We start from the raw sequence: 123,339 nt of genomic DNA on the forward strand, positions 1-123,339 counted from the left end.
CTCATTTCATACCACTTTATTCCCTATCTACCTGCAGCTGCACCACCCCACCTCCCCCGGAAAGCCCTAGACGCACTTGTTTCTCATACATCTGTATTTCTTCATTTCTGTCTTCTTCAGGCAGTACCTGTCCACCATGTCTTACCTCACTCTCTCTCATGCAGTCCCTTCCTTTACACATACACACTCACCACGCTCAACAGAGGAGCATCCTTCTCTGACCTCAGGTCTCACCTGCCCCCTCTCACCCCCACTCCCAGCTCTCACCCATACCTCTCCCTTATAATGCTGACCTTGTCCACCCTCACGGTGGTCCTTCCAGAAGAACCTCCCATGCCCTTGTCACTTGAGAAATGCATCTTCTTCATGGCACTCTCTCTGCCTGCACCTAACTCCCTCACATGCTCCCTTGTGTCTCCTGTCTCCCATCGTTTAACGTAAGTACACCGACTTCCAAGGCTTCCTCCATACCTGTCATTTCAGGTAACCCATCCCAGACAAGAGCGCATGCGCCAACCTCAGGTCTCTCCTAACCATCCCCCCATGGCTCTCACGTGCAGTGGCCCCCAGGTATCAGGTGTAGCCATCTTTCTTGGGTCCCTCCCCTGCCATGTCTCCTTCAAGCCCGTGCTGCTGGCCTCCGTCCTCGCTGTCTCTCTCTGGGTCTCCCAAGGTGCAGCTCCATGCTGGCATGCCTTCGGGCCAGGAATCTGTCCTGGTCCACAGGTACCTGCCTCACCTGCATACCTGTCCCTGCAGGTACTACTTATCTGCCTCTTTTCTTTCCCCACATACCTAACGTTCCATGTCCCTCACTTCTTTTGCCTCGCCTCACAAGATCATACCAATATCTCCACACACCTGCTGATTGCTCACCTGTCCATTTCAGGCATCAGCTGCTCCGGTACCACGCCCACTCATTTCTTCAAGCAAACAGGTACTGAGCCCTCCATGCACCCTCTCCTTAGTCTCTCTCTGCTTTACATCTCTTCATCCAGGTCTCTGCCAGACCGCCGGACTCCCCAGCCTGTCCCCAAGGGGATTCCTGCTCCAGCCCCACAGACGCGCACCTGACTCCCAACACTCTAGCCTTCTCCCCAACTCACCACATCCACTGTGGCCCTTGTTCCTTCATAGCTTCTTCAAACACTGTGTACTCACCCCGTCCCTCTCAGCCACCTGCTCATACAATCTGTCGCCCCTGCCCTTCTAGAGCCTAACCTTCAGATCCCTCACACCTGTCTCCAGCCCACTTCCCTCTGGAATGACCTGTCCCTTTTCCGCAGAACTTGTCACCACCTATCTATCTCCTCAGGGAATACCCTTCTCCGTGAGCATAAGCAACACCTGTAGCATTTGTTAAACACGTATAACACCTGTTCGCAGCTGTCCATGCACCTGCCCGCTGCGGCGTGCAGAAGCTCTTAAGTCAGGGGTTCTTAGACTACAGCGGGCAGAGGAGACATCTGGAGGGCTTGTGGGACCCCAGAGACCTGGATCTCACCACAGAGACTCTGGTGCAGCAAGTCTGGGGAGGAGCCTGACACTCTGCGTTTCTAATAAGCTCCAGGTCATGCCGCTGCTGCTGCTGGTCCACGGACCGCTCTCTGAGTAGCACCTGCTCATAACCTGTCCCTGGCCACTGCTTATTAAACACCCATCTCTGTGACAGTCGGTGTCTTCTGTTCTTCATATCCATTGTCTCATTTCATCTTCATGAGACCCTTAGGAGGGAGGCACTTATCTTATCCCTTATTCCCATTTTGCAGAGAAGGAAACTGAGTCCAGAGAAATGGAGTCATTTCTGGGCTCGGAAGCTGGTAGATACTGGAGATTTGCATCAATCTGAGGCCATCTGACTGCAGGCATGCAAGTGTCCCTGTCCCCCACACCTGCCCATCAGGTGACCACCTTCCCCCACAGACACATCTGTCCACCTCATCACTGTTGCATCATTTGCTTGCCCATCACCTGCTAGCTCTCCAACACCCCACATTCTACCTCCACTCCTGTCCTTGGATACCCTACCTACCTGCTGGCACACCTCTCTCTCTCTGACAGTGACTTCCCCCCACCCCGTTCAAGCTTGTCATCCGCCTCCTGGTTCCCACCTGCCCCCCTGCCAAGCGAGCGCAGTCTGCTGACACACACCTGTCTCCCCACGTACACCTGGGTCTCTGGAACTACCCGTCTCTACACCACGTACCTCTTTCCTGGCTCCTGTTTCCTATCCCCCCACCTGTCTTTTATCCCCTCTCTCTGTCTCCATCTCTGTTCCATCTGCCCATCCCCCTTTGCTTATCCCTGGATCTGTCTCTTTTCCTCCCTCCCTTTGTTCTGTTTTTCTCCATTTCTGTCTCTCTCAATGTCTCTGTATCCCTCCCTATCTCTCTATAGTGCTCTGACTCTCTGTTTGTCTGCGTCCTGCACTCTCTGTCTCATTCTCTGTCACCTCTCTCCTCTCCTGTCTCTGTTCCTTGCCCTCTCCACTGACAGTGGAAATCTTAGGGAGACTTCAAGTCATACTGATCTGCATTTGAGTCCAGATATCACCACTCACCCCTGTGGGACTTTGGCCAAGTTACTTTCCCGATTGGAGCCTCAGTTTCTGCATCTGTGAAATGGGTATCATGGCAGCTGCTACCTCCCAGGTCATAGTGTGGATGAGAGACTGAAGGAAGCCAGAGGATGCGAGCTGTTGGTGGGGAGGGGGAAAAATGGGGGCTGACCTTCCCTCCGTGGGTCCCTCTCTGCTCTTGTCTCTTTCCCAGGGCTGCAGCCCCGCCTGACTGTCAGTGGAAGCATGTGTGTGGTGGGGGGAATGGAGAGAGAGGAGGGCAGAAGTGTCCCGGCTGGCCGAAGCCTGGGCATGGGACCCGGTGTGGGGCTGGGGACAGGGATCGATCTGCCTCGGCGGCAGTGTGCGGGCCAGGATTGCATCTTGTCACAATAATTTATTGCTCTCATCCCGTCTGATCGATGGCGCTGAATTAGCACCGTGCGATGCCCCTGGAGCCCCGAGCCTCCCCCAGTCCAGCCGGACCCTGGCCCTTCTCTGGCCCTTGTGGGCTCCCCGAAGCCCAGGCACCTGGTTCCAGCCAGCCCAGCCCCATGCCTGGCTCCGGACACAGGGGTCCTGCCCTCGTGCCCCACCTCTCTGCCTCCTTGCCCTGGGTCTTGCCTCCCCACCTCCACTGCTGTCCATGGGTCTCTGCCTTTCTGTTCCTTGACTCACACCATCCCTCTGTCTCCCTGCCTTGTTCCCTGTAGCCTGAGTTCCTGTCCAACAGTATTTGCTGAGCACATACTTGGTGCCAAGCCCTGTGAGCAGGACGCACAACCTCCCTGCCCTTCGGCCAGTGCAGTCCAGAGGGGCTCCTGTGGTCTCGTGGCTTCTGGGACTAGCTGGTCACCCTTGCCTTCGGTGTCCTGTCCCTCCTCCCCCCTCCCCAGCACCCCCACCATGCCACAGTCATTGCCACTGTTTCTGACACAGAGCCTGGGGCCAGAGGATCCAGCAGTGAGGGGGCAGGGGGGCAGGTGGTGCAGGGCCTGGGGCTGTAAGGATGAGACTGGGATTCACCCGGAGGAGTTGAGGACCAGCTTGGGAAGAGAACCCCAACTCCACTGGGGTTCAGGTGGGCGCAGGGGCTGGAGTTGGGGTTGGGGTTGGAGCGGGGTGGTGGTGAGGAGGAGGAGGGGGCAGGCTTTGGAGTTGGGGTGGCAGCCAGGAACTAGATCAGGCCCCCCCGACACTGGTCCCCTCCCCCAAGACTGCAGAAGAGCCCAGGTGAGCGTTGAGGTGGCCGTGAGCCCGCACCTGGGGTCTGCCTGTGCCAGCGGGACTCTGACTTTCCTCACCGTTGCTCCGGCCTCGGGCCCTGCAGCCCCCCTCATCCACTCCTGTACCTCTGCCCTAATCCCTCAATTTTCCGCATCTCTGCCCCCTCCTCTCCTTCCTCCTTGACCCAGGGACTCTCCTCCCAGCAGCTCTCTCCCCGTGACCTCCAGCTCTAATTCACTTTGTGAAGCTTCTCTCAGACCCACTCCTCTTTCCCGGGTTTCCCTAACTCGGGTCTCCCGCCCCGGCTGTGGTCTCTGTGTCTCTCTGTCTCGCTCCTGTTGGTCTTTGTGAGACTCTCTCTGGCCTCCTGTCTTCTCTCTGCGTCTCTCCTGTCTCTGTTCCAGTCTTTTTCACCACTCTGGGCTGCTCCCCGCTGCGCTTCTCTCCCATATCTCCCTTTCCCCATCGCTCTGTCTCTCTATCTCTCTCCCTCTGCGGGTGTCTCTCAGTCTCCCCCAGCCCTGTGCTCGCTCCATCTCTCTGGGTCTTGGAGGGGAGGGCGGGGGTGGGGGAGCAGAGTCCAGGCTCTGGGTCCATCTGCGGTTGCGCCTCCCTCCCTCTCCCTTCCCCCAGCGCTGTTTGGTAGGCGGGGTGCGTGGCACTGCGGCTCCCACCTCCCAGGGGACGCTCCCTCGCCACCCCCCCTTCCTGACACCATTCGGAGCGCTGGCCGCAGCCCCAGAGACATCCGTACAGAGACTGGAGCTCAGGGAGAGAGACTGAGACCTCGAGAGACACACACCACCTCAGAGATGCCAGCTAGAGGGACAGGCAGTGTGCGGGTGGGTCTGAGGTCTCTGTTCCTGCCCTGGCTTCGTGCCTCCCAAGCACCCCACACCCACCTTCTCCAGGCTGGAAGCCGGTGCCCCGTCTGTCTGCCAAACTGTCCCTCCGTCTTGCACAGTCAGCCTGGGCAGAGGTTCCTGGGGGTGTGTGCACGCCTGTGTGTGCAAGCTGTCTGGACTGTGTGTGTCTGTGGTGTGTGTGATGCTTTGGGGGGGCTTGGCTGCCTTTTTGTGGGACCGTGGGACCTGTGTTACAGCACATGTAAACGTGGCTTGTGGAGAGGTGTGTGCTCCTGGGCACAGTGACTAAGTGTGGGTGCGTGAGGCCCTGGGGTTGAACTGAACCACGCGTGTCGTGTTTATGCCCACGTGTGTGACTGGGGTGTGATGCTCAGCTGTCTGCCCCCGAAGCCCTGGAGATGTGCCGTGTTCGGAGGGAGGCGGGGTGGAAGGACCGAGAGCGCCGCCCTGGTGGGACCCCAGGAGCCAGGCTGGTGAACGTGGGTATGAGGAACATGGCACAGGGACAGCTCTGGACACGGTCGCAAAAGTTCCCCCCGAACTGCTGCATCAGAGGCTGGCTGTGTGTGGCAGTGCCTTTGTGTGCAGGGGGTGCTGTTGTGTGTGGGCTTGTGTCTGAGTCTGGGGTCAGGCGTGGGCCGGGTGTGTGTACATGTGTGTGTGGTCATTTGGGGAGCTGGATAAGGGGAATCAGTTCATGACCGATACATGAACGAGACTGTGTGTGGCCAGCCCTGAAGGGTGTGGAAGGCTGTGTGTGTCTGTGGTTGTGTATTCATGTGAGCTGTTTGGTGGTGTACGTGTGCACCACTTGTGTAAACCGATGCTCAGCGATGTGTGGGGCTGCATCTCCGATGCCGTGTGAGTATCAGCCTGGGTATGGTATCACTGTGTGTGTTGTGAGTCTGTGTGTCACAGCTGCCTGTGTTTCCGTCCCTGTGTTTCCTGTGGGGATGAGCCAGGTCTCAAACGAGCTGGGCGGTTGTGGGGATGACAGTGTGTGGCCTTGACAGAAGTAGAGACAAGGGTGTGTGTGTGTGTGCGTATACACACACAAGAACACCCCTGCCTGTGGTCAGTTCAGACCATTTGGTGGATGTGGGCAGGGGTAGAGTGGGTGACCTTGGGAGTGGAGGCAAGGCCAGGCAGGAGAGCCCCTATCACCTTCCTGACCCCTTCCTCCCTGGGACAGCCACGGGGCTCTCCTTGGTACCTATCATGGGAGGTCCTGGGGCCTAGGTTTGTGTACCCATGGATGTGGAATAGTCTGTACAGACAGGTGTGCAGGGAGTGTGTGCTAACATAGTGTATGACAACAGGCGGCCAGCTGTGTGCACCCAGGTGGGACAGTGTGTGTATGTATGTGCGGTGTGTGTGAAGGGTGCCTAGTCATGTGTGTCCAGAGAGAGTGTGTGTGCATGCACAGGGGGTCTACTGTGTGTCTGCTGTGTGCACAGGTCTGTCCTACATGGGTGTGTGGTACATGGAGGTGTGTGTACCAGGCTGGGTGCAGATGGAGCACCAAGGCGGGTGTGTGTGGGTGTATCTCTGTGTCCGGGTGTGATGTGTGTGTCTGTCAGTGTGTGTGTGCATGCGTGTGGGGGCTGCGGGAGAAGGGTCTTGGGCCGCGTCTCTCTCCTCTTTAGACAGAGCCCTGGAGAAGATATGAAATTTAAAAAAAAAATCAATTTTCATTCCACTTGTGCAGATTGTGTTAAGGGGAGGTGGGGGGGCTGGGTGAGGGATGAAGGGGCTGGGGTGGGGGGTGCAAGGCCTGAGGCGGCTCCCGAGGCAGCCGGAGCAGCTTAGAGAAATCAAAACAACTGGTTAAACCCCAGCCCAGGGGGCTGGGGTGAAGGGGGTGGGCAATGAGGAGACAGAAGCAAAGAGAGACCAGGAGAGAGATGCTTAGGACAGAGACGAGAAACAGAGACATTAAGAGATGGAGATATTTGGAGATAGAGGCCGACAGACAGATGGGGCAACAAAGACAGAGAGAGAGAGACCCACTGGAGAGAGACAACTGCATAAGCAGGCCTGGTTCAGTGCCCACCTCACACACATCCGGGCTTGGGGGTGTCCACAAATGAGTGGATGGACAGACAGCTGGACAGATGGTGGCAGGAGCGTTGGGACCCCAGAGTGGGCTTATCTCTGAGTGCCCACGCCACCCCCACCCAGCCTCATCCCGCTGGGCTGTGGGTCTGAGTGTGGTGCTGTGCGTATGTGTGCAGCCGTGTGTGTTGCCGGCTGTTCTGGCGTCGTGCGTGCACCTCTGTCTCCTTGCATGATGGAGAGTGTGCACACACACGGTCTCTGGTGCTTGTCTGTGTGAATGTGTCCTTTCACGTCACGTGTGTGTGACTGGCTTGGCTGTGCTGCTGGGTGTGCCCGGGTGTGCGTGTGTGTCCACGCTGGCACTGTGTCCATGTGTGCTTTGCAGCTTTGTGTGGCTGTATTCGTGACCCTTGGTGTATGACGGTGCGTCTATGTCAGTGTGTACCTGTCTATGATTTATGATTGTGTGTCTTTGTTTCTGTAGGGGACTGAATCTGTGTGTGTGTATGTTGCGTATATCTGTGTGCACTTGTGTGTCTGTCTCTGTGTCGATGTCTATGGCCGTGATGGTATATGTGTGTTCCGACATGGATGTCTCTGTGTGGTGTGTAACCTGGTGGTGTGTGTGCCTGGGTTGCTGTGTGACAGGGGCTGCGTGATGGTGTTGGTTGTGGCAGTCTTGGTGTACATGAGTTGGTTAACCTGTGCGTCACACACTGTTGTGATGTGTGTTGTGTGTGCCGGTGTGGCGTGTGTCACTTTGTTGAGCTGTGTTGGTGTCATGTATTGTGTGGCACTGTGGCGTGTGTGTGTCTGGGTTGCTGTGTGGGTCTGTGTAGCTCCTTGGCAGGAAAGAGAGGGAGGCAGCCTTTGCCGGCCCAGCCCCTCTCCACACTGCTGCGCGCACACGCACACACATTCGGTGCCATGGCTGCTGGCGGTGGAGATGGGGGGGCGGGGGGGTGTGTGGAGGAAGCAAAATAAAATTAAAAATTAAAGCTTGCCCGGAGTCCCCATCCGCCCCGTGCGGACTGGTGGGGAGGGGCGGGGTTGCAGCCGCTCCTCCTCTGCAGCCACGGGGGGGCTGGGTGTTTGTCCGTCTGTCCAGCCGTCCAGCCAGGCCCCTGCCAGGCCCACTGCCCCGGCCGGCCCCTCAGGCCCTGCGCCCTCCGTCGGTCGATCAGCGATCAATGGGGCCAGGGGGGCGCCAGGGGCAGGGCAAGATCAAAGGGGTCCCTAGAGACAGATGCGGGCTACTAGGACAGAAACAGAGACGCAGAGATGGGGAGACAGAGACACTGAGACTGGGGTGGAGACCCCCAGACATAAAAACAGGGTGGTGTGGAGCCCCAGAGACGTGGGGACACAGAGAGAGAGAGACATGGGGAAGCGGAGATGGGGCACCCTGGTGCCCGGACAGTCAGGGGCAGACATGCAGGGAAGGGGGCAGAACAGGAGGGGGTGGGGGCCCAACAGGACCCGGGCAGGGGGACAGAGAGGGGAGAAGTGGCAGGCAGAGACCTCGAGATGGCAGAGACGCGTGCCTGCATGCAAGAGACGCGGGGGGGAGCGTGGGAGCAGGGCCCGGAGCGCCGATCCCACGGCTCCTCGTTATAACGTGTCCGGAGGAGGCGGCGGGGAGTTGAAAGCGTCGGGAAGAGAAATCAAAACCAACACGGAAATGAGAGGGGCCAACAGGGGGTGGGAGCGGGGTGGGGGGGTGTGAAGCAGGAGGGAGGGGGGCCCGGAGAGGCAGAGAGAGCCAGGGAGGTGGGGGAGAGAGAGGTGGATGGAGCGAGGTGGGGAGATGGGAGAGAAGAGAGACTGAGATGGGCCAGGCGGGCGGACAGGGGCAGAGAGACGGAGAGATGGGAGTTAGATGAGAGAAGGGAGGAAAAGAGACAGATGGCGCAGAGAGTTCGAGAGACAAAAGACCTGGGGAGACACAGGGGAGAGACAGAGAAGGGCCGGGGGACAGAGAGGGACAGACCCCAGAGGACATGGGGGGGCGTGGTCCTGGAGGACAGAGATACAGAGACTGAGTGATGGAGGGAGAGAGGCAGAGCGGGGGAGACTGCTGGGTGGGGAAAGATGGGGCGAGACACCTGGGTGGACAGGAGATGAGAAAACAGACCAGAGAGAGACAGCAAAGTGGACCAGAGCTGGTGGGAGGAGACAGAGAAGGGAAAAGAGAGACGATGGAGAAAGGATGGAGAGGAAGAGATAGGGAGGGAGAGAAACAGAGAAAGTTGGGGAGCTGGGGGGAGATGAGGGTATAGGAGCAGAGGAGGGGCTGCCCCCAGCAGGGGCCTGAGTGCTGGGGCGGGGGAGCCATCTGAGGGACCTCAGTAGACACGGGGGCGGGCAGGGGCAGGCTGGAGGCTGGCCTGAGGGTGGCTGTGGGTGGGTAACTGGGCAAGCCTGGGGGTGGGGGGTAGTGGGCTGCCAAGGCTCCTCTGGTGTCCAAGTGGTGGGGTTTATGGGGGGAACGCTACGGGTTTCTGGGGTGTGTGGGATCCTTGAGAGGCAGGGCGTGTGAGAGGGGTGGTGTGTTTAAGAGTCTGTAGAGGGGAAGGGTGGGTGGGTACCCCAGGGAGGGAGCATGAAGATAGCACAGCCTCTGAGAGGTGGGGTCTGGAGGGGAGGAAGGATCTGGGGCTTGGGGTGTCTGGGATGGTGGGCGTCTGAGACGAGCGGATGTCTGAGGAAGTGGGTGTCTGAGGGCGGTGGTGGTGTCGGGGTTGGTGGGGTATCTGAGGGGGAAGGGCTGGCAGAAAACAAACGGTGGAAGGGTCTGAGAGGCTGGGATGAGCAGGGGATGAGACAGTATCTGAGAATTGAGGAACCCAAGGAGAGGGGTGTCCCAGGAAGTGGGGGTCTGAGAGGGGGGACCTGTTGCAAGGCGGAGGGGGGGAGGGAAGGGGGAGAGGCAGATCCAAGGGGTGGGGGTGTCTGAAGGGGGAGGCAGATCCAAGGGGTGGGGGTGTCTGAGGGGAGAGGCAGATCCAAGGGGGAGGGGTTTATGGGGGGAGGCAGACCTAAGGGGAAGGGGCTGTCTGAGGGGGGCCGTCTGCAGAGGAGGCAGGCCCAAGCGGCGGGGGTCTGAGGGGGACAGCGGGTTTAAGGAGGGCATCTGAGGGAGCACTCCTGTGGGCGCTGGGGGCCGCTCTGTGGGGTGGGTGGGGCGGAGGGCAGGGCGGGCAGGGGCTGGGCCGGCCCCTTCCCAGCCCGTCGGAAGGCCGCCCCCCGCCTGGTGCTGGCTGGCTCTGGGCGGACAGATGAGAGTGCGGGGCGGTGCGCGAGCTGGACCAGCCAGCCCCGGGGCCAGCCGGGCGGAGTGGAGGTGGGGGCGCAGAGGTGGGGAGCGGGACAGACCGGGGACAGCCACAGAGGGAGACCGAGGGAGAGCCCGAGACGCAGAGACGGACCCCGAGAGGTCAGGCGCGAGGCGAGGGATGGAGAGACAGCGGCAGAGACGGTGCGGGGTGGTGCGGGGCGCGAGTGTGAGCCGGGAGTGTGAGTGAGTGAGTGGCGAGGAGCGCGGAGGGAGGCTGGGAGCCCGCGGTTAGTGGTAAGGCACAGAGGAAGGGGAGGCTGCCGGGAGGACTGGCCGGGAGGGAAGGACCGGGCGCAGGGCCGGGAGAGGGACTGGGAATGATGGGACCAGCGGGCAGAGAGGTGCCTGCAGGGGGAGGAGGGGGTCAGGATGCAAGGGGTGAGGGCGGCTGGGGCCTGGGTGGGTGGAGGGGGACGTCCCCTTGCAGTGCCAGCCCCCAACTGACTTGGGTCTGTCTCTCTTGCTTGCTCCATCCTGTCCTCATCCATCTGTCTGTCTGGCCTCTCTACAGGGCTGGCTCCAACATGGACTGTAGCTGCGTCTCCGACCTTCTCTTCGCCCCACCCGCCCTGCCGGCTCTCTGGACCCCTGGTAACTGGCCCAGACCTGCCCCACCGTTTCCTCAGCCCTGGGGCCTTCCCAGTCCCCTGGCCCCTCCTTTCTGCATCTCTCACTGTCTTTCCTCCTTCTGCCCGGGGTCTGGGGTCTCGGTCAGAGTCGCCTGAATCCAACCCCTTAATGAAAAACTTGACTAAAAACTTCACGGCCAGATGTCCCTGCCACCTGCCTGCTGGGACATGAGGGTCTTTTGGAGGACAGGTGAGGTGTGGAGGTCTGAGTGGGACAAGGATGCCGGGGCCTGAAGACCTGGGGTCTCGGCCGGCCGCAGTCTGCTTCCACCCAGGACCTGCGGGCAGAGGAGCAGGGAGACTTGAGACAGACGGGCGCTGATGGCGCAGGGCCGGGGACGAGAGGGGGCACTAGATCAGGCGCTGGTGGGCAAGTGGGCAGACCCAGGCAGGGGAACACGGAGGCGCGGCCCAACCAGCTGGAACAGGAAAGAGGACGGTTTGCTTGGAAGTGGACACCCAGACCAGGGATGTGGACGACAGTAAGACCTGGACATGCATCTAAGTCCAAGTCACACGCTCCACAGATGGGCAGTGAGAGAGAGAGGGAGAGGTGTGTGTGTGTGTGTGTGTGTGTGTACACCACGAGACAGAGAGGTGAGAAGACTCCGTGCTGGTTATTTAGGATCCTGGTGTGTCTCTGTGTCACCCTCCAAGAAGAACGGGTCGCACTGGGGAAGTGTGCGTCCATCTCTTTGTTGAACTGGTTCTGCCTGCTTGTCCGTGCACGTCCGAGGTCACCTGAGCGTGTCTCCAGACTGAGTGTGTTGTGTGTCTTTGGGACTCGGAGTGTCCACAATTCCGGGTTGGCGGGGGCGGGTTGTCTGCCAGCTCGCCTCAGTAGGCAAAAAGCCTTTGACTGCTCCTTCCGTGGCGTGTGGCATTCTGAACCAAACGGAGGTCTAATCTCGCTGCATTTTGGGTTGCGTGGGTGGATGGGTGGTCCCCCAGGCCTCTGTGTCAGGGGCTGTGTCTGTGTTTGGGGCGTGGGGCTGGTTCCGTGTGTCACTGAGAGTGGCTGTGCACTGGGGGCTGTGTTGTCTTGATGTGCGTGTGTGTCTGTGTGCCGATTGTGGGTCCTCCTGCCTCTCATTGTGTCGGCACGTATAGCACACCCGAGAACACGCGTGGAGGACAGGCCGGGGTGTGTGTCTGCATGTTGTCATCTTCGGGGTCATTGGGCGTGTCTGTGTGATACAGTCGCTGGGACATGTTCCGGGTGTGAAATGGGCCAGAGCTCATGTGTTGTTGATTCATTCGGCTGTCTTCTTAGATGAGAAAAACCCCAGACGGAGTTGAGAGAGAAATTCTCTTTAGGGAGGAAACTGCCTGGCCTTCCCCAGCCTCGGGCAGACCCTGGGCAGCCTGGCTGGGACCCTGCTTCTCCTTGCCTCATCCCTCAAATTCTAACAAGCCAGAGAGGGCAAGGAACTGCCTGGGACCACACCAGCAAGTGGATACCAACAGTCTCCCAGCTCAGAGACCCTGACCCTGCCACCCCAACCACCCTCCTTTCCTGCAGATTGTAGGCTAATTCTGCCTTCTGTTTTCATGCCTGGGTCTGGGGTCTCTGAGGAGGGGGACAGGGACAGAGGCTGTGGCACGGAAGTGGGACCCAGGGCCTGGAGCCTTGTGGGTGGGCGGTGAGATACAGGGGTGGGAGAGCCCCTCGGTCTCCACCTAGCATCTGTATGTCTGGACACTGGGGTGCAGGGTGCTCATTGGAGCTGTGGATGCTAAGAGTTGGTTGTGGGACTTCCCTGGAGGTCCAGTGGTTAAGAATCTGAGCTTCCACTGCAGGGGGCGTGGGTTCAGTCCCTCGTTGGGAACTAGGGATCTCAGGAGGCAACCAAAAAAAAAAAAAGAGCTGGATGTCTGTGGCAGGGGTGGGATGAGGGGGTGCTCTACTGTTAGGGTGTCACGAGGGTGTGACTGTAAGGGTGACACATGTGTCTTGGCGTAGCACTCACGGTCTCCACCACAGGGTGCTTCATGTGGGCCTTTGGGGTTCTGTGTCTTCTCATCACAGTTGCGTTGTTCGCGGGTCCCAGCGCTCAGGGGCCTGAGATGTTTGCAATTGTGTGTGCCTGGTGTGAATGCCTTGGTGGCACGTTTGTAGTGTCATGCTCCGGCGGGAGTGTGGCTCTCTGATACAGCCGGGGGGTCCCTCGAGGGTGAGCGGATGTCTGTGTGACAGGCTGTGTGCTGTGGGCATCTGCACACACACATACTCTCAGACGGACATGGCACAGAGGCAGGGCAGGGACACAGGGAAGTGACAGGTATAAATATACGGACGGGTACGGAGGCGCATGTGTACGCAGGCCCAGCCTGGATGTTCCAGGGTGAGGTCAGCCGGGGTGGCGGAGGGGTGCAGGGTGGTGAACTTCGGGGAGAGATGGACAAGGGACAGGGAGAAGAGATAGCAGGAATCAGAGGCCATTCAGAGTACACAAGAGATCAGACCTCAGGGCTGGCAGGACCAGGCTGGGGCAGTGCAGGGAGAACGCAGTGGAGGGCGTGCCCTTTCCTGCAAGCCCCTCCCAGACCCTCCCCAACATCAAGGACAGGGGAATCTGGTCCCTGCCACCCTCCAGCCCAGCTGTGCCAAGGCAGGAGTTGGGCTGCAAGTGCCAACCCAGGGCCCCCAGACAATGAGGTCTCTCCCTCTGTTTGGACAGTCTGGGGACTGGACACCAAGTGGGGTGCGGAGAGTGGGAGATGTGGAGATGCTCCCCAAAGATGCCTGAGGCTGCTCACTAGAGACCAGGGGTCAGGGGAGAGGGGGATGCCTCCTGGTCCCCCGAGCCCCCGACTCGGCGCACTGACCTGGGGCCACTTCCCTGCCTCCCATCCCCAGGCTTTGCCTTCCCGGATTGGGCCTACAAGCCGGAGTCGTCCCCCGGCTCCAGGCAGATCCAGCTGTGGCACTTTATCCTGGAGCTGCTGCAGAAAGAGGAGTACCAGGGTGTCATCGCCTGGCAAGGGGACTATGGGGAGTTCGTCATCAAGGACCCCGACGAGGTGGCTCGGCTCTGGGGCATCCGGAAGTGCAAGCCTCACATGAATTATGACAAGCTGAGCCGGGCTCTGCGGTGAGGAGGGGCTGGGGACCTTGTCCTGCTCCCCTCACTGTCCCTCTGGGGCCCTGTCCCCTGGGGGCTTTCCCTCAATTTCCTGGGGGCAGAATCGTATGGGATCCCAGCGCACAGGGCTCTGTGCCTGTAGCTACCATAAGTATCCACTTGTGAGTGAAGGACCAAAGCCCTGGACTTCAGAGCCACACAGGGCAGGATCCTAGCCCCTGCCTGGCCCTGTGACTCTGGCTTCAGTTTCCCCAAGCTGTTGTGTTCTGTGCTGGGCGCCAAGCAAGTGTTGGGGGCTCTGCCTTCACATCTGCATCAGTGTCCTCCCTCTGCTCACAGCTACTACTACAACAAGCGGATTCTCCACAAGACCAAAGGGAAGAGGTTCACCTACAAGTTCAATTTCAGCAAAGTTGTGCTCGTCAATTACCCGTTGTTGGACGTGGCGGCTGCCACCACAGGCTCCCCGCTTCTGCTGACCCCTGGTCCCTTTGGGGGAGCCCCTGGCCCAGATGCTCCTCCCCTCACCCCTGAGGTGAGTTTGGATCTTGGGGTCCCAAAGCCCTGAACCTCCTGGGGAGGGGGCAGCCTGTCTGAGCGGTACCTATTCCCTCACCTCCCTCTCTAGACCCTGCAGACCCTGTTTTCTGCTCCACGCCTGGGAGAGCCGGGGGCCCGGGCACCCCTTTTCACCCCCGAGACAGACAAACTGCGTCTAGACAGCCCTTTCCCATTCCTGGGCTCTGGTAAGGGCCTGGGAGTCCAGGGGTGCCCCCGGGGTGGGCAGGCATGCTGTACGTGTGTGAGGGAAGAAGATGGGCAAAGATAGAAGGGGGAGAAGCCAGGACGCTGGAAGGAGGCCCTGGGTGAGGCTGTGTGTGCGCATGTGTGCACATGCGTGTCTAGAAGTCAGAGGACGTGAGCGAGGTGGAACAGAGAGGAGGGCAGCTGGAGAAGGGGTCAGGCTGACAGCAGAGCTTTGGGGGGGCACTAAATGAATGGGAGGCAGGCAGGGACGTGGAAATGAGGGGAGCCACGTGAGGGTGGGAGATGCTGTGTGGGAGGACGATGGGAGAAATCAGGTGGAACACGGCAGGAAGGAATGACCCAGTCTACCTGACCCCCTGTGCCCATCACCTTCTCCCCAGGTGCCACTGGCTATTCCAAGCCCCCTGGCCTGCTGGGGCACTTCAGCCGCGCCTTCCCTGAGCACCCCTGGAACTTCAGCCCATACCTCACTGGCCCCTTCCCCAAGCTGCCCCCGCCTCTCTACCCACCACACTTCTACCCCAACCCCCTGGCCAGTTCTCTGGGCCACCTGCCCTCGGCAGGGGCAGGGGGCGGCCCCACCGCCACGCCCCTGCTGGCCGCCACTGGGGAGGGCCTAGGCCCGGAGCGCCCCGCGGGCCTGGCCGTGGCCCAGCGCCTGGCGCTACCGGGGGCCGGGGGTCCAGAGGCTGCGCTGGGCGGGAAGGAGGACAGCGACTCAGAGCTGGAGATCACCGACGTCAGTGGCTGCAGCTCTGACAGTGACGGCGACGAGGGCCTCCCCGTGCCCCCCAAGGCCAAGGCGGGCAAAGGCGGGGTCGGCAGCTGAGCCGCTGCGGGGAGATGGATTCTGCCGGGGCAGAGACCAGGGCAGCCGCCCGCGGGGCCTCTTCCATGGTCTGGTCTGCCCTTGATGTCCTGCCGGAGGCTGGGCCTGGGCGCATGGCTGCCCCAGGCTTCTTCCCCAGCCCCAGACTGGGGGGTGTCACCTCCCCTCTCCAGCGAGGGGAGGGGACACGATGACCTCCAGCCTCCTCCCCAGGCTCCAGTGTGAGCGGGGGGGTCCCCGCCTGACCCCCCTCTCCTGAAGTGCAATATGGCGCCCAGCCTCCCCCCTGCCCACCTGCCCCTGTGCTGTGACCTGAGTGTTTGTGCGGCCTTGTCTCCCCCGTGCCGGCCCCAGTGCTGACGCCCGCCCCCCACCCCTGCCCACAGGCCCCCTGGGGACAGGGAGCTCAGAGCAATAACCCCGCCCCCAGCCCCCACCCAGGAGGGCCCCCTCTCCCCCCAACCCCCATCAGCCAACCCCAGAGATTTACTACAAAAATAAACGAACAGAAAGAAGTGTGAGATGCTGGATGCCCAGCATCGTCATGGGTGACCAAGGGGGCTTGGGAGTGGGGGCCACGAGGGGTGTGTGTGTCGGGGGGGTGGCCCTGGGGAGTCAACATTAAGACACGGAATCTGATGAACGCAGAGGCGACTCGGTGGGACAGATGGAGGAAGCAATGCCAGACAGTCTTGGGGGGGAGCGGTTTCCAGACGCCATTCTGGGGCCCTTCCCCGCCCTCACACACTCAGACCTCTCCTTAGATAATATATATTAAAAAATAAACCTCCAATTCAGGATATAAAAACAGAGCAAAGGCACTTGAGGGGTGGGGGTTGGAGGGCCTGGCCACCCCCCCACCCAGGCAATACTGAGATGGCCCAGGAATGGGGGCCAGGTGGTGCCCCCCCGGAATGAAGCCCTGAGTCCCCCAAGCAGGAGGGAGAGAAGACCGAAGCCAGTGGGAGGTGACGGGGGGGCAGTGATCCCATCTGGGCACCCCCAACTCCCCCAAGGCGTGGCCTGGGGCAGCCTGGCTCCCTCTCCTCAGGCCCCTGGGGTTGGAGACGCTGGGTAGTCAGGTCCTGCAGTGGTGGGTGGCCCGCTCCTTCTTGCGAAACGCCTGGGGGCAGGGGAGAGGCAGGAGCAGAAGGGAGATGGGGGGAGAGATGGAGAGAGACGGATAGGGTGGAAGGGAGGGTGGGGAAGCAGCACAGAAGAGCCAGAGAAACAGAGATGAAGACAGGAGACGGAGTGGGGAGATGCAGAAAATCAAAGATGGAGGGAGAGAAATGGACGGGACTGTGCAGCTGTTAGCATCTGATGGGGCCACTCGGGCACTTCCTCTTTGGCCTGTGCCCGGTTCCCCTGGTCCCTCACTCACCTGCCTGGGGCAGGGGGCCTCAGGTACAGCCAGACTGGGGGACGGTGTTCTCCCCAAGCTGAGACAGCAGGAGTCTCAGGCGGCAAAATTCCTCCTCCACCTCCTGGTTTTGGGGGATCATCAGTGAGAAGGGCTCCTCCACTTAGCCCCTTCCTCCCTGCTCCCACCCCCAGGCCACACCACCTCTAGCTGTTTAATGGTCTCCTCCAGGCTGAGCAGCTCCTCCCGAATTTCCTGGGGCTGCGTTGGGCTCAAGGGGCTGCCCCCTGGGACCCCATCCCCTTCGAGGGGAGGCCCTGCCCCGCTGTCTTCCTCCGAAGGCAACAGGAGCTGTTTCAGGGTCAGCACTGGACAGGGGTGAGGGGACAGAGTCAGAGGTGCGGGGGGCGAGGGCTGGGAGATGTAGCTGGGGATGGGTGTGGGCCTATGGTGGGAAGGAGCTTCTGGTTAGTCAGACCTGAGGAAGGGGCTGGGGTATGTGAGGAGGGGTGCAGGGGTGTGAAGCTGGGGCTGAGGGGGAGGGCACCCGGGGAGAGGCTGAACTGAAGGTCAGGAAGGGACAGGGGCTGCAGGAGGCGAAGGAACTTGGGGCCACCAAGGACGGTGGTGCAGCATGGGCTGTGCATGTGGTGGACTGTGTGGGCTTGCTTCCGGCACCTGAGCATAGGCAGGTGGGAAAGCAGTGTCGGGGCAGGCGGTGGCCGCCCTGCGCGGGTGGGGCTGAGCTACCTTTCTGAAGGGCCTTGGCGGCGAGCTGGCCCTCGAGGCCTTGTCTGCAGAAGGGCAGGAGGGAGTTGAAGAGTCTCTCCATCCGGCCTGGGTCGGGGAGCGGAGAGGGGGCTCAGATCCTGCCAGGCTTCCTGTGGAGCCCCCCACCCCCATTCACTGCCGCTCTATCAAGGCTCACCATCTGCCGGGGGCATCTCTCGGCTGCCATTGCCGTTTTCGGAGCTGCTAAGCAGGGGTTCACGAGTGCTGGGGGGAGCAAGTGCCGGGTGACCCCACTGCCCTGGCCCTGGTGGGCAGCAGGGGCAGGGAGACAGGGAGCTGGAGGTGGGGAAGGCAGGGAGGTCCGGAGATAGAGACAGAGGTCGAATTTGGGAGACAGGGAGACAGAGAGGCTTGGCCAGTGGAAGACAGAGAGGCCTGGATTGGAGACAGATGGGCCGTGGTGGGGTGGGTGTACACGTGCACACACCTTCACATGCATGCACACAGACACACACGTGCACATGCACGCACATGGAGACTGGGCTGGAGCTCGGGTTCTGGGGACACACGGGGAGGCTGCCCCTTGACCTCTAGTTCCCTCTCCTGGCCCCCTCACCTGCTGGGGCCGGGCCGGTGTTTGGGTCGGGAGGTGCGGGAGGGGACCTTCAGGCATCCAGCGGTCTCGGTGATCAGGGTACACCAGCTGAGGAGACAGGCCAGACCCCTGGGCTGTCAGAGCCCCCAAACCCTGGGCCAGGACATTCCTCCCCTCCCTGTCCTCAGAGGCCCTGGGGCCCGGGCCTCCTCCTCATCCTCCTCCACCCGCTCCAGGAACCCAGACCCCGCTCACATCCTCCGCTCAGACACCGTCTGCGCCACCAGCTCGTATATCTGGGCCTCCTGGTCCCAGGTAAAAATGACATAGAAGGCTTTGTGATCTGCAGGGGGAGGGAAAAGCGAGACTCAAAGCCAGGGTCACCCCAATGTGCCCCTGGGGAAGTCCCCCATGACCTTAGGGCTCCCAGGATTCAACTCACTCACTCTGTCACCCCTCCGGAGACCTCCCTCATCTAATCAGGAAATAAGTCCCCTGTCTGCTCTACCTACAAGACTTGCAGGACCACTCCCACCATCATGGCCCCACCAGGTTTCAATTCCTGCTCCCTATAGCTCCCAAGAGGCAATCAGGGCATTTTTTCAAAATACTGCTTAAAACTGGCAGCTCTTCTGTGCAAACACCTGGGGGCAGTTTCCCATTTAACTTAATAAAATCCACAAGCCAGCCTGGCACCCCGGCCGTGTCCTGTCCAGGGTCCCCCCTCCCAGCCTCAGCCTCAGGGCTGCCAGCCACCCACCTCCATCCCTCCCCCGCCCCCACCGCCCCTGGGCGCAGAGCATGCGCGCCCAGCTCTTCGGAGGGTTCCTCCGCCATCCTGGGAACGGCCGTGCCTGGGGCCTCACCGGTGGCCACCTCGCGGGTCATGGCGGAGGTGAGCCGCAGCACTGGCCGCAGCATGGTCTTGCCATCGGGCGTGGGCGTCAGCGTCCGGCTGTGCGACTTAAGCAAGAACCGCTCGTCCTGGCGCTGAAGCAGCAGCAGCAGGTCATCCAGCAGCAGCACGTGGACCTCTGCGGGTTGGGGGGCAGGGCTCAGCACCCCCACCTGACACCCTGGCCCTGAGGCGCCCCCCCATCCCCGCCCTGCTCGCTGCCTGCCCTGGCGCTCACCCACAGCCTTGTCCTTCGTCACCCGCCACGTCAGTGGGCCCTCGTAGATCAACCTCTTCTTGGTGATGTCTAGGTTCTGGAGGCAGGAAGGAAGGGGTGATGGCCGGTGAAGACGATGGTGGGGTGGGAGAAGGTGGGGATGACCACGGGGGGTTGGTCAGGTCAGCTCATTCCCCGCTGGGAGATAAGGGGGGTGGGGTCAGAGCTGAGGGGCCCCTCTTGCTTCCTGGGTGAGCTATCAGGGAATGCTGAGCGTGGGCAGAGAGGAGGGGAGGGGAGCAGAGAGGAGGGGAGGGGAGCGGGGAGGGCACCTTGAACTCGCTCAGCATGGGGTCGTTGCTCTGCCGCAGGTGGGTCAAATCCAGACGCCTCTGATAATCTTTGAGCCGCTAGGGGCAGGGAAGGGAGGGTCACTGGCTTCCACGGACCCCTGCATACGCACACCCCACCGCCCTGGCCCAGGGCCCTGTCTGGCTCACCAGCAGGTCCTCCATGTCCCGCACGGCAAGGTTGACGTGTTGCAGAATTTCCCGGCAGCACTCGGCTGCCCGCTCCACTTTCTCCCGTTCCACCGGCTCTTCTGTGGGCAAAGGGGGAGACCGGGCCAGGGGTGAACCCCAACCCTGGAAGCTCCAGGTCCCAAGGCTAAGGCTGGAGGCCAGAAAGCCAGGGTCCGCCAGGACGGAGCGGGGCTGCTGTCTCTACCTGTGTTCTGCTCGATGCTCTGCAGAAGCAGTGGGTACTTGGTCAGACGCTGCATCTCGGTGGGGATCATGTCCTTCAGCTGCAGCCGGCGGCACCGGGGCCGGCTCTCGGCCTCCTGCAGGAACAGCAGCGCTGAGACACCAGGACGCCGGCCCCCCTCTCCGGGGACCCTGGGGCCCAGACCACCTCCCACCCCACCTCACCTGCACGAAGGTACAGAACCGGGGCTCCTTGCGCTGTTTGGCTTTGAGCTGCTCTAAGGCGAACGACTGGCGGCTACAGAAGCGGGAGGAGATTTTCTGGAACCACGAGCCCTCGGCACCATCGAACTACAGCGAGAGGCAGGCCAAGGAGGGTGTCTCAGGTGGGATGGAGGACATGGCTAGAGGCCCAGACCCCTGGGGCTTGGATGCGGGTAAGGTTGAGACCCTGGGCCTGGGTTCCAGGTCCCCAGCCAGGAGGAGGGGGCGGGGCGGGGCGGGGCGATGGAGTGGAGGGGCGGGGCAGTGGAGGGGGCGGGGCAGTGGAGGGGAGGGGAGGGGCAAGTAGGCGGTGCCTGGGCTGGGCTCTCTCACCCGGGCCAGCAGCACATCTCCGATCTCCTTGATGAGGTAGCCACTGTCCTGCCTCCGCTTCATCAGGGAATCAAGGAATAGGGCTGTAGGGAGCAGAGACGAAAGGCGGTGCTCCGTCAGGGTCCTCGAGATTGGATGCAGAGCTGGTCTGGTACTGGGGGGTGGGGGGTTGGACTGCAGGTGGATGTGTCGGATCCTTGGGGCCGGTGACCGCCCCCCGCCCCCGACTCCCTGCCCCATGCCTGTTGATGATGTGTCCCTAGGAGGTGAACTCTGGGCATCTGGGGTGTGGCCCTCCCCAGTGCTAGACCAGAGGCTGCCCGGGGTCAACAGCAAGGCAACGGAACAGAGAGCTGGCAGGTGGGACAATGGGAGGGCCACAGCCCCGCACTCACAATGCACCTCGATGAGCTCGTCCAGGCTGGGGAAGATGTTCTGGAGCTCCTCCTGGGAGTAGAAGCCCCCGTCCGCTATGGGCTGGTAGAAGACGTCGTGGAGCACGCGGAGCATGCGCACATGGGCAGCCTCCGTCACCAGGAGCTCTGCGGGGACAGTGGACAGAAGGAACAGTTGGGGTTGGCGAGCATGCAGACTCCGGGGGTGTAGGGGGGCCGTCTCAGAGGCAGGCTGGGGAGGGGATGGCACAGGATGACTCTGGGTGGAGCATTCGCCCCTGAAGTAGCCTCTGAGAAGTCCTCCACGCCACTGCCTTTCTCCTACGGCGGCTGCAGCCAAGGGGACCAGTAGTCCCGGTTTGCCCCATACCATGGGTTTCCCAGGACATGAGGTTTTCAGCGCTAACTAGGTCGTGTGGGCATGCACGCTCAGTCACGTCTGACTCTCTGTGACCCCATGGACTGTAGCCCACAAGGCTCCTCCACCCATGGGATTTCCCAGGCAAGAATATTGGAGTAGGTTGCCATTTCCTCCTCCACGGGATTTTCCCAACCCAAGAATCGAACCCGTGTCTCCAGCATCTCCTGCACTGGCAGGCAGATTATTTACCAACTGCACCACCTGGGAAGTCCCCAAACCAGGACAGTCCCAGGCAAATTGGGGACAAGTTGGTCGCCTTACTGCATGCAGCTGCGTTTCAAGTCTAACCATCCAGCAAGTTTCTCAGGCTGTTTCTGGTACAATGACTCTGACAGGTTGATGGCCTGGGATCCAGGGGCCTCCGGGGGGTGCATGCCCGAGTTCCAGGGATCCCCAAAATCCCCAGAGACTAAATGCATGATTTTGTATGTTAAGTATGCATGTATTTCTGGTGAAAGAAACTGCCATGCTGTCCAACATGGTAGCCACTAGCCATGCCAATAACTCTAAACTTTGCTTAATTAAAATGAAATATAATGCACAATTCAGCTCTCAGTTGGGCTTTAGATGCTCAACAGCTGTTATGTGGCTGGTGGTTACCATGTTGGAAAGTACAGATATTTATTGCATGTTACCATCATTCCAGAAGGTTCTATCAGATGGCACTGGGAATGTTTTGATTATTACTCTCAGAAGGATCTGTGACCCAAAGGGCATCTATCCACTGCCTTAAAACTTCTGAATGAGAATCCTTCTCAACCATTAAATAATCTGTAAGTTAACTTCCAAATGAGCTTCCCAAAACACTCTACATCTGGCAAACCTCCCTCAACACAGACACAATTTGAAATCACAAGGAAGAATTAAGACAAAAATGGTATCTCTCAGCTCAGAAGCAAGCATTGCTAATAATATATTATCTTCCTAAACTTTTCTGGGTGGGAATCTTTTTCTCCCCTGAGTGCTTAAGATCATAGTCGTAACAGCAGTCATAGCTAAATGCTCTGACCCTGGACCCATCACTGTGCTGAATGCACGAATCATCTCATCTTCATCTCTGTGGGGCTTTTAAGAGAGGAGTTATCACTGCCCACGTTTCACAAACAAGGAGACAAAGGCTTATGCCTGAAATGCAACTTTTATAGACCATTTCTGGCTGTTCATGTCAACACTGTCCCGCACTATAAAAAATTATTTAGAGAGGATTTCCCTGGTGGCCCAGTGGTTAGGATTCTGTGCTTCCACTGCAGGGAGAGAATGTGGGTTCAATCCCTGGTCAGGGAACTAAGATCCCAATGCCGTGCAGCATGGTCAAAACAAAATCATTCCTTGGAAATGTCACTTCCAGCAGCTGCCTTCCCATTCGTTCCCTGAGATGTTCCAATTTAGCTAACAAACGGCCCTCTGAGGGAACTGGGCGGCCTTCAAGCTCTGGTGTAAGCAACACCTAGATGGCCATCCTCCTGCATCTGTCTTTGCCAGAGGTGGGCTGTGTCCTCGGCCACAGTGGGCTGAAGGGTGTGGCACTCACCGCTGATGACCTCCTGCCGCTTCACCTGGCTCTTGGGCAGGCTGTGCAGAATGTCCTGGGGGACAAGCTCTCGCCAGCCAGGCGGCTCCTCTGGTTCCAGCTCCAGTCCTGAGCGGCCCGGCTCTCCCTCATCTCCAGGCTCCGGGCTGTGGGACAGAGGCCTCGTCAGGTCCCCGGCTCAGGGCATCCCAGGAAAGAGCCTTTGACTCCTTCCACACCCATCCCCTAGGGTGGCCCAAGCTGCGGACCAGCCCCCAGATCTCTGGAAAGCAGCCACTCACCCCTCTCCTGTGACCACTGGAGGCCCACAGTGACCTCAGTATCTGATATCCCCCACCCCAGCCGCCCTGACTCTCCAGGCTGCCTTGGTGGATGGAAGGGGGGGGCAGTGACGTACGTGGCTCGTCGGGTAGGGCCAAGCACGGCCGTGGCGGAGCTGGGGTCCATGTCCACGTCGCTCCGGGAGCGGCCCCCACCCCGGCCCTTAGCCCCGAGGCTACCCCGGGAAGGCCGGCGGCGGTCACTCACCCGCAGGCTCTCTGAGCGCCCCAGACGCCCTGACAGCCTGGACCCCGAGGCCAAGGACAGAGTCAGGCCCGGACAGATACAGGGAGAGACCAGGACAGGGAGAGACAGGGAGAGACCAGGACAGGGAGAGACAGGGAGAGACCAGGACAGGGAGAGACAGGGGGAGACCAGGACAGGGGGAGATGGGGAGAGACCAGGACAGGGAGAGACAGGGGGAGACCAGGACAGGGGGAGACGGGGGGAGACCAGGACAGGGGGAGACAGAGGGGAGACCAGGACAGGGGGAGACGGGGGAGACCAGGACAGGGATCAAACATGCAACAGAAGAGAGGAGAGAGTCAGAAGGACCAGTGTAACTTTGGGGTGCAGGGGCAGTGGGGGGTGGTCAGAAGGGATACTGAAACTGGCCGGGGAGGGTCAGGGACAGGGAACCCAGTAGGGAGCGAAGGACTGCCCCCTCCCTTCCCTGAGGCAGGGGGATGGGGGGCAGAGCCAGGAGGCGAGGCGGGGAGGGGGGTTTCAATACTTAGCTCTTCGGCTGGGAGGGTGGTGTCCCCACCCACCCCTCACAGGGGTGTAGGGGAAGGGGTGGCCCCTGGGGGGAGGGGAGGGGCTGGGAGAAATGGGGGAGGGGCTAGCCCTCCCCCTACCCAGGGCCCAGGCACCCACCTCTTCCACTTTCTGGGGAGAGAGGGGGACAGGGTCAGAGGTGGACCCAGAGGGAACCCAACTCACCTCCCCCACCCACCACAGGGTCCCCAAAGCAGCGGCACGAGGACTGGCAGGGGGCAGAGCCTGCCCCCCAACTGTGAGGGGGACAGGGCCCCCGGGCATGGAGCACAGAGGGCTGGGGGGAGGGAGGGAGGGGGTGCTGGAAGGCAGGAGCAAGGAGGCTGGGCTGGAGGCTTAAGAATGGGTGGGGGGGATGGATGGAAGATGGGGTGGTGGTAGGGGCAGAGGGAGAGGTGCCAGGAAGAGCTGAGAGGGGGTAAAGTGGAAGACGAGGAAGGAGGAGGAAAGGAGAGAAAGAGGGAGCAAGGGGAGAGGAGAAAAAAAAGTCAGTGAAAAAGGAAGGAGAAGAAGAAGGGAAGGAGAAAGGGAGGAAGAAGGAATGGAGGGAGAGATGAGGAAAGACAGAGAGGAGGAAGAAGGGAGGGGAGGCAAAGAGGCAGGAGCAGGGCATAGTGGAGTCGGCTCGCTGGGGACGGGCAGGCCAAGTGGCAGCACAACCCCCAACACGCGCCCCCCGCCCATAACACGCCCAGCTCCGGGCACCTTTCTGTGTCGGCAGCCTCCTCCGTGCTCTCCAGCGGCGCTGGGGCGTCCAGGCTGGCTGGGCCCTGTGGGGGCGGGTCCCCCACCTCCAGGAGGGCGTCAACACCTGTGGGGACAATGTTGAGGGGGGAAGCAAGGCTGTCTGGAAGGCCCCTGTGGTGGTGAGACCCACACCCCCCTACACGCTGGGGGCCTCCACTCCTTGAGCCATCCACTGCCTGGCCGGCACCACGTGGCTGCTCTGTATTTTAGTGGGGGACAGACGGATGGAAGCTGGTAAAGAATCTGCCCGCAGTGCGGGAGACCTGGAATCGATCCCTGGGCTGGGAAGACCCCCTGGAGAAGGGAAAGGCTATCCATTCCAGTATTCTGGCCTGGAGAATTCCCTGGACCGTATAGTCCATGGGGTCGCAAAGAGTCGGACACGACTGAGTGACTAAGCACATACACAGACAGATGGAAAGAGCTCTGAAAACATGGCGGCCAGGGCCCAGTGGGTGAAGATGTCGCAAAACTGGGGTGCTAGTCTCCCACTTGGAGAGGAGACTGGATGCCTCCACATTCATTCATTCTCCCTACACTCCACTGGGACTTGTGGGAAGAGAATGTATCCCATTTAGAGGGGAGGAGGCTGAGGTTCAGAGAGAGGAAGGCTTCTAAAATCTGACACAAGTAAATTGCAGAACCAGGATTTGAACCCAGGCCCTGGCCAAGTGGCTGTCTGGGGGGAGGTCACACAAGGAGTGGGAGACATTTCCAAGGAGCAGCCAGGTTCACCATCTAAGGGGGCTGGTCGGCCATGGACTTAGAAAGGGTTCTGGGAAATGAAACCATGGGGGTTGGTGGGAAATGTAGTCCAAGGAGGTGGGGAAATCCATCACCAGGACAGAGGTCAGAGCTTAGGAGGAAAGCCGTGGAAAGGGTAAACCAGGGGAAGGAAGTGGTTATCAGTAACACTGATGACAAGGAGCAGGGAGGGCGGAGGACCAAGGGGCTGTTTTGCTGTGGGGTCCAGGAAACTCACCTGGCTCCCGGTCAGGGCTGTCCCCAGACAGAAGGTGCGGAGAAACTCCGGGGGTGTCCTGCCCAGGGCCTCCGAGAGTCCGGTCCCGGGAAGGCGCCCCCTGACCTCCCTTACGTTCTGTAAGGCCCGGCTTCTCAGCTGGAGACGTATCAAGGGAGAAAATGGAGTATGAGAGTCAAGCGACTCAAATCCACAAGGGCCGGGGGATCTAAGAGGCTGCTGTGCTCGGTCCTCCCTGTCGCCCAGGAGACCCCTCCTCCACCCTCGGACTCAGGAGTCCCAGCCCCTTGCCTCTCCTCCCCTCAGACCTTGTGGGTCCCCCCACCTCCCCTCTTAGGTCACCAGGATGGATGATGCTCTAGGTTTAGGACCATTACCATCAACTTCGACCTTCGGGTGTCGAAAATCTGGGGGTGAAACGAGAGATGGGATCGTGAGGTGGGGGCAACACAGGGAAGTCAGGGCAGGGCCAAGGCCGGGCACCTCACCCTGGGGCTCTCCCCGGTTCCAGCGGGCGGCATCCAGGAAGCTGCTCAGGCCTTTCTTGGTCTTGGTCGGTTCATCTGACCGTCGGTTCCCTATCATCTGGGGAAGGAGTCGGGGGAGGGGGAGCTGGGCATCTCTGGACCAATGTTGACAGAGGGCTCAAACCTCAGGGGCGCAGAGGCTTCCGGGGGCGGGTGGTGGGGAAGGCCCTCTCTGGGGAGGAGAAGGCCAGGTTTGGGGGAAGCACTCAGGGAAGCACCTTTTTCCGAAAGAAGTTCCTCCCGGACTTCTTGTCCCCACTCTTGGTCCGCACCCCAAGGTGCCGCATGTACATGCTGATGGCGTTGACCACGGCGGCGCTGTGGGAAGGGGACGGTGACGGGGAGGGGACGGTGAGGGCGCACGGACTGACGCGCAGGCTCCCAAGGACGCAGGGACCCCGCTGCCCCTACAGCTTCCCCTCCGCCAGCTTCCCACCCCCGCCCCACAACATTTCCTGCTGGGCATCTGAGCAAAGGGAGAGAGAGGAGGTTCTAGGGAACAGGGCCAGGCGTGCAGCTCAACGCCCAGGCCCCCAGGTAGACCCCCCCTTCCCTGGGGCCCATGACACCAAACTCCCCACTGCCCTCTTTGCTTCCATCACCTCTTCTCCTCATCGTTAGAGATGGTGTGCCTGTAAGAAGACAGAAGTCTGTGACCAATGTGCTAAGCCTGGGGCGCAGCACAACAGGTCACTGTCCCCTTCAAAGAGGGGATGGCGGGGGGCACTCTGCCGAAGCATCTGGGATAGACAACTGCTGGAGGAGAGACCCTCACTCGGGGTGGTGGGAGTTGCAAGGGCAGGACCCAAAGCACAGGCCTGAATGCAAGACCACAGACAGGACCTGGGAACTGGGAGGGACCCCAAGCTGGGAAGGGAAGATGCAAAACCAGATGGGTGAAAATTCGAAGGCTTCCCAGGTGGCACCAGTGGTAAAGAACCTGCCTGGCAATGCAGATAGATGTTAAGAGACACAGGTTTGATCCCTGGGTTAGGAAGAGCCCCTGGAGGAGGGCATGGCAACCCACTCCAGTATTTTTGCCTGGAGAATCCCATGGACCAGAGAAGCCTGACAGACTACAGTCCATGGGGTCGCAAAGAATTGGACATGACTGAAGTGTGTACACAAGGGCCCCAGAAGTCAGAAGAGGAAACCAAATGCATGGAAATGACCCCTGAAGCTGAAGAGGGAGTCCAGAAGCAGATGGGACGAGGATGGGATAGCAGAGGGTGCCCCCTGGGCTAAGGAGAGACCTGCCCCACTCACTGCATCTCCTCCAGGTGGGTCAGTTGCCGCTCAGCCAGGTGCCGCTCCCGGGCCTCGTAGCTGGCACGGTCCCGCGCCACCCAGGCCCCCAGCTGGACCAGCTCCTGCTCCCAGGGTGTCATGCCCATGAGCTTCTTGGAGCGGAAGTCCTCCAGCTGCCGGACCACGGCTACCTGCTGGCTCTGCACCACCTCCTGCACGAACTGCCGCTGGAGATCCTCAGGAAAGAGGTCAGGCCGCGTGCGGTCTGTGGGGACAACAGGGCCCGGGCTGGGGGCCAGTTCCCTGGGCCGTGAGTCCACCCCTATCCCTGCCCACCCTTGGACTCTGACAGCCATGCTTCCTTGGGCTGGGGTGGCCATGAGACAGGAAGGCATCTCTGCTGTCCAAGGACCGTGGTGAGAGCGTGGCCTCCCACCCCGGGGCGGGGGCGGGGGGGGTTCCTGGTCCCTGCTAGAGACCTCTCCCTCACCCCAAAGTCCCCTTTTGTCTTCTTACCAAGTTCAAAGGCCACGGCAGGAGGGACCATCACTCGTAGAATCTGCTCAGGAGAGAGAATGGAGTGAAGGGGAGGACGCAGCGGTAAAGGGGCTGCCGTGATGGGATGAAGGGATGGTAGCCCAGGCAGCAGGTGGGAATGATGCTCTGACAGGAGGAGCAGTAGATGGAGAGCCAGGCTGGCACGAGGTCTCCCACCAGGCGGGCCAGGCCTCCCTTCACGCTGCCTTCAGCAGGGTGGAGGTTGGGAGGAGTAGGGTGGTTGCCCAGGGGGTTGGGGATGGGGCCCCCTCGGTGTCTCTCACCGAGTGCTTATCCAGGAAGCTGTGGTAGAAGTCGATGAAGGCTTTCTTGAACTCCTTGGGGCCCAGGGAGCCCAGCATGTCCGCATGCAGGCAGCAGAGCTGGGGGACACAGAGCGTGATCCATCCTCTTCCCGCCCCACCCAAACTGCACTGCCCCTTGGAAAGCCTCGGGATGCAAACCCTCTGGGAAGTGCTCCCTGATGTCCCCCATCCCCACACCTGACTCCCTCTCAGCTGCCTGGGGCCACTGCACCATTCCCTTAATTTTCTCTCCTGTGAAATAGTTCTTTGGTCTGTCTTCTCTCTGCTGCTGCTGTTACCAACAGCTGCTGTTACACCGCCCCCAGCTATCCTAAGAGGGCTCAGTGCATCCCGACACTGTCCAAACCCTCTACCTGCATTAATCTGTTCAACCATGGGGAGGACCATCATTATCCCGTGTTGCAAATGAGAAAACAGTTAGTAACTGACAAAGTTGGGATTGGATTTCTGGCAGTGTGTCTCTGCAACTCTCCATTGCAAAGCAATACTGTTACTCAAGGGCGTGTGTGTGTGTGTGTGTGTGTGTGTGTGTGTGTGTGTATGTGTGTGTGTGTGTGTGGCAGCCAGGAGGTTCTGATTCATCGGTGTCTCCAGGCCTAGCGCACAGCGGGGCTAATCACATAAACAGAAGGACGAGTGACGCTCGCTCACTCATTCATTCGTCAAGCATTCCCTGAGGTTGCCTGTGGAGGAGCCCTCTGCTGGGTGACACTGGCAATGCTGTGGGGCCTCCAACCTGTCCTGGCTCCTGGCAGACTCTCATCAGGTAAGGGACATGGTCTCAGTCGGCTAAGAACTCGCCCCAGTAATCTATGCCTGCCCCCTCCCCACCCCCCCAAAAAATAAAAACTCCATCTGAGGCTAACAGGAAGCATCCCAGGTGACCACAACCATCTCCCGGCCGCTCCACCAGTCAATGAGGTGAGAGAACAACATGAGGACAAATCTCAAAACGCCAAAGGCCATCTGGGTCACGTTAGTCACACCCCTGGCCCTGGCGAGGCCTCAGTTTCCACATCTGGAAAGGGACACAGCAACCAGCACAATCCCTGGGCTAAGTTCCAGGAGCTCAAGTTCCAGAAACACTCAGGCTCAGCAGGGGGACTCCTCTGCCCAGAGGGCCAGTGCCTCAGGCATTAGGGGAGGCTGGGTGGGGGGAGCACTTTTCTGGCAATTTCCTGATTTCCTGTTTCTGAAACTTTGGTGTCAGTCAATACAGCCTTCTCCCTGCCACCCCCCAGGCATCCCTTTCTGCTACTTCCATCAGTCTCCTTGTTTTCTGGAGGGGGCTTCCCTGGTGGTTCCAGATGGTGAAGAATCTGCCTGTTTTGTGAGAGACCTGTGTTTGATCCCTGGGTTGGGAAGATCCCCTGGAGAAGGGAATGGCTATCCATGCCAGTATTCTTGCCTAGAGAATTACACAGATAGAGGAGCCTAGCGGGCTATAGTCTATGGGGTCGCAGAGTCAGACACGACTGAGCAACCAACACTATGACCCACGTCCAGTACAGAGCAGTGCTCTGGTCTAAGCCCAACTCCCGGCTTATGCTGGACTGTGTGGGGTCCTCATGGGACAGGACCCCAATCCACAGAGCCTTCTCCAGCCAGCACTGGGCCTTCTTCCTCCCTAAGCCACCTGCTGGGTTCTCTAGACTCTGCAGGCATCTCCCAGAGAGTACGCTCTGCATCCACAGCTCCCCGGTATTTTCTGCCTGATACAAGTTTTCTGTCGCGTCCATTATGTCCTCTGTGCCTCGTGGGCTGCTTGTAGCAGTCGCCTAGTTTCTGGACCACGGCCTGCTGTGCTGCCTAGGCCCGAAAAGGCTACTGGCTTTCTCCCAACCACCAGCCCTGAAGCACTGACTGGAGGCACCTGCAGAGCACTTAAGATTCTGGGGCTAAGGGCGCTGTCACTGACGGGTGATGCTGCCATGGGCATGGGACAGCAGCCGGGGCATGGTTTTTCTCCAGGTTGCTGGATTCTGTGTTGCTCTGCGAAACTGCACCCTGCTCTGCTCAGAAATTTACACTGGCAGCTGCAACCTTGTCTGGGCCCCATGGCTGGCTTCCTGGCTCTCAAGCTATGTGCTCTGGGTCTCTTTCCCAGACCCTCCTGACATCCTCACGGGCCTAAAGCACTGAACACTGCGGCAGGTCCCAGCCCCGCCCCGTGCCTCCCCGGCCCCGCCCCCGTGCCTCCCCGGCCCCGCCCTCACCAGGGGTCCCGGCTCAAACTGCATGGCCACGTGCTGCAGGAGGGCCATGAGGTGGGCCGGGCGCCGCTTCACCTGATCCAGGTTCTGGAACTGGTTGTTTTGTTCCTCAGGGTTCTGAGGGGCAGGGATGGGAGTGAGACAGAGGGGGGCATAGGAGGGGCTTGGGGCTTGATCCCCGCTCCTCTTCCCCAGCAATTCCCCCAAAGGATCCAAGCTGGGAGGTGGGGGTGCTGATGATGCCACTGCTGGGATGGTGGCCAGTCAGGGGCTGGGGAGGATGGATGAGACTTCATGTTCTAACGGTGGGTGGTGAGGAGAGAAATCAGGAGAGATGGAACGAGGATCTGAGCTGTCATTACGGGGAGTGGGCAGCGATAAAAACTGCGATCAGAGTAAACCGGCTGACAGCTTGTGCTGTAATATCAAAAGGAGGCACTGAGGATGGAGTGAGGGGATGAGGAAGGAGGTATTAGGAAGATGAAAGAGATATGGGGGCTTCCCTGGTGGTCCAGTGGTTAAGAATCTGCCTTGCAGTGCAAGGGATGCCAGTTTGATCCCTGGTCTGGGAGGACCCCACATGCTGCAGAGCAATTAAGCCCGGGCGCCTCAACTACTGAGCCCACGTGCAGCAACTACTGAAGCCCTCAAGCGCCTAGAGCCTGTGCTCTGCAACAGGAGAGAAGCCACCGCAGTTGAGAAGCCCATGCACCACAACAAAGAGAAGACCCCCCCATCCCCGCCCTGCGTCCCCGCTCGCCACAACTAGAGAAGGCCCGAGCTCAGCAATGAAGACCCAGCACAACCAAAAAATAAACTAAATACATCTTTAAAAAAGAGAGAGAGATGGGTAGAGACAGAAGGCCGAATGACAGCATCAGAGGATGGAGAACAGGGTGTAAGCCGGTGCGGACGCTGGGCATGGGGCTGGAGGGCTGGGGCCCCGGGGAGCCTGAGACAGAGGCTTTTCCAGCCCGCCTCCCTCTCACCGTCTTCAACTCAATCTCAAAATCCTCGTCCTCTGCCCCAATGATGCTGACGGGCGCCAGGCCGGGTCGGGGGGGCCCCGGGGCCTGTGGAAGGGGAGGGATGGCTTCAGCCCGCATTGCTCCCCGCCGCACAGCGCCCCCCACCCAACTCCCTCACCCCTCGGCCCTCTCCACTCACCGCCCCTCGGGCGACGTCTTCTGCCTCCATGGGCACTGCCGGGCTGGGGGAAGAGGAGGGGCCGCGGTTAGAGGGGAGGGAGGCGGGGAGAGCAGGGCGGTTACTCACAGATTCCTGGCCCAGGTGCGAAGGTGAGTAAACAGCCTCCTCTCCCCCCCATCCCGGCCTCCACAGCTCAATGGGGCCTCTGTGTGGCGACAAAGAGCCCTTCAGAGGCCAGCAAGGGCGGGGAGCCCGAGGACAGGGAGCCGCGTGTTGGGGGCAGCTGGAGGCCAGGAGCCTGGGTCCATGAGAGAGCTGTGGCCCAAGAGCCTGCGATTTGGAGTCCCCTGATGAAGGAAGGGCCTGGGGGCTCTTGGATCTAAGTAAGGGAGGAGGGGTTGGGGAGTTGGGTCCTAGGCGGGCAGGGCTTGCAGGCCAACAGAGTTGGAAAAGTTAGAGGGGAGCTGGGAGGGAGATAACTGGGGTGTGGGGGCTTGCCTCTGACCTGCGACAGGCCTGGGGCAGGATGTTGCCTCTGAACCCACTAGCCCCACTTCCTGTGACAGGAAATCACAATAGCAAATCCCCCAACCCCCAGCTCTCTCCACAGAAGAAAACAAAACTGCGAACCCTCCTCCTTCAGGGACCAAGAGGCCTTGAAGCCACTTCTCTCCCTCGGGGCCCTGGCATCTTTCCGGCTCCCATCCCAGAAAGTAAGGGACGGCCGTCAGATAGCTCATCCCCCCAGGTGCCTCTGTCTCCCTCACCCCACACCCACCTGTCCCGTCTGTCTGTCTGCCAGCTTGCCTCTCCCCAGCTGCCGCTCCCTGGCTGTCTCTCCCTTGAGTCTGCCTCCTGTCTTTTGCCTCTTTCCTCCCTGATTCTTCATTTTTGCTCTCCCTTCCTTCAGACCCGGCTCATTTTTTCCCACCGGCTCTGCCTCCCCTCCCCCCACATCCGCCGAGGCCCCACCCTATCTTCTCTTGCTCCCCGTCTCCCCTCCTCGCTCTTCGCAGCCTCTGTCTCCCCATGTCTGGTTCCTGCAGCCACTGTCCCCGCACCTGTCCGTGTTGCTCGCTGTCTCGCCTCTCTCTCCCATCTCTCGCTGTCTCTCCCATCTTGTCTCCCTTAGAATCTCCACTTCTCCCTGTGTCTTCCCACCGACATCGTCGGTGTTCTTAATTAGTCTGACTAATGCCACTTGAGCCCGTGTGTCAGGCAGGAAGGAGCTGTGGAAACGGGTGGGGTGTACCACGGTGGCGGGGGGGGTGGGTTCTCCCCACAGCCCAAAGCTATTTATAACCCTCGTCGCCTGGTCGCCTGTGTCCCATCCTTCTCCTCTTCCACTGGCCTCCTCCCTAGCACTCAATAAACGGCAGCCGGCCTTTTGACTCTGATCATTAAACAATAATGCCTTCTGGAGTGTCCAAGTGCCATCCTATGGGTTCACCCAAGCTGGCCTCATTTTGATTCTTTTCCATAAAGTGTGTTTGTCCAACATCCAAGCTTGGGTGACTTCAGATCTGAGCATTGTTAAATGTTCACATAAATAAAGTTGCAAACCAAGGCAGAAGAATAGTAGTAATTATTTATTATGAGAGCTGAACTTACACTGCACTTACAGTGTGCTAGGCGCTGCTCTAAGTGCTTCTCACAGAGTAACTCACTGAAGCCTCATAACCACAAGCAGCCCCATGCTATTATTACTCCCATCCGAGTCAGAAAACCTTCACCAGGCCACCAGCTGCAGCTTCTGGGCTGGAAGGCATGACCATGGACACAGAGGGTCCACGCTCATCCCACTCCGGGGTGGGTGGAAAAAGTTCGACAGAGGCAGGGGTGATTCCAAAAGGGCCAAGGCAAGGACAAAGGTTTATCTGAGCAAATGCTTAGGTGCCAGGCAGGCCTCGGAACATGCACTTGATAAGTATTACTGCCTTCATTCCTCATCACCACAATAGGAAATAATAGCTAACGCATAATGTGTACTAAGTGCCATGAAGTACAGTATTAGTGCTTGACAGGTATAAACTCAATCCTTTCAGTGACCCTGAGCAGTTGTCTTATTACTGCTATTCCCATTTTACAGAGGAGGAAACTGAGGCACAGCTTATAAGAGGCAGTGCCAGGATTCTGACCCAGGCAGGCTGGCTCCAGAGTTTATGCATTTAACTCCCAGAATGTGCTGCTTTGAGAGCATGGGGAATCCACATGCCTACCTTAGGAAACTGCAATCTCAATCAAAGCTGAGACACAGCAGTTCTCCCTATGGTGTCCGGGTACATGGACACTGTGGCCTGGGCAGGAGTTTAGACTGGACTCAGCTACTCCACAGAGGCCTGGGCTCAGAGAGGATTGGGGAGGAGGGTGGCTCCTTAAAAGATGGGTCATGAAGGAGTCCTGCAAAGTTAGAGAGTGATAGGTGGAAGCGGTCAGATGGATCTAAAGGCAAATGACAAGGCCTGCGGTGCAGCAGGAGGGTGCTGTGTTTATGGGGCTGTAGAGATGAGGGCAGGGTGACAAGGTCCTTAACGATGGGGGTCCGAGAACAAAGTGGGCATGCGCAAGGACTACATGGGCACCTGGGTATTATGCAGGGCTCGGTGTCTACAACAGGCTTTCCTGGTGGCTTAGATCACAAAGAATCTGCCGGCAATGCGGGAGACCGGGTTCAATCCCTGGGTCAGGAAGATCCCCTGGAGAAGGGAATAGCTACCCACTCCAGTATTCTTGCCTGGAGAATTCCATGGACAGAGAAGTCTGGCGGGCTGTACAGTCCACGGGGTCGAAAAGAGTCGAACACGACTGAGTGACTCACAGTTCAGGGACTCTAAGATATTGAGTGGATGACCCTGGTCTCCAAGAACCTCTGGGAGCCTTAAAGAAACTAAAACACAGAGTAGTCAAGGTTAGTCCTTGGAATGCCTAAGGCCCCGGATTCTGTTTGACACATGGTGGTCTACAAGGATCCCTGGCCACAGGATCGTAAGTCACACAGGATCGTTAAGTCCATAAGGGAAAGAAGCCAGTGTGTGGGACCTCTGGAGATTTAAAAGGGGTACAGAATTCTATGGGGAGGTTGGTGGTCCCCGAGACCCACGGTCCATAGGGCCCCAGATTCTAGCAGATGCTATTGATGTATCGAAACCCCCCTTCTGTAAGGAGCTGCACATCCACGCGGGGTCATCAGGACCCCTTAGAGGGTCTGTAGGACCTAGTGATCTACATGGAACGTGGCAGGTCTACACAAGCCCCAAATCGTATGTAGGACGTGGCGGGTGTACACGGGCCCTAAATCCTACACGGGACTTGGCAGCGTGCATGGTCAGGGTTGCTGGGGAGGACGTGCGGAGTCAGGGTCTGACGCCCGCCGGGGGCCGCGTCCCTCACCTGCTCCAGGTCGGAGGCGAAGCACCGCAGCAGCCAGAACCGAAGCCTCCGCGCGCCGGCTCGGGCTCCCCCACCCCCGACTCGGAGTCGCTCTAGCCAGCCCGGAGTAGGCCTTTGCGTCCAGCTCCACTCCTCCTGCCAGCCGTTCTAGCCCGCTCCTGCCGGGCTCCAGCCCAGAAAACTCTACTCCTCTTTGCCGGCCGCTCTAGCTCTCCGCTGAGCCACGCAGGCCAGATAGGGCCGCTCTGGCCTGTCTAGGAGGGCTGGCGTTTCCGTATATCGACTGCCCCCGTCAGTCTCCTGGACCCCGCCCCCTGCCCCCCGCCCCCCGGCTGGAGGCGGGGATAGTTCCAGCCCCCAGATCAGTGTTGGTTCAATCCGAGATCACGTAGTCGCCCCGACCCCTAGCCGACCCCCCCCAGACTGGGGTCCCCGTCCTATCTCGCCGCCCCAACGTGGGACCGTTTGAATTCCCAACGCCTATACATTAATTCTCCCTGCAGTGCCCCCGCCCCAGACACCCCCGCACACTTTCTGCTGGGGCTGCAAAACAAAATCCTGGATTTTGCAAACAAAATCCTGCAAAACAAAATCCTTTCATCTAACATGCGGAAAAAGTAAATACCTCTCTCCGGGCCTCAGTCTTCCCATCTGTACAATGGGGAACGATCTCCAGTTTTTGTCCCCTACAACCTATTTCCCAGGGTATAATTCCTGACCCAACCCAGAAAAAGACCTTTCCAAAAAATGCTTTCAAACGCGTTCTGCAACTTTCAGCTTCAAGACAGCCTATGGCCTATTGCCACTTTTCCTTTTGAGTGGCTCTAAAGTATGCAGGCTTGGAGGACGGCGCTTGGCTGAAAGCACCTGCGAGTTCAAACCCAACTCCACTCAGTCTCACGATGTGCGTGCCCTGGGACGAGTTGGTTTTACTCCCTGGGTCTCAGTTTCCCCACCCGTGCAATGGGAGTGATCATCCATCCTCCGCCGGACGGTTGGGAAGCTTTGACCCCGGGCTTGCAGCCCTCATCTCACCTCCCGGGCCCTCAGCAAGTATTACTTCTCCTCTCTTTGTCCCCTTTGACAGATGGAAAAACTGAGGCCCAGGGATGGGCGGCTGCTGGCTCAGCCGGGCCGGTAGGAGGCCCCTCCAAGGCCAGCAGCGCCCAGCCCCCTCCCTCCTCCTCCCCACTTCCCCTAGCAGCCGAGGGGAGGGAGGCCGGGCGGGGCCAGGGACGGTGTACCTGGTGTCCGCGCGGGGTGGTGACCGGCGGGGCGCCCGAGGTCGGGCTCGGCGATCCCGGGCCCGGTGTCCCGGCTCCCGCTTCCTGGCTCTGGCGGGGCAGGAAGTTGGGGCGTTTTTCCGGAGGCCCCAGCCCCGCCGCCCCTCCTTGCTTCCTGCCCGCGCCCCGCGCCCGCCCGGCACCTCCGCTTCCTTCCCCTTCTCGCCGCCGGCCCCGCCCTCCTTCCCCCGCTCCGCCCTGGACCTGCGGGCATCGGCCCCACCCGGACCCCGCCCAGCTTCTCCCGGCTTTGTCTGTCTGTCCCTCCGCAGGGCGCGGGCACCACTTTTCTCAGATCTGCCTGACATCGGCCATCACCTCCCTGGCGAGGCTGGGGGCCCTGCGTCCGTCTCCACCTGCGTGTCGCCTCCCCTGCTCTGAGTCTCTGTGTGTCTCTTGGTCTCTGTTTTTGCTTCTGTGTGTTTCTGTCCGTGTTCCTCTCTTTGCCTCTGTCGCTGACTCTCTTGCTCCGTTGAGGTCTTTCCCTCTTGCTCCCGGGCCTCTGCTTCTCCCTGCTGTCTTTTAAACTCTTTGTCATTTTCTGTCTCAGAGGCTTCTCTCCCCATCGCTGGGTCTGGATCTTTCAGCATCCCCATCAGTCATTTCCCCATCTGTTGCTTTTCCTAGAGTCTCAGGGGTCAGCCTCTCCATGTCCATTTTCAATGGACCCTTCTTGCCTTTTTGTCTTGTCCTGGCATCTGTTTCTGATGCCCTGTCTCCCCGGTGTCTTTCAGTTCACTCACTCTGTCTCTCCATCCTTATCTCTGTCTCAATTTCCCTCCCCTCTGTAGCTCAGACACACTGTACCTCTGTCCTTCTCTGTCATCCCCTCCAGGTCTTCCCACCATCCCCAATTTACTGCCACAGGCTCTCCAAATCCCACTTTTACAAGTCCACTTGCAGCAGAGAACAGGTGTGGCTATGGTCAGGATTTGGTACCAGTCCCAGCAGAGAGTACACTGTGTTTTGGCAACTCAGATGCACATAAATGAATACAACTGGTTACCTGGGACCCTGCTGTGTCCCCCTCTGCTGAGGCACAGAGCCTGGGGTAGGACCCTTCCCAAGACACTTCTTGTATTTTCAGGAGATGGCCAAGACTGGCTACCTGGTCCCAGGTGTGGGGAGTGGACAGGGGCTGGGGGAGGAGGGGGCTGATGTCCTGGATTTCTCGGTTTCAGAAAAGGAAGGGGAATGGTCCCCACGAGATCCATGACTCCTGCGAAGGTCTGCCGTTGGGAAGGATTTATTATCACTAAGTGGCCATGACAGAGCAGGCAGAGGGGAGGTGACACTAAGGAGGCTGCTACGTTCAGCTCCCCTAGAGGCAGTGAGTAAGGGCTCATCACCCGCTGGGTGGGTGGGTGGGGGAAGCCAGGGAAAGGCAATAGGGGGAGGATCAGTTAGGGTGTGTGGAGGGGATGAGGACGAGGATGACCTAGAGGGAAGAAGAGTGGACAGTCCCAGGGGGAAGTTGAGTCAGGACACTCCCAGGAAAGATTGTGAAAAGAGAGCGGCTTCGGGGGGAAGTAGGGTGAAACACGGGTTGGGTGCATGGCGGGTCAGCCCAGCAGGGTCACGGCTTCTCCAGCTGAGCATCTCCGATGTGGAGGCTGCCCACGTCCTGGTAGGTACCCTGGAGGCCCCGGGAGATGTCCTCATACATGGAGCAGTCATCAAGGTTCAGGCCCTGGGGAGGAAACAGGGTGGTGGGCCTCAGTGCCCCGAGGCCCGGTTCCCTGCCCCCAACCAGCCTCAAGGAGGAGCCCTAGGAGACCCCCCCACCCTACTCTGCAGACCTGCCCCCGCTCTGCACCTGCCCCCACCTTCCTTCCACTCACCTCATAGAGATTTTCGTCTTCGTAGTCATCCTGGATATCAGCCCCGAATTTCATGTTCTGCCATCGTTTCTGTTGAGGGATGGGGAGCTTCAGTGAGTGGGGGCGGAGGGGGGGCCGTGGATAGAGATCATGTTTTCAGACCCTCCTGGAGGCCAGGAGTTAAGGGACATGCCCAGAGTCACATATCCTGTAAGTGGCAGGCCACTCTGGGTCCAAGCCAGTATCCTTTTGATTGTACCACTGCCTATTCTTCCCCACAAATAGAGCAATAGTACTAAGTGGCTATAGTTGTCTTGTGGCCTAAAGAGAATTTGTTGTTGTTTTAGTCGCTCGGTTGTGTCCGACATTTTTTGCGATCCTGTGGCCAGTAGCCTGCCAGGCTCCTCTGTCCATGGGATTCTCCAGGCAAGAATACTGGAGTGGGTTGCCATTCCCGTCTCCAGGGGATCTTCCTGACCTAAGGATGGAACCAACGTCTCCTGCATTGCAGGTGGATTCTTTTACTGCTGAGCCAGGTATTCTTACTCAGGTATTCTTGCCTAGGAAATCCCATGGACAGAGGAGCCTGGTGAGCTACAGTCCACGGGGTGCAAAAGAACAGGACACTGCTTAGCGACTGAGCACACATGCACGCCAAAGAGACGCTGGTGGGGGTCAGACACTCCGGGATGACACCAGTTCCCATCTCCCCCAGCCTTGGCTACATCTGAAGGGTACAGCCCTCCTGGATAGAGGGGGCCAGTGAGACATCCCTGGGGCCAGAGGTGAAGAGAACCCTGAGGGGAGACTGAGCAAGGATGCCCCTCTGGTCCCAGCACAGTTTCAAATGCGTTCATTCTATTAAATTTTCAGGCCCTCGGCGCCTGGGAGGTGGGTGCTGCCATTCTGCCAAGTTCTAGGCGGGAGGGACTCTTGGGGGTCCGCTAGTCCCCGCGGGGTGGGCCTGGGGGGCAGGCTCACCCGGAAGAGCAGCAGCGTTCCAGGCACCACGGCGCAGATGAGGAGGATGATGCCCTCGGCGGTGATGATGTTGTTCTTGGTGCCCTCCCCCATGTCCAGGAAGGGCCTAGGGAGCGGGTCTGTGAGGAGGGAATACGGCTCAGAGCCCCACCTTGCCCCATGGCCACGCCCCTAGGTCACGCCCCCTCCAGCGAGGCCCAAGACCGTGGAAGCCGCTCCCGCTTTACAGGTGAGAAGACTGGCCACTGCGTGAAAGCCGGAGACCCAGGATGCCCGAGATGCAGGCGATGCAGGCACGGGCTCCAACCCGCCTTCCCGGCGGATGGACGGGATGGGCACTCACCTCGCACGCGGAGGTACGTCCCGCAGGAGCGCTGAATCTTCTTGCCGTCACTGACTTGGCACCTATACATGCCCCTGTGAGTCTTGTTCACTGGTTTGATGATCAGCTCGCCCCCGGCACCCACGTCCCCGCGATACATCACAGGGGGCCATGAGGAGTTGCTTTGGAGGACGTGCCACCACGTAACGTTGGTGTTGCTGCCATTGTGCGTGCACTGGAGGCGCACCTCCTCCCCCACGCTCACCGTCACCGAGGGTGGGCCCCACTCCACCCACAGGGCCTGGCACCCGGGGCCTGCAGAGAGGAGGCAGATGGGTCAGGGACAGCCAATGGGGACACTGACCCAGCTTGACCCCTGGTAGCTGCAGGACTCCTCCTGGCTGTGTGTGTATGTGTGTGTGGGGTGGGGTGTGGAGAAGTGTGAGTGACACACCCAGAGTGGAGGGCAGGGGGCTGGGGGGTGTCCCCACTTGCCCCTTCAGAGCCACCTCCTCCCTCTTCCCCCTCCTCTGTGCTTCCATGCCCTCTGAGCTCGCTGGCACTTGAATAGGCAGTTCCCTAGGACTAGCAGTGCCCCAGGCCAGGAAGCTCTTTCCAAAATCAGTTTGGGCATCACCTCCTCCTGAAGGCCCTCCTGGATTATTTTCTCACCCAGCCCCTGCCCAGCCCCACACTGGCACTTTATTTACTTTGTGTAATTATCACAGAACCCATAGAAATCGGTTCTGTCATCGACCCATTCTACCAGTGGGCCAGCTGCGACCCACGGCAGCAGGAGTCCCCTGGCCCTGGGCCTCTTCCTGCCAGTTTGTGAGCCTGCCCTGCCCTGTGACCCTGGGCCCACCCCAGGGTGTCAAGCTGAGGGCCAGGGGTGAGGTCAGGGACTGGGCTGAGCTAGCTGGTTAGGGCTGGGAGGGCCTCAGCTGGGTGGAAGGAGATGGGGCGGCCCAGAAACGGTGGGGGGGCGGTAGGCCCAGTTCTGTGCCCCTCCTCCTGGGCCAGTCCGCATGGCTGGCTCTGCCTCTTTTGGAAGGAGGAGGGCAGAGGTGAGGAAGAGAGAAGGAGGAGGAAGTGGGGCAAGAGACAGCAACCGGGGGAGTCACTCCAATCTCAGCTCCCAGTGGAAATTTGGGGTGACTGGCCGCCTCTCTCAACTCCTCGGTCAAACAGGGTGGTCACAGCCCTGCCAGCTGGCATTGTGTGGGAGGGCAAGGGGGAAGGTCACCTACTCCCCCAACATTGAGAAGGGGTTCCCTAAGTAGAGGTGAGGACTAGGATTCAAGGCAGAAAAGGAGAAAGCTTTTTCTCCCCACTGAAGCTGACCGCTACCGCTACCCACCACCGTTCCGTCCCTGCCCCCAGCTCTGGAGCTCAGTCAGTCAAGGGCAACCTTAGTTCCTTATTTTGATCTGGGGGGCGAGCGGGTGGGGAAGATGTCTCCTGCCCCTGCCTCCCTCCACCGGGCCAGGACGCGCGCCTTCAACTTCGCTGAGCCCCCTCCAGCTTCCCACCGGCCTGTTTGGGACAATCAAGCAGACAGATGCAGTTTCTACAGGGTCTTTTCTAGCCTGCCTCCTGCCAGCTCCTCTCCCTCCCCCTCTGCCTGGGGCCTCTCTCAGCAATCTCCCAGTTCCCACTACTGACTCCCCCAGCACCTGCCTGTTAACCACGTACCCAGGCCAGCAGCGGAGATCAGGAGGAGAAAGATGGTGGCAGGCGGGCTTTGCAGGGCTTGGGGACCCTCAGGCATCTTCTCCCAGTGGGTTGGTTAGTCTGGGTTGCAGCAGTCCTGGGGTACCAGATCCCACCTCGGCTGAGCCCCAAACCCCGCCCCACTTCCTGCCCGGCCCTGCGGAGATGGGCTTCGCTGGCCCCACTGCTGGGCTCTTTGGCTGGCGGGCTAGGGGGAAGCCCCTGGTGGAGGAGGCTTCAGGCCGTGAGTGGAGAGGAACCGCTCCTTGCACCTGTGGCCACCACAACTCCCCTGAGAGGAGGCTGCTTGGGTGGGGGGAAGAGATTGGTTCAAGGCCTGGCTCGTCACTGGAAAGGAAACCCGCCCCGCCCGAGGGAGCTAGGGTTTGGGGGGCCTGCTGCACACAGGCAGTCAAGGGTGGTGGTGGTTCCAAGCTTGGTCGTTGCCTCTCATTGGCCTTGGGCAAAACTTGTCCCCTCTCTGAGCCTCTGTGTCCTCACTTCTTTTTTTAAAATACTTATTAATTTATTTGGTTGCATTGGGTCTCAGTCGCAGCATATGAGATCTTTGCTGTGTCATGCGGGATCCTTCGCTGGGGCACACAGATTCTCTAGTTGTGGCCCTGGGCTTATTGCCTTATGGCATGTGGGATCTTAGTTCCCTGACCAGGGTTCAAACCCACGTCCCCTGCCTTGCAGGGCGGCTTCCCTGAGCCTCTGTGTCCTCCCTTCTTGGGGTTGGAAAGGAGAATTTAGAGGTTGTACATGCACAGCGCTGAACACAAGACCCCGGCACGTGGATAGGTGCTCAGTAAAGGTTGGTTATTATTAATGTTTATGAGGAATAAGGGCTTCCCTGGTGGCTCAGTGGTAAAGAATCCACCTGCCAAGGCAGGAGACAATGGTTCAATCCCATGCGCACATACATACAAGGAGATGCAGGAAGAACCCCTGGAGAAGGGAATGGCTACTCATTCCAGTATTCTTGCCTGGAGAATTCCATGGAGTCAGACACGACTGAGCAACTAACATACACACATGAGAAATAAATGAGGCAGGCTCACCAATTCTGTGACTAGGTGATGGCTTTCCTTTCTGAGCTTCGGCATTTAAAAATGTATATATGTATCATTTTATTTATGTGGCAGCGCAGGGTCTTAATTGTGACATACGAACTCTAGTAAATTGTGGCATGTGGGTTCTAGTTCCCTGATCAGGGATTGAACCCGGGCCCCCTGCATTAGGAGCATGGAGTCTTAGCCACTGGACCACCAGGGAAGTCCCTGAGGTTCAGCATTTTTAATCCAAGAGATGAGGATGAAAATATCTCCCTGGTGCTGTGACTTAAGATGATATTCCTGACATCCAAGGGCCACAATGGGCTCTTTCCTGGTGTTCTTTCATTTCAGCCACAGGTCAGTAGGGTAGGCCACTTACCGCCCCCACCCCCACCAATTTAAAGGGGGGAAACTCAGGCCATCACAGAGAGGGGCACCATCTGTCACTTGCCCAGTGTTACACTCTGGTGGCGGAGCAGGGATTCCAAGTCACTCACGTGTGCCCAGGTTCCTTTGAACATCATTTTAGGTCAAGTGGGAGGAAAATGAAGCCTGAGGGGTGGGGGAGTGGAATGATATGAAGTTGTTGAGATGTTTGTGAGCTGTTAGGGGCCCATGTCACACATGTGCACACACATATAAGACACACACACATAAGGGGACACCTAGGAAGAAATTCATGGCAGGGAGATTTTTGGCAGCCAAAACTGGGAAACAGATGAGAAATTCCTTTATAGGAGAATGAACGTATACATGGAGCTATGGTAAGGAGTACGTCAAGGCTGTATATTGTCACCCTGCTTATTTAACTTATGTGAAGAGTCCAAGCATCCCCCCAAAATTAAAAAAATCCCATCATAAGAAATGATGGGCTGGATGAAGAACACGCTGGAATCAAGATTGCCAGGAGAAATATCAATAACCTCAGATATACAGATGACACCACCCTTATGGCAGAAAGTGAAGAAGAACTAAAGAGCCTCTTGATGAAAGTAAAAGAGGAGAGTGAAAAAGTTGGCTTAAAACTCAACATTCAGAAAAGTAAGATCATGACATGCGGTCCCATCACTTCATGGCAAATAGATGGGGAAACAGTGGAAACAGTGGCTGACTTTATTTTTGGGGGCTCCAAAATCACTGCAGATGGTGACTGCAGCCAGGAAATTAAAAGACACTTACTCCCTGGAAGAAAAGTTATGACCAACCTAGACAGCATATTAAAAAGCAGAGACATTACTTTGCCAACAAAGGTGTGTCTAGTCAAGGTTGTGGTTTTTCCAGTGGTCATGTATGGATGTGAGAGTTGGACCAAAAAGAATGCTGAGTGCCGAAGAATTGACTCTTTTGAACTGTGGTGTTGGAGAAGACTCTAGAGAGTCCCTTGGACTGCAAGGAGATCCAACCAGTGCATCCTAAAGGAAATCAGTCCTGAGTGTTCATTGGAAGGATTGATGTTGAAGCTGAAACTCCAGTACTTTGGCCACCTGATGTGAAGAGCTGACTCATCTGAAAAGACCCTGATACTGGGGAAGATTGAAGGCAGGAGGAGAAGGGGACGACAGAGGATGAGATGGTTGGATAGCATCACCAACTCAGTGGACATGAGTTTAGGTAAGCTCTGGGAGTTGGTGATGGACAGGGAGGCCTGGCATGCTGCAGTCCATGGGGTTGCAGAGTCGGACACGACTGAGCGACTGAACTAAACTCACGGTGGTGGTGGTTTAGTCGCTAAGTCGTGTCTGACTCTTGCAACCCCATAGACTGTAGCCCATCAGGCTCCTCTATCCATGGGATTGTCCAGGCAAGAATACTGGAGTGGGCTGCTGGCTGTTGTTTGGTTGCTCAGTCGTACCCGACTCTTGGCGACCCCATGGACTGCAGCGTGCCAGGCTTCCCTGTCCTTCACCATCTCTTGGAGTTTGCTCAAACTCATGTCCATTGAGTCGGTGATGCCATCCAACCATCTCATCCTCTGTCATTGCTTTCCTTTCCCAGCATCAGGGTCTTTTCCAATGGGTCAGCTCTTCGCATCAGGTGGCCTAAGTATTGGTTGTCAATAAAGTAGCACACAGCAGAAGAGTCCGAGCTTCTTGTCAACAGGGCTGCGTCTCAGGACCAACAAAAAAATGAGAAGAAATGGACTGTGGCAGGATCCAGCTGACTTGTTTTCAAAAGGCAAAGCAACGTGTGCTGTTAGGGAAACGTGTGTGCAGGAAAGGGGTGAGCCCATGCAGGGGAGTGACACCCCACTCGCAAGGGGGCTTCCCTCTGGGGGAAGGGTACACAGAAGGCTTTGTCTCTCTTAGTTTTAGGTCGTTTTACTTTTTAAGCTGGGTAGTGGGTTCATGGGTCCTTGTTACACTATTATACTGTTTTGTGTATTGAAGTCTTTTGTAATTTTAAAAAAGTTCAAATGTCACCCACACAGAAGGACGTGGGCCTCAAGAGATCACACCTCCTGGGTTTGAATCTCAGCTCTGGTCATCTGAGCCTCAGTTTCTCCTCCTGTAACTTGGGCACAACCCCTCTACCTTGTGAGGCTGTAAGAATATCACAGAGCAGGGTTCCTAGGACACACTTCCTCTTCTCTGGCCCTTGGACCCTCCCCCCTTCCCTCCAGGGACCCAGGTGTTCCGTTGGGCTCCTCTCTGTATAGGGGGTTATAAGCCCCTCTGTACTAAAGTTCCTCCTTCTGACTCCCACGTAGGAAGATACCTGGGTGGTCCAGTCACTGCAACCCTGGGAATTCACCTCTTTCAGCATCACTCCTGGCCAAGCTGGTTTTCAGGACCTTGACTGCCCCCCAGTGGCCAGAGGGGTGCATCCGACGCATTGCAGGCCCTCTCAGGCAGGCTGGTTTGGGCACTTCCACGACCCACTTACCCAGCACCCCTGGTATCTGGCACTGGGCAAGCTAACCAGATGCTTGGCATTGCATTCCCAGGACAATTCTGGGAAATTTCATTCTCAATCGACCAGAGGAAACTTAGGTCCCAAACAAGGAGTGACTGGCTCAAGGCCATGCCCAGGAGTGTAACCCTTTGGGTCTCATTTTCCTCATTTCTAAGGCCTTCAGGGGCTACAGCCCAGGTAGCTGGCTGTAGCTACCAAATGCTGGCTTTGCCACCTCCTAGCTGTAGGTCATGAGGAAAATCATGCATCCTGTGACTACTTTTTCCCATCTCCAAACAATGTTGAAGCTGAAACTCCAATACTTTGGCCACTGGATGTGAAGAGCTGACTCATTTGAAAAGACCCTGATGCTGGGTAAGATTGAGGGCAGGAGGAGAAGGGGACGACAGAGGATGAGATGGTTGGATGGCATCACTGACTCAATGGACATGGGTTTGGGTGGACACCAGGAGTTGGTGATGGACAGGGAGGCCTGGTGTGATTTCATGGGGTCGCAGTTCGACACGACTGAGCGACTGAACTGAAACAGTGGGTGTGTTTGGGCACCTACTTCACAAAAGTATTAAGTGATATGGTTATACAGCACCTCTAGTACTTCAGACTCTGTCGTGACTGACTCTGCGACCCCCATGGATTATACAGTCCATGGGGTTCTCCAGGCCAGAATACTGCAGTGGGTAGCCTTTCCCTTTTCCAGGGGACCTTCCCAACCCAGGTCTCCTGCATTGCAGGCAGATTGTTTACCAGCTGAGCCACAAGGGAAGCCCCTGAGAAATCTGTATGCAGGTCAAGAAGCAAGTTAGAACTGAACATGGAACAGACTGGTTCCAAATCGGGAAAGGAGTATGTCAAGGCTGTATATTGTCACCCTGCTTATTTAACTTAATATTTAGAGTACATCATGTGAAATGCCTGGCTGGATGAAGCACAAGCTGGAATCAAGATTGCTGGGAAAAATATCAATAACCTTAGATACACAGATGACACCACCCTTATGGCAGAAATGGAAGAAGTACTAAAGAGCCTCTTGATGAAGAGCAGAGTGAAAAAGTTGGCTTAAAACTCAACACTCAGAAAAGTAAGATTATGGCATGCGGTCCCATCACTTCATGGCAAATAGATGAGGAAACAATGGAAACAGTGACAGACTTTCTTGGGCTCCAAAATCACTGCAGATGGTGACTACAGCCAGGAAATTAAAAAACGCTTGCTCCTTGGAAGAAAAGCTATGACCAACCTAGACAGCATGTTAAAAAGCAGAGACATGACTTTACCAACAAAGGTCTGTCTAGGCAAAGCTATGGTTTTTTCCAGCAGTCATGTATGAATTTGAGAGTTGGACCAAAAAGATGCTGAGTCCCCAAAAATCGACACCTTTGAACTGTGGTGTTGGAGGAGTCTCTTCCAAGTCCCTTGGACTGCAAGGAGATCCAGCGCATCCTAAAGTAAATCAGTCCTGAATATTCATTGGAAGGACTGATGCTGAAGCTAAAACTCCAATTACTTTGGCCACCTGATGCGAAGAACTGACTCATTGGAAAAGACAGATGCTGGCAAAGATTGAAGGCCGAAGGGAAGACAGAGGATGAGATGGCTGAATGGCATCACCTACATGATGGGTAAGTTTGAGTAAGCTCCAGGAGTTGGCGATGGACAGGGAAGCCTGGAGCGCTGCAGTCCGTGGGGTCACAAGGTTTCGGACACTAGAGTGACTGGAGTACTCGGGTAGAAACACACTGGTAGGCTGTAGTCTAGTGTTCACATCAGTAACTCCCAGCCCTGACAACTTTGAGCTGGGGGCAGTAGTACCAAAGGTCTGTGACTCCGTGGTCTGGTATTTTCACTTTGAACATCTCGGTACACCAGGTATGCGGCTTTGAGCCGACAGGGACTCTCCCAGAATCCCTCAGGCAGGAATAAGTAGCTTTACAAACAAGAGCAGGCTGAGGGTAAGCTGCTCAGGATCGTAGCAATTATGGGCAGTAGTGGAACTCAAACCCATGTCACTCCGAGTCCAGAAGTCAGGCATGGCACTAGGTCTGATCTCAGTGGTAACTTAGGGTGGAGGAACCTCAGGGGTTGTGGCCTAGACAGGTTAGCCTCAGCATTTTGGCTTTCCCCAGCTGGGAGGTGGGCCTGGTCCTTAGGGTGGTAAGGCTTCTCCCTCTAAGATTCAAAGCTGCTCAGTGTCTGACTCTGTGACCCCATGGACTGGAGCCTACCAGGTTCCTCTGTCCATGGAATTGTCCAGGCAGTAATACTGGAGTGGGCAGCCATTCCCTTCTGCAAGGGAAGCATTCTTTACCGTCTGAGCTACCAGGGAAGGTCCCATCAATGCCAAGAGCCAATCACCACGGAGACCCAGAGGGGGCAGGGCACGGAGCGGGCCCCAGACCACAGCCTCTGTGCAGGTGTTACATCCCTCCCCTGGGGAAGGAAGTTAGCACCCTGGCCCCAACTGGGTCCATGCTGCAGCTTCCCCTGGTTGAAGGGGGTATAGCAGGGCCCAGGCTAGGGATCCCAAGTAGATCAGGGAAAGGAAGTGCACAGAGGCAGAGGTCAAAACCTTGGGCGGAAGGCACACAAGGACCGCCCGGAGTGAGGGCGGCTGCCCCTGCCCACTTCCTTCCAGGGAAGCAGCACTTGAGCCCCAGGGCCCCTCCTGCTTTGCTCCAGCAGGGCCACTGCTTGAACTTTCAGTTTCTTTTTTTGGAGACTTGCTCTGCGGACACGCAAAGGCCCTGGGTCGCACACCAGCACCTTGCCCACTTGGGGTAGAACCCGTTTGAATCTGGAAGCCAGGCCTCAGGCTTCTGGGGCTGCTGAGTACTACAGCGATCCAGGAAGCCCCTGGCGCCTCTTTCACAAAGGAAGGGAAGCACTCCGTCCTCCTGCCCCACCCCCCAAAACAGGAGACCCAGACCGGGGTTACGAACGAGGCAATTTATTAACCCAGCATCATTTGTTCTAATGCTTCTTGTTGGCAGCTGCCACCTGTGGGAAAGATAGACAAATAGTTACGATCAGCTGTGGCCCTGTGCTGGGGCACTTCACCGAAGCTCCCCACTAACCAGGGGGCACCAGGCCTCCTGATTTGTGGTTTCCTATGTATTGATCTCACCAGAGGCTCACAGCCTCGGGCACTTCCCCCTTTTACAGAAGCAGAAACCGGGACTCACGAGAGCACTGTAGTATGATTCTGACCTCTGCCCATTAACCCAATCCACACTGCTGCTGGTGCCAGGCCCTGCACTGTCCTTACCGCCTGCCAGGCCACCTCCCGCTCCCAGACGGCTGAATATGCCACTCTTGTCTGCCACTGAGAAACTAAGGGACTCCACAGTCCAAGGCTCCCAGGGGGCCTAAGTCAACAACACACAAAGAAGAAAACCAACAACAGCTTCATGCCAGGCCCCGGGGCTCCTGCTGCTGCAGCTCAGGAATCCTCGCCACTACCTTGTGAGGTGGCTGAGAGCACTACCCCAGACAGGGAGACTGGCCCAGGGTGCCTAGTCAGTCGGCCTCCACACGGAGGCCAGGTTCTGGGCACCCTGCCTGATGCCCCTTATCAGGAGTAAGGAAGAAACCCTGCAGTCAGAATTAGAAGGCTGACCTGGGGAGACAGACTGGCCTGCGAGGGAACGTGCCCTGTGAGGGAACGTGCCCTGCAGAAGAGACCCAGCTGGCTGCACCCAGGCCCGGGGCTCCCTTCACCCAGGGCCCTGCATTCCAACCTGTCTCCCAGCCCCCATGAAGGGAAGTCTGTTAGAAACGTTCTTTCTCCTGCACCCCTGCTTCCCTGGCTGTACCCTCCAGAGGAGGAAACTGTCAAAATCCAGGCTCCAGAGGCCCCTGGGTGGTGACTGAAGTCCCCACTCACCTGTCCAGCGATTCTGTCCAGATCTCTCTGTCCCTGAGGCGTCAGTTTGCGGCCCCTGTGGGAGAGAAGGGTCACACAGGCCTAGGTGAGCGCGGACTCGCACCAGCATCCCTGGCCCAGGCCAGGCCTCTCCTGGACACAAGTCAGGCTTCCCAAGGAGGCGCCTGGCCGCAGGACCTCATGACGCCAGCCAAGTCCCACTCAGGTCCCCAGTCGGCTGCATTCTAACAAGCTGGAGGCTGCAATGGGAACCCCCCCTCATCCTGAGCTGATGGGGTGTCGTTTCTGCAAGCAATAGATCAAAAGCCCCGAAAAATCAATTGGGAAAAGTTAACGAGCAGGCTAATGAAAGCAGACAGTCGCTAAATTACCTTCCTGGAGCCTGGAGTAGTCAGCCAGAGAGGTCGGGGCGAGGCCCCTCGGCTGCTCACTCTTCTGAACCCCCTGCCTGCCCGAGGGCCAGGACACACCTGACACCTCCCTGACGGGCAGAGGAGGATGGTCCTCCATTCAGGCACCACTGGGGACCTGGCCCCAAGCCCCCTCACGTGCCCAGCTTCCCCTCGCTGGCTTACCCATCTTGGTCCTTTTCCACCATTTTCAGCCCCTCCAGGGCTTGGAGGACCCGCCGGGCCACGCTCTTGGAGCCTCTGCTGAAGTGGCTGGGCATGACGCCGTTCCTCTGGCGCCCCCCATAGATCTTGGTCATGGAGCCAACCCCAGCGCCACCCCGGAGGTACAGGTGCCGTGCCGTGGAAGCTGGGTGGGAGGGAAGGGAGGCTTGAGAACCTTTCTCAGGCACAGGCCGTGCTCAGAGTCACACATTGAATTCCACAGGGAGCAGAGTCTCACCATCTTACAGTCGGGGAAACGGAGAACAGGAGAACGCACACAAGGCTCCACTGCCCCTAGTTCAGGAGCCTGGGGGGACCGGCAGTGGAGGGACTGTCGCAGCCATGTGACCAGGCATTTCCTGCTGCCCTCGGGACTTTCTTAGCTGTGACTGCCCTGGCCAAGTGGTGAGGCGGACCTGAGGTTTCACGGACAGAGCCCAGCAAACGTCTAAGCCATGGCCATCCACAACCAGCTGTCTGGGAACTCTGCAGGGCTGGAGAGTTGTAGAAAGGACCTACTGCTTGCCCCCTGTCCCAGGCCTGCCCTGAAGAGCTCGGGTTCACCATGGCAGCGGTGCTGACATCCTAACGCCATGGACAATCCCAACCTGGAAGGTACGTCAACCTGCTCTGTGGACTGGGGTTTCTAGCCCTAGACTGGCTCGGGCAAGTCCCCTGGCCAGTCTCCTTGGAAATCTCTCCTGTTCAACTGGAACGCCAGGCCCTGTGCCACCTGCTTTTACGCTCTCTCCTGTGAGTACTAAGATGGCCTCTGGAGCCAGCCTGATAGTGTGGCTGCTCTGGAGGAACAGACAGCCCTGCAGAAGCTTCTGGTTTTCTACCTCAGGGAGCCACTGAGGTTTGAAAGAACTGGGGCCCAGATGCTGGCCACCACATGGCCCTACTTGGATGAAAGCTCAAGGGTAGAGACTCCAGATCCCCGCACGTTAAGATTCTCCCAGGTCCTGAAAATGAGTCAGAAGTTATTTTCTCAATAATGACTTGCTGCCAAGAGTCACAGGGCACTGGACCATGTCCACGACCCTCCTGTGTCAAGAGCTGGGGTGGGCTCCTCCTCCCCTCCAGCTGCCCCTCCCAGGGCAGTTCCTGCACACAGCCCATTGTCGGCCCACCTCCAGATGCGGACACAGGCTACAGGGGCCTATCACGGGCCACTTCACCAGGACCACTGAGCAGCCTCTCCCTGGTATCACTGCCTCTGGCCCTGCTCCCTTTACATCACTCTCCTTGGTTCTCTCTGTCCCCATGATTTGCACTGTGACCACCTGCCTACAGATGCCAGTGAAGTCGTTCAGTCGTGTCCGACTCTTTGCGATCCCATCGACTGTAGCCTACCAGGCTCCTCCATCCATGGAATTTTCCAGGTAAGAATACTGGAGTGGGTTGACATTTCCTTCTCCAGGGGATCTTCCCAATCCAGGGATTGAACATAGGTCTCCCGCATTGTGGGCAGATGCTTTACTGTCTGAGCTACCAGGGAAGTCATGCCATCCTCTATACCAGGGTTCTGACCCTCTTCCAGGCATCAAGCAGCCTACCCACTGCCAGGATCAAAAGACTCACCTCTTATAAGATGCCCCCTTCCCTCAACCTTTCTGCCAAGGGAGTAACCTCATGGAAAAATGGCCTTCAAGACCAGTGCAGATGCCCAGTGGCCACCTCCCCCGCCACCGACACCTGTCTGGCCATGCCCTGGTTCCATGTGGAGACCCGCTCTCCACTTGGGCTATGGAAGGCATGAGAGCCCCACAGAAGGGTTAAGATGAACACCCCCAATTTCACCAACACCCAGAAGAGGCTGCACACTAGACGTGAATTTTGCCGAAGCAGGACAGCACTCAGCCCAATCTCACCACGGAAAGGGGTGAGTGCCTCATAGCTGGAGTTTGAATCCCAACATGGCTCCACATCAGCTGTGACACAGCCCACCCATGTCTAGTGGTCAGTGGCACGGTACTCATGGGGACAACGTACTCCAGTCCCAGCAGCGAAAGGGAGAGAACAAACTCCCAACAAAGCCCAACTTAACACCACTACGACTAGCAGGTGTGGGGGACATCCCTGGTGGTCCAGCGGTTAGGATCCTGCTTTCTCACTGCCAAGGGCCTGGGTTCAACCCCTGGTCGAGGAACTAACTCCCATAAGCCAAGTGGCATGGCAATGGCCTCCTGCCCCGACCACCTGGTGTGGCAGGTACCAGGTCCCCCCCACATCACAGCAGTTTGTGCAGGTTATTTTTCTGACCCGTTACAAGGGAGAGCAGGAGTATTAACTTCACAAATTGGAATTAACAGTCAAAATATTGAGTTCTACAGAAACACTGACCCCTTTTACCTCCTCTCCTCAGCCCTTCAGACCTAGGCCGAGGCCCCAGCCCCTCCTCCTGAAGGAGAGCTGTAAGGGCACAAATCCAGGCCACCCCAATGGTGTTTATGATGGCCTCAATGAACGAGGTTTTGCCACAAATGGCTTTTCCTTCAGCCCCTCCAAAGGCATCCTTCTGCTCCCTTTAGGAGACCCAGATGAGGAGTCACTCCTGCCTCAAACTGTAGGAGGAACCACGCAGCACCCCCAAACCCCAGCTAGGTGTCTTGTTGGGCCCCAAAGTGGATGAGGGGGCAGGTCATACTCCACTTGGCAAACGGCAGACCAAACAAGTCTTCACAGCCTAGCAAACCAACAGCCCGTGTTAATTTCACGTTCATGGCTCCATCCTGACCCACTGAATCCTAAGGCGGGAAAAGGAAACTGCTCAGACTGGGACTGGCCTCCACCTTACAATTCAGTGGGAATTCTCTGGCAGTCCAGGGGTTAGGACTCTGTGCTCACTGCCCAGAGCCTGGGTTCAATCCACAGGCAGGGACCGAAGATTTTGCAAGCTGTATGGCACTGGGGGGGGGGGGGGGGGGGAGGGGAGGAAGAAATGGGGTGGCGGGGAGAAGGGATTCAGGTGCCCCATCCAGCAGCGGCTCACTCACTGCCAGACACACACCGTATCCTTACCTCCCTCTCAAGCAGGCCCATCTGAGCACTCGTGTCTACCCAGGTTACGATGTAGTGCCCCATTCAAAGCCCTTAATGTCTCCCCTGACCCTGCTCCTCCCCTCAGAGGTCCCTGCTCTCCTGAAACGGTTCATCTCCACACCTCATCCCTCACACACTGGCCCCAACACCACTGCCTGGAGGCGATTCATCCCTACAGATAACCGCAGCTCTTCCAGACCACCCTTAGAAGGCCCTGTCACCTACCCTGCCCCTGTAATCTACACCTGAGATCAGCCTGCCACACCCTCCCAGGGTCTTCATCTGTCAGTACCTCAGTCTCCTCCTGGGCAAACAAGTTATCTTGCATGACTCTCCTCTAAGGAGTATGAACTGAACAAACTCAGTGGGAGCACTCCAGATTTCAATAGAGGTTGGCAAACTTTTCCTGTTAAGGGCCAGACAGTAGTCTGTCATAGCTCCAACCCTGGCCTCTGCTGTGACTGTAAACGAGTAACCATGTCTGTGCCCTGACAAACCTCGGTCTAGAACTGCTATCTGTGCCACTAGGCCAGCTGGGAAAGTCCAGTCAAAAGGGGGCTCTGGAAATCCAGAGGGAGACCAGCAGGGCAGGCAGAGGGCACACACCCAGTGTGAGATGTTAGGGAAGGTACACAATGGACAGAAAGGGCCACAGCAACTGCAGAGATGACCAGCAGGCTCAACGAGGTGTGTATTACCCACGGCCTTTCCCCACCCCCCAACCTCCCGCTACCTAGAAACTCAAAGTACAGAATGTTGCCAAGGGAAGACAGCTGCCCACCACCAACTCCAAGTGATGACAAGGCCGAGTGGGTTGTGGTCTCAGGAGCAGGCACACCTCATGTCTTGCCCACTCTGACATCAACAGTGAATCAGCTACCACCAGTCCCTATACGGGAGGTTTCTGTTAGGTACAGATTATATAACACGTGCATATTCACCCACGAAATGAGAAAAACTACTCTCTCTCCAAATTTTGGGCATCACAAAAAAGCAGTCAGGACCACACAAACCTTGCTTGCCAAGATGGATGGATGGGGTGGCAGTGGCAGTCTTGTCCACGCTGTCCCACTCCCCATCTTTCTTTCTAAAAACACTGAAGTGAGTAGGTGGATAAGCTACCTACCCCACTCACCTCACAGTCATCAGGGCTCAGACTACAAACACTTCATGTTCTGAGGTACTGGGCAACTTGACCAAGGCCAGCTCTTCTCAAAGTCATGCTGGAGTTTTGTCAACTTCTAAACTCTGCTTCCCACATGGAGACAAGCTGTGGTCAGGACAGAACCCACTTTACAGAGGAGGAAGGCTTGGGAGTGGAGAGGCTGGGAGGCCATAGTGAAGGCCTGTGCAGAGGCTGCTGCCTTGGAACAATCCAGGGCTGAATCCCATCCCCCACTCCCAAGATAAGCTTCATGGGGGACACAGGAGAAACTTCAATCATTAAAAAGACAGACAAGACAGTACTAACACTGTGCAGTCAGGGGCTATACTTAAGTCAGTCCTTACTGAAGGATTAATAAAAGGCTAAGAGAAGGAGGTGGTACAGGGTGACCATAACGTTTTCTGAGCACTTGAGACTTGTCAAGATTTAGAATAACTGGGTCACATTTCCAACCCCTTTGTTATGAACATCTTGTTAAAGAGGAGATAGGCTAGTGTGATGACCTGAATGAAAACAGGAAACAAACTGAAAGCACAACGACTCTCTAGAAAACGAACTACCTCTAGGCAAAAGATGAACACTTTATTCATTGTCCCTGGGATTCCCTTGAGGCTCCGAGGAAAGCAAGGGTCCTCACGTAAAATTGCTTACAAATGAACAAATATCACAACACAAAATTACCCTACATCACACAAAGCACGCAATGACAGTCAATATTTCTCTCGGAATTTCTGGGGGAAAAGTAAGACCTCACAAAGGGGACACCCCGCCCTCCACGCCCCATCCAAAGGCCCCAGTTCCTCACCAGCTCGTGTGTAGAACCAGTTCTCATCGTAGGGAGCAAGTTCTTTATGCTTGGCCAGCTTGACGGTGTCCACCCATTCAGGGACTTTCAGCTTCCCGGACCTGGGACCAGGACAGCCAGAAAGGCACAATTCAGGAGCCTCCACAAACTCCATCCCAATTCCCTTCCGTCAGCACAACTATACATCACTAGGAGCCCAATGTGCCCCACAACAGGAAAAATACTGAAACTCAAACACAACCCAGGCCTCATGTACAAAGAGTGGACTCCACACTAACTTCCAACAAGCTCCCCCAGCCAGAAAAAGAAAGCCCGAGGGCCCAGAGGCGTCGGGCAAGACCAGAGCCCCCACCCACTCGACCCCCACCCAGTCCCCACACTCACTTTTTGAGGAAGGCTGCCAGAGCTCTGACGAACTCCTGCTGGTTGACATCTTTTACAGTAACTCCAGGCATCTGCGGGCAAGATCGAGCATGAGAACACAGGATGGATGGAGAAGACTGCCAACGGTCGGGGCCCAGCCCCACGGCGACGGAACCGCCGCACTCCCCTTACTTTCCGAAGGCCCTACTTGCAATTCCCCGCTTTAGAGGCCCCGGCGCCTGAGGGTCTTACAGAGCTTACCGATGACCACGGTCTCTTTGGGGCGCATTAACACTGCCTGACCCCGTTTGTGAAGACGCTGTATGTAGCAAACACCTGATTCTGCCCTCCACGCCACCCGCGCTTTCCCGGGTGTCCACCTGGCCCAGCCGCGGTTTCCGGACCGCGCGGGTCAGACATGTCCAGACCTGCCGCTCGCACGTGGCCGCGGCTCTAGGGGGCGGGACGGCCCCACGCGGGTGCCCCGGAGCTCCCAGGCACGTGCCTCGGGCTCGGAAACCGAGCCCCGACTCCGCGCGCCCGGGTCGTTCCGGAGCACTCTTCTTACCGTGCGGCCTCCGCGCTGCCAGCCAGGGGAAAGGGAGCAACGGGGTTTCCCGGGCGCACAAGTCGGGCGTCAGTTATCGCGAGAGTTCCTAGAGCTCGCGAGAACGGGTTTACAAAAAAGCTGGCTCCACCTCTCTCAGGGCAAAGGCGGCTTCACCTCCGCGGACATGGGCGGGTTTGGTGGGAGGGTGGAAGCTTTTTTCCTCCTCGCTCTTCTTTCTCCTGCAGCGAGATAGAGTGAGGAGCTCTAATCTCGAGCAGGAGGGAATCTAGTTTCGTTTGCATCAATCGTGGAATGGAACGAATAGCGGCGGAGGCTGTATCTCCTGGCGGAAGTTACGGGGAAACTGGCTGGGCAGGAAATAGACCGGCGCCTCCAGCGGGACGACCCCTTTTTCCGAGTGGAAGTGGCTTTTCTGGCCGAAGGTGGGGCTAGTAAGGGCGGAACTGTGACCAGGAGCTCAGAGGAAGGACACGGAAGAAAGGCGGCCAGCCCGCCCTTTCTCGACCAGCAGTACTCGCGAGAGCAGGAGACGGAAGCCCCACCCTTCTTAGGGCGGAAATTGCTTCACCGTGGCCCTGGAGAGCGGAGTGTGAATGAGGCCCTGGAGGCGGGGAGCAGAAAAGGGCAGGAACAGGGAAGCAGAGGCGGGACCTTCGAAGTTCAGCTCTGCTTCCTAAAGCCCGAGTCTCTTCGGACATGTGTGTGTGCTTAGTCACTCAGTCCTGTCAGACTCTTTGTGACCCCATGCACTGTATCCCACCAGGCTCTTCTGCCCATGGGGATTCTCCAGCCAAGAATAGGGGAGTAGGTTGCCATGCCCTCCTCCAGGGGATCTTCCCAACCCAGGGATCAAACCCAGGCCTCCTGCAATGCAGGCAGATTCTTTACCTGGGAAGCCCCTCTTCAGACAAAGTGCACACAATACTAATTCTATCGGCAGATGTTTTTTGTGTGCCTACTCTGTGCAAGAAACAGGTAAACATGTACAGTGTTACATGCATTATCTAGGTTAATCCGACTAAAGTCCAAGAACACAGAGGACACACCTGCGGTTTGATGAAGTTGCTGACTTGCTGCGAGGAGAAAATATTGAAATATGAATCCTAAATGTAAACTACAATGTGTCAGCGTAGACAGCAATTCTAACAAATGTACTACTCTGATGTGTGATGCTGATAGGAGGGGAGGCTTTGGGGAGCGAGGGGAATATGGGAGCTCTTACTTTCTGCTCAATTTTGCTGTGAACCTCAAAACTGCTTGAAAGAAAAAAACTCTTAAAAAATGGTTTGAGGGTGGGAAGTTGTTCATGTTGTGATGAAGCCATGTTACAGTACATGGACTTTTTAGGGGAAAAAAAAAATTCCTAAGGAATCAAGACAGCGTGTTTAGTCATTTATGCTGAGTGGCCAGAGAGGAGTTGCATGCAGGCTCTGTTAGAGGGGAGAACGTGGCTGGACAGGCCCAGGTGATCAGGCTTGTAAACTAGGGGCCAAGGGCCCCTGAGGAATGTAAGGAAGTCTATCTAAGGGGCTTATTAGAGATATTAAGTCAGATGAAAAGGATGAGGGTCTATGTAGGGCATGGGTTATAGAATTGTCTATGTGAATATACGCTGGCGGCTGCAGAGCCAGCTACACAATGTGACAGGGATGCAGGATGAGGTCTCGTGGATCAGGCAGTGAGGGTTTGAGTAGAGAACTGGATGGGGGTAGGTGGTATGATGGTGCTACATTGGTCAAGGAGCATAGTCTGGAGGGGACCAGGTTCACACAGGACTGAGTGAAAGAGAGTGTGGATTCCCAAAGGGCACAATGTAAAAGGAGCTCCTGAAGTGGGTGTCTCTTTGGAGAGGAGCAGGATGATGCTTCAGATCTGGAAACTCATTGATTTCTGCAGAACACGAATGAGGATGATACATGAAGGAAGCTTAGAAGAGGGATGATTTACTCAGTACCCTGTTGGACCTGGGCAACACCTTTCCTCACCTGGTAATGGGTGCTAGGAAAGGGAGTGACATACGAGACAGTGCTTACAGTCTATTAGCTTTAATCTCCAAAGGCTTGTCAGAGGCCAAGAGCCCATTGGCTCCTCACAACTGCAAGTGAAGGATGCTTCAGCCATGTAGGAGCATGAACAATCTGTAAACCGGCCTTTTTCCCCACACCTGAGTTCTGCAGAGCCTCCACCTCTCTCCCTGGGGAAGTGGTTGGGGAAGCAATGGGGGCGCCCTGACAATTTGACAGACAAACTAGATCTAGCCAGGATTGTAAAAGGTCCTGCTAAGTCTGACAAGAAGGGGAGATGGGCTGCAGAGAAATGGGTCCATGAGGAGTGGCCTGCCCCCAGCTCCTTTCTCCAGTCTTCATCACTTTCTTTTTCCCCCTCCCTTTTCTCATGTCATCCTTTAACCTCAAATTATACTTTCTCTTTTACTGTTCCCAGCTGTGTGAGCTTGGTGTACTGGGGACCTTTGGTCAGCCCTGAATAGCAGGGTCTTAGCATGTTGCAATGCTTCCCTCCCCCATGATTGTAGAGCTTGGCTCTCTGTCACTGAGAGAGCATGGCACAAGGCTTAGGCAGGTCTGTTAAGGGGCAATCATACATCTAAGTTAAAACAAGGTCAGGGAAGGAAGGTGTAAACCGACTTAGGTTATCCTTTGGTTATCCTGCACTGAGTCCTAGTCCTGAGAAGTGTTAGAGATTTGTTGCTCTGTAATCTGTTAGAATTAGAAGCAACTCATCTTCTCAAGACCCCAAACTGGAAAACAGCAAGTTGTAATTGGATGCCATCACCATCAATTATCTTGAATAAAAAGAGGTGTGTAGGTAACATTAGGAAACAGAATCAGTGCCCAGGCAGAATCATCCTCCCAGGCATGAACTTTCTGTTTGGCCCTTTTAAGAGTGGGAATGGGGATGGGGGTCTCCAAATCTTCGTATCTTTGGAATAGCTCAACAGGTCACCACGTACTTGGAACAGTTCAAGAAGAAAAACTTGACAGCAGAGGACTAAGAAACAAATGTGAGTAAGATATTACTACTTACTGCTATCTTGAATGCAAAAGCAAAGACTTTTTGAAAAACCCTTGGGATGTCTGTCTGTCTCCTGAATTTTTCACTCTCTGTATTATAAAAATTATCTATTAATTGATTTATCCACCTGCAATGCAGGAGACCCAGGTTTGATTCCTGGGTTGGGAAGTTCCCATGGAGGAGGGCATGGCAACCCACTCTAGTATTCCTGCCTGGAGAATCCCCATGGACAGAGGAGCCTAGCGGCTTACATGGGGGTCACAAAGAGTTGGACACGACTGAGCAACTAAGCACAATTGATTTGGGCCTGGCAAGGAAAAGGAACCTTTCTTCAGTATTTGCCTACAAATTTTTCCTAAAATACTTGGACAAGTCATTTTCTCTCTTTAAGCTTGTTCCTTTGTTTGTAAAATCAGAGTAATCATGCATAGCTTACAGCGTTGCTGTGAGGATATGTGGGAATTGCATACAGTGAGTACTCAATAAATGATAATTGTCACCATGCTTTTATAGGTCCTTCAAATCTTAGATACATGAACCTCCCAAGTTTAGGAAAAACCTTTTATAAAGACTAATTTGATTATTCCTGTTCTGATTGGTCTCAGTCTCCCCATTATAAAAATATTATGTTAGATTAGCATTGGGGCTTCCCTGGTGGCTCAGCAGTAAAGAATCTGCCTGCAATGCAGGAGATGTGGGTTTGATCCTGTGGTTGGGAAGATCCCCTGGAGAAAGAAATGGCAACCCACTCCAGTATTCTTGTCGGGGAAAATCCCATGGACAGAGGAGCCTGGCAAGCTAGAGTCCATGGGGTCACAAAGAGTCAGACACGACATAGCAGCTAAACAACAGATGAGCATTTAAATTGGCATTCCATTGACCAAAGCTGGCCTGAAGGTATGCTTTGTTTGACCTACATAGGATTTAAGCACAGCACAGGATTCAAAGAAAAACTGAGCCAGCATTTGAAAATTAAGAAATGTAAAACAGAAATCTAGTTTTCCAGCTTCTCTTAAAAAATCAGAAGATATGGCAGTACTGAGCCCACATTCCTGCCTGGCAACAATTCACTAGGGCTAAAAGGAAGCTGCCCCCTTAGGTGGGGCATGCATTCTCAGTTTGCCAGGGCTCCTCTGGCCTTCTTTACTCATTATATGATCTGTTTGGCCCTGTAGGTATTTCAACCTGTGCCCCTCTGAACAGCTGGAAACTGTCTATGCTTGGCACAGAGCAGTCACTTAATTATTCAATCAGTGAATCAACTACTGTGTTTCCCTACCACTCTTTCTTACCTGGCCATACAAAGAAATCCAAGTTTGTAGTTACTTGTGGTAGTTACTGAGTAAGTGACTTTCATTTTGAGGACTGAAGTGAACAAGTCCTTTCTGTCCCTCAGGATAGACTAGGTTCAGTTCAGTTCAGTCGCTCAGTCATGTCCGACTCTTTGCAACCCCATGAATCACAGCACGCCAGGCCTCCCTGTCCATCACCAACTCCCGGAGTTCACCCAAACTCATGTCCATCAAGTTGGTGATGCCATCCAACCATCTCATCCTCTGTTGTCCCCTTCTCCTCCTGCCCCCAATCCCTCCCAGCATCAGGGTCTTTTCCAATGAGTCAACTCTTAGCATTAGGTAGCCAAAGTATTGGAGTTTCAGCTTTAGCATCAGTCCTTCCAATGAACACCCAGGACTGATCTCCTTTAGGATGGACTGGTTGGATCTCCTTGCAGTCCAGGGGACTCTCAAGAGTCTTCTCCAACACCATAGTTCAAAAGCATCAATTCTTCAGCACTCAGCTTTCTTCACAGTCCAACTCTCACATCCATACATGACCACTGGAAAACCCATGGCCTTGACTAGACGGACCACTGTTGGCAAAGTAACGTCTCTGCTTTTAATATGCTATCTAGGTTAAGCTGTGGTAAAAAAACAACTCCCACATCTCAGTGGCTTAATACAATACTGGTTTATTTCTTGCTTACTCACACAAACCAAGACACAAAACGAAAATACTCTTCTGTTTTCACATGCATGGAGGCAGACATGAGTGCATAGGTATATACAGAATCACATGTCAAATGAATACCCTGGAACATGAACTCATGCAGAAATCTATTTAGATACTGGTTAGCTTAAACTGCACTTTCTTTTTGTTGGGGATTTTAAAAGGTCCCAGGACCCAAGGAAGGTAAGAGAATATCCACCTTTGGCCAAGGAGACGGCCATGCTACAAAAGGAACCAAAAGCTAACAAAGCACCTGAGAGCTTTAAAAGGGCCTGAAGCGTGTACTACATTAAATTCCATGCAGAAATCTGTGAGTAAAATACCAAATGTGCAATGCCTACAGGCTGCTGCTGCCCCCTACCCCAGGGGTCTCCACTTCTGGGCTTCTAGCTTAGGAGGGAAATGGATCCCAGTCGCCCAATATGCAGAGCCACGGAAGGGGCTGGGCTGGGCCGGAGAGAGGGCCCAACAGGCTGGAATCCTCTTCCTCCAGCAGCAGCTACAGGAAGGAAGGAAGAGGGCAAGACCAGGTCACATCCATCTCCCCTCCCAGCAAACCCTCCCTTTTTACCCCATCTAATATCCAGGCCCATCTTTGTTCACCTGGATTATAGCAAACACTTCCTCCTCACCGATTTTACCACTTCTAGTATTGCCTCATCCAACCCCTCCATCACAGCCACCATACTTATCTTTCTAAAGCTCAGAGTCTCTGAATACATCCCTGCCTAGCTCAGAAATATTCCCTTGTTCCCCTTCATGTATGGTTGCTTGTTTACCTCCATGATCAGAAGCCCTTCCAGACTCACCTGGTTCTTTCTCAGCAGTTCCTTCAGGCCAGTTTCCTCACCTGCACTGCATGCCCAACCCATCATTTTGGACAGGATAAATCTCAGCCTTCCCTTTCCCCATAGGTGTTTCTCACGCCTCAAGATTCTTGTAGCTCTCTTCGAGTTTATCACTAACTTTGTGAAAGCATCCAGGTTTTCCAAATAGGATGCCTTTAAAGGCAAGTTGCCAAATAGGAAACTGTTTAAAAACAATTATTAAGGGTCCAGGCCAGACTCTTGATACCTCCTCAGTCCCTCTCCAGACTTCAGCAGGCACTGTGGGTCCAGAGAAGCCCTGGGCTGGAGTGAGGAGACCAGGCTTTACCACTGACTTGCTGTATACTCTCAGGCCTCTCTCAGGGCCTCACTTTCCTTGACATCAGGGCACTGGACATTTGCTTTTGAGCACACACAAAAATAAATTCACTGAATAACTCTCAACTGTAATCTAAGGGGCTAGGTTGAAAAGCGTGGGGCCTGGGATCTTCAACTTGCTGACCTCCTGATCTCCTTGGTTAGTCCCTGCTTGTTCCAGCACCTCTGTTTCTCAGTCATGCCTTTCCCATCCTTTCCTTTTAGAGAACAGGTTACCTGGTGGGCCACAAGGATGGAGCAGGGAGATCCAAGCAGGATTGGCGGGGCCAGGAGTCAGGCGGGGAGCCTGAGATGAATCTTTCAGTCCCACAAGAGCCTCAGCTGCCTCCCGCTGCAGCTGCCACTCTGAGGAGGCAGAGGTCCAGGTCAGGCGAGAGGGTCCGGGGGCCTGCAAAGGAGAGATGCAGACTGGGAATCCCTACTTCTGCCCACCCACCAGAGGCTCCCTGTCCCCGGTTACTTCATTATTCCCTACTCTTCCCTTCCCCAAGCTGAACTTCCTCCCAGGATCCTGGATCCCACTTCTTTTTCAGGACCTGTGGCTGTAGCAGAAGAGGGTCTGGGGTGCCACAGGGCTGGAGTATCAGAGTTGAGCATCTGGAAATAAGGAAAAAAGATGCCAGGGTGATTAAACTCATTGACAGACATGTATACATGAAAAGAGGAACAGGATTTTGCTGTGTTCTGATCTGGGATTCTGAGTGCCTGTGGTCTTAGGTTTTGTGGCTTTGGGCAAGTCCCTCCTTCTGTTTGCCCTGCTTTGTTTTCTGTAAAATGGAAACGTTTTACAGCTTCTTACTCCCAGAGCTACTGTAAGGATTATGGGAAACAATTGGTGTCACTTTAAAAAACAATGGACAAAACACCTAGAGGGATTTGAATGATTGTTCCTGCCCTACCAGTGTCTGATTTTCTTCCCTCCCAGTTCCTTAATCCCCATGGAACTTGAGGAGCTTAGCCAACCTTTAGGAAACTTTGTCTAATGGCCTCTGGCCTCTCTCCTAGGCCTCTGAAGTTCTTACCATCATGTCCCCCGACCCCTCACGTCAGTAGGCAGTTCAACCCTATCTGTTTAAGCAGATTTAATAGCCACTATTTGTTTAAGGCCAAGGCTTGTGCTAAGTGTATTCAATATATTATTGCTAATTCTTAGTATTACCAAAAGATAGTACTGTCTTTGATTTACTAATAGGAGACAGGCTCAGAGAAGTAAAGATACTTGTACAAAGATTCATAGCTAGCCAGTTAGGAGAGCTCTGCCTCACACAATAGTCTTAGTCTTTTTCTTCATCATCTACTATGGTGTCCAGCACAGGGTTAGGCACATTACAAACACATGTCTTTTTCTCCCTACTCACGTGCGGGGCAGGGTAGAAGGCCCTTGGGATTCTCCAGAAAGAGGAGCTGTCAGTATTGGGTGAGATCCTGTGCAGGTTGGGAGAGGCCCATGAGTGGGCAGCCGGAGGGTGGTGCCAGGGTCAAAACCTAATGAGGAAAAGAGAATGCAAAGTATATAGTGTTCAGAGGTCACGGCTTCTGTCTTGCCTTTTCCTACCCTGTATCCTTTCGCTCTTCTCTTTCTGACACAGTGGTACACAGTCATTCAAATATCTGTTGAATTAACGTTGAATTCATCTTACCAGGGAAAGGATGCAGTGGGATAGCAGGTTCTTGGCACAGCAAGCGGCACACCACTGGGGTTGGCATGGAAAGGCCTGGAGGCAGCCAATGCCCAGGGGCCCAAGGGCCTGGAGGCATTGGAGTCCAGGGCAAAGGCAAGGCTTCTGGGGGACGACTGAGCAGCAGAGGGCCCCGAGAGTTCTCCTGCAATGGCAGGGAGCACGGGTTGAAGTCAAGTTTAAGGCTGGAGAAGGAATGTTCTAGGATAGAACTGGGGCCCCAAAACTTCAGAGCTTGAAGGGCTGCAAAATCCCACCCCATCATTTTGCCCATGGAATAGAAGTGATTTGCCCAAGATTACATAGCAAGTCAGGGCTGGACCTAGAACCCAGGTATTGTGGGCACAAAGGAAGGGATCTGGGCAGGGGCTAGGACAGGAGTCACTCCCTCAGGGCCCAAGGGGACCTTGTGCCACTGGGACTGGCACAGGCCTTCCTTACCTTTCCAGGAGGTGTCAGTGCCAGTGGAACAACATGATGGGGAATCTGAGGCTGGGGAGCTATGTTCTCCTTTCCAGCTGTGAGGGACCAGGGAGAGCTTTGGGAAGCTCTTTCTCCTGAGTGCCTCCCACTCTAGCCCAAAATTGAATTTTTATCTCCCTCTGTCCCATTTCTACCCCCTGATCTCATTACATCCTTCCAACACTTAATCACATTTTACATTGGGCAGGGAGAGGCCCAGAGAACAGAAACTCCTTGCCCAAGATCATATATCAATTCAGTGGCAAGAGTGGGGCTCTTCTCCCTACTTAAGCTTTTCCTGCCTAAATTCCTCTGGCCACAGCCAGTGACACTTACAGTGGACCCCCGGTTGAGTGACTCCCTTCTTGACACGGCTGGGAGCTCTGGGAGGAGCTGCCCCTCTCATGAGTCCCTGGGTTAGGTGCCTCTTTAGCTGCGCCTCCTGCTGCCTACGCAAGGCCACCTGGGCAGCCATGACCCTTCGGCGCTCCCTAAAGAGGGGGAGTTGTGAGTCAAAAGTCAAGTCAGCCACCTTTTAGATGAGGCCCATCCTCTCCCTTCTCTGGATCTCATACTCACAAGATGAGGACACATTTGTGACACTCGCATGCCTGAAAGAGGCACAAGCGCTTGTGGCCCTTGAGGTGGGCAGTGACACCGTGGTTGCGGCAACGGGCACAGGTTGGAGAGCGACTGACAGCTCTCCTGGGGATAAGTTCCATGCCCTGGGGGGCTCTGGTTTCACCCCCTGTGGCAGAGTCTGAAGGGCAGTGGTGGACAGCAGGCATTTCACTGGGGTCCATGGATCTAGGGGCAGGAGTGGAGGGTCAGGGTGGCCACGTGGGTCCTGTCCTGACTGTCCTTCTTGCCTCTGGGAGACCACACCAGAAGGGTTTTCCCAGTTTGCCCATCCTGGGACTCAGCTGTCACCCTTGATTCTCCCCTGGCTCTCTCCCTTCTTCACCCTTCCTAGGGTATCCTCCTCTCCAAGAACCTCTCTCCTCTTTCCTTTCTTATGTATCTTTCGATCCAAACATTATTGTCTGCTCATCTGTACCTTCCCAAGCACATATACCAGTTTGGGGCACACTCAGGCACTCGCATGCCCCCTGCAACAGTTCTTACACTCCCCTTTTCATCACCACTCCATTCCCATGATTTTCCTGGCATCCTCTTCCGCAATTATCATCTTTCCCTCCTGCAGTTACCCAATTCCCACACATGCTTTCATGTTCCCCTTTCAATCCTTAACCCTCATGTGTGCCGTGCAATTCAACCTCTCCCTGCAGCCCTTTTAATCAGACCCCCTTGCACCCCAGTAAATATATCATTCTCAAGAATCCCTTGTCCCACTTTCAAGAATTATATTCATTTCCTCAGCAAAGGCTTACTGAGCCCCTTCCACGTGCCAGGCCCTGATCTAGGCACAAAGACCACCCCCCCCCCCCCCCCCCGCCACGGCCCAAATTCCTCTCTTGCACCCACACTCCTTCCAAACTAAGGCAAACCCGGCCATCACGCGCCTTCACCGACTCCCAACAAGTAGTCTCGAGCCTCCCGCTCCACCGCCCCACCGCCCCATTCAGCTGTTTCTCGCGCGCACCCCATTCTGGAGCTGTCCCCCCAAACGCTGGGTCCGCTGCCCCGCCCCGCTCCAGGGTCTCAGGGAGGGGGCGGGGCTCGGGGAGCGCACCCAGGGTCCGCGGGGCGGGGGAAGGGCAAAGGGGGCGCGAGGAGCGCGAGTAGGGAGGCGAGGGGATGCCTGGGGCGGGGAGTCCAGAGCAGGAGAGGGAGGGGAAGAGACATGGAGGGGGGGGATCGTGTTCGTCTCGTCAGTCCGGAGTTACCACAGCCTGGAGTAGAGTTAAGAGTCAATCTGGAGGAGGCGAAAGGAGGCTGTGAGGCAGTGGCGTGAGGAACGGCTGCGCTCGCACCACTTTTCCCGCCCCTTCTCGAAAGGACCAATGAACTTCAAGCGGCGTCTCCGGCGCTGAGGAGACCGACCAATGCGGTTCAAGATCTTGCACTGACAGCCCGCCCCTTTACCTCCGGTCCGCTTCTCCTCGCGCGGGACTATCAATCCAGCCAATAGCGCGTCGAGTTGAGTCTCGCATTTATCCCTTCTCCTTGTGATTTGCCTTCCCAAATTGTTCTTCCCCTTTTGGGAGAGGTGGCCAATGGGGCGTCGAGTACCACTTCCAGTACAAAGCTGGCCCCGCCCCCAGGAACGGCCGCCTGGCCGGGCCTCCCGGGGACGTTGATCTGGACGCATCGGCGCATGCGCAGTCTCGTCCTCCGGCCTGAGCTGCACCGCCCCGCCTCTGGAGCATTTGGTGGCCAGGACTTGGCTTTTCACTACGTGGCGTGTGTTTTTTCGCTTCTCTCCCACTCCCCGAACTCAATCTACATTTCTCTTATGTTCCCCAACCTGTGATATCCTTGTTTCCCTCCCGGGTCCCACCTTCTAACGTTGTGGCCCTTTCCTTGTGTCTCTTATTGGCTGTGTTCATGCTGATTTCCCTAAATTTGACGTTTTCCTTCTCTGGAGTCTCTCTCTTTGCCTGTTCATCCTGCTGATTTTCGAAACCCTTTCTCCACATGCCTCATCCCCTCATAGTCTGTCCCTCTTCCCCTCCTATCCCCGTCTTTGGTTCCCGAGATACTTCTGTGATTTTTCTTTTTAACCTTTTCCACCCTCTGTGTTCATCTTCCTCCCGGATTTCACCCCATTCGCTGGCCTCCATTCTGTAATTGTAGCCTATTAGACCCATCTCACGGTTTCCCCACCCCCATCCTCTGTGTTGTCCCCTTTTCTCTATGTATCCCGCCCTGTCCCCTTTTCTGTCTTTGAGCCTCTCAGATAGTCTCCTTCCTGCCCCAGACTTTGTGCCCAACTTCTCATTTTTCTGCCACTCCCAATTGTGCTCTCTCTGCTGCTCATCCTCTGTCTCCCTGCAAGTTTCCGTTCCATTAATTTGCTCCTCTTTCTCAGTGTGGTTTCTCTTGTAGGAATGGTGTCTCCTCTGACCACTACTTCAACCCTTTTTCCTTGAGGATTTTATTCCAGTCTTTCCTGGTTGTGTCTGTGCTTGTACTCAGATTGCTGGGGCCTGTGGTTTTGCATTCCAGGCAGGTGTGTGCCCTGTCCCCTGCTCGGTCAAACTCCTTTGATCCTTTGTCTGCCTTCATTCCCCCTTTCCATGTCCCATCTTTTCTGCTGGTCTTGGCTTCTTGGTTTGCTGCAGATTTCTGGGTTACGCATCCTTTGTGTCAGGTATTCTGGTCAGAAAAGTGTGGCAGAAGTGACCTCTATCTGGACTGCTGTGCAGGGGAGCAGTACTAGACAAAATTGGAAAGGTTGTTTGGGGCCCGTCTAAGGGATGAAGGGTGGCCTGTGTGTGGGAGGCTTGAATGCCAGCTAAAGAGATTGACCTTGATCTTTTAGATAGTGGAGAGAGAGAGATGGGGGGGCAGGGGGGCAACATTTTGGAGAGCTTAGCACTTGCCTGGCACTTTATGCTAATAATCTTAATAATGAGTCTATGAGATATATTTTTAATATGTTTTATGAATGAGTTCAATAAGAGGCACAAGATCACACAGCTAGTCAGTGGAGAGGTAAAGATTCCAACCTTGGTCTGTCTTTGAGTTCAAAGTCTTAAGAACTTTGTACTACCTACAGCATTTTATTAATTTCCAGTAATCCCCAGTTCCCCACTTTTATTCCCTAACTGTCCCACAGGTGCTCATTTCAGATGGCACATGCATATCTCTTTTAGTCTGCGTGTGTTCTTGGCAAGATGTGCAGTGTTTTATATGCATGATGTTTTTAACTTATGCAAGTGACATTGTTTATTATTAAAAATAATCAGCACAGTGTTTTTATGATCCATCCATGTGCATGTGATGTGTACAGCTAACCAGCTGCTTCTAACTAGTGCATGATATTCCATGGTATACATCCCCTGTGTGTTATGTATTCACTTGGTCTCAGGGAGGGATGGCCATGTTGCCTTCAGCTCACTATCCCCACCATACTGCCACATCCTTTTATGTATTCTTTTGTAGTTGAAGGTGGAAATCCCTGTCCTGTGTACCTAGGATATTCCAGAAATAACTATTCATAAACCTAATTTTATACTGTTCATGGGGTTCTCAAGGCAACAATACTGAAGTGGTTTGCCATTCCCTTCTCCAGTGACCCCTGATAGCTCAATTGGTAAAGAATCCACCTGCAATGCAGGAGACCCTGGTTCGATTCCTGGGTCGGGAAGATCCCCTGGAGAAGGGAAAGGCTACCCACTCCAGTATTCTGGCCTAGAGAATTCCATGGACAGTCCATGGAGTCGCAAAGAGTTGGACATGACTGGGCCACTTTCAGTTTCTCCAGTGAACCACATTCTGTCAGACCTCTTCACCATGACCCATCTGTCTTGGGTGGCCTCACAAGGCATGGCTTAGTTTCATTGAGTTAGACAATGCTGTGGTTCATGTGATCAGATTGGCTAGTTTTCTGTGATCGTGGTTTCAGTGTGTCTGCCCTCTGATGCCCTCTCTCAACACCTACCATCTTACTTGGGTTTCTCTTACCTTGGACGTGGGATATCTCTTCACGGCTGCTCCAGCAAAGTGCAGCCATTGCTCCTTAACTTGGACGAGGCGTATCTCCTCACGGTCGTCCCTCCTGACCTTGTAAATGGAATAGCTCCTCTTGGCCCTCCTGTGCCCGCACAGCTGCCGCTCAAGGCAAAATGATAGGATACTGAAAGAGGAACTCCCCAGGTCAGTAGGTGCCCAATATGCTACTGGAGATCAGTGGAGAAATAACTCCAGAAAGAATGAAGGGATGGAGCCAAAGCAAAAACAACACCCAGTTGTGGATGTGACTGGTGATGGAAGCAAGGTCCAATGCTGTAAAGAGCAATATTGCATAGGAATCTGGAATATTAGGTCCATGAATCAAGGCAAATTGGAAGTGGTCAAACAGGAGATGGCAAGAATGAATGTCAACATTCTAGGAATCAGCAAACTAAGATAGACTGGAATGGGTGAATTTAACTTAGATGATCATTATATCTACTACTGTGGGCAGGAGTCCCTTAGAAGAAATGGAGTAGCCATCATGGTCAACAAAAGAGTCCAAAATGCAGTACTTGAATGCAATCTCAAAAACGACAGAATGATCTCTGTTCATTTCCAAGGCAAACCATTCAATATCATGGTAAACCAAGCCTATGCCCCAACCAGTAACACTGAAGAAGATGAAGTTGAATGGTTCTATGAAGACCTCCAAGACCTTTTAGAACTAACACCCAAAAAAGATGTCCTTTTAATTATAGGGGACAGGAATGCAAAAGTAGGAAGTCTAGAAACACCTGGAGTAACAGGCAAATTTGGCCTTGGAGTACAGAATGAAGCAGGGTGAAGGCTAATAGAGTTTTGCCAAGAGAACGCATTGGTCATAGAAAACACCCTCTTCCAACAACACAAGAGAAGACTCTACACATGGACATCACCAGATGGTCAACACCGAAATCAGATTGATTATATTCTTTGCAGCCAAAGATGGAGAAGGTCTATACAGTCAGCAAAAACAAGACAGGGAGCTGACCGTGGCTCAGATCATGAACTCCTTATTGCCAAATTCAGACTGAAATTGAAGAAAGTAGGGAAAACCACTAGACCATTCAGGTATGACCTAAATCAAATCCCTTATGATCATACAGTGGAAGTGAGAAATAGATTTAAGGGACTAGATCTGATAGAGTGTGTGATAAACTATGGACGGAGGTTCGTGGCATTGTACAGGAGACAGGGATCAAGACCATCCCCATGGAAAAGAAATGCAAAAAAGCAAAATGGCTGAGGAGCCCTTACAAATAGCTATGAAAAGAAGAGAAGCGAAAAGCAAAGGAGAAAAGGAACGATATAAGCATCTGAATGCAGAGTTCCAAAGAATAGCAAGGAGAGATAAGAAAGCCTTCCTCAGCGATCAATGCAAAGAAATAGAGGAAAACAACAGAATGGGAAAGACTAGGGATCTCTTCAAGAAAATCAGAGATACCAAGGGAACAATTTATGCAAAGATGGGCTCGATAAAGGACAGAAATAGTATGGACCTAACAGAAGCAGAAGATATTAAGAAGAGGTGGCAAGAATACACAGAAGAACTGTACAAAAAAGATCTTCACGACCCAGATAATCACGATGGTGTGATCACTGACCTAGAGCCAGACATCCTGGAATGCAAAGTCAAGTGGGCCTTAGAAAGCATCACTGTGAACAAAGCTAGTGGAGGTGATGGAATTCCAGTTGAGCTATTTAAAATCCTGAAAGATGATACTGTGAAAGTGCTGCACTCAATATGCCAGCAAATTTGGAAAACTCAGCAGTAGCCACAGGACTGGAAAAGGTCAGTTTTCATTCCAATCCCAAAGAAAGGCTATGCCAAAGAATGCTCAAACTACAGCACAATTGCACTCATCTCACACGCTAGTAAAGTAATGCTTAAAATTCTCCAAGTCAGGTTTCAGCAATACATGAACCGTGAACTTCCAGATGTTCAAGCTGGTTTTAGAAAGGGCAGAGGAATCAGAGATCAAATTGTCAACATCTGCTGGATCATTGAAAAAGCAAGAGAGTTCCAGAAAAACATCTATTTCTGCTTTATTGACTATGCCAAAGCCTTTGTGTGGATCACTATAAACTGTGGAAAATTCTTCAAGAGATGGGAATACCAGACCACCTGACCTGTCTCTTGAGAAACCTATACGCAGGTCAGGAAGCAACAGTTAGAACTGGACATGGAACAACAGACTGGTTCCAAGTAGGAAAAGGAGTACGTCAAGGCTGTATATTGTCACCCTGCATATTTAACTTCTATGCAGAGTACATCATGAGAAACGCTGGGCTGGAAGAAGCACAAGCTGGAATCAAGATTGCCGGGAGAAATATCAATAACCTCAGATATGCAGATGACACCACCCTTATGGCAGAAAGTGAAGAAGAACTCAAAAGCCTCTTGATGAAGGTGAAAGAGGAGAGTGAAAAAGTTGGCTTAAAGCTCAACATTCAGAAAATTAAAATCATGGCATCTGGTCCCATCACTTGATGGCAAATAGATGGGGAAACAGTGGAAACAGTGTCAGACTTTATTTTTCTGGTTTCCAAAATCACTGCTGATGGTGACTGCAGCCATGAAATTAAAAGACGCTTACTCCTTGGAAGGAAAGTTATGACCAACCTAGGTAGCATATTGGAGAAGGCAATGGCAACCCACTCCAGTACTCTTGCCTGGAAAATCCCATGGGCAGAGGAGCCTGGTAGGCTGCAGTCCATGGGGTCTCAAAGAGTTGGACACGACTGAGCGACTTCCCTTTCACTTTTCACTTTCATGCATTGGAGAAGGAAATGGCAACCCACTCCAGTGTTCTTGCCTGGAGAATCCCAGGGATGGTGTAGCCTGGTGGGCTGCCATCTCTGGGGTCGCACAGAGTCGGATACGACTGAAGCAACTTAGCAGCAGCAGCAGCAGCAGCAGATAGCATATTAAAAAGCAGAGACATTACTTTGCCAACAAAGGTCCATCTAGTCAAGGCTATGGTTTTTCCAGTGGTCATATATGGATGTGAGAGTTGGACTGTGAAGAAAGCTGAGCGCCGAAGAATTGATGCTTTTGAACTGTGGTGTTGGAGAAGACTCTTGAGAGTACCTTGGACTGCAAGGAGATCCAACCAGTCCATCCTAAAGGAGATCAGTCCTGGGTGTTCATTGGAAGGACTGATGTTGAAGCTGAAACTCCAGTACTTTGGCCACCTCATGCGAAGAGTTGAATCATTGGAAAGGACTCTGATGCTGGGAAGGGTTGGGGGCAGGAGGAGAAGGAGATAACAGAGGATGAGATGGCTGGATGGCATCACCGACTCGATGAACATGAGTTTGGGTAAACTCTGGGAGTTGGTGTTGGACAGGGAGGCCCGGCGTGCTGCAGTTCATAGGGTCACAAAGAGTTGGACACGACTGAGTGACTGAATTGAACTGAACTGAAAACTAATTTGGCTAAGTATTGCCAGACTTCTTACAATGAATGATACTTTGGGCTTGAGACACTGATCAGAACCCTTGGCGCCTCCATTCTTCAGGGTCCAGAAGAGGACCCTATCCCTGGCCACAACTACCCCATAAGCACCAATGCACAAGGGACTCTCCAGCCCCATAGTTCTACCAACATTCGTATTTTTCCAGCTTTCTGCTCTCTTGTCAGTCTGGTAGATGCTCGTTTGAATACACTGAATTTCTATGATTATTGTTGAGCACGAGTGTTTCTTCTTGTGCTTGTTAGCCTTTCTGGTTTGCTTTTCTGAGAATTGAGAATTGCCTCTTCAAATACTTGGCCTATTTCCCTACTGAAATTTTTCTCTTTTTCTTATCAATTTGCCTGAGATCCTTGTCCATTCTTATTGGCTTAAGACTTTGCCTACACTTTTGTGACCATTTTGGCGTTTCATATTATTTTAGAAATTTATCCACTTATGAAGTGGATATATTTAAAATTTGTAAGTGTAGACTTGTTTTTTAAATATATATTTTAAGAAATTTATTTTTGGCTGCATTGGGTCTCCGTTGCGACATGAGGTTTCTTCGTTTTGTGGCTTCTCTCTAGTTGTAGTGCTTGGGCACTAGAGTGCATGGGCTCAGTAGCTCTGCAGCATGTGGGGTCTTAGTTCCCTAGCCAGAGATCAAACCTATGTCTTCTGCATTGGAAGGCAGATTCATTGGACCACCAGGGAAGTACCAAATGTGGAGTTGTTAATGACAGTTTTATTATTCTCAGAACGTATGATGTCTTTCAGTTCTTATTTTTCATTCCGCATTTTATTTGTATCTTTTCTCTTTTTTTTTTTTTCTTGAGTAGATTTGCTGGAGGATTATCTTAGTAATAGTGTCAAAGAATGAATGTTAGTTTTTTGTAAATAGTTTTTGTAATCAATTTCATTGATTTCTGGTCATCATTTTTATTCCTTTTTGGGAAGGTTGCTTTGTTGTCCCTTGTATAACTTCTTGAGTTAATTCATAAGCATATTTTATAATTCTTATTGTTTCTTTATAAATGTACTTAAATTATAAATTTACTTCTAAATATTGATTTAGAAATCATTGTCCAATTAAAAAAACACTTTGATTGTGAAATTATTATTAGCTCACAAGAAGTTGCAAAAGTTGCAACTTCTTCTGGTTCCCCATAGGGACATTCTGTATGACTGTAGTAAATGAGCAGGAAATTAACATTGGTACAGTACTCTTGGGGCTTTTCTGGTTGCTCAGTGGTAAACAATCCCGCCGCAATGCAGGAGATGTGGGTTTGATCCCTGGGTTGGGAAGATCCCTTGGAGAAGGAAATGGCAACCTCCGGTGTTTTGCCCAAGAAATCCCATGGACTCCTCCCCCAGAGGAGCCTGGGAGGGCTACAGTCCATCAGTTTAGTTCAGTTCAGTCAGTCACTCGGTCGTGTCTGACTCTTTGCGACCCCATGGACTGCAGCACACCAGGCTTCCCTGTCCATCTATAGTCCATAGAGTTGCAAAAGAATCTGACATGACTGAGTGACTAAACAACAACACCACTTTTAACTAAATTACAGACCTTATTCAGTTTTCATCAGATTTTACACGCACGTGTGTGTGTGTGTGTGTGTGTGAGACATGTAGCATATTTGCTATTATTCAGTACTAAATACTTTCTCATTTCTTTTTTTAAGTCAGGGGTTACTTAGTAATACATCAGTTGACTGTCATGCATTTGTTGTTCTGATCTCATTGTCTCTGGATGGAGAACAGCCTACATAAATAGTTATCCTTTGAATAAGCCACGTTTCTCTGCTCGGCACCATTTCCAATGGCAGAAACTAAGCGGGAGAGTGAGAGTCAGGATTTGAGAAGCTCACGGAGTGGGTTCAGGTTAGGCTGGAGGAAAGACCATGGAGATGAAGACCTGTGTCCCAGAAAGTCTCAGGGAGCCTATGTCACAGGAACTGATAATCAACTTTCTGCTTCAGAAACAGTGATCTAGAGGCCAACAAGAACGGAATTTGAGACCTAGATTGAAATTGGTTCCAGAATCCAGGACCCAAACACAGGACCATGGGACCCCAGCATCTCAGCCCCATGCAACTGCTCTGTCTCCTGGGGGCCATTTCCTCTCTGCCTTGTATGTCCTGTGGGGCTGGATGCTTCAGGACCCTCTTGGCTGGGGAGGATGGGGGGCCTGGATTCCTGTCACTGGGGGAGGGAAAGCTGCCTATCTGGGTCCCTCAGGGGACAAGATCTGTGGAGGCTGAGCTCTTGATTTGCAGCTCAAGGGTTGAGAAGGCAATGTGAGGAGCAGTTGACCAGATAAAGATTCTCTCTTTAGGGGCTGAAGCTCTTCTGTGCTATGAAGCGACATCTTCACTCTTCAGAGCTGTAGGTCTCCATAGGTGGCAATGGTTTCTGTTGAGGAGCATGGTGTGCAAACTGAATGAGGGCTGTGAGGAGACGCTGGTGTTCATCGAGGCAGGTGGGCGGGGGTGACTTTGCTGCATTGTTTTGGCTTGGTCTTCTGACCCCTACTTCCCTTCCCAGCACCCAGGGACTCTGGACTTCAGTTCCAGATATTTATCTTTGGGAACAACATCCAGACACCAGCAGGAGAGGGGCAGGACCCAGCTGGTTGTGCTGTGGGCTGGATAAGAGGGCAGAATGGAGGTGGGAGAGAAGACAAGTTTGGGACACACGGGAGAGAGGAGCAGACGGGCTCCTCCTGTGGAGAGAGGAGTGAGGACAGGCAGATAAAACCTGGGAGATCTGAGCAGCGAATGGACAGTAGGGGAGATGCAAAGCTGGTGGTGGGGCAGAGTGAGCAGCAAGGGCAGGGTGGGGTGGGGTGGGGTGGGGGTGGGAGGTTGGACTGGGTGTGGCCAACGACACTGATCAGAGCTCTCCAATCTTCTGCTCTGCAGGGACCAGAAAGGGAATCCTGGGTTTTAAAGGCTGCAGCCCAGCCTCATCTTACCCCCCGCAAGTCTCCTACCTGGTTTCGCCACCTGGATTGTCCATCGCCTCCTATAGCCGGGTCTGCCGGACCTATCTGTGCAATAACCTCACCAACATGAATGCTATATTGCACCTCAAGGCCAGGACTCCCAAGGCTTTAAAATCTTCTTCCCACAGTTGCCCAACTTGTGTGGGCGAGCACTCTAAGAGCTGCCTCCCAAATTTTGTCTCCAGTGAGTCTTGCCCCAGAGACGCTACCAAGTGTTACAGTTCCACAGTGAAATTCCAGGCAGGTGAGAGGACAGAGACTTTCTCTCTCAGATGCCTGCTCCATGCCTGCTGCCTCTCCATCCCTGAGGGAGGCGGGTGGGGCTTGGAGAGGTGCTGGGGGTCGTGGTACAGAATTCCAAGGAGAACAGGGGAAGGTGCCTGATGCCGGGTCTTTGGAGGGGTGAGCAGGTGTCCTGGTTGGTGAGGGGTGTCTGGAAGGAGGGGCAGGACGCTTGCATTTTGAAAGTGTCCCTGACTGCCCCCTCTCTTCCTTGCAGGGTTTCTTAATACCACCTTCCTCCTCATGGGCTGTGCTCGTGAACATACCAGCGTTTTAGCCCATTTTCACCATATTGGGAGCATCAGAGTGACTGAGGTCATCAACATTGTAGAGAAGGCCCTGTTTACTGGTGCAGGGACCCCTTGTCGGAGTCCTTCTTGGGGTATCCTCTTAGGCCTCCTGTTTGCCTTCAAGGGCTGAGGATCTAGCTGGACCAGACCAACACCCCTCCCTTTTCACAGAGCCAAATAAAGTTACAGAGTTGCATTTCTGCCTTGTCTTGTGGGTCATGAGGGTTGTGGGGTTGTGAAAGAGCTGAAGAGATTGGGGGGCAGGCAGAGGGGAGGGACAGGCAAAGTGCAGTCCTCACTCTGAAGTGAGCAGGGTGCTCTGGGAGGAGGATCATTGGCAAAGTGACAGAATCATGGCCAGCGTGCTGGAGGAACCCAAACGCTCCCCTTTTCCCCCTGGGAGCATTAGTTCTAGCTTGGGTTCAGCCATTGACTTTGAGATCCTGGCCAAATCTCCTCTATTTTCTGGGCCTCCATTTCCTCCCCTTTAAAATCAAGGCTTGGGACCTCCCTGGCAGTCCAACGGCTGAGACGCTGTGTTCACAATGCAGAGGCCTGGCTTTGATTCCTGGTCGGGGAACTGGATTCCACAGGCCGCAACTAAGAGTTCACATGTTGCTACTGAAGATCCCACAAGCTGCAACAAAAACTGAGGATCTAGTGTGCTGCAACTGAACCGGTGCAGCCAGATAAGTATTTAGAACAAAGGCCTTGTAGGGAAGTCATAGGATTATAGATTCAATTTGAGTAAAGTGTAAAACCACATATTTAATGGTAAAGGGCCTTTGACTTAAGATGGCCAAGGACTTCCTGGTGGTCCAGTGGCTAAGACCCTATGCTCCCAATGCAGGGCCTGGGTTCAATCCTTGGTCAGGGAACTAGATCCCACAGGCCACAACTGAGACTTGATGCAGCCAAATAAATATTTTTTTTAAAAGGAAATATCATTTTTTAAAAAGGGACTTAATCCACCTAGCAATGCAGGGGACATGGGTTCAATCCCTGGTGGGGGAACTAAGATTCCCACAGGCCAGGAAGCACCTAAGCCCACATGCCACAACTATTGCCCATGAGATCCGGAGCTTGTGTGCCACAACTAAGATTGGAAGGGTGCGTGCAGCTAAGTGGCTTCAGTCGTGTCCAACTCTGGACACATGGACTGTAGCCTGCCAGGCTATAGCTGTCCATGGGATTCCCCAGGCAAGGATACTGGAGTGGATTGCCATTTCCTTCTCCAGGGGATCTTCCTGATCCAGGGATAGAACACACATCTCCTGCATTGGCAGCTGGCAGATTCTTTACCACTGAGACATCAGGGAAGCCACTCAGTGGCTCTTTACTGCCGAGCCATCACTGATGCAATGGTAATGAACTTGGGCAAACTTTGGGAGATGGTGAGGGGCAGAGAGGTCTGGCATGCAGCAGCCCATGGGGTCACAAAGAGTCAGACGTGACTGGGTGATTGAACAACAACACCAGGGAAGACCTGAGGCAGCCAAATAAATATATATTTAAATATTAAAAAAAGATAGACATAGCATGAATATCAATTTATTATAAAGATAATTTTAAGAGTTTCATTTTTCTAATATTAAAAGTGACTTAATAAAGACTTGTTTCCATTAAAGACAATAAAATGAAGTCTTTATGAATTCAAACTGCAGCTTTCAGGGTGATTTTTAAATACAATCTATTTGGTATGTGTCAGATATTGTGTTAGTGTCTGCTAGGGTTTCTTTTTTCTTTTGATGCAAAAAGTTTATTAAAATGGACTTGTATACAAAGGCTTTGTGGGACATGGGTGAGATATGTTTTGAGCCAGCTAAACTCATGCTGCAAGGTCACTTTTTTTCCAGTTTTAGTGAGATGTAATTGACAAAATTGCAATATATCTAAAGTGTACTACATGAAGATTTCATATACATATATATTGTAAAAGGACTCCTACCATTGTATTAACTAACACATTTATTTACCACCTCCATATGTACCTTTTTTTCTTTTTCTGATGAGAACACAAGTTCTACTCTCTTGTGTGCATACGTGCTAAGTTGCTTCAGTCCAAGTCTTTGTGATTCTATGGATCGTAGCCTGCCAGGTTCCTCTGTCTATGGGATTCTCCAGGCAAGAATACTGGAGTGGGTTGCCATGTCCTCCTCCAGCGGATCTTCCCGACCCAGGGATTGAACCTATGTCTCTTATGTCTCTTGTTTTGGCAGATGGGTTCTTTACCACTAGCACCACCTGGGAAGCCCCTCTATTCTCTTAGCAAACTGCAATTATACAATACAGTATTATCAGCAATAGTCAACATATTATACATTAGATCCTCAGACCCTATTCATCGTATAACTGAAAGTTTGTATTCTTTTACCAACTTTCCCCTATTTCCTCCAACCCAAGCCCCTGGCAACCACTTTTTGAATCTCTGTTTCTACCAGTTCAACTATTTTTAGAATTTCACAAGTGATATCATGCAGTATTTTGTTGTTGTTGTTGCCTTTTTTCTTTTTAAATTGAAGTAAAGTTGGTTTACAATCTTGTGTTAGTTACTGCTGTACAGCAAAGTGATGTACTTACGCATAGCTTCTTGGGTGGCTCTAGTGGTAAAGAACCCACCTGCCAGTGCAAGAGAGCTAAGAGACACGGGTTCAATCCCTGGGTTGGAAAGATGCCCTGAGGAGGAAATGGCAACCCACTCCAGTATTCTTGCCTAGAGAATCCTATGGACAGAGGAGCCTGGCAGGCTACAGACTACAGTCCATGGGGTCACATAGAGTTGGACATGACTGAAGCGACTTAGCACACACACATATATGCATATATATATATGGACATATATATATATATATGTTCTTTTAAAAATATTCTTTTCCATTTGGTCTATCATAGGATACTGAATATGGGTCTGTGTTCTATATGGTAGGACCTTGTAGTTTATCCATCCTGTCTATTAAAGTTTACATCGGCTAACCCCAACCTCCCACTCCATTCCCCCCCAACCCCTTCCCTGTCAGCAACCACCAGTCTGTTGTCTATATTCTGTTTCATAGATAGGTTCATCTGTGTCATGTTTTAGCTTCCACATGAAAGTGATGCCACATGGTATTTGTCTTCCTCTTTCTGATTTACTTCACTTAGTCTGCTAATTTCTGGTTGCATCCATGTTGCTGCAGATGGCATTATTTCATCCTTTTTTTTGTGGCTGAGGAGTATTCCATTGTATATATGTATCACTGTGCTGTGCTGTGCTAAGTCGCTTCAGTCATGTCCTATTCTTTTTGATCCCATGAACTGTAGCCCACCAGGCTCCTCTTTCCATGAGATTCTCCAGGCAAGAATACTGGAGTGGGTTGCCATGCCCTCCTCCAGGGAACTTCCTGAGCCAGGGATGGAACCTGCGTCTCCTATGGTGTCTCCTGCATTCACAGGTGGGTTCTTTACCTCTAGCGCCACCATTTTTATCCATTTATCTTTGATGGACAGTTAGGTTGTCTCCATGTCCTGGATATTGTAAATAGTGCTGATCTGAACATAGGGGTACATGTATCTTTTTGAATTAGAGTTTTATCTGAGGCTAGGGTTTTAAATACAGGATCTCATTCAACTCTCACAAGAGCCCAGAGAGATCGATTTTATCCCCATTTTGCAAAGAAGAAACTGGCTCTGGAAGGTTAAATGACCTGTCCAGTGTAGAATCCCTCTTGCCTCCTGTGAAGATCTCTGTCCCTACTGAGGGGATTTTGTTGAGACATTTGGCGATCTGGGAAGACTTCCTCTGCCAACTAGTTGCTTTTTTTGTGTGCAAGCTGGCAGCTAAGAGGAAAGAGTGCTGGGGGTGGCTAGTTCTTACCTAAGGTTCAGGTTGTAGGCTCCTAGGAGAGGACCATGTTACTCCCCTTTCTGGCCATAAGGGGGCGGCAGATACACCAGACCCTGCAACTTCGGGAAGGCAATGGCAACCCACTCCAGTACTCTTGCCTGGAAAATCCCATGGACAGAGGAGCCTGGTAAGCTGCAGTCCATGGGGTCGCTAAGAGTCGGATATGACTGAGCGACTTCACTTTCACTTTTCACTTTCCTGCGTTGGAGAAGGAAATGCAACCCACTCCAGTGTTCTTGCGTGGAGAATCCCAGGGACGGGGGAGCCTGGTGGGCTGCCGTCTCTGGGGTCGCACAGAGTCGGACACGACTGATGTGACTTAGCAGCAGCAGCAGATGAGGAAGGGGGTGTCCGAGGAAGCTGAGTGGTAAAGAGTCCGTCTGCAATGCTGGAGACACAGGAGATGCAGACTCGATTCCTGGGTCAGATAGATCCCCTGGAGGAGGAAATGGCAACCTGCTCCAGTGTTCTTGCCTGGAAAATTCCATAGACAGAGGAGCCTGGAGGGGCTGCCGTCCATGGAGTCACAGACGTGACTGAGCACAGGTAAGGAATAATGATGGGAGACTCTGTGCTAGGCTATTTACCTGTGGAATCTCACTTTAACTCTCTGCACTCTGTTATGAGGTGGGGAGGTAGACACTAAGGGTACTCTTACTGTTCAGTTCAGTTGCTCAGTCGTATCCAATTTGTGACCCCATAGATGGCAGCACTCCAGGCTTCCCTGTCCATCACCAATTCTCTGAGATTGCTCAAACTCATGTCCATTGAGTCAGTGATGTCATCCAACCATCTCATCCTCTGTCGTCCCCTTCTCCTGCCTTCAATCTTTCCCAGCATCAGGGTCTTTTCAAATGAGTCAGTTCTTCATATCAGGTGGCCAGTGTATCGGAGTTTCAGCTTCAGCATCAGCCCTTCCAATGAATATTCAGGACTGATCTCCTTTAGGATGGACTGGTTGGATCTCCTTGCAGTCCGAGGGACTCTCAAGAGTCTTCTCCAACACCACAGTTCAAAAGCATCAATTCTTTGGCGCTCAGCTTTCTTTATAGTCCAACTCTCACATTCATACATGACTACTGGAAAAACCACAGCTTTGACTAGATGGACCTTTGTTGGCAAAGTAATGTCTCTGCTTTTTAATATGCTGTCTAGGTTGGACACTTGCTCTTTGAAGGAGCAAGTGTCTTTTAATTTCCTGGCTGCAGTCACCATCTGCTGTGATTTTAGAGCCCCCCCCCAAAATAAATCTGTCACTGTTTCCATTGTTTCCCCATCTATTTGCCATGAAGTGATGGGACCAGATGCTATGATCTTAGTTTTCTGAATGTTGAGCTTTAAGCCAACTTTTTCACTCTCCTCTTTCACTTTCACTGAGAGACTTTTTAGTTCTTCTTTGCTTTCTGCCATAAGGGTGGTGTCATCTGCGTATCTGAGGTTACTGATATTTCTCCTGGCAATCTTGATTCCAGCTTGTGCTTCATCCAGCCCAGCATTTCACATGATATACTCTGCATATAAGTTAAATAAGCAGGGTGACAATATACAATCTTGACATACTCCTTTCCTGGTTTGGAACCAGTCTGTTGTTCCATGTCCGGTTCTAAATATTGCTTCTTGACCTGCATACAGATTTCTCAGGAGGGAGGTCAGGTGGTCTGGTATTCCCATCTCTTTAAGAATTTTCCGGTTTGTTGTGATCCACACAGTCAAATACTTCGGCATTAAGCATTTTCTGTGCCTTACCTCATTCATTCTTAGTACAGTACTATGAAGAAGATATTGTCACTTCTGTGTTTCCATTTTGCAGTGGAAGAAATAGGTTTAACTACCTGAGGCCTCAAATCCTACCTCTGTTAATGACTTGGACAAGTGAGATCTGAAGTGCCTGCCATTGACCTCAGAAGTTGGACTGTCACGAGGACCTTGATTACTATGAATGAGTTTTAGAAGGGTGGTTGGGGAGCCAAAGGAGGTCATGGGAAGTGGGTCAGGTCTGAATGGAGACCAGAGAGAGCCTGTGGCAAGAGGCTGCGAGGTGAAATTTATCACTGGGCTTCTCCTAGTCTGTACTTCTGATTAGCTGAGCTAGTAGATCATTTTAGAGGGCTGAGCCAGGGCGTGGGTGGGCCAAGGCATATGTGTGTATATTCCCTCTCTCTTTTTAAAAATGATTTTATTTTGGGCTGTGCTGGGTCTTGTTGCTGCCCGGGATTTTCTCTAGCTGTGGTGAGCAGGGGCTGCTCTCTTGTTGCAGAGCATGGGCTCTAGGGTTGGCAGGCTTCTGTTGTTGCAGCAAGCAGGCTCAGGAGTTGCAGCTCCTGGGCTCTAGAGCACAGGCTCAGTAGTTGTGGCTCACAGGCTTAGTTGCTCTGTGGCATGTGAGATCTTCCTGGACCAGGGATTGAACCTATGTCTCCTGCACTGGCAGGCAGATTCTTTACCACTGAGCCACCAGGGAAACCCCCATAGATTCTTATCTCATTAGCCAAGGGGCTTGAGAACATCAATAACCTTCAAAGGGGACTGGTGAGTCAAAAGCATGGTATCTTTAGATGGATGGGAGGTGCCAATCACGATGTGAGAGATGGGACATATTTACCATGTACAGAAGATTATATGTAACAAGACAACTGGCCATGGAGTGCAATTTAATGAACCCCACAAACATATCACTCAACCTAAGAAATAGGCTATCAAAAGGAACTTGCATCTTACCTATATAGTGCTTAAGGCAATGGCACCCCACTCCAGTATTCTTGCCTGGACAATCCCATGGACGGAGGAGCCTGGTAGGCTGCAGTCCATGGGGCCGCTAAGAGTTGGACATGACTGAGCGACTTCACTTTCACTTTTCACTTTCGTGTATTGGAGAAGGAAATGGCACCCCACTCCAGTGTTCTTGCCTGGAGAATCCCAGGGACAGGGGAGCCTGGTGGGCTGCAGTCCATGGGGCCGCTAAGAGTTGGACACGACTGAGCGACTTCACTTTCACTTTTCACTTTCGTGTATTGGAGAAAGAAATGGCAACCCACTCCAGTGTTCTTGCCTGGAGAATCCCAGGGACGGGGGAGCCTAGTGGGCTGCGGTCTATGGGGTCGCAGAGTCGGACACGACTGAAGCGACTTAGCAGCAGCATCACATCTCTTTGCCTTCTCTCACGAAGTAACCACTACCCTACATTTTACTTGGCTTGGGTTTTTGTATACTTTGATCATATATGCATAATATATATTTATTTTAAAATATTTATTTAATTTTTAGCTGCACTGGGTCTTCGTTGCTGTGTGAGGGCTTTCTCTAGTTGCCACAAGCAGGGGCTACTCTCTAATTGCGGTGTGCAGGCTTCTCATTGCAGTGGCTTCTCTTGTTGCGGAGCAAGGGCTGTAGGGTGCTGAGGCTCAGTAGTTGTGGCTCACAGGCACTAGAGCATGGGCACAGCCTTAGCTGCCCGGTAATGTGTGGAATATTCTCGGACCAGGGACTGAACCTATGTCTCCTGCATTGGCAGATGGATTCTTAACCACTGGAGCACCAAGGAAGTTCAAGAATAATATATTTAAACAATAAGTGTTGTTAGAATTGTTTCCTTGTGTAAAATGGTTTATTATATGTAGTTCTCTGGAACTTTAAATCATGCATATATCTAATATTCATCCATGTTCCAGTGTGTGGTTTTGTTCCTGCATTTTCACTGCTGTATTATCTCCTGTTGTGCTATTTGTATCACAATATAGTCCTTGTCAATTATGCTTGGATTTCCCCTCTCCCCACCCTCCCAGTTTGGGACACTTATTGCTGCTGTGTGTTCTTGTACGTGTCCCCTAGTGCTTATGTGTAAGAGTTTCTCCTGGGTGTACAACCAGGTATGGAAATGCTGGGCTGTAGGTTTGTTTGGCTTTGGAAAATAATGCCAAATTGTTTCCCAAAGTGTTTGTAGCAATTATACATTACTGGTAGAGAGTAAAGAATTCTTGTTCATCCACGTGACCTCCGACTTTTCCAACTTTAAAACTTTTGCCAATCTGGTGGATGTAAAATGGCGTCTCATTGCGGTCTGAATTTATATCTCCCTGATTACTAAGCTGTTATTGTTCAGATGGACTGCAGCATGCCAGGCTTCCCGGTCCCTCACTGTCTCCCTGGGTTTGCTCAAATTCATGTCCATTGTGTCGGTGATGCCATCCAACCATCTCATCCTCTGTCGTCCCCTTCTCCTCCTGCTCTCAGTCTTTCCCAGCATCAGGGTCTTTTCCAGTGACTTGGCTCTTCACATCAGGTGGCCAAAGTATCAGAGCGTCAGCTTCAGCATCAGTCCTTCCAATGAATATCAGGGCTAAATTCCTTTAGGATTGACTGGTTTGATCTCCTTGCTGTCTAAGGGACTCTCAAGTAGGTTGAGCATTTCTTCAGATGTGTATTGCCTGTGCTTTGTCTGTAAAATGCCTATTTTTTTTTTTTTTGGTTTCTTTTTCTATACGATTGTTTAACTTTTTTTCTGGATACATAGGATTTCCTTAGGTATGCATATATCTTATGTACTAATTCTGTGTCAGTCAGATGATTTGTCTTTATATCTTATGGTCTCTTTTGAAGAAAAGGATTTTAATGTTGAACTTATCAACCTTCCAGTTTTATGGCGATTCTTTTTGTGCTTTGCTTAAGAGAGCCTTCTTGGTGATTCCCCAGTGGTCCATTGGTTAGGACTCAGTGCTTTCACTGCCAGGACCTGGGTTCAATCCCTGGTCAGGGAACTAAGATCCTGTAAGACACAGAGTGGGATCACACCCCCCCCAAAAAAATTAAAACAAAAATAAAGGCTGCATGCTTAATATAACAGTAAGGCCCTTGACAGTCTGATTCCATTCATGTCTCAGACTGTCTTCCACAATAAGACACACTGTCTTATTAACTATCTCATTATGAAATAACATTAAAAAAAGAGATTCTTATTTATCCCAGGATCCAAAAAATGCTCTCCTTTGTTTCCTCCAAAACAGTAAGTTTGGATTTTTGCATTTATGTTCTTAATTTATTTAGAATTGATTTTTGTGTGTCTTTAAGATATTTTCATATAGACAATTAATTGCTCAGCTCCTTTTATTGAATAATTCCTTCTTTCCCCATTTATCTGCAGTGGCATCTTGGTTGTATTTCAAAGTTTCGTATTTGTGTGAGTCTCTTTCTGGAATTCTTATCTTCCCACCGATCAATTGATCTCCTTTTGTGCCAACAGTTCACTGTATTATTTTTACAGCTTTTTAATAAGTCGTTTTACCTGATAAGGCAAGTCATTCCCCCTCCCCACTTGTTCTTCATCTTCAGGAGAACCTTGGTTATTCTTGGACTTTTTGCACTTCCGTGTACATTTGGACCAACTTGTCAAGTTCCAAGGAATTCTTGTTGGGATTTTGGTTGGAATTTCATTGACTAACTGCTAATTTAGGGGAGAGTCTATATATTTACGAAGCTGAACCCTTCTATCCATGAACATGGGACATCTCTTTATTTAGGTCTTAATATTTTTCTGGGAAGCTTAAAATTTTTTGCATTAGGATCTTGCACATATTTTGTTAATTTATTCCAAAATAATCTATAGTGTTGGTTATTATAAATGATGTCATTTTATTATTTTTTTCTTTGTGAAAAAATTATTTTTATTTATTTATGGCTGTGCTGGGTATTCATTGCTCCACACAGGCTTTCTCTAGTTGTGGTGAATGGTGGTTACTCTTTGTTGCAGTGTGCGGGCTTCTCAATGCAGTGGCTTCTTTTTTGCAGAGCACAGGTTCTAGGAACACGAGCTTCAGTAGTTGCAGCACACAGGCTTATTAATTGTGGCACAGGGGCTCAGTTGCTCTGGCATGTGGAATCTTCCTGGACCATGGATCAAACTTGTGTCCCTTGCATTGGCAGGATTCTTATCCACTGTACCATCAGGGAAGTCCTAGGGTGGCATTTTTATCTTTTTGAGGGTTGTGCTCCCTAGCTTCAGGGGAAAATAGTATTTCAAATCTGGAGAATGGGAAGATCATTCCATGCTGGAGGAACAACGGTGTGACTGCGGAACTACAAACAGCTCAGAGGTCAGACAGGTGGTGTAAGGAATGGGCCAACGCGGCACTTTCTTTGAATTATTTTGAAACTCTGGTAAAATAACTACACAACGAATTTCTGGGATCAAAAAAAGTACCCTCCCTCACTCCCATGCATCTTCCCTCTCTTTTTTACTTTGGTATTATCAGACAGCTGCTGCTGCTAAGTCGCTTCAGTCGTGTCCGACTCTGTGCGACCCCATAAACGGCAGCCCATCAGGCTCCCCCGCCCCTGGGATTCTCCAGGCAAGAATACTGGAGTAGGTTGCCATTTCCTTCTCCGGTGCATGAAAGTGAAAAGTCAAATGATGTCATTTTAAAGTTACATTTTCTATTTGTTTCTAACGTGGAAATGCAATAAATTTTTGTACAGTGTATTGATCTTAAAGATAGACACTTTGCTAGACTATATTATTATTTCTAATAATTTGTTTACAGGGTTTTAGGGAGAGGTTTCTGTGTAGATAAAAAGCATCTGTGGATAATGACAGTCGATCTGTGCTGGTTGGGACATCCCAGCACAGCAGTAACAGTGCTGGGCATTCTTGGGTTGTTCTTGATTTTCAGTGTAATACTGCCATTTTTCTAGAAAACAATGTTGCTGTGTCTTGTTTGCTTGCTTTTTTGAGGGAGATAGATTAAAAAAAATTTTTTTTCCAGCCTTTTTGAGATATAAGGGACATCATGCTCAGTTGTTCAGTCGTGGCCAACTCTTTGCTATCCCATGGACTGTAGCCTGCCAGGCTCCTCTGTCCATGGGATTCACCAGGCAACAATTCTGGAGTGGGTGGCCATTTCCTCCTCCAGGGGATCTTCCCAGACCAGGGATGGAAGCTGCGTCTCTTGCGTCTCCTGCATTGGAAGGCAGATTCTTTACCACTGAGCCACCAGGGAAGCCCCATATGATGAACATGCAACACTTATTTAGGTTGTACACTGTGATGATTTGAAATATATGTGTACTGCAAAATGATTGCTACCATAGCATTAGCTAACACATCCATCTCATCACATAATTACCATTTCTTGTTTGTGGTGAGACCATTTAAAGTCTACTCTCTTAGCACTTTCAAGTATACAATACAGTTTTATTAACTATAATCAGCGTGCTGTACATAAGATTCCTAGAACCTGTTTATTTTACCACTGGAAGTTTGTACTCTTTGAGCAACATTTCCTCATTTCCCCCACCCCTCAACTCCTGGTAATTACCATCCTACTTTCTGTTTCTATGCATTGGCTTTTTTTTTGTACTCCACATGTAAGTGATGTCATATAGCGTGGGTCCCCCAAACTCTGAGATCTAATGCCTGATGTTGAGGTGGAGTTGATGTAATAATAGAAATAACATGCACAAAAAAATGTAATGTGTTTGAATCATTCTGAAATGATCCCCCAGCCCCCATCTGTGGAAAAGTTGTCTTCCATGAAACCAGTCCCTGGTGCTAAAAAACGTTGTGGTCTCTGTCATATAGTATGCATCTTTGCCTGTCTGACTGATTTCAGTTAGCATAATGCCATCAAAGTCCATCCACCTTTCTTCTTTTTTTGCAAATGGAAAGCTTCCTTTCTTTTGCATAGCTGAATGATATTTCATCTTTCTGTCTTGCATCCTCTTTATATCTTTATCCAGTCATCTACTGATGGCCACTTAGGTTGTTTCCAAGTCTTGGTTATTGTGAATAATGCTGCAAAAAACACGAGAACGTAGATGTTGTTAGGTATTCTTAATCAGATTAAGGAGGTTCCCTTGTGTTCCTAGTGTAATAGTTTACAAATATAAGCTGATGGCAGATATTATCAAATTATTTTTCTATATCTATTGAGATAATCAGGAGTTTTCCCTTTGATATTAATATGGCACACAATGTAGATTTTTTAAAACTCTAAAAACTGATGTATTACATGCAAAGACATGTACAAGTCATAAGTGCTTTTCTCCTGGGTGTTTGCAGAGATGTAGGGCAAGTCTTAAAACCGTATAAAACTCTCAGAATCCAAAGATCTTCACTGTGTGGTATGCCTAAGACCACTGCAGCTTCCTGTAGGAAGGCGATGGGGTGCTGTGGCCCCCACTTCCATTTACAGATTTATAATGTTAAATAACCTTTACTTCTCTGGGGCCAACAAAGCTTAGTCATGGTGTGTCATCTGTTTTCACATACTGCTGGATTTGGTTTGCTAAAACCTTGTTTAGGATTTTTGCCTCTCTGTTCGTAAGTGTGGACTGGCCTGACATTCTCCTTTTGGTTCTGGTTTTAATCTCAGAATGAGTCGGGAACTGTATCTCTTTTTCTATTCTGTGGAAGAATTTGATGTGTGAACAGAGTCCCAGAGCTTTTGGGGGCAATAATAAAAAGATTTAACTTTTGTACCATTGAAATACCAGAAGCAGAGGAAAAGAAAACATGGACTGCAAAAAAAATTGAAACAATAATGGCTCAGGAAGCTGAGTGAACTCAAAGTAGGATCAATCTAGACAAATTCACACTAAGATACATAGTAAACTTGTGAAAACTGATGACAAAGGAAAAAATATCTTTACAACCTAGAGGTGTGGGTTGGGGAGGGAGGTGAGAGGGAGGATCAAGAGGGAGGGGACATAGGGATACCTATGGTTGATTCATGGCAGAAATCAATACAATACAGTAAAGCAGTTATCCTTCAATTTAAAAAAATCCAGAGAAACAACCCATTTCCTATTCAGGATTTTTTTTTTTTTTTTTTGGCCACGAGGCATGGGGGATCTTAGTTCCCTGACTAGGGATTGAACCTCTGCCCCTTGCAGTGGAAACTCAGACTCTTAACCACTGGACCACCAGGGAAATCCCAGAAACTCTAATTTAAATGACAGTAGATTTTGTACCTGAAAATGTGGAAGGAAGTGGCATATTTTTCAAGTGCTGAAAGGAAAGAACTGTCAACTAAGAATTCTACATCTGGCAAATTTATCCTTTGGGAATGAAAGGGGAATCAGGAAATTCTCTGATGAAGGAAAACTATGAGGATTTGCTGCTAACTGACCTTTCAAAGACTGGCCAAAGAGAACAATGTCCAGTTCATTCTCTTTCATTGCTTAGGCTTGGTATCATATCTAAACTCTGACCAAATGTAAAATAAAATAAAAATAATAAATAAAAATAAAGTAAATCCAACAGAGTATGTTCTCTGACAATAATACAGTCACGGTAGAAATCAGCAATAGAAAGACAACAAGAAAATCTCTGAAACATTTAGAAAATAAACAACATATTTCTGAATAATGTATGGCCAGAGATGAAGTCTCAAAGGAAATTTAAAAAAAAAGAATTGAATTAAATACTGAATTAACAAACCTCCAACCATTTAATAGAATGCAGCTTATGTAATGCCGAGAAGGGTACTTTATGCAACAAAATGCTTATATTAGCAAAGAGGAAACACCACCTCAAATTAATAATCTAAGATTCTATGACAAGAAACTAGAAAAATGACAACAAAAAGAATCCAACTCAAAGCAGAAGAAAGAATTAATAAAAATAAGAGCACTCATGATTCTTACACTAGGTTCCGTGAATGGATGGCTTGGACCTGAGCCACTGGGAAGGGCAGGGCTGAGTCTGGAGAGTCAGATTTAGTTTTGTGAGTGTGAGGTGGACGGGAGCAAGAAGATGGGATGACTGTGAGGGTCCCAGTCTTTTCTCTTCATCTGGGGGTTGCAGGCAGATGGAACAGTTCTTTGGTGTTCTGCCCTGGGAAATATGTCTTTATGCTCCACTGTTCCCTCAGGAAAAATGTTTGCTCTGCTGGGAAGGACACCCAGCACAGGGCTCTCAGCCTGGAGGAGGTGGGAAAGTAGCCTAGAGCTCTGCTCAGCCTGCTGTCTAGGGAGCTCAGCTGGGGCTCAGGGAACAGAAGGCTGTGCTCAGGTGGTGTTCCAGGCTGGGTGATGGATGGGTGTGTTTCCAAGGTCAGGCACCAAGGTTCAGAAGGTTAATCATGAAATATTCCCTTAATGTTGTAGGCAAGACAGTTGCCTGACTCTCAGGGGTGGGGAGATTCCCTGAGATGCCAGAGTTAAGTTCTCAGCCTCCCCAGGGCCATACTCTGGGTGCAGTGGTCAGCAGCAGTGTAGCAAGTTGTAGAAGATGTGCCAATAAGTACTGTCCAGACACGTGCAAAAGGTTCACGACTTATAAATTAGAGCGAAGCAGGCTATCCCTTAAAAGTTCTGCCTCGTTGGATCTTTCTCATAGAAAGAATAGAAATGGGCTGGGTTTCCAGTCGTCCCTTTTCATTGAGTCCTTTCTGTGCAGCCCCTGGGATGAGCACAGTGAAGACCCTGCCCATGGTGCTGACCAACACTAGCTGCCCAAAGGAGCTGCATCTGCTTTCTTTACATTCTTAACACAGCGTTCTAACAAGGAAGACGTGGAGAGGGCTTCAGGGAGTGTTGACTGGCTTCTGTCTCCATGGCTAAACGACAGTGAGGGTGCTGTGCACATCAAATCAGGAACTAACCCCACAGTCAGGAAGACCAATTCCAGATTGCCCATGAGCAGTGGTTTTGTAGCTCAGTCGGTAAAGAATCTGCCTGCAATGCAGGAGACCCAGGTTCGACTCCTGGGTTGGGAAGACCCCCTGGAGAAGGAAATGGCAACTCGCTCCACTATTCTTGCCTGGAGAATCCCATGGACAGAGGAGCCTGGTAGGTTCCCAGTCCATGGGGTCGCAAGAGTCAGACACAACTGAGCAACTAAACCACTATGAGGAGTTTGCTGTGAGAGAAGACGATGATGACAAGCTTGAGAGATGTGACAGAGAGAACAACGGCCCCTCAAAGTTGACCACATATTTTTTAAAATTTTATTTATTTATTTGGCTGCATTGAGTCTTAGTTGCGACATGCAGGATCTTTTGTTGCAGTGCACAGACTCTCCAGCTGTGGTGTGTAGGTTCAGTAGTTGTGGCATGCAGGCTTAGGTGGCTTAAGTGGGATCTTAAGTTTCCCGACCAGGGATTGAACCCATGTCCTTTGCATTGCAAGGCAGATTCTAAATCAACTGGACCACCAGGGAAGTCCCTGTCCACATCTTAATACCCAGAATCTCTGCAGATGTCCCAAGATAAAGGGAATTTATAAATTAAGGATCATGTGATTAGGAGATTATGGTGAGTTATCTGATTGGGCCCAACATAATCACAAGGGTGGTCCTTATAAAGAAAAAGGAAGGCAGGAGAGGCAGAGCCAGAGAAAGAGATGTGATGATGGAAGCAGAGCATGACTTTAAGATACTCCACGGCTGACTTTTGAAGATGGAGGAAGGGATCACAAGCCAAGGAAAACAGGTAGCCTCTCACAGCTTGGAAAGGCAAGGAAGCAAACTCTCTTCTAGACCATCCAGAAAGAACAGAGCTGTGTTGACATCTTCATTTGTGTTGTTTTATACCACAGGTTTGTGATAAGTTGCTACAGAAGCAATAGGAAACAACAAGAGGTGTCACCTTCTCTAACCCAACATTGTGTGCATACGAGATAAGGAGTATCTTAGACCCAAATCATGATGTGAAACTTAGCAGGTTTTGTAACTGTCTCTTATCTCATAACAAACAACACTCAGGCAGTGGCCAAACATCCTCCTGAACTCTGGGCTCTGTGCCTTAGTGCACAGACCACTTTTGTTTGGGTGAATGTGGGTAAACTGACCCATGTGAATTTACACGGGAAGATCACCTTTCCCAGGTGACCTCAGTTCTTCAGGTGTGTGGAGGGGGCTGCAGATGAGGCCCAGGTGGGAGGAGGCCCGCGGGTCACATCGAGGAGACAGTCTGTCCTACTGCTGTGGAACCTGGGTGAGTTTTAGGTGTGAGGAGCCCATGTGCACAAAAAGAGCAAACGAGAGGAAAGTCCTCTTTATTCAGATCTCTCAGGTGGTCCACAGTGGGTCACAGGCCCAGCCACTTTCCTTGCAAGTCCTCAGTTCCTTGGGGAATGGAAGTCCTTGTCTTCACCCATCCAGGGCTCAGGGCAGCCTTGTCAGGGCCTCCAGAAGGCCAGGAGGGACACTAAGGCTGAGCCCAGGCCCCCCAGTATCTTCAGGGGTCACAGCTGTTTCTCTGCTTCAGGTGTCTGACCTCACTCAGACTCTGGGGTCTCAGGTGGGCTCTTCTCCACAGCCCTTAAGGGGAAGTTCCTGGAGCAAATTAAGAAACCACATCTACTTTGGGGTTGATCTGGCAGTAGATATCTGTGTTGGGATAGAGTAATTCCTGTAAAGAAAGAAGAGGCCTTTGAGCCCCTATAAACTTCTCAGAACAGGTCCCAGGGTCTCCCTGGCCTGGGGTCCACAGGGCTGCTTTGTGGGGGGCCCGGCTGTGCTGGAGGCTTTCTGGCTCCAGATGCATCTCTCCTCTTCATCCATTTCCCCATTTTTGCTGCCGTTTCCTGGACCTCAAGAAAGTACCCTTACAAGTGCAGGATCAGACCATTCATCCCCAACACTCACCTCATATATGGGAACAGCTGGCCTGGGGCTGGGTAGGGAGGCCTGGGCAGGGGAGAAAGTGGGTGTCAGGGGGACAGAGAAGAGAGTCATTTCTCCTCAGAAGTGACCAGCCCTGCCTCCCAAGCAGCCACCTCCAAGCCTGAAGCCCTCACTTCAGTCCCCATCTGCGCTGCATGCTCCACCCTTGATAGCCCGAGAGCTCTGTCTGAAGCTCCTAGTGCCCACTCTATTCCTGGCTGGACTCCAGGGTTAACTGTGAAGGGACCAGGCAGGCTCAGTGCAGGGTGTGGGGGTGTCCTGCCCCTGAATTGAATCCCAGTCCTGACCAGGATGGGGTTCATGTTGCTGGCTACCCTGGAGTGAAGGGTGTCTGTACTGTGAAATGTTGGACAGTCCCACTGCCCTGAGTCTGCACAGCTGGGACCGCAGGGAGAAGAGACAAGGAAAGAACGTGCTTACCAGGGAGACAGAGCTGCCAGAGGGACCATGTCCTAGAAGCAGAGACAGCAGTTAGCATCAGGGGTGTGAGGAAGTTTAGCCCATCCTCCAGGAGAGGCTGGGAGTCTTCAGCTTCCGGAGAACCATGGGAGAAGGGGCATCACCCAGGGAGAGACCTTCTGGGCACTTAGGGTCCAGTGAGGTGACCCATGACTCAGAACTCATACATCTAACAGACCAGTCAGTGTGGGTCCCCTGTGATGAAGCCCCAGGGGGACGGCTGGCTGGAGCAGGCACTGGAGGATAGGACCAGGGTGTCCCAGATGCTCCCGGACTTAGAAGACACTCACCCAGGGTGGTTGCTGGAGGCTGGTGCTCTATGAGGTCATTCTGGCCACTGGCCCTAGGAAAGGTCAAGATTATTTTTGAGGGTTGCAGGAAGCAGGAGGAGGTCACAGCTTTGGTGTCAAAACAGGGAACAAGGAGCGTTCCCTTTTCTAAACAGGGAGTGTGTACATATGTGGTCAGATGCACAGTCACATCCCACTCTTTGGGATCTCGTGGACTGTGGCCCTCCAGGCTTCTCTGTCCATGGGGTTCTCCAGGCAAGAACACTGGAGTGGGTTGCCATTTCCTTCTCCAGGGGAATCTTCCTGACTCAGGGATCAAACCTCTGTCTTCTTCGTCTCCTGCATTGCAGGTGGACTCATTACTACTGAGCCACTAGGGAAACCCAATCAAGGAATGGACAGAACTCCATTCTCCACCAATGCTGTTTAGGGGGAGAGGGCCCAGCAGAGAGGAGCTAGGGAAAGTCCTTAAGAAGCCACATCCATCTTGGGCTCAGAGAGGAAGGATGTGCAGGTCAATGATAGTCTGGGAGAAAGTGACTTGAGAAGGGACAAAGGACCCAGTAAAGGAATCAGACCAAAGGCTTTGAGTGGAAGGGTCAGGTCCTCAGAGGAGAGCAAGGCCAGAACGCATGGAGGATGCTTGGAGAGCCAGTGCATCTTGAGTCTCGTGACTATGGTGGCTCTTAGGTGGCCAGACCAGCCCCTCAGGCTGAGAGATGCTGAAATTAGACAATGGCCTCGTTCTCTATCTTTATTTGCCTGGAAAGAGGTATAAAGCTCAGCTCCCGACCTGCTGTCCTGGCCGGATCCACGTTCTCCCATCTCATACATCAGGGGCTGTGGTTAACACATGTGCCTCATGGTAGAATCTGACCCGACCTGGCCTGTCCAGGTGGCTTCAGTCTCTTTGGCCACGATGACCCTCGGGTTCTGAGGCTGTCAACCTCTCCTTTCAGGGTGACTGGATTTAAATAAATAGCAGGATGTGCCGCTTACTGAGCATTTGCCCCTGCCAGCACAGCTGCAGGTCTGCTCTGGGAACTAGGAAAACAGTGGGTTGTTCTTGTTCAGTCGCTCAGTCGTGTCCAACGCTTTGTGACCCCATGGGCTGTAGCCCGCCAGGCTCCTCTGTCCATGAGATTTCCCAGGCAAGAATACTGGAGGGGGTGGCCATTGCCTTCTCCAGGGGATCTTCCCGACCCAGGGATTAAACCCACATCTTCTGCATTGCAGGCAGATTCTTTACCACTGAGCCACAGGGTAAACCCTGGACAACAGCAGTGGGGAGTGTCTAATTTACAGATGCAGAAGGTGTTGGGAAGCCACCCCAGGTCAGCATCTGGTGAAGGAGGGGCCAATGGATGAGACGGAATGTCCTTGGGGGAAGTGGGGAGGCTGTGGAGAGCCAGGCCCAGAATCCAAGGGTAGGGTGTCTTTCTTCCTGGCTTGGCATCAGCCTGGGGGACAGGATTAGCATCGGGCATCGCCATTTGTACCTTCTAGTCATCTTGAGGAAAACAAAGCACTCTAGAGTGGTCACCAGTGCCAACCTAACCAGGATCCCAATCATGATGACGATAACGATCTCCCTATTGAGGGCTGGGCTCTTTTCTTGGCCTGAAAGGAGAAGATAAAGGGGGAGATGAAGGTGAAGGCCTGAGTTCACCTGACCAGGGAAACCGCAAGAAGTCTTACAGGGGAGAGGGCCTGGTTCAGGAGGAAGGAAATGCTTTGAGGTCTGTGAGTGGTTGTGTGTTTTGTCATCACGGTGTCTTCCCAACCCTCCTGTTGCAGGTGGTTGCATCTCTCTCTCTCTATTTTAATCACATTTGAAACCTCGGACTTCCTCTAACTCGACATTCTCTCACTGTAGCCAGCTCTGTGTCCTATTTGTGTTCCTGTTAAGGGCTCTTTCCTCTTACATTACGCCCCCTCCCCTTGTGTTTCCTTCCCATCCCTATTGTCAGTCTTAGAGGGAAGGTCTGCTCAACTCCTGCTCAGTAATAATAATATTAGCCGACTGTTTCCAGTCCATTCTGTGTGGCCGGCACTGTGGGGAAATCCTTTACGCACATCTGTTCTGATCCTTCCCTCCCTATGATGGAGGGGGTGTCATTCTTGCTAGGTGTGCATACATCTGAGACCCATGGTGCTTAAAGAAATCAACGGAGTTCATAGAACTTCCTGATGGCTCAGACAGTAAAGAATCTGCCTGCAATTCAGGAGACCCGGGTTTGATCCCTGGGTTGGGAAAGATCCCCTGGAGAAGGGAATGGCAATTCATTTCAGTATTCTTCCAAATACTGGAAAATTCCATGGACAGAGGAGGCTGGTAGGCTACAGTCCATGGGGCTGCAAAGAGTCGGACACAACTGAGCGACCGAGCAAGTAGCATATCTCATCTGGTAAGAGATTAATATCCATTTCTTCAATTCAACAACAACAAAAGGCACTTGACCCTGGGGACCCTTCTTTGTTTCCTATCTCCCCCAACATGAGGCTGTCAGGGGCTGAGAGAATCACCCCCCGCATTCCAGGCTGGACCCAAGGTCTGCCAGGAGAAATCAGACAGAAGGAGGAAGAAGGGTCTGCTGAGATGTAGTGGGAGGGTTCAGGGGCTGATTTGGAATTTGCTTGTAAATTCTGTGAAGTTGGGAGGTAACTTCTTTCAGATTTTTTTCTGAAAACCTACAGGCTCTACCACAAAGCTTGGTACTGATGGGCCAAGGGCCACTTACCAGAGACTGTGATAGCCTTGACTGTGGTTTTACTGGGACCAGTGATGAAGTTATGGACAAGGCAGTTACAGGATCTACTCTTATCTGCAGTGATGTTGGGGATAAAGAGCTCCTGTATGGATTGTGGGGGCCTCCCGGTGATAAGCCAGGGACATGGTGTGGCTGGGGTTAGAGGCTGTGTGGTGGGAGAGGCTGAGGTTTGCCTCTGGATGGTAGCAGGAGCCTGACGGGAAGTGGTGGGGGTGTCCGGGCCATCTGAAGCAAAGAGCATAAAGCCACACGTGGTACAATCAGAGGGAAGGGAAATTTCTGGTCTGTATTAGGGCCACAGCGTCCTTCTGTCTGGATCACAGCTTTGTTGTAGAAAGTCTCAACAATTACCTCTCATGTTTGCTCATCCCGAGCCTGAGATATTAACCTGTTTCTTTCGTCACAACCTCTCAAGACACAGCAGCCCATCCCCTCCTAGTCTTGATTCAAGGTAGGCCTGCCTGGACTTGCCTGGGACAGGAAGTCATGGCCAGCCTGGGTGTCCAAAGGTGAGGGTCCATGCACTTGGATCTGAGAGGGATGGGTATGGCCTGGCCTCCAGTACTGTGGATTCAGCCAGGAGGCCTGGACCACGCAGGAACAGAGGTTACTCACAGAGGCCATTCAGGGTGAATGGGTCACCATGGGTGATATTCTCTGGATTCCCGGCTTCAGACACATAGGGTCCTGTGTCATTCCTTGTCACATTGAACATAGTGAGAGTCCTGTTTCCCTCGCACAGTTCCAGCTCGGTGCTGTTGTAGAGGCTCTGATTGTTGATCAAACACAAGTAGATGTCCCGAGTCTCAAATCTACACGTTAACACCACAGTGTCCTTGTGCTCCCCGGGGTTGGAGTTGTTGCTCGTGATGACGGGTGTGGGTAGCACCGCTGTGCAGATAACAGAGAGAACATTGCCCTTTTCTACCTTTGGCTTTTCTAAAAGCATCTTCAATCAGAATTGGCATCTCTCACCTCTCAGCCAGACTGAGCCCTTAATGAATAAGGCAGGTCTGTGTATCAAAGACGAATGCATGGGGACCTGAGCTCAGACAGTGTGAGGCCACCTGCTCTACGTATGGGAGAAGCACAGGCTTCCTCGGGGGTCTATTATGTAACAGCGTTTAGTGGTGGACAGAACAGGGTGGGATTCAGAGACCACCTGGCGTCTGTCCTGGTTTCATCAACCAGCCTCGGGAGAGAGCTCCTTGGGCTGCACCCTGGAGAACGAGAAGCTTCTAGGAGTGTCTTCCTTCCTCTGTTCCTCCCTGGGGATGCTGGTCCCGGGGCAGTTGACTGACCGCCTGGGGACCTTGTACCTGTGTGCTCTCCATGCCAATTCTCAGGAGTAGGACCAGGCTGTGCCCCTGCGCGGATGTGGCTCTTGGGGCTGAGCCCTGGCTGGTGACCAGCTTAGAGCCTCCGGATTTGGCACAGGCTTCTCAGTGTCACTGGAGGCAGAAGCCCTGGGACAGGGTCTGGGAGGGGCTTCCTGGGGTTGAGCTTCTCTGTGAGGATCCCTGGGGCCCTCAGGCCAGGGTCTTCCCTGAGTCCTGCAGGGTCTTCCTCAGGGTCATGGTCACGGGGAGGGGCCCAGGGGGCTGGACTGAGAGCGCTCTCCCTCTGCTGCGTCCCTCATCAGACCGTCCTTCTCTCTACACAGTGTCTGCAGGGCCTGGCTTCCTGGAAAGCATTTCTGACCCTTTGGAGTTGTCTCCACAGTGTGTGCGCTGCACTGAATGTTCAAACCCCGACACGGGACACAATGAGAGGGGGATGGAGGCACCATCCGGGTCGGTCAGTCCTGTGAGTGTGAACAGAATTCACCCCTACCCATAGCTCAGTTGGTAAAGAATCCGCCTGCAATGCAGGAGACCCCGGTTCAATTCCTGGATCAGAAAGATCTGCTGGAGAAGGGTCAGGCTACCCAATCCAGTATTCTTGGGCTTCCCTGGTGGCTCAGCTGGTAAAGAATCTGCCTACAATGTGGGAGACCTGGGTTAGATTCCTGGGTTGGGAAGATCCGCTGGAGAAGTGAAAGGCTACCCACTCCAGTATTCTGGTCTGGAGAATTCCATGGACTGTGTAGTCCATGGAGTCACAAAGAGTCGGACACGACTGAGCAACTTTCACTTTCACTTTCCCACCCAATACGCCAAGGTCAGAGAGGAAGCACTCACTATATATGCAGAGATGTCCAGTTTGTCCTTCTGTCTGTAAATCATCCTTTGTAAGGAGCAGCGTGTAGGATCCTGTGTCTTTCTGGGTGACGCTCTGGATCAGCAGGGTTCCGTTGGGGTACAGTGTCTCCTGTCCGCTGTGTGCAGGCCCTTTGGTAGTTACATTAGTGTCTATTCTATATGATGCAATTAGCTGGCTGTTGTCTATCCTGTCTCCTCTGTGCCAGGCATAGCCTAGAGGATTCTCTGTCACGTTGTGGGCAAGTAGAAGAACATCCGACCCTTCTGCAGCAAGGGGGGGCACCGTTTCAATAGTGAGCTGGGCAGTGGTGGGCGGGGTCCAGAAAGTTAAGAGGGAGACTAGGAGGGAAGAGAGAGAAATCAGTTAATATTGTGACCTGTGTGGGGGATGGGAAAATGCTGCCCTGGGTCCTGAGCAGGTCTCTTCATCCCTCAGCCTTAGTGTGTGAGTGTATGTGTGTGCGTGTGTTTGTGTGTGTGTGTATGTGTGTGTGTGTGTGTGTGTGTGTGTGTATGTGTGTGTGTCCTCCTGGTTCAAGGTCAGCAGCATGACCCCCATCACTTCAGCTCCTCTGGGCTCGTTTTTTCCTGTTTTCCCAGCTGTCCCCTGGCTCACTCCCTCACTGCCCTTACATGCCTGCTCACACTCAGGGCCTCTTGGGAGATGCCCCTCCCCCTGACCAGCTGCTGTAAAGACCTTCCGTGCTCACTTGCTGACCCTTCCCTGCTCCCTTTCCTGCGTGACGCCTGTAGCACCTGCCAGCACACTCTTGATCTCTCTGCTTGTCTGTCTTCCTCCCCACAGAGCGTGGGCTCCATGAGGGCAGTGGCTTGTCTGATCCTGCTTGAAACCCAGGGCCAGGACCAGGCTCCAGACCTTAGTACCTCGGGATGAAGGAAGGAGAGTTCCCAGGAATTCCACAGCCTGGTTTTTATTTGTTTGTCAGTTTCTAAGGGTGCCGGGTTAGGACAATGATTACTGTCCTGGTTATGTCTTTTTCTGTAGTGACACAACACATTGTTATTATCGTCATCAGTTTTCAACAATTACTGCTCAGTGAAGAATTACTCATAAAACCTACAGCAGTTGAGTCTTCCCGCCCCTCACCAGCTCTAGCTCATGGAGAGTCTCCTGTGGCTGAACCCGCCACCCTCCCCTGCTCCCCTGTCCTCTGCCCTCAGGTCTGAAGAGAAGCCCTCTGTCCCCTCTCAGAGCCCTGTCTCCCCCAGACACCAGCCAGTCTCTTGTTCTCCACTCTCTGCCCACTCCCTGAAAATTGTCCCCTCTCACCTTCCAGGAGGAGCCTGTTCCAGGGGACATGCCTCCTGCTTGCAGGGCCTGACGGGGGCTCCATGGCGCCTGCTGTCTGCTATGTCCCTCTCTGTGAGGAGAACTTCTGGTCCAGAAACACTCAAAAGCACTGCAGTCGTTTTGTGAGCTCTGCTGTTCTTCTGTGTGCTGGGCCTCCTCCGGGGGCAGGAGCACTTCACTGGGTCACGTGGCCCGGGGGCGGGGTCTCTGCCCAGGCCCCGCCCTCTGCCTCCCCTCTCCTCCTTCCCTCCCTAGTGGCCCCCCTCCCCTTTCCCCCTCAGTCTGTATTTCTATTCCCTGAACTCTATTGAGTCCCCTGCCTTCTACAGCAGTGATTCTCCACCTACACACACACACACACACACACAAACACACACATCTACACACACCTACACACACACACCCCTACACACACATACATACACACACAGCTACACACAGACACCTACATACACACACCTACCTATACACACACACGCACACACACACACACTCTTGTCTGGAAAAGCACAACCTTGGGGTGTCTGGGTCCGGGGTCCCCACTGCTCTGGATCAGATGCACACTCAACCTCCCCAACAGCCCTCTGTCATCCCTTTCTGGCTTTTCCCTTCAGAGGAGGAGCTTGGGGGTGGGGGGTGCATAAGGAATGCTTGTCACAGGTACGTCATCCCCAAGGTGCGTGGGAATCACCTGTGGAGCTTTATGAAGACTGCGAACCCCCAGGTGTCATCTTAGAAATGCTGTTTCAGCAGCCGCCAGATCACACGCTCGCCCAGCCTGACTGAGACCCCAGAACACCGGTTAGATTGCCCCACCCACCCCAGTGTTGGCCTCTGCTGTGTTTTGGTCTGAGGTCTCTCAGCAAAATGCACAGATCCAGGGGCTTCCAAATTTTGGTGGTAATTGTTCCTGTGACCCAGAAACCCAGCTGGATGCCCAGGGTCTTCCTGTTATCAAATACCTGAGAAGATTGCATTTACTTCCCGCTGGAAGGTCACACTGACTCTGGAGGAGAGAAAGGAGTCAGATGAGCGATGGGACCTGACCTCCACTTTCGAGTGTCACCAGCCTGGCGTCTGATTTCAGGGACAGACACCCAGAACCGGGTGTCAGGAGGAGCTGCAGTTTGCAGGTGAGAAGGGAAAGGTTTCCTGTGTGTCCTGGGAAGAGAGGAACCTGGTGCTGAGGGGTGGGCTGACTCTGGGCTCCCTGGTCCTCGGGTCAAGTTGCGGGAGACTCTCCCTCTCCTTGCCTGAGCCTTGGTTCAGAAACTATTCAGGTCCTCCTTGCCATTATAGGGCCTCCTCTCTCACCCTGGCTGATTTTTCTGTGGTCACTGTGATCTTTCCCATGGGTGGCTGCAGGCAGGGATGGGAGCTGGCATGGGTGCCCATAGGCCCCTAGAAGGTTGGGCAGTGTAGTGTGGGCCCACAGGAGGGGCTCTGAGGGTCTGTTAGAGGAGGGGTCCCCTGGGGTCTAACGCCTGATGACCTGAGGTGAAAAGGCTATGGTTTTTCCAGTGGTCATGTATGGATGTGAGAGTTGGACTATGAAGAATGCTGAGCGCCGAAGAATTGATACTTTTGAACTGTGGTGTTGGAGAAGACTCTTGAGAGTCCCTTGGACTGCAAGGAGATCCAACCAGTCCATTCTGAAGGAGATCAGCCCTGGGATTTCTTTGGAAGGAATGATGCTGAAACTGAAACTCCAGTACTTTGGCCACCTCGTGTGAAGAGTTGACTCATTGGAAAAGACTCTGATGCTGGGAGGGATTGGGGGCAGGAGGAGAAGGGGACGACAGAGGATGAAATTGCTGGATGGCATCACCGACTCGATGGACGTGAGTCTGAGTGAACTCCGGGAGTTGGTGATGGACAGGAAGGCCTGGCGTGCTGCGATTCATGGGGTTGCAAAGAGTTGGACACGACTGAACGACTGAACTGAACTGAACTGAATAAATGCACAATAATTGTAATGCATTTGTATTATCCCCAAACCACCTCCATTGCTCCGCAATTATTGTGCATGAAACCGGTCCCTGGTGCCATTAAGACTGGAGTCTGCTGTTTAGAGGGAGGGATAGAAATCAGGCTCCTTCACCTTCTTAGCCCAAGAAAGTTCACCTGTTAATTTCGTGTTGTCTGTGTGGCCCCATATCGCCCCCTGGAGGTCATGAGCAGACCTGGGGACAATGTAATGGGCTGCACAGGGATGCAAACGCTAAAGGGTGTGAGACTGCTCTGCACCCTGGGCAGAGGTGGGCTCCAGACTGAGGGGCTGTCTGCTGGGGTCCAGGTCACTGTGGGTCCCCAGGCTTCCTGACCTCATCCTAGTGAAGGGTGAGCCCAGGGAGAGGATGGGCATTGTTCAGTGGCAGGAGAGAACCATCCATCCAGGTGGACGTGTGCTCAGGAGGAGCTCTCAGTACCCGAGGCTTCAAAGGAGGGGCCAGCTGGGGGTGTCTGGGGCTTTGGACAGAGGGTGGTGGCCTGTGGGCTGGACCACCTCACGGCACTGGGCCCGCATCCTAGTTCTCTGTGCCCCATCAGTGGTCTGCTCTCAGCCTCTCCACAGTGCCAGGACCTGAGGCAGCTCCAAGTGGAGACTCTGGCAGGGGAGGGGAGACCCCCTTGGGACCTCAACCCCTCTGAGATGGAGCAACTGCAGAACTGTGTTCCCCTCTTCCCTCTGCTCCAGAAGTTCCCCTCGTTTCCCAGGACACCTTTGGAGGGAGGGGCTGAGATGTCTCCAGGGACCAGACCCAGGTGTCCCCACAGATCATGGACCTTGGGATGAGGAGCTGCTCCCCGATTCCCGCGAGTTCACGCTGGGGCTTCCCCCTCCCCTGTGGGCACTCCCTTGGGATGGAGGATTGGAAGTCAGCCAGGTCAGCTCTCAGAGAGAAGGAGAAGGACTCAAGCTGCCAGTTCAGGCCCTCCAGGGAGACTACCAGATTTTCCTGAGTAGAGACGGGAGGGGGTGTGAATATCTGGGAATGAGCAGAGGTCTGACTCCTCACAGTTAAGAGGCCCCTGTCCTCACTCCTGACTCCAGGATGAATAAAGTCCCGTCCTGGAGCAGCTGTGGGCACTTGCAGGTTTCCTCCCACTGTGATGCCAGAGCCCCTGTGTCCACAAGGAATATTCTCTGACCCCTCGGTGTCACATGGGTGGGGTGTGGGGGTGGCTTCTGTTATGCAGATTCCCTTATCTATTTCAGTTCAGTTCAGTTCAGTCGCTCAGTTGTGTCAGACTCTTTGCAACCCCATGAACCGCAGCACACCAGACTTCCCTGTCCATCACCAACTTCCTGAGTTTACCGAAATCTCCATTGAGTTGGTGATGCCATCCAACCATTTCATCCTCTGTTGTCCCCTTCTCCTCCTGCCCTCAATCTTTCCCAGCATTAGGGTCTTTTCAAATCAGTCAGCTCTTCACTTCAGGTGGCCAAAGTATTGGAGTTTCAGCTTCAACATCAGTCCTTCCAATGAACATCCAGGACTGATCTCCTTTAGGATGGACTGGTTGGATCTCCTTGCAGTCCAAGAGACTCTCAAGAGTCTTCTCCAACACCACAGTTCAAAAGCATCAATTCTTCGGTGCTCAGCTTTCTTCATAGTTCAACTCTCACATCCATACATGACCACTGGAAAAACCATAGCCTTGACTAGATAGACCTTTGCAGACAAAGTAATGTCTCTGCTTTTTAATTTGCTGTCCAAGTTGGCCATAAGTTTCCTTCCAAGGAGTAAGCAATTTTAATTTCATGGCTGCAATCATCATCTGCAGTGATTTTGGAGCCTCCCCAAAATAAAGAGTATTTATTGAGCATGTGTGACATGTCAGCCCTGGGTTGTGTCCTGGACTCAAGAGAATAAGATAGATTTGGACTCTGGGCTCACACACCTGACCTTGTGACAAGGAGACAGACACTCAGAGAAAATCCTGGAAATAAGGAGCTAATTATGATGGAGGGATAGACTGAAAGGGAAGGGTCTGGTGCATCTGGAATCTGTCATGGAATCTCAGCTGGACTGGGTGTCATGGGAGGCACCCCCTGAGAAAGTGATCTTTTGACTGAGATGTGAAGGGTGAGCAGAGAAGGATGGGGCTCAGAGGGCAGAACTACCTAGGGGAGTCTGGCCTTCAGATGGGCCCGGCTGGGAGGAACGGCTGACAGAGTCCAGTGTGGGGAACTGGGAGAGTGGGGAGGACTGTGGAAGGAGTAGGTTGCTGAGGGTCAGAGGCTGCTGGGCGGTGGGAGCTAAGTGGGAAGGAGGTGGGCAGCCCTGTGGAGGCTCCAGACTATGGAGGAGCTCTGCTTCCCTCTGGTGGCCACGGAGGGGAGCGTCGAAGGGAAAGTACCACAAGTAGGTTTTCTCCTAAGACAACTCGGCATATGTCAAGTGTTTACATATCATTTTACAAATCCCAGGGACAGAGGTGCTGGCAGGCTACAGACATGAGGTCGCAAAGGATCGTATACAACCTAGCGAGTAACCCTTTCAACACTACATATCATTTATGCTCAATCATGTCCCACTCTGAATTTCCAATGTCTCTCATCCAAGATCTTCTCTTATATACCCCACTCCAAGATTTCATCCAGGTGAGATTTGTGTTGATACCAGGCCAATTTCTCTCTGTAGAAGAGGATCCAGATGCAACATTCTCAGTCCTTGGGCAGGACTGGAGCATCTGTAAGTAGGAGGAGGGTGAGGAAACGTCTGTGTGTCCTGCCTGTGCCAGAGGGTCCATGTGGACATGAAAAGGCTGCATTTCCTTTTCTCCTGTGTCCCATTAGTGTCTTCCACAGGGGGCAGGGCCAGGTGGAATTGGAAGACCAGGGGTGGTGCAGTGATTCTGAACCTCATCTTCCCGCCTTCTCTGTCTCTGCCCCCATCAGGAGACCTGGTCTTCACGGTGGGAAGGAAGGTGGGGCGTCTCCATAGGCCCCTGATCAGAGATTCTTTCAGCAAAAGGGACCCAGGGATCAAGCACGCTAGCTCTGGACTCAGTGTCCCTGTCACCCTGTAGATGATTGTAGTAACTGAATTATTTGGATCTAATGGCCTCTTTTGTATTCTAATTTATTAGATTGTTTTTATTTCTTTTTACCTTTTGATATTTGAAGTTTCAAAGGTGAATCTCCATCTTCCTTGAGCATGAGCAGGGTTGGCGCCAGGGTGGTTCAGTTGTCTTAAAGGTTATTTTTTATAGTTGCTTCAGTTTCACAGCAAAAGTGGGGGTAAGGGATCAAACCCATGTCTTGTGCTTTGGCAGGCAGATTCCTATCCACTGAGCCATCAGAAAAGTCCTCTAAACAATGCTTAACTTGTACGTAGACACTGGTTCATCATGGCCACCGCACACATGAAGTTTCCGTATTTGCCTGTGGGTAAATAAACAAGTGATGTATGTCATCCTTTTTGAATTTACAGACACACAACCATCGGCTCTGTGGTCACTAGCCCTGCAGACTCACAACCACCTGTCTGTGCTCACTAGCCCTGCAGACTCACAACCACCTGTCTGTGCTCACTAGCCCTGCAGACTCACAACCACCTGTCTGTGCTCACTAGCCCTGCAGACTCACAACCACCTGTCTGTGCTCACTAGCCCTGCAGACTCACAACCACCTGTCTGTGCTCACTAGCCCTGCTGGTGTGACTTGGGCAGCAGGACTGTCACTGACCTTGCGTTGTTCTAGTTTCTAAGTCATGTGCAACTCTCTTGTGACCCCATGGACTGTAGCCCGCAAGGCTCCTCTACCCATGGGATTTCCCAGGCAAGAACACGAGTGGGTTGCCATTTCTCCTGCAGGAGAACTTCCTGAGCCAGAAATCAAACCTAGGTCTCCTGAACTGGCAGGAGGATTCTTTACCATGGCGCCACTGGGGAAGCCCATGTTGCTGATGATCACTTGCTCAAACCCATGCAAGTTACGGTACCAAGTGTCAACCCTAATGGAAACTATAGAAGCTGGGTAATTTCCATGTATCCATGTAGGTTCATCAATTGATAAAATGTACACCTTGGGTGTGGAATGTTGAATATTTAGGAGGCGCTACACTTGTGGGAGGCAGGTATCTAGGGAAACCTCGTGTGCGGGGTGGCCATGATGAACCAGTGTCTACCTACAAGTTAAGCATTGTTTAGAGGACTTTCCTGGTAGCTCAGAAATAGGAATCCTCCTGAAAAAGCATGGGACACGGGTTTGATCCCTGGTCAGGAGGATTTCACATGATTCTGAGAAACTAAGGCCATGCATCGGAACTGCTGAGTCTGTGCTCTGAGCCCACAAGCTGCAACGACTGAAGTCTGCTTCCCGAGAGCCCCTGCTCGGGAGTAGAGAAGCCACCTCAATGAGAAGCCGGCGTATTGCAACGAAGAGTAGCCCCTGTTCACCACACTAGAGAAAACCCGTGGAAAAGAATGAAGACCCAGTGCAGCCAGAAATAAAAAAATAAATAAAAATATTTGCTAAGAATAGTTCAGAATTAAATGTTATTCCCGAAGTTGTCAGGTCTTCATCTCCTTTCTCAAACATCCAGAACACCATGGAAACATTGATTTTCTACAGGCTGAGGACCTGCTCTGCCATTGGGGTGACTTCACTGCAAATTTGTTTTCAGTCTGGAACAGCCACTAGCGAGCATCCCGCCTTTCACACTGACCATCTGCTCTGCAGTGAACATCCTCACCACAAATCTCGGCCCCCGTGGAGTGTGAGCCAGGGGCTCATTCATTCGACACACAGGTATGCAGCTCCCTGCATCAGGCCTGGAGCTGGCTGGTGGACTCAGCAGAAGCAGGACAGGTGAATCCTTCCATGTCCGAGCTCCCAGCTCAGGGATCCTCTTAGAACTCAGTCCTGGTTAACATGTGTGCACACTGAGTGCCACTGTATCCCCCTAAACTGCATCTGCATGGGGACTAGAGGAAAACATTCATTTCCAACATCCTCACCCTTTACGGAAAAATTCTGTGAGGAGATAGCACCTGTGTCCATATGTCCACCTCTCTGCCACACACCATCCCTCCTTTATCCCCTACCCATCCTTTTGTTCATCTTTTCACTAAGTCCTGTGGCTGTGCCTCTGTGGTTGGCCAGATGCCAGGACCCCTGAGATACCCTCAGTAGCTCCCTCTGCTGCTCCATTTAAACACCATGGTTCCACAGGTGGTGCACATGAACCCAGGTGATTCCTGCAGAATTTTTCCCCATGAAAGATAGGGGAGGCCCCTGGTAACCCGGTGACCATTATACTGGGTATCTCAAGCGTTTTACATGACTATTAGGGATGCTGGATGGGTTAGACCTGAGCCCTTGGGAAGTATAGTGCTGGGTTTGGGTATCAGAGTTACCCCTGTCAATGGTACATTTATGGAGAAGAGGAAGTTTGGGGTGACTGTGGAGCTCTAGTTCCTTCACTTCCCTGGGGTTCACAGGCAGACAGAGGAGCCCTCAGGTGATGGATTGTACCCTGGAGACTGGTCTTCAGGCCCCACTTGTCCTTCAGCAGGAATCTTGCTCTGTTGGAAGCATGGAGAGATGGCAAAAGCTCTCACACCAGACTTGAGGCTCAGACTGGAGGAGCTGGGAGGGTAGCCCAGGCGTTCTGCTCAGCCTTGCTCCCTGGGGGATGGAGTATCATTTGGAGAATGAGGGAATAGGAAGCTGTGCTCAGGGGGCCTCCAGGCTAGGTGATGGCTGTCTCCAAGGTCAGGTACGGAGGGTCAGGACTTAATCATGAAATGTTTCCTCCAAGTTGTAGACAAGCAGGTTATCTGACACTCAGCGGCGGGGAGATACTCTGAGAGGACAAAGTTAGTTCTCAGCCTCCTTGAGGACACCCTCCAGGTGCAGGATCATTCACCCGGGAGTTATCATGGCTGTAGCTACAACTAATACACAGACAGGAGAAAGTGCTCCCAATTCATAAACTAGAGCAAAGCGGGTTATCCTTGAACACATTCTACTATGTTCATCTTTGTCATAGAGTAGAAATGGGCAGGATATCCAGCCGTCTCTTCCCATTGATGGGGGCTGAGCACAGCAGAGACACTGTCCATGGTGCTGACGAACACAGGCCACCTGGAGACTTGGGAGTTGTGGTCTTTGCGTCACATCTGCTTTCTTTCCATTCTGAAAAATTGGGCATTGCTAGAAGAGGCTTCCATGGTGGCTCAGACAGTAAAGAATCTTCCTGCAATGCGGGAGACCTGGGTTTGATGAATCTACAGAGATGGCAATGGCTATCCACTCCAGTGTTCTTGCCTGGAGAATCCCATGGCAGATGTGCCTGGACGGTTACAGTCCATGGGCTTGCAAAGAGTTGGACAGACTGAGCAAGTTTCACTTCACTGGAAAGAAGAGGTGGGGAGAGCTGCAGGGAGTGTGGACTGGCCTCGATCTCCAGGGCTCAGGGCCAGTGAGATTGCTGTGGACATCGTGGCAGGACTTGACCCCACATCGGCCTGACAAAGTCCAAGCTGCCCAGAGCAGACTGCAGTGAGGGAAGATGATGCCCACGGCCTTGAGAGGAGTGGGAGGCAGAGCACAGAACCCTAAGAGATGTCCACAACTTCAAGCCCACAATCAGAAAATGTGCCCCATGATTAGGGAAACCTACAGATGAAATTCAGATCACATGACTGGGAGACTATGGTGGGGTATTTGGGAGACATGGTGGGGTAACTTGGAGATTATGGTGGGTGATGTATTGGGCTGAGTCCAATACATTCACAATGTTCCAAGGCAGGAGAGGCAGAGCCAGAGGAGATGGGATGATGGAAGGAGAGCTTGGGGAGCTTTAAGATGTTCCACTGCTGGCTCTGAAGATGGAGGAAGGGGCCACAAACCCAGGAAAGCAGGCAGCCTCTCACAGCTTGAAAAGGCAAAGAAATGAACTGTCTGTAGAATCCAGAAAGAACAGGGTCATATTGACACCATGGTTTGTGCCAGTAAATTTGTGGTCATTTGTTACAGAATAAGGAACACCAACAAGTGTCACCTTGTCTCATCCAAGACTGTGTGCCTGGGGGATAAGAAGTAATTTAGACTTAAATCATCATCAGAACCTTTGCAGATGGTTTCTATTACCTCTCATCTCATCTCAACACAAATGATACTTGGCCACTGGCAGAGCATGCTTGCCAACTGTGGGCTCTGTGCCCTAGTGCACACACCTGCTGTATTTGTGTGAGTGTGGGCACCTGATCCGAGCAGACCTATATGAGAACAGCACCTATCCCAGGGGCCTCAGGGAGATACTGAGTCCTGCTAGCCCAGGTGTGTGGTGGGGGCTGCAGGTGAGATCCAGGTGGAAAGGCCCTTGGGACACTTTGAGGAGGGGCAGGTGAGCCCTTTGCCGTGGTAGCCAGGTTGAGTTTTAGGTAGAGCCTGCAAGTCCGCCCTGAGGCTGACACGTGTGTGTGTGTGTGTGTGTTGAGAGTAGGCTCACGATCTGCACTGAAAAGCAAAATGGAAACCAGCAGGAAGTGGACAGAGGTCACGGGAAGTTCCTGGGAGGACCTTGCTCAGAGCATGGCTTCTGGGTCCCTCTTACTTTGGTGACTATGATTGCTCCTCTCGGCCCCCCAGAGGGAACGATGTCCTCAGGGCTTAGGCCCTTAGGGAAACAACAGAAACCCATGGAGAGAGAAGACATTCTGGATCCTAGATCTGGGGACAGACATAAGTTCCTGTCCCATCGCTGACTCAGTGGAGATTAGTTGAAGCAAACTCCAGGGGATAGTGAAGGACAGGGAAGCCTGGCGTGCTGCAGTCCATGGGGTCCCAAAGACTCAGACACAACTTAGCAACTCAACAACAAAAATTCATTTGAGGCAGCACCAGTTGGGGCCAGCAGGGCCTGGTGAGGAGGGCCAGAGGGCTCATGACACCAAGAGGCTGCAAAGGGGCCTCACCCATAAAAGTTGTCTCACCCACGACTCATCCTTCCTGACTCCTGTTCTAGTGGGTCTCAGACGGTCCCATATTCTGTGCTCCAGAGACTCCATGCCAAGTGAGCAAGCACTGGGAGGTGTCTGGGACCCCAGGGCAGTGTGAGGACTGCCGAGTGCCCATGTGACTGCCAACAGTCTGGTGACCCTCCTTTCCTGTTAGCATGCCCCCTCCCTCCATTCTCACAATCTTCCCCTTCCTTTCCCCCAGGGAAATGGGGAGGTCAGGTAACTAGAGCTAATAATTTCCCTGAGGAACCATGGAGAGACCAGAGCAGAGATTCAGGTGAATTTCTTGCTGGACAAGACCCAGGGGCAGTTATATTTTGCAACCAGGGGAAGGAAAGTGCTCTTGATTCAGATCTCTCTGGTGGTCCACAGGGGGTCAGAGGCCCAGTCACTTGCCCTGTTGAAGCCTCCTCCCACTGTGGGAATTGCAGCCTGAGTTCTGGTCCTTCCAGGCTTCAGGGCAGCCTGTCAGGGTCTCCAGGAATCCAGGAGGACCCTGAGCCTGGGCCCAGGTTCCTGAATAGCCTCAGGTCTCAGAGCTGGTTCTCTGCCTCAGGCTCTTCCTCTTGACCTCAGTCGGGTCTTGGGTCTCAGGTAAGCTCTTTCCCACAGTCCTTAAGAAGACGTGTCTGGAGGAGCTAAGGACCCACATCTGCTTTGTGGCTGATATTACAGTAAACGTCTGTGTCGGGGTGTAGTAATTCCTGCAAAAGAAAACCGACACCTTCGAGCTCATGTAACCTTCTTAGATGATTTCTCAGGGACTTCCCAGCCCCAGGTCACCCAGGGTCTGTTCGTGTCAGAGGTTTTTGGTCCAGACCCACCTCCCCTTCATCCCCTTTCCATCTTTCCTACTATTTCTTGGACCTCCAAACACAGCCAGGGGTGCAGTGGGCATTTCCTCTGCCCCTTGGGCTTATGGGACCAGAACTTGGATCTCCACACTCACCTGGTAGATGGGAGCTGGTGGCCTGGCATCAGGTAGGGAGGCCTGGGCATGGAGGAAGCGGGCATCAGAGGAGAGGGAAGGAGAGTCATTTCTCCCGACGAGCCATCTCCAAGCCTGGAGCCCCGACCCCAAATCCTATCTGGGCTCTGTTTCCCACCATTGTTAGCCTGGCTCCCCTGACTGATGATCCAGTGCCCACTCTCTTCCTGGCTGAACTCCAACGTTCTCCTGAGGTCAATTCAGGGGACCAGGACAGCCTCTGGATAAGGTTGTGGGTGGTCATGTCCCTGAAGTGCATCCAGCTCCCAGCTTGGTGGGACTTGCTATGTTCTAACTACTCTTATGAGCTTCCCTGGTGGCTCAGAAGGCAAAGAATCTGCCTGCAATGTGGGAGACCGAGGCTCGATCCCTGGGTCAGGGAGATCCCCTGGAGAAGGCAATGGTAACCCATTCCAGTATTCTTGCCTGGAGAAATCCATGGACAGAGGAGCCTGGCAGGCTACAGTCCATGGGGCCACAAAGACTGGACATGACTGAGCGACTTTGAACTGCCCTCGAGTGAAGGGTGTCTCACAGTGTTTCTGGGTTGGACAATCCCCGTGCCCTGAGCCTGTGAAGCGGGGATGCTGGGGAGAAGAGACAAGGAAGGAAGGTACTTACCTGGGAGACAGAGCTGCCAGAGGGACCACGTCCTGGGAGGAAACAGGAGTTACCACTGAGCATGTGAGGAAGCTTAGCCCATTCTCCTAGGAGAAGTTGGACATCTACCTTCTGGAGAACCATGGGAGAAAGATCCCCACCAAGGGAGAGAACCTCTGGCAATTTCAGGCCCCAGTGAGGGCGAGGGAGCCTCCCAGGATGATAACCCGTAGGAAAAGCAGACTAGCCAGTCAGGATCCCTGTGCTTAAGCCCCAAAGGGCCAGAGACCCTGGGGGTGGCAGGCAGGAACAGACATGGCAGGGCCTGACCGGGGCTCCCCGCTGTCCTGGGCTGAACAGACACTCACCTGAGGTGGACGCTGGGGGCCAGTTCCCTCTGTTGTGCAGGCAGCCGGGGTTAGGAAAGAAAAACAAAACAGGCATATTTGTGAGGAGTGTAGACGGAGGTCAAGGCTTTGTTGTCAGAACATGGGACAGGAGGATCCCCATGTCCAAGCAGGGGCTGGACACTGCCTTTCTCCACCAAGGCTGCTTCGGAGGGGAGGGCCCAGTAAGGACACTGAGGAAAGTTCTTAAGAAGCCATATCTGCTCTGAGTCCAGAGGGGCAGGACCATAGGCTAATAGGGTTCAGGAGAAAGTGGCCACTGAAGGGACCAAGGCTCTGGGAAAGGCGTCCATCCATCCAAAGCTTTGTCTGAGTGGATTCATCACGCTTATGGAGAGAGCAGGGCCAGTGCATGGGGAGGAAAGCGGTCAGCCAGAGACTCTGGGATCTCACTGAGGGCAGTGTCGCTGCTGTGGCCACCCGCCCTCACCCAGGAGCTGCTGAAATATGACAGTGGCCTTGTCCTCTGTCTTCATCTACCTGGACCTTAAGTGTAAAGACATCCCACCACCTGCGGACCTGGCATGATGTTCTGTCTCATGCATCAGGGGTGTTGTTAATGTATCTGCCACGTGGGGGCATTTGACCCCACCTGGCCTGTCCAAACTTCCACTCTCTGGCCAAGTGTGGACTTGGCGAAGACGACCCTCAGGTCCTGGCCCTGTGACTGCCCCTCAGCAGAGTAGCTGGATTTAAATATACAGGAAGAGATACCTTTTTCTGAGTACTTACTACCTGCCAGCCTACATATAGGGAACCAGGACAAGGAGGTGTCTTAATTGTGTTAACTGATAGATGGGCCTTCCCTGGTGGCTCAGAGGTAAAGAATCTACCTGCCAATGCATGGGACACAGGTTCGATCCCTGGGCCAGGAAGATACCCTGGGGAAGGAAATGGCAACCCACTCCAGTATTCTTGCCTGGAAATTCCATGGACAGAGGAGTTCATGGAGTGGCAAAGGAGATGGATACAACTTGGCGACTAAATAACAAAATAAATGAGGACGGTGTTAAGGAAGCTGCCACAGGTCAATACCTGGTGAGGCAGGAACTGAAGGACGAGAGAGAATACCCGTGGGGAAGTGGGGGGGTCCTGGAGATCCAAGCCGGAAATTGGAGGATGGGGTGTCCTTCCTCTAGGACTAGGGTCAACCTGGGGGTGGGGGCAGCATCTGGGAATGCCACTGTACCTGTGAAGGAAAATGAAACACCCCAGGACAGCCAGCAGCGTCAGCACAAGCAGGACCCCAATCACGATGCCAGTAATGGCCCCCACACGGAGGGCTCGGGCGTTTTCTCGCCCTGAAAGCAGAAGAGAAAGAGAGAGGGGAAATGGGGTCCGAGTTCATGGAGGCAATACCAAGAGGAGTCTTACAGGGAGAGGGCCTGGTTAGGAGGAAGGAAATGCCCTGAGGCCCGTGTGGTTGCATGTCTTGTCATCACAGTGTCCTCCTGACTCTCCCACTGCACGAGGCTGCATCATTTCCCTCTTCGTCAGATTTGAAACCTTGGACTTGCTCTAGCTCTCCATTCTCTCACTGTAGCCATCTCCATGTCCTGTTCATTTTCCTTTGAAGGACTCTTTTCTTCTCACATTATGCCCCCTCCCTCTGATTTTTTGTTTCCATCACAACTGTTGGTCTTAGAGGGTAGTTCCTCTCCAGTCCACCCAACATTGATTAGTAGTAATAATATTAATGAACTGTTTCCAGGTACTCCTGTTCGATTGGCACAGTGGGAAATCATTTACACCCATTTTTTCTGATCTTTCCATCCCCACGAGGGAGGGGTTGTCATCCCCGCTGTGCATGCACAGATTTGAGACACACAGTTCTTCCATAAAGGAATGGAGGCCCCAGAGCTAGGACCAGGTGAAACAGAAATGTAACTGAGTTGTTTGACTCTACAGCCAAAACCCACAGCACTGAAAACCAAAATATCCCCTGTGAACATTTCTTGCCTGCCGACTCTGTGTGGGTAAGAATTTTACCTACAGGGAGAATTTTAATCTCATTCCCTTCCTAGTGAACAACCTCACAGCAGCCCTAAGATCCAGCTCTTCTTCTGCAGTTTTACAGACAGGGAAACGGAGGCACAAGATCCAGTGCCTTGCCTACAGTCAAACAATTCTCACAAACAATAACCGAACTATGACAAAATTAGCTAAGTTTTGCATAACTAATTAAACACATTGCTCTACAGGCTCCAAAAGGAGACTACCCACGTCCTCATGATTTGCATTCATTACACACCCATTTCCAGTGAAATTACAAGGGAAGATGAAGAGGTGTGGAAGGTCACTATAGTGCTTAGTGGGGAGCTGGCATCACATCTGCAGACTCTGACTGGGAGGAGACCCCACACTGACGGGACCCCGCGTCCTCTGTCCTGACACTGTTGCTTGTCTGGGACAGCATCACCTTCTCAGTGAGCCGTAAACTCTGCTCATTGATTCACTGACCATTGGATGCTTGTCCCCATATCACTTGGTCTGTTTGCACCCAGATTGGAAGGCTCGTGGGATTCCTAAGAGGGAGGGATTGACTACCAAAGAGCGTGACCTTTGTCTGTGGTTCCAGATCATTGGGAATGGCTCCTCTGTTCATGGAATTCTCCAGGTAAGAATACTGGAGTGGGTTGCCATTTCCTCCTCCAGGGGATCTTCCTGATGCCCAGGGATCAAACCTGCATCCCTTAGTCTCCTGCATTAGCGCTGGCAGGCAGGTTCTTTACCACTAGCCCCACATGAGAAGCCCCTAGAGAGGGAAGGGAGTACATCAAACTTGAGGAGAAGTCCAGTTCCTTGATTGATGCCATCTGAGAGCTCCGTGGGATGAGCCTTCCTTCTCAGGGTCCACAACTACCCTCCTCTTTTTGTGGTTTTCTGCTCCTAGTGTGCTTGTCTGAGATTGACCCAGTAGCCACATAACCAGTGTCCATGTCTAAAGCAGTGGAGTCCACAGTGTGAGGGGATGGCTGTCTCCACATTGGTCAGGTCTGAGGAGCACCTGCTTCTCAAGAAAGATGTGTTCTTCCTCATTGTTAAATTACTTAAACAGGGTTGAAGAAAATCTGGAGCTGAAGTATAAGAAGTGAAAACACTAACTTAGAAGGGCGATTCCTCAGCAGGTCTGAGCAGGTAGAAGAAAGCATCCGTGAACGTGAAGACAGAAAAAAAGAAGTTATTCAGAATGGGCAGTAGAAAGGGAAAAAAAAAAATGGTGAATAATGACTCCAGGCAAAGTATTATGCAGAACTCCCATCAGGTGGACAAACATATGCAGGATGGCAGTTCCTGAAGGAGAATAGAGAGGAAAAAGCAATGAAAAATATATATAAATGAATGGTTTAAAACTTCCGAAACTAGATGATCACATACTAGAGATGGTTAAGGAACTCCAAAAAGGGGTAACTCAAGATACAGACGTTGCGACACAATAGAGTCAAATTGTTGAGAGACCGAGGGAAAGAGGAAGTGAAAAACGCAGCGAGAGGAATTGAAAAATGCAGGAGTGACTCAGCATGTGCAGCGGATCTTCAACAGTGTGAAAATCGAATTCCACATCAGAAGGCATTGGGATGACCGACTGAAGTCCTAAAAGCAAGACTGTCAACCGGCGAAGCAATGTACACAGAAGCTCTCCTTCAGTGAAGCTCAAATTAGGACTTTCCCAGATAAACAACAGTTGAGGGAGCTCATTCCTTGGAGACACAGCATAGATGAAGTGTGAAAGGAAGCCTTTAAGATGACTGAACAAATATATTACACAGCAACTCAGAGCCACAGGCAACCTAGAGAAGAGTGGTCAAATTACACAATAGGTAGCTATCTTATCTAAGCCGGTATTATTGTCTTTTATGTAATCGCTTGTTTTTGTTTTTTATTACAAAGGTATTACACGAGACAATGTTTATAAATCTATATAACGGGCATATATTGTACAAGGACGGCTGAAATATAGGACAGTAAGTGTGTAATATGGAGGCGATGGAGATGCACAGAGCACCTCGTTTGTAATATACATCATAGATCTGGTTGGTATTTCAACTTGATAGTTATACGTTTAAGATATAACTGTCATCTTCAAGTTAGGCGCTAAGAAAAGAACTGAAATACATTGGAAAGGGGAAGACTAGAATCAAAATGACACATACGAAAGGAAATCACCTAAATACCAAACAGTAAGTAATAGAGGAATTAATGAATAAAGCATGTAAGACATATAACAAATAGCTAGATGGCAGAAGTTCTTTCTTATTAGGAAGTATTTGAATGAAAGATAGCCTCAACCTTCAAATTAAAGGCAGAGGTTGACAGAATGGATAAAAATTATGACCCATCTCTATACTCTCTTCAAGAGACTCACTTTAGATACAAAGACATAGAAGGGTGAAGTAAGGCTGGAAAAAGATATTCTATGCAAATAGTAATAAAAAGAGAATTGTGCTGGCTGTATGAGTGTCTGATATAATCATTTCTAAATCAAAAAAGCCTGCAAGAGACATTAGGACCTTGCATATCAAGAAAAGTTTCCATCCATCAAGGAAATAGAACAATTATAAGCATTACCCACCCAACACCACCAGAATTGTGAATCAAAAATGGACAGCATCGAGGGGAGAAATAGCTCGGTCATAACACTGACACTACACCCCACTTTCAAAAATGCGACAGCAGTCAGAGAGATTTCAGTGAGAACTAGAGACCGTGAGAGCACTGTAAACCAGAGACCTAACCGACCAACAGACAGCACACAGTCATAGGAGTTTATGTGCGCAAAGTGCAGTCCTCAAGGCCCCCAGCTCTCACCACACATGACCACCGCCCATCCTGTGAAGAAACGGTGTCACTTCCACTGTAGAGACGATGGTGCAACTAAGAAAGCCAAGTGGAGGGACCTGGAGTTGAGTGTGGCAGCAAGCCTGCAATCACAACAGTGCGAACTAACATCCTGACACTGCCTGAACACGTCTGCTGTGATTTGCACCTTCATCGGAGCGATATTCACAAAGCTCTATAAAGTGCATAATAAACACCATTGAACACATAAGAAAAAGGAGATTTAGGCTTTATGACTCACCAGGGCTTCCCAGGAGGCCCTAGTGGTAAAGATCCCACCTGCCAATCAGGAGGCATAACAGACACGGATTCAGTCCCTGGGTGGGGAAGATCCCCAGGAGGAGGTCACAGCAACCCCTGCAGTGGAAGGTGGAGTCTTAACCACTGGACTGCCCAGGAAGTCCCAGGTACTGATTTTAGTGCTGCTTCCAGTGGTCTTGGCAACGAGGCTTCACAGCAGAGGGCCAGGAGAAATCAGGGGATGAGGAGGGGAGAGACAGCACATGTTCCAATCGCTTGAAGTGAAGGAAATGAGATGATAGGCTAATTGTTGGTGGAGTTAATAAAGAAGCTTATCCAGTGAAAATGGGCTTCACTGGAGGCTTAGCCGGGAAGACTGCCTGCAGTGCAGCAGACACGGGATCGATCCTGGGTCAGGACGATCCCCTGGAGTAGCGAATGGCAACACACTCCAGGATTCTTGCCTGGGAAATCCCATGGACAGAGTAGCCTAGTGAGCTCAAGTCCGTGGTGTCACAAAGAGTCGGACACCACTGAACGACTAAGACAGGAGGCGATGGTGGTCACTCACAGGTCACCCTCAGCCTGAGGGGGCCACTTCTGCTGGAGTTGCCCCTGTTGGAGACCTCACACTGATAACCCCCAGCGTCCTCTCTGCTGACGGGGTCTATGGTGAGGGTGCTGCTGTCTGAGGACAGTGTCATCCTCTCTGCGAGGAGGAGACTCTGGCCTTTGAAGAGCCAGCGTATGGAGACCCCAGTCTCATCTGTGAGGCAGGTCAGGACCACGGGGCCCTCATGTTCTGGGACTGTGGTGTTGCCGGCTTGGAGGGAAGGCCGTACCACTGGGTCTGTGGAGAGACAGGGGGTGACTGCTGAGAGTGGGTCAGGGCCCTGGGCCTTGCTCCCTTCTCAGTCTCGGGGCCCAAGACCTCTGTAAAGGTGACTGTGAGGAAGGCCCTGGGTCTTTGTTCAGGTGGCAATGGGAAAGAGTGATTACACACCTCCTCTGACCCCCAGATCACACAAGAGGGACCCTTGCCTGGTTGCTGAGACAACACTCTAGTGCTAGACAGCTCTGTGCTATCAGCCCTGGGAACCTTGATCTTCTGACTGTGGGGCTATCCAGGCCAGTCAGGGAATGTGGGATCTGAGAGCACATGTTGTGATTGGGAATAGAGAGAGGCTGGGTGTATTCCTGGGCCCTCACATTGACAAGCTGGGAGCGCTATGTGGCTGGGTTAGAGGCTGTGTGGCAGGAGAGGTTGAGGTTCCCCTCTGGATGGTCAGAGGAGTCTGAGGGGTAGTGGTGGGGTGTCCGGACCATTTGGAGCAAAGAGCAGAAAGCCACACATGGTGCAATCAGAGGGAAGGCAAGTTCCTGGTCTGTACTGGGGCTCCTGGGTCCTTCTGAGTTGTTCACATGCTTGTCTGAAAAATTTGCAATCATTACCCTTCATGCTCACTCTTTGTGAGTCTGACGTTAATTTGTTTCTCCCATCATATTCTGGTGATCCTCAGCCACCAGCACAGAGCTGCCCATCCCCTCCCTGTCTTCATTCAAGGTGGACCTGCCTGGGCTTGCCTGGGACAGGAAGTCATGGCCAGTCTGGGTGTCCAGGGGTGATGGCCCATGTACTCGGACCTGAGAGGGATGGGTGTGGATTGGCCTCTGGCAGCGCGCATTTGGGTGGGCAGCTCAGGCCACATAGGAACAGAGGTTACTCACAGAGGACATCCAGGGTGAATGGGTCACTGTGGCTGATGCTCACTGGGTTCCGGGTTTCACACACATAGGGTCCTTTCTCTTTCCTTGTGACGGTGACCACTTTGAGAGTCCTCTTGTCCTCGGACAGTTCCAGCCTGGTGCTCTTGGGGAGGCTCTGATTGCTGATCCACCACGTGTAGGAGGTGTTCTGAGTCTCAGGTCCACATGTTAACACCACAGTGTCCTTGTGCTCCCAGGGGTTGGAGTTGTTGCTGGTGATGACGGGTGTGGGTAGTACCGCTGTGCAGATAACAGAGAGGACATTGCCCTGAGCCTCCCTGGTGGCTCAGACAGTAAAGAATCTGCCTGCCAGTGCAGGAGACCTGGGTTCAATCCCCGGTCAGAAAGATCCCCCGGAGAAGGGAATTGCCACCCAGTCAATATTCTTGCCTGGAGAATTCCATGGACAGAGGAGCCTGGTGGGCTACAGTCCATGGAATAGGAAAGAGCAGGACATGACTGAACGACTAACACTCTCACTTTCTTATACTTTTGGCTCCTCTAAAAGCATCTTTCAACAAAATTGGCTTCCTTCGCCTCTTAGCCAGACTTTAAGGAATAAGGCAAGCTTGTGTGTGGCAGGACAAATGCATGGGGACCTGAGCTCAGAGAGTGTGAGGCCACCTGCTCTATGTCTGGGAGAAGCACAGGCTTCCTTGGGGGTTGATTGTGCAGCAGCGTTTAGTGGTGGACAGAACAGGGTAAATTCAGAGACCACCTGGCATCTCTCCTGGTTTTCACCAACATGCCTCGAGAGAGAGCTCCCTGGGCAGCACCCTGGGATGGAGGAGCTGCCAGCAGTGTCTTCCTTCCTCCGTTCCTCTCTGGGGGTGCTGAGATTTCTCTGGCGTCTCCAAGTCCCCCAGGGCATTTGGTTGATTCCTGGGGACCTTGTACCTGTGTGTTGTCCATGCCGAGTCTCAGGAGTAGGACCAGGCTGTGCCCCTGCACGGATGTGGCTCTTGGGGCTGAGCCCTGGCTGGTGACCAGCTTGGAGCCTCCGGATTTGGCACAGGCTTCCCAGGGTCACTGGAGGCAGGAGCCCTGGGACAGGGTCTGGGATGGACTTCCTGGAGCTGAGCTTCTCTGTGAGGATCTCTGGGGCCCTCAGGCCAGGGTCTTCCCTGAGTCCTGCAGGGTCTTCCTCAGGGTCATGGTCACAGGGAGGGGCCCAGGGGGCTGGACGGAGAGCGCTCTCCCTCTGCCGAGTCCCTCATCAGACCGTCCTTCTCTCTACACAGTGTCTGCAGGGCCTGGCTTCCTGGAAAGCATTTCTGACCCTTTGGAGTTGGTCTCCACAGTGTGTGCCCTGCACTGAATGTTCAAACCCCGACACGGGACACAATGCAGAGGGGATGGAGGCGCCATCCGGGTCTGTCAGAACAGAATTCAGGCCCCGAACACCTGGAGGTCAGAGAGGAGGCACTCACGGTGTACGTGGAGGTGTCCAGTTTGTCTTTCTGTCTGTAAATCATCCTTTGTAACGAGCAGCGTGTAGGAGCCTGTGTCTTCCTGGGTGACACTCTGGATCAGCAGGGTTCCGTTGGGGTAAAGTGTCTCCGATCCGCTGTGTGCAGGCCCTTTGGTAGTTAGGTTAGTGGCTACTCTACATGATCCAATTAGCTGGGTGTTGTCTACCCTTTCTCCTCTGTACCAGGCATAGCCTAGAGGATTCTTTGTCACGTTGTGGGCAAGCAGAAGAACATCCGACCCTTCTGCAGCAAGGAGGGGCACTGTTTCAATAGTGGGCTGGGCAGTGGTGGGCGGGGTCCAGAAAGTTAAGAGGGAGACTAGGAGGGAAGAGAGAGAAATCAGTTAATATTGTGCCCTGTGTGGGGGATGGGAAAATGCTGCCCTGGGTCCTGAGCAGGTCTCTTCATCCCTCAGCCTTGGTGTGGGTGTGTGTGCATGTATGTGTGTGTGTGGTTCAAGGTCATCAGCATGACCCCCATCACTTCAGCCCCTCTGGGCTCGTTTTTTCCTCTGTTTCCCCAGCTGTCCCCTGGCTCACTCCCTCGCTGCCCTCACATGCCTGCTCACACTCAGGGCCTCTTGGGAGATGCTCCTCGCCCCGACCAGCTGCTGTAAAGACCCTTCGTGCTCACTTGCTGACCCTTCTCCGCTCCCTTTCCTGCGTGATGCCTGTAGCACCTGCCAGCACACTCTTGATCTCTCTGCTTGTCTGTCTTCCTCCCCACAGAGTGTAAGCTCCGTGAGGGCAGGGGCTTGTCTGATCCTGCTTGAAACCCAGGGCCAGGACCAGGCTCCAGACATTAGTACCTGGGGGGGAAGGAAGGAGAGGTCCCAGGAATTCCACAGCCTGCTGTTTATTTGTCAGTTTCTAAGGATGCGGGTAAGGACAGTGTTTACTGTTCTGGTTGTTTTTCTGTACTGACACAATAAACTGTTATTATTGTCATCAGTTTTCAACAATTACTGCTCAGTGAAGAATAACTCATGAAACCTACAGCGGTTGAGGTCTTCCCACCCCTCACCAGCTCTACTTCATGGAGAGTCTCCTGTGGCTGAGCCCCCCACCCTCCCCTGTCCTCTGTGCTCAGGTGTGAACACAAGCCCTCTGTCCCCTCTCAGAGCCCTGTCTCCCCCAGACACCAGCCAGTCTCTTGTTCTCCAGTCTCTGCCCACTCCCTGAAAATCGTCCCCTCTCACCTGCCAGGAGGAGCCTGTTCCAGGGGACATGCCTCCTGCTTGCAGGGCCTGACGGGGGCTCCATGGCGTCTGCTGTCTGCTGTCCCTCTCTGCGAGGAGAACTTCTGGTCCAGAAACGCTCAGAAGCACTGCAGCCTGCTGAGTGAGCTCTGCTGTCCTTCCCTCTGTGTGCTGTGCCTCCTCCGGGGGCAGGAGCACGTCACTGGGTCACGTGGCCCGGGGCGGGGTCTCTGCCCAGGCCCCGCCCTCTGCCTCCCCTCTCCTCCTTCCCTCCCTGGTGGTCCCCCTCCCCCTTCCCTCTCTGTCTGTATTTCTATTCCCTGAATTCTGCTGAGTCCCCTGCTTTCTACAGCAGTGATTCTCCACCTACACACACACACACACACACACACACACACATCTACATACACACACTCCACACACACATACCTGCACACACAGCTACACACAGACACCTACATACACACACATCTATACACACACACAGGCACACACACACACCCTTGTCTGGAAAAGCACAACCTTGGGGTGTCCGGGCCCGAGGTCCCCACTGCTCTGGATCAGATGCACACTCAGCCTCTCCTACAGCCCTCTGTCATCCCCTTCTGGCTTTTCCCTTCAGAGGAGGAGCCTGGGGGTGGGGGGTGCATGAGGAACGCTTGTCACAGGGACGTCTTCCCCACGGTGCGTGGGAATCACCTGTGGAGCTTCATGAAGACTGCGAACCCCCAGGTGACACCTTAGAAATGCTGTTTCAGCAGCCGCCAGGTCACACGCTCGCCCAGCCTGGCTGAGACCCCAGAACACCGGTTAGGCTGCCCCACCCACCCCAGTGTTGGCCTTTGCTGTGTTTTGGTCTGGGGTCTCTCAGCACAATCACGATCCCGGGGTTTCCAAATTTTGCTGGTAATTGTTCCTGTGACACAGAAACCCAGCTGGATGCCCAGGGTCTTCCTGTTGTTCTCAAATATCTGAGAAGACTGCATTTACTCCCCCCTCAAGGTCACACTGACTCTGGAGGAGAGAAAGGAGTCAGATTAGCAATGACTGGAGAGGGGACCTGACCTCCACTTTCGAGTGTCACCAGCCTGGCATCTGTTTTCAGGGACAGAGACCCAGAACCGGTGTCAGGAGGAGCTGCAGTTCGCAGGTGAGAAGGGAAAGGTTTCCTGTGTGTCCTGGGAAGAGAGGAACCTGGTACTGAGGGGTGGGCTGACTCTGGGCTCCCTGGTCCTCGGGTCAAGTTCCGGGAGACTCTCCTCTCCGTGTCTGTTGCCTGAGCCTTGGTTCAGAACTATTCAGGTCCTTCTTGCCATTACAGGGCCTCCTCTGTCACCCTGGCTGATCTTTCTGTGGTCGCTGTGATCTTTCCCATGGGTGGTTGCAGGCAGGGATGAGAGCTGGCATGGGTGCCCATAGGCCCCTAGAAGGTTGGGCAGCATAATGTGGGCACATATGAGGGGCTCTGAGGGTCTGTAGAGGAGGGATCCCCTGGGGTCTAAGGCCTGATAATCTGAGGTGGAGTTGATGTAATAATAATAGATATAAGTACACAGTAATTGTAACACGCTTGAATTATCACCAAATCATCTCCACCACTCCGCAATTGTCTTCCATGAAACCGGTCCCTGGTGCCCTTAAGGTTGGAGACCACTGTTTAGAAGGAGGGATGGAAATCAGGCTCCTTCTCCACTTCCTTAGGCAAAACAAAGTTCACCTGCTAATTTCCTGTTAATTTTCTGTTTGGCCCAATGTTGCCCCCTGGAGGCCATGAGCAGACCCGGGGACAATGTAACAGGCTGCTGCTGCTGCTGCTGCTAAGTCGCTTCAGTCGTGTCCGACTCTGTGCCACCCCATAGACGGCAGCCCACCAGGCTCCCCCGTCCCTGGGATTCTCCAGGCAAGAACACTGGAGTGGGTTGCCATTTCCTTCTCCAATGCGTGAAAGTGAAAAGTGAAAGTGAAGTCGCTCAGTCGTGTCCGACTCTAGCGACCCCATAGACTGCAGCCTTCCAGGCTCCTCCGTCCATGGGATTTTCCAGGCAAGAGTACTGGAGTGGGCTGCTGGGGTGCAAACGCCAAAGGATGTGAGTTGGCTATGTGCCCTGGGCAGAGGTGGGCTCTGACCTCCAGACTAGAGGCTATCAGCCGGGGTTCAGGTCTCTGTGGGTCCCCAGGCTTCCTGACCTCATCCCAGTGCAGGGTGAGCCCAGGGGGACGATGGGCATTGTTCAGTGGCAGAAGAACCATCCATCCAGGTGGATGTGTGCTCAGGAGGAGCTCTCAGTCCCTGAGGCTTCAAAGGAAGGGCTGGCGGGAGGTCTCGGGGCTTTGGGGAGAGGACAGCGGCTTGTAGGCTGGACTCCAGAAGGCCCTGTCCTTCTCCACCTCACAGCACTGGGCATGCACCCTAGTTCTCTGTGTCCCCATCAGTGGTCTGCTCTCAGCCTCCCCACAGTGCCAGGACCTGGGCAGCTCTACCTGGACACTCTGTCAGGGGAGCCCCTGGGCTCCTCTGTCAGTGCAGGGAAGACCCCCATGGGACCCCAGTCCCCCTGAGATGGAGCAACTGCAGAAGCTGGGTTCCTCTGTTCCAGAAGTTCCCCTCCTTTCCCAGGACGCCTCAGGGGGAGGGGCTGAGATGTCTCCAGGGACCAGACCCAGGTGTCCCCACAGATCAGGGACCTTGGGATGAGGAGCTGCTCCCCAATTCCTGCGAGT

General features: G+C 53.1%; 7 protein-coding genes across 25 annotated transcripts; 2 read left to right on the top strand and 5 right to left on the bottom strand.

Moving 5' to 3' along the window:
* Positions 1-12,797: 12,797 nt before the first annotated feature.
* Positions 12,798-15,703, top strand: ERFL (ETS repressor factor like). The gene is made up of 5 exons (XM_070770221.1): positions 12,798-12,848; positions 13,438-13,769; positions 14,100-14,295; positions 14,389-14,506; positions 14,909-15,703. Exons 1-5 carry the CDS (start codon positions 12,798-12,800, stop codon positions 15,355-15,357), a joined length of 1,146 nt encoding a protein of 381 aa, XP_070626322.1. The 3' UTR covers positions 15,358-15,703.
* A 409-nt stretch (positions 15,704-16,112) lies between these two features.
* On the bottom strand, positions 16,113-36,407 carry ARHGEF1 (Rho guanine nucleotide exchange factor 1). Of its 8 annotated transcripts, XM_070771143.1 has the most exons (33): positions 35,025-35,272; positions 34,369-34,521; positions 33,854-34,034; positions 31,653-31,695; positions 31,475-31,558; positions 30,489-30,602; positions 28,231-28,329; positions 27,926-27,968; positions 27,428-27,674; positions 26,764-26,793; positions 26,380-26,479; positions 26,123-26,219; positions 26,012-26,041; positions 25,635-25,772; positions 24,611-24,716; positions 24,005-24,016; positions 23,205-23,372; positions 22,808-22,953; positions 20,856-21,002; positions 20,461-20,543; positions 20,089-20,214; positions 19,886-20,000; positions 19,660-19,760; positions 19,492-19,569; positions 19,181-19,256; positions 18,914-19,081; positions 18,303-18,390; positions 18,069-18,155; positions 17,649-17,716; positions 17,471-17,557; positions 16,925-17,088; positions 16,742-16,844; positions 16,113-16,480 (listed from the first exon to the last, which is right to left on the bottom strand). In XM_070771143.1, the coding sequence occupies exons 4-32, from the start codon at positions 31,680-31,682 to the stop codon at positions 16,761-16,763; spliced, it is 2,916 nt and encodes a 971-aa protein (XP_070627244.1). In that variant the 5' UTR covers positions 31,683-31,695; positions 33,854-34,034; positions 34,369-34,521; positions 35,025-35,272; the 3' UTR covers positions 16,113-16,480; positions 16,742-16,760. The 8 variants fall into 8 exon arrangements, with proteins under 8 accessions (XP_070627244.1, XP_070627242.1, XP_070627243.1 ...); XM_070771141.1 differs by lacking the exons at positions 33,854-34,034; positions 35,025-35,272 and adding an exon at positions 36,269-36,407; XM_070771142.1 differs by lacking the exon at positions 33,854-34,034.
* Positions 36,408-37,537: 1,130 nt separating this feature from the next.
* Positions 37,538-41,355, bottom strand: CD79A (CD79a molecule). Its single transcript, XM_019980288.2, has 5 exons — positions 41,126-41,355; positions 39,452-39,745; positions 39,109-39,227; positions 38,149-38,217; positions 37,538-37,997 (listed from the first exon to the last, which is right to left on the bottom strand). The coding sequence occupies exons 1-5, from the start codon at positions 41,199-41,201 to the stop codon at positions 37,884-37,886; spliced, it is 672 nt and encodes a 223-aa protein (XP_019835847.1). The 5' UTR covers positions 41,202-41,355; the 3' UTR covers positions 37,538-37,883.
* A 6,681-nt stretch (positions 41,356-48,036) lies between these two features.
* RPS19 (ribosomal protein S19) lies at positions 48,037-55,622 on the bottom strand. 2 transcript variants are annotated; one of them, XM_070771144.1, is made up of 6 exons: positions 55,555-55,622; positions 55,008-55,078; positions 54,624-54,724; positions 49,570-49,753; positions 48,995-49,049; positions 48,037-48,476 (listed from the first exon to the last, which is right to left on the bottom strand). In XM_070771144.1, the coding sequence occupies exons 2-6, from the start codon at positions 55,076-55,078 to the stop codon at positions 48,243-48,245; spliced, it is 645 nt and encodes a 214-aa protein (XP_070627245.1). In that variant the 5' UTR covers positions 55,555-55,622; the 3' UTR covers positions 48,037-48,242. The 2 variants fall into 2 exon arrangements, with proteins under 2 accessions (XP_070627245.1, XP_019835594.1); XM_019980035.2 differs by having other exon boundaries at positions 48,037-48,108; positions 55,555-55,611.
* A 4,925-nt stretch (positions 55,623-60,547) lies between these two features.
* Positions 60,548-65,946, bottom strand: DMRTC2 (DMRT like family C2). The gene is made up of 9 exons (XM_019978723.2): positions 65,791-65,946; positions 64,523-64,750; positions 64,280-64,434; positions 63,923-63,999; positions 63,443-63,626; positions 63,161-63,287; positions 62,339-62,399; positions 62,019-62,190; positions 60,548-61,096 (listed from the first exon to the last, which is right to left on the bottom strand). The coding sequence occupies exons 2-9, from the start codon at positions 64,744-64,746 to the stop codon at positions 60,984-60,986; spliced, it is 1,113 nt and encodes a 370-aa protein (XP_019834282.2). The 5' UTR covers positions 64,747-64,750; positions 65,791-65,946; the 3' UTR covers positions 60,548-60,983.
* Positions 65,947-66,184: 238 nt separating this feature from the next.
* LYPD4 (LY6/PLAUR domain containing 4) lies at positions 66,185-75,783 on the top strand. Of its 7 annotated transcripts, none has more exons than XM_070771146.1 (7): positions 66,185-66,307; positions 66,953-67,076; positions 67,189-67,300; positions 73,998-74,149; positions 74,354-74,497; positions 74,940-75,266; positions 75,522-75,783. In XM_070771146.1, exons 4-7 carry the CDS (start codon positions 74,083-74,085, stop codon positions 75,722-75,724), a joined length of 741 nt encoding a protein of 246 aa, XP_070627247.1. In that variant the 5' UTR covers positions 66,185-66,307; positions 66,953-67,076; positions 67,189-67,300; positions 73,998-74,082; the 3' UTR covers positions 75,725-75,783. The 7 variants fall into 7 exon arrangements, with proteins under 7 accessions (XP_070627247.1, XP_070627249.1, XP_019834284.2 ...); XM_070771148.1 differs by having other exon boundaries at positions 67,218-67,300; XM_019978725.2 differs by lacking the exon at positions 67,189-67,300.
* Positions 75,784-108,958: 33,175 nt separating this feature from the next.
* On the bottom strand, positions 108,959-120,786 carry LOC139177134 (cell adhesion molecule CEACAM7-like). 5 transcript variants are annotated; one of them, XM_070771153.1, is made up of 10 exons: positions 120,619-120,786; positions 120,100-120,228; positions 119,379-119,738; positions 117,910-118,188; positions 116,753-117,031; positions 112,292-112,403; positions 111,064-111,092; positions 110,717-110,748; positions 110,057-110,098; positions 108,959-109,811 (listed from the first exon to the last, which is right to left on the bottom strand). In XM_070771153.1, the coding sequence occupies exons 1-10, from the start codon at positions 120,680-120,682 to the stop codon at positions 109,746-109,748; spliced, it is 1,392 nt and encodes a 463-aa protein (XP_070627254.1). In that variant the 5' UTR covers positions 120,683-120,786; the 3' UTR covers positions 108,959-109,745. The 5 variants fall into 5 exon arrangements, 4 of the variants coding, with proteins under 4 accessions (XP_070627254.1, XP_070627253.1, XP_070627256.1 ...); XM_070771152.1 differs by having other exon boundaries at positions 120,054-120,228; positions 120,619-120,784; XM_070771155.1 differs by lacking the exon at positions 120,100-120,228.
* Between the last annotated feature and the right edge of the window lie 2,553 nt (positions 120,787-123,339).

This window comes from Bos indicus, chromosome 18 (genome assembly GCF_029378745.1).
Source record: "Bos indicus isolate NIAB-ARS_2022 breed Sahiwal x Tharparkar chromosome 18, NIAB-ARS_B.indTharparkar_mat_pri_1.0, whole genome shotgun sequence".
NCBI classification, from domain to species: domain Eukaryota; kingdom Metazoa; phylum Chordata; class Mammalia; order Artiodactyla; family Bovidae; genus Bos; species Bos indicus.

What these genes read in the sequence shown, in the direction of transcription:
- ERFL (XM_070770221.1), top strand. Translation starts at nt 12,798, where the DNA reads ATGCTCCGGCGGGAGTGTGGCTCTCTGATACAGCCGGGGGGTCCCTCG. An exon ending in AGCCGGGGGGTCCCTCGAGG is followed by an intron (nt 12,849 to 13,437) that starts GTGAGCGGATGT and finishes GCTGCTCACTAG; the next exon opens with AGACCAGGGGTCAGGGGAGA. An exon ending in TTTCCCATTCCTGGGCTCTG is followed by an intron (nt 14,507 to 14,908) that starts GTAAGGGCCTGG and finishes CCTTCTCCCCAG; the next exon opens with GTGCCACTGGCTATTCCAAG.
- ARHGEF1 (XM_019979792.2), bottom strand. Translation starts at nt 32,733, where the DNA reads ATGGGAGAGAGAGGCGAGACAGCGAGCAACACGGACAG. An exon ending in ACAGCGAGCAACACGGACAG is followed by an intron (nt 31,696 to 32,695) that starts GTGCGGGGACAG and finishes CTCTTCCCCCAG; the next exon opens with CCCGGCAGTGCCCATGGAGG. An exon ending in GACCCGCGAGGTGGCCACCG is followed by an intron (nt 18,391 to 18,913) that starts GTGAGGCCCCAG and finishes CTCCCCCTGCAG; the next exon opens with ATCACAAAGCCTTCTATGTC.
- CD79A (XM_019980288.2), bottom strand. Translation starts at nt 41,201, where the DNA reads ATGCCTGAGGGTCCCCAAGCCCTGCAAAGCCCGCCTGCCACCATCTTT. An exon ending in GACGTACCTCCGCGTGCGAG is followed by an intron (nt 39,228 to 39,451) that starts GTGAGTGCCCAT and finishes CCCTCCTCACAG; the next exon opens with ACCCGCTCCCTAGGCCCTTC. An exon ending in GAACGCTGCTGCTCTTCCGG is followed by an intron (nt 38,218 to 39,108) that starts GTGAGCCTGCCC and finishes ATCCCTCAACAG; the next exon opens with AAACGATGGCAGAACATGAA.
- RPS19 (XM_070771144.1), bottom strand. Translation starts at nt 55,078, where the DNA reads ATGCCTGGAGTTACTGTAAAAGATGTCAACCAGCAGGAGTTCGTCAGA. An exon ending in CTGGTTCTACACACGAGCTG is followed by an intron (nt 49,754 to 54,623) that starts GTGAGGAACTGG and finishes CCTCCCACCCAG; the next exon opens with CTTCCACGGCACGGCACCTG. An exon ending in GTGGAAAAGGACCAAGATGG is followed by an intron (nt 49,050 to 49,569) that starts GTAAGCCAGCGA and finishes TCTCTCCCACAG; the next exon opens with GGGCCGCAAACTGACGCCTC.
- DMRTC2 (XM_019978723.2), bottom strand. Translation starts at nt 64,746, where the DNA reads ATGGACCCCAGTGAAATGCCTGCTGTCCACCACTGCCCTTCAGACTCT. An exon ending in CTCTTCTGCTACAGCCACAG is followed by an intron (nt 62,191 to 62,338) that starts GTCCTGAAAAAG and finishes TCTCCTTTGCAG; the next exon opens with GCCCCCGGACCCTCTCGCCT. An exon ending in CCATCCTTGTGGCCCACCAG is followed by an intron (nt 61,097 to 62,018) that starts GTAACCTGTTCT and finishes TCCTTCCTGTAG; the next exon opens with CTGCTGCTGGAGGAAGAGGA.
- LYPD4 (XM_070771146.1), top strand. Translation starts at nt 74,083, where the DNA reads ATGGGACCCCAGCATCTCAGCCCCATGCAACTGCTCTGTCTCCTGGGG. An exon ending in GGCCATTTCCTCTCTGCCTT is followed by an intron (nt 74,150 to 74,353) that starts GTATGTCCTGTG and finishes TTCTCTCTTTAG; the next exon opens with GGGCTGAAGCTCTTCTGTGC. An exon ending in CACAGTGAAATTCCAGGCAG is followed by an intron (nt 75,267 to 75,521) that starts GTGAGAGGACAG and finishes TCTTCCTTGCAG; the next exon opens with GGTTTCTTAATACCACCTTC.
- LOC139177134 (XM_070771152.1), bottom strand. Translation starts at nt 120,648, where the DNA reads ATGTCCCCTGGAACAGGCTCCTCCTGGCAG. An exon ending in GCCCCCAGCGTCCACCTCAG is followed by an intron (nt 110,749 to 111,063) that starts GTGAGTGTCTGT and finishes GTTTCCTCCCAG; the next exon opens with GACGTGGTCCCTCTGGCAGC. An exon ending in CACCAGCTCCCATCTACCAG is followed by an intron (nt 109,812 to 110,056) that starts GTGAGTGTGGAG and finishes TTTCTTTTGCAG; the next exon opens with GAATTACTACACCCCGACAC.